This window comes from Homalodisca vitripennis, chromosome 6, assembly GCF_021130785.1.
Source record: "Homalodisca vitripennis isolate AUS2020 chromosome 6, UT_GWSS_2.1, whole genome shotgun sequence".
Lineage (NCBI taxonomy): Eukaryota > Metazoa > Arthropoda > Insecta > Hemiptera > Cicadellidae > Homalodisca > Homalodisca vitripennis.
Genome location: NC_060212.1, coordinates 110788393 through 110901330, shown reverse-complemented (window position 1 = coordinate 110901330; position 112938 = coordinate 110788393). Strand labels below are relative to the sequence as shown.

The window sequence follows — 112938 nt, the reverse complement described above, 5'->3', positions numbered from 1 at the left end:
AAAAAAAGACCAGTTAATGCAGCATTATTGCATTATTCAAGGATCCATTACCCGGCAATAAAATAACTTCAGTCTACTGTACCTTGCTCATATCGATCATATGGGAGATAAACAAGGCGTCCCGTAACTCTCTGGACAAAGATATCCCACGTTATTACTCAGGTCAAGACAAAGCTATTTTATCATATGAACATGGGTCGCCGATGCTTAGTTCTACATATGTCTGTCTGTATGTGTTAAAAAAATTAATATCTTAAAAAGTTATACGTTAAAGTCAACCAAATTTGACTTAAATGTTTCTGATAACAAGGCCAGTTACTGCAAAGAATATCATTAAATTATGTTCGGTATTTTCAAAATGGCGGCAATTAAGACTTTGAATGTCTTGAAAACCAGCATTTTTTCAAGAATTACATATAACACAGTTAATTACATATTACCAGTTTTATCACAAATCTAATGACACAACAATTATTTAAATCGAATAATAAATAATTGATTTTGAGCAATCAAGATCCATGAGGACGAATTTAGGAAACTAATTCTCACTCATGTCCCCCCGGAAGAAGGAGAAGCCCCAGGGAATGGCAAATCCTTATGTCGAGGCTAGCAAGAACCTCTGTCACCTAGGGAACGAACCCCACCAAAACCAACAGTCATCTTCCGCAGCACACTCGACCTATCGAATTACCCTTGCTCCACATAATCTATATTGCTTGCGGTTTGTGATATGGCGCTCCTGGACATCTTTAAAGATATGCCCAGATTTAAGTGACACATCGGTTTTTGGTGTGCACAGTGCGGGTTCGATTGGAAAGTATAAACCAGCCAGAAGAGACCCCTGATGGGTAAAAACTTTTGGAGCAAATGTTATTTCTATGTACACTTATCTTAAGGACACTCTAGTTTCACTACATGGTTCACGGATGTTGGATGGATTAAAGTTTTATAACGTGCATGTTTAATTTATCATTCTATAAAAACCAAACGAGATATTAGTATAGCATCTTATGAACTTCCATGAGACCAATGGGGTAACAAGTGTTTGTGTCTTAAACAATATTCCAAATTAAAGCCTATGTCTAAATGTTGACATAGCATCATACATAACCTTCAATTTGTAAGACTTACGTAGTATTATTTTATGCAATACAATAGAAACTGTGAGTTTCTACGTACCTCATTAAGGTTTACAGCTTATTAAGAGAAGCCTGTTTACTTGATTACACGCAATTAAATTAAATGGATCCAATAGAACAGTATACATCTGGTTCTCCCGGAAATGTTACACTAAAGACCTTAGGTGCATTGTATCACTAATTACCGTAGCGCAACAACCCTCTAATCACTCCAGTCAACATTACAGCACAATGAGTTGAGGAAACCGGATCGTTTTATTTACAATTCTGCTAGATACCGTGTATTAAGTACCAATATGTAAATAGTAAAACATATTTTAATGTATGTTTTTGACAAGGTAAACTCTTTATGTAAGTAAGTTTCAAAAGTTAAAGATTGTTCTAAATAAAAAAAAAACATATTAAATAATTGGTCGAAAGTATTGAAACTGATGTAGTACATTATAACTAAAATCTTAATATTTACGATTTGCTTTGTAATCAACTATGGTTGTGATCAAGGACGTAGCCAGCGAGGAGGTCTAAGGGGTCCGGACCCCTCCCCCCAATCATTTTCACAGTCAATAAATTACTTTTTTAGAAAATATTATTATTTAAATAATTCAGTATTACTAACATGTACTGCTGAAAGATAGCTCTCACAACATTGAAACGGGTGTCACAGTTTCTCCAAAGCGAGTACTAGGTACATTGGCTCGGAAGTCAAAAAGAATGTTACTTTTGTAAAATTATTTTACATATTATCAATTATCAATGTGAATTTGTATACTATGCACTGTAAGTTTCATTACTTAATAAGTCTATTAATTAACATTATTAATACTGCACAGCCTACTAATAAGTGTCTTCAAAATTATGAATATCAATCATCAACGTAACCTGTTCAGAAACGTAAAAACTTGGTGCAAAACACACAGTTTTGCTTCTTAAATTTGAAAATTTCAAACATTTGAAAGCCTCGGGGGAGGCCCCCCAATAACGTCTTAACACTTCCCCCAAAATGTGTTGTCCTAGCTACATCCTTCGGTGTGATGGAATTAAATATACAATATTATCTAGATATATTTTTGTATAGTTTTGTACAGATACCGACCCTTGGTTCCGCCCGTCATATTGGCCCATTGGCGTATGGTTTATCACCATCATACGTAATAAGCACTACAGCGTAGGCCCATCACTAAGATAGTTACAGTAGTTTGTAAAAAATCAAGTGATAACACTTCAGAGGCCGAACATAAATTCTCAGTGTCATAAAATTAGTGACTAATAATAGTGTATTTTGTTTGACTGCAGGCCATCAAAACTGTGTAGGATGTTCCAGCATATTCCTACCATTTTATATGAAGCATGAAGTGTAATGTTTTAGAAGGAATAAAGATATTTTCATTTCATTTCACTAATGATAAAAACAGTCACATACCGGATTTGACCCTAAGCCACTAAAAAGTGTCAACTCAAATATAAAGTTGGACGCATTATGCCTTGTGGCTTTATACATAAGTTAATTAGCCTGTAGAATTTTATTGGCGGTAAAATTCGTTGAGTTTTCTATATTGAACCTTCTAGCTGAGATCTGAATTGGGCAGCTAAAGTACAGTTAGGCCGACCTAGAACATTTTTCTTCACGGTTAAGAATAGTCAGACACTCTAGGTTGTTGTCGTCTTGGAAAGTAAGAACCACGAATTTAATGGTGTCTATGATGTTCTGGAAGAGGCTAAAGAGGTTTAAGCCAGAAATGTAATATAATATATATATATATATATATATATATATATATATATATATATATATATATATATATATATAGTAGGTTGTTACAGGCCAGGTAGTATAAGGATCTAGATACTGACTTTCTGTTTTAGCAAATCGTCCTGATCCCTCAGCTTGTACACATTGAGACATCAAGAAAAGAACAAACATATAAAGCAGACAAAATTGTGTATCAATGTTGTAACACTGCCTTATTGCAGAGAAGATATACCTATAAATGTTCCTTAATTTTCTATAGTTGACCACGAAAATTTAAAAAATAAACAACATTCTTATCGTTATAAACAAAGAAGGATGTAAATAGGAAAATGAGGTAAATTTATTTTTATTTGTCAGCGGGCATTGTATTTGTACGTTATAAATATAATGTTGCTTAAAATTTAGTATTGAAAATTTCTGAATTAATAGGTGTGCGTAATTTTGGACAATTTCTTTCTTTAAATGTTATAAGAATGGAAGTTCCACTACGTTTCGAAGATTGGGATCTTATCTCTTCTTCAGGAGCCAAGAACAATAAAAAGAAAATCTAACAGAAATAAATTCAAATGATGGACACGCCAAAGTAAAACATTTGACAAAATAACTAGTTCTACGTAAACAAAATTTGGAGGAAGGTTAGAACCCCCGACACTTGGTTATCTATACTTCTAACATTTAACGTTGACGAAATTGTCGATATCTTGTTTATCGTGTTAGTACATAAAATACCAAAGTACTAACCTTTTCAAGTTACAATTTTGAAACTGTTCGTTTCATGTGCAATGTGTAAAGCAAATTATTATATTACAACCTGAACTCCTAATAGCTTGCCAATACCTCCGTCTAAACGTAAAAGGTAATAATGATTTGTTTTGTGTATTTCATATTTTTATTACAATAATGGTGCTTATAAGAGATCTAAAAGACATAAATCTAAATTCTCAAATGCCAAATATATTGTATATGTTTGCCCTTACCATATTGCTATTACTAAGCATCGTATACTAATTTTAACTTTGTAAATATAATTATTGGTTTCATGTTTTAAAATATTATTATTTCAAAATATTTTATGTTGTTGGTAATGGTTCAAGATCTAATCTGGAAAGAGTCCAGTGTAAATGACAGTAATTGTATTCATTAGACGTTGCAATGCAGTTTACAATTATTCATGCAACTGATTATAGATTCAGTGCTTTCTTCACAGCCATTTCATTCCTTCCCTTTCCGGTAACACAATTTCTCTTCAATTAGTCGCCTTTAGTACGTCTCTCTAGCGTTCCTTTATTTCGTTTTCTTTTCCTTATATTATTCATAACGCTCATATAATTCAAAAAGGATTGGATGATTGTGTTTACGATTTCATTTTACAAAGACACTGTCTTCTTCATGTAGGAGAGTTGTAAAATATGCATATAGTTAACTTTAGTTATAAATATAATTGACATAATTTATTTAAAGTAAATCTATTAGGAAACTTATGTAGGTAGGGTCAATAAAAACAGCTGAAGAGAGAATAATGCGTTATAACCATATTTATATGAGTTATGACTCCGAGTCATTAATTCTTGAATAATGTCAGACGATCATATTTAGTAATGAAATATATCTTAAAATTTAATATCACTAGTAAATGAATATACATTTCCAATATTAATGTTATACTTCATATCTTAAGATATTCAATTATTTTAGTATACACTCCTTCCAATTATATTTCACACACACACTATACATGTTTCATATTTCGTATTGGTATCTTCAACCATTTTTCAGTGGGCTTGTTAATAAAATACTCCTTTAAATGTCTACAGTTCCTCAAGGAATAACCCAAAGCTTTGTTTAAATTGTTTGTCCAAAGATTTTTGAGGGAGAGGTAGGAAAATGCATTTATGCATACAGGTGGCCAGCCTGTAGTGTAGGACTCTCACAAGAAACGTGACCTACCCAGTAAAAACCTACTCTATACTTCAGGATACTAACCCGGAAACCTTTTCTCACATTACTTCAGGTTAGGTCTGATATTAACTTAAGTTCTGAGACTTCGCGCCTATCTTGCCTTCGAAGAACTACGGTCCAGACCGCGTGGCGATCCAGATCTGCCTTCTTTGTGCGAAGGATGTCCTGAACGAAGTCCGAAAAACAGACCCAGTGTTCCAGACCCTCCAGCATCACTTGGCAGACCGAATCTACTGATAAAGCTCCTACCTACATTGCTTGTTGCCTTGACAATGCTATAACTAATGAAAGAAATAAACAACAATTTATCGATACACTGTCAGGAGTATGAGTGTAAACCATCATAGAAATAAACTGATATTAAGTGAGATAGTCGATGTTTAAATAAATCAGAGATAGGTTATAGAGGAATTAAAATAAATGGATAAGCAACAACTGTGTGTTTTAGTGATAAACAACAATGCTCCTATGAGGTTGACATTAGGTATTTGTTAGTCCATGGAACAGAACTCTATAGTTGGATGTATTAAAAAAAAAACACAAACTATAAATCTAGAGTATAAGAGTCTCGACTGATACCGAATATATACATTAAATTATAGTTTAAGATGACTAAACTCACTGTACATAAATGATTAAAGTTTTTAATAATATAGATACATGTATCCATGTGGAATTCATTTATATTTTTTATAGGGTAAGATGTTATTACATTGCGTTGCTTTTGTCAGCCATGTATCTCATTCCTTTTTGTATTTATTATAATTTTCAAGAATTTTTCATTTATTTACATTTGTATAAAAAACTAATAACAAGTCTCCAAAGGTACATCCAAAATTTTGTTAGTCAGACGAGTTGTACTACAGTTGGAATCTGAATAGATTTTGTATATATTATAGTTTAAAGCTTAATTTTAACCATAAATAATTATTATATTTTTAAAACCAGGTTCTTAAACACTATTTTCTATTAGCAATACGCGGGAAATACTTGTATTACATCAAGATTTGAGGTAAATATACAAATTATACAATCAATGACTTGCACGTACGTACATACACAGTTTTTATAGTATTTGTAGTAGGCTGTCTTAGTCATAGTTGTCTCGTCTAACTTTTTTCAAAGTAGGATGCTCTTATTTGACTGCACTTCCGGATTTTCTGTAATGGATTTTCTAGTCGCCAGGTGTTAGTTTCATTAAGAAGAGCCTTGGCTCCAAAATGTTAAGCTTATCTTTAGGAGCTCTCAGAGAGAATTTATCACGAATGAATCTGTTCAGTAATACCCTGTACACTTAATTGTAACAAGGCCCTTTACTCAACTCCAGTTCGGTGACAGGTGTACCAATGTTCCCGTGGGAGTTCCCGCAGTACCTCTGCCCGGTGACACCGTAATGGTACCAGTTAGGTAAACAGTCACATGTGCTCCACAAGATGGATGAGGGACCACCTCTTCTCTTCCGTTCTCAAGACTTATTGCTCACGCTCTTGTTACATTTCGACCTACGGTTAATTAATGGGAATACAAGTTAACACCGCAGTACTCTTGAGATGTTCTGTAACAATTTTGTATGTTTACAAGGTAAAACTTGATAATATGTAACTCACAAATCTACCCTCTTCTACAAGTGTGAAATGCCCTAAGGCATAAATAAATTAAAATTATGGCATGACTGCCATTCAAAGTTAAAGTAATTCAGTGACCTGTCGAACTGTATTTTATAATGCCTTACGGCGTTTTTCACCTGAAGAAAACGGCAGATTTTAATCCTCGAAACATAAGTTATACCTTTTAGTAACATATAACAATGGCAAGTGACCGAAATTTTATTATCCTTACAGACCTTCCATCGTCAATAACACACTTTAAAAAAATAAACCTACAATGTTCGAAAATGCTACAGATCAAACTTTTAGTATAACTTTTGGTATACACCCAAAATGGGGTATAATAAACGCTACAAAGATCGAACTATCTTGACAAATGTGTTTTAGTTTCTTAACAAACTGCAAAAAGTTCACAACGAAACTAAAAATACAGTACAGTCCTAATAAAAAACTTCAACAAAATTAGTAAGTGATATTTGAGTCCAGTCCATGCCTCAAACTAAAACTTTTACGTTAATTGAAATATTTTATTCCCCATTTATTACACAGTTTCAGAGCACAACAATAAAACATAGTCAAAACTGTTTTTTAGATGATAATAATTTTTTTTTGTTTTATTTATTATGCTTTACAATCAATAGTTTTCTTTTTTCTTATTGTTATATTATACAACAGATAGTTTAAATAGTAACAGTATAAAACATAATAATAACAAGAATACATATTTTAATTGTAAACAATAAGTATAATATAAATTCAGTGATCCAACTTTTTAATTCAAATACTTACTAACAACAAAAATTAACATCTAAGTATTTGCACTGGTTTATGTATTAAACATTTTGTTTCTTTTATTTAGACTGAGCTACAGCTAAAAGGAAAATTTCGTTGACTCCCTGCGTACACACACAGTGGAATCGTGTTTTTAAATCTCAAACAGTTGTCTTTTTTGAGCCGGTTTGAATACAATTTTTATAATGTATCTCTTCTATGGCTGACAATTTTTATTAGTTATTCTTACTATTTAAGAGAAGTAGGTAGTTTTAGATGTTCTTCATTTTGACTAGAATCTACATGTGGCACAAAATAACTAGTAACATTCGTGATTTGTTTTAAAAGCTTTATTAATCTGTATTGTATTGCACCCATTACCCTGTAATAATTTGTTTAACTTCGCCTTCTCTGAGTTACAGCTATCTTTATCTCATATGTACATCATTCGATTGATCAATATATCTAACACTCCGAACTTCTAGACTGGATATTGCTGAGAGAGTTAGAGTTAGCGGCCTTCATATCTGTTGTTTAACGTATCCAGTACTCCGAACTTCAAGACTGGGTATTGCTGAGAGAGTTAGAGTTAGCGGCCTTCATATCTGTTGTTTGACGTATCCAGTACTCCGAACTTCTAGACTGGATACTGCTGAGAGAGTTAGAGTTAGCGGCCTTCATATCTGTTGTTTGACGTATCCAGTACTCCGAACTTCTAGACTGGGTACTGCTGAGAGAGTTAGAGTTAGTGGCCTTCATATCTGTTCCAGTACTCCGAACTTCTAGGCTGGATACTGCTGAGAGAGTTAGAGTTAGCGGCCTTCATATCTGTTGTTTGACGTATCCAGTACTTCGTACTTCTAGACTGGATATTGCGGAGAGTTGGTGGTGTTCACACACCTAATACAAGTATGGATTGGGTTGATTTGATGTGAATGTTGAGTTTAGCTCCAGTTCACCTTCATCTTAATGCAGCGTTTGCGAATTACCACAGACTTGACTCATGGAATCTGGAGTGCAGGTCTGTCGGAAAAAATCCACCAAAAGTCGGTGATGAAGAAGCCAAAAATGTAATCTTTGTTCGTTTTGACACAGAGACGCCTAGACTTAAAAATTAGTGTAACCCAGGTAAAAAAGTATTCCCACTGTGCACAGCTGAATTTAGTTCGATGTTTTAGAATGAGTCAAGAACGTTTTAAGGAACAAACTGGGGAATGAGCGGTTGACTGCACTTTCCTTACTTTCTGTCCACTACGGGAAGATATCAGTCGTCTTGACCCTCCTCCCTCTCAATTTTGTCCTGGCTTCTTTTTTCCATATAGGTTCTCTGTAACCTAAGGGAGAAGATCTTTTCAGTCTTAGAACACATGTAATATTTATATGTTACATAAAATGTAAACTTTTGACTGATAAAGAGATTTAATTTCTCCTTGTTAAGACAGATGCACGGTTCAAGGGGATGAAACTGGGAGGGGGGAGGCTGAGGGCCTACTTATGGAAAACAACAAAACTGTCAGCTTCACCTAAGACTGCGCCGAATGTTCCAGTTTGTTGGTCAGACCTAAAGGAGGTCGGCAGACGCAACCCAGGGATGCCAATCACACGGCATCAATTAACAGTGAAAGGCTTGCCAACCGATTGTGCAACAGATCATGCAGGCCCACTTGACTGATCGGAGCACTTAGGACTGCTTTGTGCTGCCAGAGAAATATGAAATACTCCCAACTAAGGTCTTCAGCAACTTCGCATAGATATACTTCCGTCTGATGAGTTTTGGCTGTAACGTAGATACTTTATTTTTCAAGCTTACTACACAACCCATGATGATATTATCAGTAATAACTACAAAATTGTTTTTGTAGAAAAATGTGAATCAATATATATTTACAAATTGATTTTTAACAAAACCATATTATGGAGACAGTTTTAAAAAGTAATAAATAACTATGAAATAAGATGCTCGTTGAATTTATTGAAACTTATTATCCATTTTCAGATAGCATTTTAAAATTTACAATGCAACTTTTAATCTCAATGTTGATTTGGATTTGTTTAGGCTAATTGATAAGAGTAAGAGTTACACTTAATTAATATAATCACTTTAACGTCTTAAAATACTGATACACTTTAAGTGGGGGAATTCATACTAATTTTATTCATATGAAAAAATTACGGGGCCGTACTCAGTTTTTGCGGGCGCCGGAAAAGATATTCGGCCGGGCCCCGTCATGTACCGATGTATCGCGAGGCTCGGCTTGGGCCCCGGTAAAATTGTCCGAAAACACCGGTCTGAGTACGGGCCTGATGAATAGTATGGGAAGTTAATTGTAATTTACAGTTTTGGTTTAGTTGTGTTTAAGTAGTAGCATGTATGAGTCATAAAATTGGTTTTGAGAAAGTCATATTCTTACATAGTCAAGTATAAAGATGATTGTCATTAATTTTTAAACTGATTTTAAGACTGAGTTATACATAAAACTCCGTAAAATATATTCTGAGATCTTACAGGTAAAAGAACACTCTCTGGCTGTTTGGATAAAGGTATAATGAGACATTTAGAAATTTTCTATTAACTTATTTATCGTATCGTAATTTAACTTAATTAATTAGTTAACTAATTGATTACATGAGTATTAAAAAGTAATGCCTACAATTAAATCCTACTTATCTTAATCCTACTTAATTAATATATCCTTAAGATATTCTCAGTTTATTTAAAAACCGGGGGGTAAGTAAGTGAATCACCGTCCACTGTATCTCTTTTGTATAACAGAATTGTTTTGTTATTGACCTAAAATCATGTTCTTTGACAAGATGACAAGATTCGATATCCTCCGCATTGACTTGTATCCCAGAGCAGTTATACGTCTTTCTGAACATTTCTGTGACTTCTCTCTGTTTGGATTCTGGAACGGGATTGCTCTGTAGGCAGTTAATTAAGGAATATTGATCGTCTTCATCAAATTGTTGTTCTAGTAAGAGACTGTAGTTAGCTGATTCATAAATGGATAGCACTTAAAGAATGGGATCACCTTTACACGGCTTACAACTTCAGGTGTTATTCGAATACAGGCAAACCAATACAGACTAACAAATACACAACAGTGACTACAGCTGTCATCTTCTCATGACGTGAACAATATCCGTAGGGAAGGGAGGTTTTGCTTGAAAACAGAACAATTTTGTTTATGTTTATCTGACCGTCCGCACGAATCCTCGATAACAAAAATCTACAAACTTGAAATTTTTCATCAAGATTCGTTTCTATATAAGCAATATATAGGCGTACTACCACCTTGTTTAAACTATACTTAACCAATAGAATGCTTAAAAATGAAATTTATAAGACAATCATGAGGCCTTAGAATACCACAATTGAACATAAAAGGCCTTAATGATAAAAATATACTCCCAACTTACAAGCCATCTTATTGTTCTTGAAGAACTTTTTCAAAAATATAAATTATGAATGTTTGGGATACCGGTGCATATAATTATCGGGTCACATCCCCCAAGTGTTTTGTAATAAAAATAAACGTTCTTGCAATATGTATACCGCGGAACTCTTGATGTTCTGTAACAGTTTTTTATGTTTACAAGGTAAAACTTGATAATATTTAACTCACAAATTACAAGTCTGGCCCAGTCCGATGAGCTGAAAGTGTAAAAAGTAAAAGCTTCGTTCGTATACCTATTACACTAAGCTTCGGATTTATTTAGGCCATCCAGTAAGGGATCTCCTCTGCATAGTCATGATTGCCATAACTGTGTAACCTCTTTAAACCTCTTCAAAGCACTATTTTAGTTATTTTTAATATATAAACTACAATTTGTACTGCGACGAATTTGTACACTGAATTTGGAATGACTGGGCCCTAATTAATTAAACGAGGTCGTGAAACGTTGATTGGAAGGTAGGCCCCACGATATTAACACCAAAACACTGTGCCGGTTCGTCGAGGGAGCGGGCAGCCAGCTTTGATTATAAAACTCCGACCACTAAAACTCTAAGACATCCTCGCCCTACGGAAGCCTGAAGAGAAGAGAGCAAAAAACCTAATTCCAGATATCTAGAAATCTGAAAACTAGAACCAATCAAAACAGGCAGAATTCCACAGAAACATCTAGAAGTAAAGGTTAATCATCTGGAAAAACAGACGACTCGACCTGCTGTAGGGAAATTGCTGCCGGCCCGTCCAACGGCCAACAAAATAAAGTGGCAAACGCCACAGTACAAAATCAGTACTTGCACATAGCTTGGATGAGTTCATTTGTCATTCTTAACAAACAACAAGCTTCAAAATGGCGGCCATTCGCACAGGAGCAAAAGTTTAACGCGACTAATTCCCAGCATAGAACCGAAACGATATTTTTTTATTTAATATTTAATTATAAAACACTTTTAATCTTTCACTTAAACTATCGAACTGTTTTCGATATCTTTTCAGATTTCAAGATACACCAATCAAGGTTTTAATTATGCTATCTAAGTTACCAGGCACTATTTCGTATATTGAAAGTTATTTTACATTGCGTAGGCCATTTACAATAACGTTTGTTCCAGCGTGTTATTTATTATACATCGTAAGATTTTCAGATAGCGGGCGTACAAAGTGTTTGGTAGTATGGAACTAGTGGCATAGCAGAGTTGTACACACGTCATAGGAGTAGTTTAAAGTCATAGGAGTATACAATTGCTCCGTTACAAGATTATGCATTTACAAAGACGCTTATATGCTTATAACAATTCTTATGTCTTATAGGTTTTCAAAATTTCTAAATGTTGGAGAGTGTTACGATATAGTAACATATCAACACTGAAGGTTATTGTCTCATCAGTGTTGTGTAAATTAAAACTAGTAAACATCTAAACTAATAATGCATCTTCAGTTTGATATTTAAAGGTGACGGCTACATGCAAAATCAACCTTTCTTCCGAGAGCCGAAAGAGATATTTATTTGGGACAAGAAGCTGAAAACCCTCTCAATGCAATTGGTCCTAAAAGGATCTACAGGATATTTAGGATGAGTAAAGTTAAATGCGGGTAGGGTCTGCTTTCTACCCAGATCCTACTCAGAGAGATGGCAGGCCTCTAAGTACGTCACCTTAGAGGTCCAACTCTGTTCCAGTATCTCCAGCCAAAATGTAAAGTGTACAGCAATCCCTCATGTCCATGCTAGCCTCAGTCTTTACAATAAGGGAGCTCCACCCACGCCAACAGTCATATTTCGCAGTAGACTAGATCTATTGATCCACCCTTCCACCCTAATATCTCAATTCTTTTAGTAAAAGATGTATTCTGTACACCCATAAGGTAGCCCAGATATAAGTGGCACACAAGTCTTTGCTGTAACCAGTGAAGGTTTAACTGAAAGGTATAAACAATCCAGAAGTGAAACCTCCTAGAAATAAAAACATCATACAAAGATTATGCAGCTAAAATAGACATTGGATAAGAGATGTTGACCGTCTTTTTTATTTTGGAGCAACAACTCCATACATCTTCCTTAAAAATAAAGTATGATTCTTTAAGATCATACAGGATGTGTTATTTTTATTTGTACTATAAAATTAGTTACTACTAGCAGTTACTCTCAGCTTCGCACGCACTTTGGTAGCTTTTTCCAACTGTATGGTCACTTTTGCTTCAAGTGAATTTTATTTCCAAATATATATAGTATTTATATCACAGATCAGAGAAGCCTGCTTCTGTCAAAAGACAACTAAGATCGGTTTTATAAGAGTCTTTAAATTTGATGCAAAAGTTATATAGTAACTTTATTTTTGTATATCTAACGCTTAATATTTGTTACATATTTATAGTTATAATTACATTAATAATGATACTATTTATGTGTTTGTTTCTTTATAAACTGAAAAATATTTTTAATATTTAGACCTGGAGTTGATACATTACCTTAAACACACCGCTCGGCAAACTTTCATTTAGTACAGATGTTACAGACTGCTTCCAAGGGAGTTTTTTGGTGTCAAATTCTGACCATTTTAGGTTTTAGGACAATTTATAAGGTAGATGACTACTTACCTAAATTGCCTTAGCTAAAATCGTCTGTGAAAACAAAACGTTACTCCTCAGAGAATTTACACGTTATACATGTAAATAAATCGAAAATATTATGAATTAAAACATATGGTTGTGTTGTCATAAAACAATGTTTACACACATTTTATTACATTTCATAGGCTCTTTCAGTTAATATTTCACAACCTTAGATACCAAACTGGGATTTATGCTACTTAAAAGACCAGTGAGGCGTAGCCCGGAGGAATTTTCAAAATAAGAAGCGGTCTATATTTTGTCTATACACTAGCCAATGGAGTAGTGCAGCGGGTACAACGGTTACCGCAAGATAACCGGATAAAGCAACGTCGAGCGTGGCTGCTGCATTGATGGGTGACGGCTGAGCGATCCTGTCCTTGCAAGCAGCCCGCTTGCCCGGCCGTTGATGGTGGTTCGGAAGTCATCTTTAAGCCGTTGGTTAAATCTCTTAAGTCTCCAGGTTAAATGTTAGAGAGGGCTCCTTAGCCCAACTTCGCCTGATAAAAATAAGACATCTTTACTTTAAGGCACTTCCACATTTATAATATTATTAGGATTAGGATTAAAACATGGATTTTATAGTCGTTTTATAGATTACTTAAAAAGATACTCCTGTTACTATTGTCTTGTAATTGAGTGATTATAGAAGTACCTAACAGTACGTAACACAGAGGTAGCGAACGCACAAACAGGAGGACGAACTTCCCTTTTAGGTTTGGCTAAAGAGTCAATTAAGCTTTTCCTAGGACCAAAAAGGAACATTTTTCGATGTTTCCAGCCTTTAGGACTATATTGGCCATATTCGGTCCTACTTTCAGTTCAAGAATAGTTGATCAACTTAAAATATTTAGTGGTCAAGAATCCATGTGAACTCCGATAAGACATCTTTTGTAGCAGGTGTATGACTGTAAGTTTGCTGATGAGCTGATGACTACAGTAGTAACGACGGTAGTGACAGGTCCATCCGGGCCATACTGTAGTCGGGACTGTCCTAACCTTCGCTCTCATTATGTCTTTAAATTAATAGCTTCGCATCTCTGAGCAAGGCTGTTCCACTTACCCAAGGTCCCCACTACAGTACAACGGCGTGGCGATGGCCGGCGTTTTCAATGAGGGCCAGATCGAGCACGCATGTGAAAAGGAAATGGGTGTCATGTAGGGAAGCACTGTTCAGTCAAACGTGAGCTGCTTGGTAGTTAAATTACTCTTCAGCATATCAGAATGTTATTTTCCATGTTTTAGAGCACTGGATAGCATGATTTCGTTCAAATTGGACAGTTTTGGAATTCAATAATAATTTTAACATTATAAAGTATGTTATAGTCTAAGCTGACTCTGACAAACCAGTGTCGAACAACCTAATCAACGATAAGGTAATATTAGTTCCAAAATAGGAAGGCAGGAAGAATATTCAGCCAACAGTGATAAGTCACCGGGACTTTTACTATTGATTTAAGGTTTTACTTAAATTATTTAATTTTCATTCATAGAAAAAAATCTTATTGGGCGAAAACTGTTTAATCTCTGTCTGTTTATCTGTCTACCTTTCCGTACGGCATCTCAGGAACTGATCGATTGTGCATGAAACTTCTTTTCTATAGAGCTAACATGGAGTTCTATGATGGTGCATGTTAACTCCTTGGGATTAGGTTCAGCAAAAGCAAATATTTTCACATTGGGCTTATTGATAATCATGATTGCAACGAGAATTCGCCGAATAAATAAATTTCTATAGAAACTGAATACAATCATATTGAATTTTAACATGTGGCAAAATAACATATACATATACATTAGTGAAATGAGCTATAGACTTGAATTTTTGCATGCAACCTGTTCCGTTATTTAGTTGGATGATATATAATATGTACTTTCGCTACACTGTTACTCGTTCACTGGTTAGTATTATTTTTCTCCGATATTCTTGGAACTAAATTCTTGGCGGAATAGTAACCTAATTGGCACGCGTAGTAATTGTTTATCTCGTTGTCATTCTACAGCTCACCAGTTGCCACCTGCAGCCACCAGTTGCGTCTTGTCTATTTTATTTATTTATTTTATTTTTACATGTCAACGGACATATCTCCATTTTTACAAACATTTGACAAAGAATTAGATGATTCTACTCTAAATGCTAAACTAAAACAATTAAAAAGTTAGACCATGTATCCCAATTGCCATCTGTATCCCAGTTATAAATAAAAATAGTGGCTGATAATTATAAACAAAATTTGCAAGTACACCCTAATCAAAGGTAGCAAATGATTGATTTTAGTGAAAGATATCAGTATTCGGCAGTTGATAAGTAATAGTGAAAAATGAATAAAGACAAATAAATGTAACATGCAAGTAAAGGATATAAATTTAAAAATAAATCTAACAATAATATAACAATATAGGTACAAAAATGAAATAAGACTACAAAAAGACACAATATATATCAATGCAACAGCAACCATTAAAAAGCAGTAAACATATAGAGTCCATTCAACCAAAACAAGAAAAATAAGTAATTTGTCCTAATAAATTAAATGGTCGAAAACCAGACTAAAGTATGAAAAAGCCAAAAACAGAAACTGATGATAATAACTTAAGACAAGCAGGTACCTACCCTAATCTTTGATACAGCAAGTGAAAGATTTATGAAATACCGTACCTTAGACTATTTATTAGCAATTAGAGGTAGTGAAAAAGAGAGAAATAAACTTCAAATAAAAGTAACATTCTAATATAACATGATAAATAAAACAATATAAATAACTATTCAAATATAACAATATAAATATACAACATAAACATAACAATATAAATATTCAACATAAACATAACAATATAAAGGTAACAAAGTAAGTAGAAAAAAGTCATTTATGCATAGAAACTCCAATTTGAAGACCTGCAATCTTCGTCTTGAGTGTACTGTACTGGAAAAAGTCCACAACATCGGCAACACTGTTTCCGCATCTTTGAAGACGTACTATTCCGCGTCGTCTTATTTGCAGCGTGGTTGGTGCGGTGATGTTGCCTGACAAACGGGTCGCTAGATCGGGTGGATGATGGAGCCTTGAATAGGACCACTTTTAGTATATCAAGACAGTCGACTTCACCGTTGAGGATCTTATGGAGCAACATAATGTCTGTAAGTAAAATTTACATTTTTGCATTAATTAGCTTTTGCATGTGAGACTACCATTTTGAAAGTAATATAAAGTAAAGTTACTTACCTTTGATGATGTTTTATTAGCCAGATTAATACAGATGCAGTGGTGATGTCCTGACGAGACCACGTTGACGTGATTATAAGTTGTCTCAATACATGGCTAATATTGTCACGATTTTGTTTTAGGCCATAAGTACTTTGCGTCCAACTTTGAGTTCTTCATCAAAAGTTTTTGAGCCCCAGAACGATTCTTTGAGTACTACTTTGGGTAAAACTTCCTTTTTGTGACTACAGCTACAATTTAGAGCCAATATTCTGAAGCCGCGGTGTTTTAATCAACATCAACGTGAACGGAAGTCAATTTTAAAGTTTATTAAGTGATTAATTTCGTAGGCAACGTTCTAGAGAACATTGGAACCACCAGGTTCACCCCAAGATATAATTTTAGTTAACTATTATTTCGTGTAACCGTTGTCTTAACTTATCGCCAACTTCTCATAACCGATCATCGTGCAGGTCCCTGTGAAGGCGATCCTGACTGTCTCTGGCTCCTGGAGAAGATAAGACCTCAATGTAACGTTTAATCTACACCTTTCATGTGAGATGGATGGAGCTCACGCTCGTCTCACGTGCCGGTCACGACACCGTCTCACGAGCTGTTCTCCGCACACGCCTGGAACTAATTTTACGACGTGTCCTCATACCGAGCTAATTTTATTTGCCAATCAACCACGATCGTCGTAAAAGGACGTCTGGTTTACAGCGAGGCCTCCTATACGACCGAGTCTGTTCTAGAATCAAGAATCAAGAATCAAGAGATTTATTTGCCATTAAATACAAAAAAACAGTACAATAGGCATCGTCAATCAAGCCCCAATAATGAAATAAAAACTCTTAACTAGTCCGAATGATAATATCACACATGTCACTACTACAATTCAAGTACTCTTCAACAGTATAGAAGGCTTTGATCTTAAGCCACTTGCTAACCATAATACTAATTTCTTAGGTGGTAGAGATTTTACAGAATTTGGCAACTTGTTGAATAATAATAGTTGATGATATTTATAGCTCTTATAATACTTATTGAGATTATTGCTAGGTTTAAACAAAAATTTTCTTTCTGCCTTGTGTTGTAACTATGAACTAAGGAATTTTCTTTAAAATCATCATCTATATTATTTTTTTACATAGAATAGGTTACAGTAAATATATGCACTAGCTAAAGTCATAATGTTAAGATTTGGGAAAACCTTTCTGCATGACTCCATTGAAAACAATCCAGTAATTGCTCTTATCGCTTTTTTTTGCCATACAAAGGCTTTTTTGGCAGAGGCTGAATTTCCCCAGAGTCTAATTCCATAAATTAGATGAGTATGGAACAATCCAAAATAGCACATAATTAGTACTTCTGAACTTACACAAGTTTTTAATTTTCTTAAGAGATAGGTCACTCTTGCCAATTTTTTTACATAAATTACTGACATGTTTCCTCCCAACAGAGCTTACTGTCTAGATATTATGCCGAGCAGCTTTACCGGCTTAAACATACTATCATCTAAGTTAATGTGATGTTTCAAGAGAATATGATGTGTTCTGTTTTATTTTCATTTATAAACAATTTTTTTAGAGAAATACCATGTTTTTGCCTGTATGAGAGCTTCATTCAGTTTTGCTTGTACATTTGGAATATTTACATCATTTTGGATCAACGTGTGGTGTCATCAGCATACAGTATAGAGAAAAACTGACACATTATAACTAAAGTCATTCACAAACACCAAAAAAAGAAAAGGACCAAGGACAGAGCCCTGCGGAACACCTGAATAAACATCAAGGTATTCTGAGCACTCATTTTTAACAGCAACCATTTGTTTCCTATTCCTTAAGATAACTTTCTATTACTGACAGTTTCTTCATTTACAACACACCATAATGTTTAAGTTTTTGACATAACATAACATGAGAAACATTGTCAAAAGCCTTACTTAGGTCTAATAGGCTAGTACCAACCACCAGCTTGTCCTCAAAGCTGTTTAAAATATAGTCTACAATTTTCTCAACTGCATCCACGGTTGTATGTTTAGGCCTAAAGCCAAATTGAAAAAAGGATACAACAAATTGTTGGTAACAAAGTATTCATACAGCTGTGCCACCAGGCAAGACTCGATTAACCTTGCTTAAAATTGGGACAATTGTGATCGGCCGATAATTTTCAGGACAGTTCATATCTCCTTTTCTTAAACATAGGTGTAACTTTAGACATCTTTAGGCAGTCTGGAAAATATCCTACAGTAACAACTAAATTTACCAGATAAGTAAGTGGTAACAATTATAACATTAATTATATTTTTAAGCAAAAAATTGGACAAACCATTCCATCCTCACTATGTGAGCCACTCATTTTATTGACAACAACACTTTACCATTTCTTCATCCACCAACTTCCATTTAAATACATTATCAGCATTAGGCCCTAGTAGAATGTGATAGCAAGTCAGAGTACACTGATTCATTTACATCAATGACCTCATCCTGTTTATCATTACTGTCAATAGACAAATTAACAAAGTAAGAGTTCAGCTGGCCAGGTGAGATTGGTATACTGCGTTTTTGTTGAGCAATTAAGATTACATTCTCTTTTAGCAACAAACCATGCAGCTTTGCATTGGTTATTGGAATTACTGATATATCTATTGTTGGCAGCTACTTTAGCCTTCATTATTTCCTGCTTATAGAGTTTTTTAAAATTATTGTAAAGTATGTGATCATCTTGGTTCCCGAGTAATCCTCCATTTATCATATAGAGCTAGAAGTTGCATTCGCCTATCTAGTAATTCTGGCGTAAAACCAGTTTATTACATCGCATTTCTTAGATCTAGGTATCACAGATATCCTTTGGGCAACTAATATTAAAATGCATGGTTAAAATATTTAAAAATACTATTTACAGCAATATTTACATCTTTGTGATACACACAATTCCAGTCAGAATTACTTAAACATTTCAACTAGATTACCTAAACCTATCTTGTGACATGAGACGTTTTTGGCCAACTTTCATGTCATTTGGGTTTAGGCCTAATAGTACTGCCATCCCGACTATGGCTATGTTCATTGGCCAGATAAAGGCTAACCCAAATACCTGCGTGATCAGATATTACTCCTTGGTTCAACAAAACTATATCTAGGTTTTCTGCAGCTAAATTAGTAGCTATATTGTCAAGGCAAGACTTAAACCTAGTTGGTACATTATTTGTACAGTATAAATTAAAGGATCTTAAAAGATTTAAAAAATCAAGAGTTTCAGAGTCACTAGCTTTCAATATATCAACATTAAAATCACCAGCCAGTATTACATGTTTAAAATTTTTTGGACCCTTAGTAAAACATAAGCAAGTAATTTTCATAACTTATTTCTTTCTTGACATAAATTGACGAACCACCAAAACCCAATTCTCGGCAAAAAGTACCCCGGCCAGTTCAAATCCCTCAGGAAATATACAAGGATATTTCATCTTTAACTAACCAGTGCTCATTAATACAAATAACATCGGTTTGTTTGAGGGCCAATAAAGCCTCAAGTTCAAATAATTTATTGCGCAATGATTGTACATTGAAGGTACATACACTTATACTTGGCCTAGGACCCATTAATATTTGTAGATAGGTTTTGATCCAATACGTCTATGAGTTTTACTAGGCCCACTTAATGGGGTAGGCCTAAAAAAGGTTTATTATAACTTACTGTTCAAACGAAGAGGGTTATATTTTCGAACACTAACACCTCGAGGCCACAGGTTAGGATGCATAAGTTCCTCACCCAATTCGAGCGGTACACCCACCTTGAAAGAGTTGTAGTTGCTTGTACCTAGTTTTTTAATTGTTACACACTGATATGTAGGTGCCTCTTTTAAACTATTTAAGGTATTCAACTAATGAGTCAGCAGTAACACATCTGTGTTCCAACCCGACATGAAAAGCCATAGTATTCTTTCTGCAGGTTCTCACTTACCTCTTTTGTACCATAAATTACCTTATTTCTTTTAATTACATCACTGTAGGAATGTTTTCATCATAGATGAGTTCTCTTTCCCTTTTACTTTTAGAATTGCGTTTGCATCCATACTAGGCAGTAAACTTACTTGGAGGATATTTCTTTTCCTGTGAATTATTGCCACTTTTATTTAAAGTGTCGTGTTTTTTGTTGAATTTAACTCCTTTACTTTACATATTCGGAGTTCCTGTAAACCCGGTTATTAACTTTGTTAACCTCACTACCTTGTTGACATGGACGTGATGTGTTGTGTTTTCTGTTTACTAACATATGTCCATAAATCCATCTGATTCCAACATTTCACTGTCAACTGCAATTGAAGTATCAATGCAACGGCCTGCAAGAGTAGAATCTTTGTCATCAAGGCCCTCCACAGATTCGACTTCACTTGAAAAAATACCAGCACGCTCACTGTTGTTCGTCTGTGAGTCACTTTTGACAGAATTTGAAATTGTCATATGTTCTTCAACATGTTGTTTGAACAGAGTCATGTCATTCCTTAACCTAACATTTTCCGACGACACACATTCAAGCTTCTTCACATTTCAGCATTGTCATTATTCACTATTTTAGTCAGATTAATTAAATTTTTTTACGGTACTTTGGGATTATACCGACCACACCAGTATGAAGAACACAAAAATAGAAAATTTATAGAAACAAACATGATAGAACGAAAAAAACAACTCTTCAATTACAAAATTACAAACTTACAAGCATTTCCAGGTATTGTGATCGGTATTGTTGTCGCTGTTATCTTATCTTTCTCGAGAATCCTGATTACGGCAGGCCGCGCGGCATCACGTGATTTGCACGGTACATTCATTGCCTTTCCATTTACAATTCAATTTATATTTCTGATTAGCCCCTCTAGAATTTGATATTTTACTGATAGGTACTATCTCGAGGGATGTTTTTCTTTCGTCGACATCAGCGCGGGGCAGCACCGAAGGTGCTGCCGAAGCCCGCGCTGATGGCCGGAGGCACTCGCATTTTGGGTGGCGGAATGTGGATCAAGAATAAAAACAAGTTTTGAGTGTTTTTTTAATAAAAAGTTTAGTTTGGTAAATGTTTGTTTTTGTTGAATTTTTGTGTTTGGAGAAATGTAGAGGTAAAACACGGAAGTACAACAAAGCGATGCACCAGCTGAACGGGCGGCGAGACTCTGCAATCACGTTATCTACTAGGACGCTCGACTTTGACCTCTGTCCTGAGGATGGGGAGGTGTTTGCGATAAGGACAATTCCTGTTTTATATTGACGAAATATTGTTCTAACCGCTAATCTAGTAATCAGTAGAAACGAAATGTGAAATAACGATTCATGTCTGGGTGTGGTCGGTATAATCCCAAAGTACCTTTTTTACTGTTTCATTTAGGGATAAGAAATCCTCAACGTCACATACCTTTTCAACGACACGATCAATTCTCTGTTCACACGGTACGCAATACCACTTCACTTTGTCACATATTTTTATTTATCTGCTCATACTCTTCATCTGAAATATTAACACACTCACCATGATACCAAGTTTTACAAAAACCTTCACATTCTAGAGCATTATCACTGTCATTAACTAATTTATTGCAACAAGGACAGTAAGACTGACATTCATCACCCGCCATTTTTTTTTTTTTCGCACAATCAACGCATTCGTATTGAAACCTAAAATATATTTATTGTTTGCTTTTTTAATTCTATGTAGTGCAAGAATAATTTATTTTTACATTACACTATATTGAAAACATCTTTATTCTCATTATATTTAACATTTTTTTGTCAAGATATAAACTTTTATAATCTATACAAGGAAGAATTAGTAATATTGATGAATTTTCCAGATTAACTCTTCTATTTCAGATATACAACGAATTAAAGAGTCCAAACCAAATCTTTTCAGTGAATCTGAAAATAACCTGCTGTGTGTTAAAATCCAATCTTCTACATTTTATTGATATAACCATGATCTTTGTAACAACTAAATTCAAAGTTACCCAAACGTTATCATTTAAACTGTTTGAAGGGATTGGATTATTTTCAAAATCTAAATTTCCAATTTTCTAATAAATATCAACAATATAAACCCAATTACAATAATTCAGAATTGTGCTTATTCCGTTGCAAGTAGAAAACTTTCACAATTTGTTGAACTGTAAACAGAGTGTGAAAGAATCTCTTCAACCTTATTACTGAAAGTATGGCAGAATGGAAAATAACGAATAAAACGAGTATTTCTACGTTGATAAAAAACCAACAATATTTATGCCTAATGAATTACAACCAATTATAAAGTGTTTATGCTATACAGGGCAAACAGATGATAAGGATAAAACAGTTAGCTAAAAACGTTAAAACAAGGACTTGATGTCCCTAGCTAGGATCCGAAGAGGGAGCCTACGTCATCCTACTCAAACATCCTAATTAACTGAAATTTTATATTGTTCCTAATTACATCATCCCTCCCTATGTAGTTATACTCTCTTACGTTTGTTGAAAATAACAAACCTTGAAGTTTGTTCACCTTTCTCGTAGTGTATTCTGGAATCCTGGAATCTGGAGTCATGTTCGTCTGAAGGGATAAGAGAAGTCAGCAACAAAAAACCTAAAAATAAACTCTTTACATCAGACATCCGAGACACGTAGACTACAAAATATAGTGTAATATAAGTGAATGAATATCCTCAATGTCACACTAGGCGCAAAATTTGGGATCTCTTCAGACGAACTTTTAACTTTAGACTTCAGGAGTCAAGTCTGTCACAGCGTAAAACTCCTGCACTAAGAGAAAGGTGAACTAGAGCTAAACTCAATATCAATAACAATACTTAATAAACGTTAAAAATTTATGCGATTTCAATACAATTGTAAATTTTCATTAGACCTCCTGGAAAACGAAATAACATTCTGTATAAAGGTTGCAGTGTATAATAATACGGGTTCCCAGGCGCAATTTTGGGCGCAATGTTAATTAAATTACTGTGTACATAGATTAACCATAAACAGATATAACAATTATAAATACATGTCTAATGAATTCAATGCTGAGTACTGCATAAAATACAATTAATCGCTTTAAACACTATTAGTAATTTGTCTTAACAGAAAAGAAACAGAAAATCTAAACATTTTTGTAGCAGTTTTTAAGAGATTCCATTTATTCTTAATTTGGTTTTATATTTTTTTTAATTAAGAATTATTTTTTTAACTTTTTCTGTTCTTTTGCACAGAATGATCAACCGTTGAAGTCAGAACATTTCAGAAGGTTGGAGAGAGTTGATAATCTAACCTCATCTTTTCTAAATTCTTTGATATATTAAAATGCTCGTCATAATGTTCTAATCTGTTTAAAACTCCGTTAATTGACTGTGAGAATGGTTTTCTTTTTAATGAAGACTTGCAGCGATTAGTAAATTTATTCCACACAAACAGTCATTAACAGTTACATTTTTGTAATGTGATTCAAATAGTATGGAACATAACAATTACATTTTTTTAAGAATAATAAGGACTTTTTTATGTTATCCTACAAAATTAATTTTATCACAATATCTGTTATGCAAAAAGGAAGCAAATGTAATTGATATTTTATCCTTTTATCATGAAAAACATTACAAAACCTGTTCTATAAATGAACTTATCAGAGTTATTCTAAGATAATATAAAACTTTCATTCCTTTATCTGAATTCTTTAACAAAATTTGATTGATTCTTGCATTGAGATCGGAGTTTTCTAAGCAGATTGTCCAAATGTGTCCAAATGTGAGATATATTTCAAAATATCTCAGGTTTATGTTTCTTATACAGTATTAATTTGCAATTTTAATAAACCAAATAACTTTGATCAACAACTTCCCCTTTGTCACAACAGTAAGTATTCACTGCTTCTTCATCCATTTATATAGTATATTTATGTTTTATATTTATGTTATATGTTTATTTTTGTATCTACAGCTGAAAAAAATAAATGTATTTTATTTAACAGTAAAGGGATTTGGGATATTATATAAGATTGCAAATATTAGGCTATTACGGAAGACAAAAAGGGTTATCAATTTCTAAAGACTGTATTTTTAAATTTGTAAAAAAAAATTAAGCGTTGTTATACTCATACGTAAGAATCACAAGCACCATGTTGTGTCAACTTCACTAATTTAAAATATGCACTTAATAAAAAAAACTAAATATAACAATAATTATTACAATTGAACTACAGTAGAACTAAGAAGTCACAACGCTGTAGTATGATTTATTTTAACCTGGTTTGTAATTAGGTGTTAGGTTAGTTATTTATCTGAAGAAGATATCAGATTTCAGTTCTCGAAACGTAGTGTTTCAGATATTTTGTATCACTAAACGATGGAACACGTTCGAAAAAATAATTTAAAGTTGTATTTTTTTTAATTGTCGAGTTTATAGTGAAATATTACTTTAGGAAGCTAGTTTTATAAAATAAAAAAATAACTCCATCCATATTTCATATGCATGCAGTGAACCATTTTCAAAGCCTTCCAAAATTCTGACCGTTTTGACATGAAACTGATTTAAAGATGACCCTAATTACTCTTTTTAATTTCTATGATTTCTCGTGGACAGATAAAAAAATACTATTTATCTATCCTCGGGATACATATCCATAAAAGGAATGCAATTAAAAAATCTATAAAATACATAACATTTTATCTTATCAAAATTGTTTCACCTGCAGATTGCTTACAGGTCTTTATCCAATGCAAGCAGACTATCTAGTATTTGCGAGAAAGTCTGATTTCAGAAGCTACTAGGTTCTCTTTAATGTATACTAAAACAAATATGTTCACACATTTGTACGTTTAAAATCAAAGTAATATTTTGTAAGTTTTAATAATCAGTTTCCTCTTTTCGCAAAAAATGCACGATGCTCAGATGTTATCTACAGGAATGAATATTAATACAATTATTTATAGAATGTTACGTTATGTCGTTGTTTTTTTTATGTTTTGGTTAAGTTATTACCGAGAAGTTTGTTGTTATTATTTTGTTGCTATTCTTATGTACGAGTCTTGTATAAGTCTATCATTGATATATATTGTTTTGTACACTAGTACTACAATACCTTTAATATAATTAACATTATATTGGGTATTTTACACTAATATAGTAGATTCCAGACACTTCACTAAGAAGAATGTGAACTGGAGCTAAACCCAATATCCAAAATTATAATTAATTAGAATATATTAAATAGAAATTATTACTCCGCTGTATCTACTATCTATGCTTGTATTTGTAAATTGGCCGCTGCCGTTGGAAAATAAATAAATAAATAAATTACTCCTATGTACGTCATACAGGAAAGAAAGAAAGGAAAGGATAAATAATATTTGTTGTTTCGTTTATCACTTTTATTTATAATACAAGAGTTAAACTCGTTTGATACCTGATTTTCACTTTCTATTTTAAAAACAAACTTTTTTCCTTTATTGGAATAATTAAGTAATTTACCATATTTTCTCAATTTAAATTACTAAACACTTCTCAATACTCAATCAAGGTGGATTGCTGTTATATATTGCTATTTATAGTAAAATTAAAAGTTAGTGATTAAGCGTTTTAAAGAAATATTAGTTTTAAAAAAGTGTCGTCTAGTATTTAAAATTATTCAAAATATTATTTTTTTATTTACTTTTATATCGGTTTAAAAAAACGTATAACAGTAGCTGGCTGAATGTAGAGACGTTGGCAGAACAAATGCAGGTTTTGTAGTTAGAGACATCTACACAGTACTAAAATCATCTAGTATTTTGCCTACAGTTGTTAAAAACTAGACATACAGGCAAAATTGTGCTCTTTTTTAAATCACAAGTCTTTTTATACACGATAGTATAAATTGATTACAAACATAATTATCAAGTACATGTAATCACATATTTAACCTGTGATACCATTTTTGAGATTGTCAATATCGAAAGTTTGCAGTAAATCGCTGAACTCTTACACGTCAATGTCTTCCAAAATGCGCTAAACTCATTAGTTTTTCATATTTCTGCGTAAATGCGTTTAAGGGTAATATTTTATAGCTGCATTTAATACCATAAAATCACAGTGACAACATTTTAATACTGGACGTAAAAAATCAATGCGTTTGTTGTAGAGATAATAAAATTAATCTACACTTAAAAAGTTCAACAAATTTTTGAACTGTATAAAAACGTTGAAAAAAATGAGTCTTAATCAAACCATTATATTTTCTTCCAAGAGTTAGCACGATTTATTTGTTTCCTGGTATTTTTGGAAATAAATAAATATGTTAAATGCTTACGATAACTTCAAAAGGGTACTGATTTCATTGTGCTCAATACAAATTTTAGTTTTTAAATATTTATTTACAAAACAATACAAAATAATGCTGAACACAGCACACATTACATAATAAATAATATACATTGTATTTTTGTATCATCTAACTACAAGGTACATTTGACATGGTTAATTAAGGTAACAGATAGCCATACATTAAGGGATTAATATGAGGATTAGTACGTTTCATTAAAATATTCACACCATTCAACATCTTACAGGATCTGTAAATTTGGAATAGGAAATATACATTTTAAAGTATCTAAAATATTAATTACATAAAGTTTAGTTAAAACTGGAAAGAATAAAAATTAAATTTGTTTAATTATGAGCATGCAATTGAAAATTTATCTTACAAGTATTCACAATAAATTATTATTCATATTTGGGCCAATACATCTTTGTCAAGAGATCATAGTTAGTAATTGTAACCTCCTCTTCCTCCGGAAGACGAACTTCCGCTGTATCCTCCGTTCCTAGAACCACTCCTGTGGCCTCCGTTGCCAAAACCTCCACTTCCTCCACTGCTGTAACCTCCACTGCTGTAACCACCGCTGCTGTATCCACCGTTGCTATATCCTCCCAAGCCACCCTCGGGCTCGTCGTAGGTGATGACAGGGTGGAATCCATTCTCATCAGCATCGTACTCCACCTTCTGGGTCCTTCCGTCAGGGAGCACCACCGACCACTTGCCCCAGATCACTCCAGGACTCTGTTGGAAGTCTTGCTCGTGGGTGAACATCGGTTCGTCTCCACCCTGCGTGGTGACATGAATAATGTATTTTGTTAATGAGTCGTAATATTTTTAATTTTGAGGAATACAATGTTAAAATAATGTATTTTGATCAATTACCTAGTACAACAGATAATTCAATTATGATTTAAATGACGGTCAGATCAATAAGTTTTTATAATATCAAAGAATGTTACAGTACTTATTTTTCAACTATTGTCTCTCACGGAGTGGGTAGAAAAATTTATGATATTTATAAAAGTTGAAGTAGTGGAAAATGACAAAACCTCCTGCTTTCTATCCTTATCCACAATAAACTAACCTGATGAAGTTGTTAAAAATGTAGAAGAAATAATGAAAAAGTTGTATGTTGGTAATTTGATGACAAAAATATGACATTGGTTTGCCTCTCTATTTATATTATCTTCCCATATCACTTACTACTCGGAAATATATAAATATATTCTTTAAGTATCCATGTAACCTTTAGTAATCCGAAATTTATATTAAATTTTAATTGCCCTTATTTGTAATATTTAGGGAATATATTTCATAATATCTGATTATATCCTTGAAGTATTGTTAATAAAAACAAACTATAAGTATTTATTACATCACAATATTCCATATAGCAGATCAATTGGGGCTTTCATGAAATTATTGACAAGTGTAAATTTAAAGTAAATCAATGTAACGTCTTATTATACCATCAACGACTTAAAGGTGACTTCCGAACCACCACTAAAATGTCCGAGCAGGCGGGCTGCTTGCAAGGACTAGATCACTCAGCGGTCACCCATCCAATCTTGCGATAACCACCGCACCCGCTACACTGACAAGTGTGTATCTCCTTAAGGCACTTACAGCGTACTGTCCACTGCCAGAAGCTCCGAATCTGCCTGAAGAGCTACCAGGGTAACCACCAGAGGAATATCCTCCTGGAGCACCATATTGGCTGGAAGGAGCACCGGAATGGCTGGAGGGAGCTCCATATTGGCTGGAGGGAGCCCCGTACTGACCCTGGGGTACTGGTGGCTCGGCCAGCACAGATAGGGCGAGTGAAGTCAGAACAATTAAAGCCTGAAACAGTCAATTATTTAGTTAGATGGTTAATTACAGCGATCATAACTTGTACTTGATAAGTAGGCATCAAATACAACATTTTTTCTGGTTTATTTGTTGTTATTTTCATTACAACCTTTCATGATTGTTTAACCAGTACTCCTAAAGTTTATACACTGCATAATACATATTTTACACGCTATACTAAATCGCTACACTAAATCTAGTACCTACATTATAGGCCTATGTATTAAGCAATAAAAATATATATAAATCGTAATATTGATTTGTAATGAAATAGTGACCACTACCGAATGTCTTGTGATTTGGAGTTTATTTACTTGGTTGAACAAATATATTCTCTTGTTTTACCCACGCATTTATTGGAAACTTTAACGAAGGGTATTCCAGAAGTCGTAAGGATGATTACTGTATTCACGATTCTAGTCTACCAGAACTATGTGTTACTCGCACTAATCATTAGAAACTATTTTGTAATATTAGAATAATCCCCTTTTTGATTTTTATTTCTACAGAAAAAGTTACTAAATTTAAAATTTGTATAAGTAATTATTAATAACTTAATAGAAAAATAATTATAATATATATTCAAGAATTTAAATTTTGTGATTAGATTATTTTTAACACAGAGATATTAAATTAGAGATGATGACTTGGTGTCTATACTAATTTTATTGAAGGGTTGCTGGAGCTACTCTAATTTTAACATTTACTGAATTATACGATTTGTTCTGGCAGGCACAGATTGCATCTTAGATTGATTTGTGAACATAAAAAACGAATGTCAAATAAATAGTTAATTTCAGTTAAAAGATTTTATAATTTAAACTTATTAAAATATATAATTTATTTCATTCTCTTTGATATAGGAAGTAAAAAACCTCTAAACAGTATTAAAACTAGCAATGATATGTTGTGTACTATTAATAAAGGGTACACTCGTTAATAGTGTATTCTCGTGTCCAAAAACAAATCTAAAACTTGGTACAGACTGAAAATATTGATCTTAAAATACAAAAACACTATATAGTAAAATAAAATACTTCTTTTAAACTTATTTGAGCAAGATACAATATTTCTACTATCTGGTAAAGTTGAGTGCAACAGTCAACTATTAAAGACCTAAGTCATGTAAAAATATTATTGTAGTTTTTCACGGCAAAATATCACGTTTGAAATATCTGATGTAATGAAAAATTGAAATCAATTCCATTAAAGTCTTAGTGAAAGCCTAAGATTAATTAAATTATGTTTTTCTGTTTTATGACACAAACATTATCAATAGTGGATTTTAATTTAAAATATTCTAATATTTATTTGTAGGATATTTTTAATAAATTCATAGATTATTTAACATCTTTCAAAGATAATTGCATTTGTTATTTTGAAATATCTTTATAAGCACTCGTGTTGTTTCCTTTAAACAGAGTTTCATTGCATACACTACTAATAAGTATATAATTTCCAATGTAAACCATAAATAATTAATCTTTTGGCTGGAATATTTAACAGCTTAGTAGTAACGTAATGATCATGAAACACAAAAAGTGTACTTAATATGACCGAGTCAAAACCGATGATATTAAGTACACCGGTCGGTTTTGGTTTTTTTATGACCAATAAATATTTAAAGACTGACTAATATTTGGTTTACCACACAATTTTAGTTATGTAAACCTTTCTATAATTTATTAACTACTAGTTGTCATTCAAAATAATTCTAATCTTGTCTTGTTTTAGCACTTAAGTTTGTTGTATGTATTCCACAATGTGTTTTTGTTATGTATATTGGCATTGCCGTTGAGAGAATAAATAAATAAAGTACAATACTTTATAGCTTACGTAATCTTGTTATTTGAATGGACCACGTGTTTTAAAAGCAATAATTTAAATATTGTATAAAGAGGATTAAATAAACAAATAAGTAACAAGTAAATCAAATGTGGATGGTTTCTTTGTAAAGTGAGAACTTATATGGTTCCACGTGTAGTTACAACTGTTATTTTTATTTTGTTAAAAAAATCATTTAACTTGCTTGTCAGTCCTTAGTGGATTTGAAAAAGGAAGTTCTATTTGTTTCTGTCTCTGTTTTAAACCATACCTAATTGAAATATAAAAAAAATAAACAAATATAATTGTGGACTGCGAATTTACAGTTAATTTTGCAGTCTCAAGTGTTCTAAAGGTTAGCGATATGCTAGTGATTAGTGATACAGATAGTGATTAGTGATAGTGACTAGTGTTGCTTACTCACTCGTCTCATGGTGAAGAGTGCGAAGTGAAGGAGTGTGCCGCCGACCCACCTTATATACTCAGTACTCAGCTGATAACATTGCGCCAGATAACCACCTATCCTCACACTATCACTCACTCACACGTTCCATTCTGTCTCTCTATCTGTAGGTGGTCCACAGCCACTCAGCGTACACGTTCACTAACCGAGACAAAACTTTCATTTTGTGCCCTTTGTGTGATGGCTATGGTATGAGTAGTTCTGTATTAAAATTGGTTACTTTTAACTTTTTGTTAAAACCAAAATAGCACTGAAAGATGGAAAGGTTGCTTTTATATAGACTATTACTGTTGTTGGTTCAATATTGTATTTTCATTTGCATCATGCAAACGTTATAAATGTTTATGTAAATGTAAATGACACCTTCCTGTATCTCTCAGAGAAATCCTCGGATATAGGGGAGTAGCCTTAAAAGGGGAGTCGGATAGTGAAAATCACAACACATTTTATATTTCTTCTTTATTTATCGGAATATACATACTTTTAGGCCGAATTTGGCACAAAGATTATTTTATTCCGTTACTAATTAAACATGTTATGACCTAAAACGTAAATTCGAGGAAAAGACGCCCTCGGAAAAATTTCATGTTTTTAACGGCATACACATTTTATTTACTCCAATAAGATATTTGTAGAGTTATGTTGGCAACACTATGGATGGAACAATTGGAGCCTACCCCCTGCCCTGCTCCGCTGATGCTTACATGGCGAACTCAGAATGCTGCAGAGTCGATAAATAACGTGATATGATCACGGGTGCCAAAAACACTTTTGTACAAAAAAGCACACTTGAATTAAGTGTCTATGAACCCGTAGCTCCTTAAAACCAAGAAAATGTTACAAAATGTAAGGTTCTGAAGAAAATTGGACTATGTCCTCGGAAGAACTGCATCGAGCGTATGAAGAAAGTCGATGAGATTAGAATCCGGAAAGCGAAGAATGCAGTAGAAAAAAAATGCTGAAAAACATGCATTGGCTAAAAGGAAACTTGAGGATCATTACGAAGAGCAGATCTCGGAGAACCCATTGTATAGTCCAGGAATGTACCAAGGCAGGCTTTTACTTTTATAATTCCATATATTGTACTAAAAGTTCGATTTCAGATTTTGCTTTTTTACAGTCAATGTACCTTTTCTAAAAAAAATTGCAAAATAAAGTAAAATTACATGCTAGTAGTAGGTTTGATTTAAATATTTTACCTAAAATTATAAATTTTGGAAAGATTGCAGTTTTTTTATTTGTTTTATGATAAAAAATGTCTGTTCGTATTAAAGACCAAAGCCCAAATTTAAAACTAATACATTAACGAACACTTTGTAAAAAACGGTACATAAAAATTGTTAAGTGAGCTAGGACTATTCTATTCTCCTATGTTCGGAGACAGCTCACCGAACAACTGCGAGTAACATGAATGTTCTTGTAAATTTATCTAGAAATGTGGAACTCTTGTAGCATAGGCTACGTAACCGAAGACTATAGAAAATATGCCAATACTCCAATTCTAAATGCCACCAGAGTTTAAGTTCTTAATTAATAAATAACAGACAGTGAGATTTCTGAAATTTTTGTATTCTTCTTCAAGATAACGCTGGGGTAAGTTTTTTAATTTCGGTGGCGTTTCTTAATGAATATCAATGAGTAAGATACAGAGATAGGTAGCTTAGTTAGCCGCCTACCGCTAATTTGAGCTGTATATAGAGTTTCAAATAGGAAAACCGATACTCAATATAAATTATAAGTAGTTAATATTAATCGACACTCATACTTTTTACAACTTCTTCCCATCGGGGCACTTAAATTTAAGTTTCTAAAGTGAAAGTGCATAAACTTTTGACTAGTAACGCTCTTTTAAACATTAGGCCTATGTTGAGAGCGGACCATATCTAACTACGCTGCTGTAGAAACTTCAAATACAAAATAACGCGTTAATTTCTCTATATATTTTTTAAATCCAATAGTGTATAACTTCAAAAACCTTTGTGGTGAAGCCCTGAAATTACAATCAAGATTTGTTGTTCCAAAATATATTAATATTTGGTTCAGCAATTTACGATGTCATTCTGTGTTGACAGATTTTAAAAGTTTGTGCTATTTGATTATAAAATTGAAGCACTCTATTTGAACACATCACCTTATACAGTTGCAAACCCTTATAATATTTTTTCTATGAACCTTGATGAGATAAAACTTTTTACCGAAACAGAATTTGCCTAAACTCGTAGAACAAAAGGTATTTTGTAAATTCAACAGGGCATTATGAGATTATTGAATAGAAAGAGAATTATTTTGGAGTTTTCGTTAATCTCATCGTCCAATAATCTCAATAAAACCAGCATTTATTTCTTTGGTTTTGAAATATATTAACAAAATAACACATTATTGAAAGATTATTCTTAACAAAATTACCACAATGTTCCAAATTACGTATTGTTAAAATGGTTTGTACAATATATAGTTATTCTTAATCAATATACATAGTGAAGTAGAAGGATTTCCAAAACATTAAACAGATAAACGATTAGAGCTGCGATAAAGGCACAAACTTACAATTCATGTAAAATTACATACGGAATATCGCTTTATGAAGGTTTCATCAAATTTAAGATCACATGTTCTAAATCTTAAAGTTTTCAAATTTTTGCCTGTTTCACATGGCACGTGGTTTCAAATATTTATTTAAAATAAACATTTATTATATTAATATTTAACATATCAAAACTATACAAACGATCCTTAATATTTATATTTTTAGTACGCTATTAAACTGACAGTTCTTAATCTGAAGCAACGAAACAAACGATATAATAAAAATTATACAGGGTGCTGAATAGTCTTGAAGAGGTCTAATATCTTATGTTCTCGTAAACAAACATAAAACTGTTTACAGTGACTTAGAGCATACAATTGAACTTTGATGCAATGAGTTCACCACCTCAGGAGGATGGTTCAAAAGGAGTCGGTGGAAAATCATAGATGTAAGCATAGGTCGACATGCATATCATTTTAAAGGTCTTAATTAGTTAGTAGAAAATCATGACGCAAATTAAACCTCAAAAAGTTAGTCCTAAACAAAATGGCGGTACTTGAAAGTTTCAATACTGATCTTATGTGCAAGTTCAAAACAGCTTATTTCACGTAAGCATAGTTCGATATGCACATAATTGTAAAGGGCTAGTCAAGTAAAGAAGTATGCCGCAAACCGCACTTCAAAAGCTTTATCCGTTACAAAATGATGGAGGTTCAAAAATTTAAAAGTAAACTGTAAAATTCAGGAGGAAATTGAAGAATTTGCTTTAATTAGTTTAATTTTACATTAGCAACTCTTAGTGGTTAGTAACAAGAGTAACTCTGTATATATTCTTTTTAATTAACGAGTATGAGATTAAATGTTAATCAGTATGTAAGAGGATAGTCAGTAATCTGACGATGGGATACCGTGACAGCGCCAATAATCGGAACACTGGCGATGGAGACGATCAGCGTTTGACTCAGGCTTTTACTTATTGTAAGCTTTTAAGAGCACAAACTAAATCTTATTAGAAAGGTGAAATCTATAAAGTAACATTATCACGTATACAACTTTATGGAACTTTACGGAATTTCAAATAGAGTATACATTTACTTGCCTAGTTATGTCAGTAAAAAACGAGTACTCTCTTATAGAGATGTTATCTGTCAACAAATAAAATCCTTGATTAACACCGATGTAAAGTTTGTGTTTTTTCCTATTTAAAGTATTTTTGTAAAGCGTATTGACACAAAATACTTTGCAGCTTTGAACACTATCCTGTGAGGTAAGACTGTGAAAACGTTTTCCTCGACTGGTGCTCACGTCAATTCAGAAAGTATTTTTCAATTGTTTTTGTACTATTTAAACCTCTTAAATACAATCTAAATAGATAGATTGTGAACCAGCTGAAATTTATTTTTCTGATACTGGGGCACTTGTGCCAGGTGAACTAAATGATTAACTTATTATTTATTAATTTAATGCAGCCTAGTGATTATTTATTAATGAATGCAACTACATATTGACTAAAGTATTTAGAGCATAGTGCATATGTTAAAAACAATCTATGCATCGAAGTTCAATTTTGATAGTGTGTCAGACTTAAATAAAAACTGACATAAAAATGTCATGGCACCACAACTTGAATTAACGCTATATTTTTATTAATTGTTTGCTTTCTATTTTTACTATTATATATTATTTCCTGTTTATTTTGAAGCATATTAACATATATTATATAATAAACTTTATACTATTTTTATTTGTATATTATAATACGTTGCAAGTTCAGATTTATTTCAGATAGATTTCTTTCAATCCTCCATACAGATGACTAGTTCTCTTTTTGTTTTTTAAATAAATCATTTCCTATTAAACTACTAAAATGTAATGCATAAGAATTTAATGGCAGCTATAAAATCAGTATTTGATAATCTATCAAATTAAAACCTCAAAATGTTAGTGAGAGTGTGAATATTTGGAGTCGATTCCCGATCTCTGTGTTTGTATTCATAGCAGCACTGAACTTTGGTATTCATGAAAGCTATTGCTGTTGACTAAATCGTAAAATTTGAAACCATGGTAAGGCTTAAGATAAAGGTTGGACTTATGAAATAGCTAGACAAGGACAGGTTTTACTTTAAAAAAAAAAAAAAAAAAAAAAAAAAAAAAAAAAAAAAAAAAAAAAAAACAGTTCGAGAGAGGATGAAGACAGCACAATCCAAGATACAGGAAAATGAGTTTGAAGATGAAGAAAACCCTATGGTGCAGGCTCACTTTAAAGTAGAAACTGATTAAGAGATATAATGTACTATCAATAACTTGCCTGTCTGTTCATTGCGATTAAACTAAAAATAGTTTTTAAGCGGTTTTGCACACTTTCCTCAGGAACCAACAGAAGAAATAGAACCTTGAAGTTCTTATTACGTATATAAATTTTTATGAGATTTTTTTATTTTTTTAAAATATGTTTTAAAAACAAACAATTTTTATTTAAGAAATCGTAAAAAATATGCTATATAAAATGGTTATTTTTATATAAATGATCATTTATTTAAATGATAACTTGGTTAACACAAGTTTTATCTTTCATAGTTTTTGAGAAAAATGTGCAAACGTCCATGGCTTTTTGACATTGGTTTAAATGGCCCTCTCCTGTCCATTAACAATATTTTATATTTTCAACCCTACAAGTGCCAGTTTTGGTCTTCTTTCAGAATTTTGATGAATGTGTTCCAAAATACACACAGTATGTGTAACTCTCATAAACAGTTATGACTCCAAAGTTAGTTTCATTAGTTATTCCAGCCCAAAATGGATACAAAAAAGGTGTTGTATTTTTTAGACGAGCCTACTGCCCCGTCACTAGACAAACTTTTAGTTTCCAAATGATATTGAATTCGTTTCTGGATGGTGTTTCATGAAATTTACCGATCAGGTTACTTCCCACGTTGGGGAAGTAATTAATGATAGTATTTCTCCAGAGGTAAAAAGTATTACAATTCAAACATCCTGAACATTACTACGTGGTGATCACATACGTATATTATGAAAGTTTTATTCACTTAGGACAAGAAGATGTGAAAATCCCAATGCACTTAGTCTTAAAAGGACCTTCGTGCTTGCTCCCGGAGTTATAGGTTATTTAGGATTGGTAAGGTTGGAGGTAGTGGCGGTCGAAATCCTATAATAAAAGATAGCGGGCACTATGTCTTAGTAATAGTTAGTTAGTAATAGTCTCTCAAGTTAAGGATAGGAGATAGCACTTCTTCACGTCCAGACTATCCAGAGCCTTTAACACTAAAGGAACTCCACCCACCTCACAGAAGACTAGACCTAGCAATCCACCCTTCCACGCCAATATCTCGAGATTTGCGGTTAGTGATAAGCCGCTCATGGACATTCGTAGGGTTGTCCAGATATAAATGAAACAACTGGGTTTTCGCTGTACCCTGTGTAGGTTCAACTTGTAAACTATCCAAAATTAAATCCACCTGGAGCCGATCATGCAGGTACTGCCAATTGATGTACACGCCTTATCTTTACCAAAAGGGTCATCTGGTTGCAAGGTCGTTTTAAAATTGTTTCCTTTTAAGGACTACTGAGTTGATTTTCGTATATCATAACTCGTACTCCGCTGTAGTTTGTTTTCATTGGTGGATCAAGTTGTTGTGTGATTATTACCACGCAGACTTATTGTGTGAAGTAGGTAGTAAACTTTTGAGCAGCTAACAGGTGGAAGTTCATTTTCTGAAGTGAAAAATATTTATTAAAAACGTGGAAATTGACCTAAAGGTTAACAATACCATTAAAATAAGGATATTACTACTTTTATACGCCTGTGCTAGCTGTTAACTACAAGAATTACTGAAAAATCTGCGAAACTAAACACCTCGTAATCTACCAGAAAACAATTGTCTATGGCTTTGTAGCTATACCAACATTAATAATTGGGCTTGCCAATGCCAGCCAGGTAAGAAAGATTGGCGACATTTGTTTATTTAGCTCAATTGTGTACCTTACGTAATTTATACTCCCTCCACAAAAATGGATTTTTAGTTGTGTATAAAAGGTTTTTAATAGAAACCTCATCTTGTACTACCTAATGGTAAAGGTCTTAAAAAGTTTAAGAATGGCGAAAGCTATGTATATCTTTAACCTACAAGCATCCAGCTAAGGTTAACATGATTCAAACGGTTCCTATTTTATATATATATATATATATATATATATATAGGTCAAGCATTGGTTTGCTTGGTGTTGTTGGTTTTTATCAAACCACTAATGAGAAATATTGTTTGTATTAAGACTATTTTAAATCAAATAAATCCGATCAAAACTTTTGAGGGAAGTTTTCCCTCATTTTGTATCACAGATGGGTAATTTTGAAAGGCACAAAAGCATCCCCCCCAAAAATTAGTGACAGTTCTTAACTGATCAAAATATAGTAAGATTGGGTGAGATCTTGGGACACTTGATATACAGGGTGATTCAAAACTAAACGGCAATCTCTCAAGAGCTTATTCTATAGCTAAAAACAAGTAAAAAAGTTCATATAACCATATGCCCGGAAACGCTTCGTTAGCGAGTTACGCCTAGCGAAAGATTTCGCCAGGATTTCAGAACCCTTGGTGAAGTCAGGCCGTATAAAAATGGTAAAGGTAGTTACAAAGATACAAATACGATTGTTTTTTATGTTTTTATATCTGAAAAATTTATTAAAATTCGTCCCAGAGCTGTAAATGCAATACTTTCAGAGATATCTTACGTAAAACACAAGAATTGGTGCAAAGAAATAACACATTTTTGTGTTTAACGTAAGATTACTTCCGTAAGATTAATGATGAATCCTGTTTTACTAGAAATGGAATTGTAAATTTTCGTAATACCCATACTTGGGCGTACGACAACTCACATGAAACTGCGACGAGGCATTTTCAACATACATTTTCAGTCAATGTATGGCTTGGTGTTCTGGGTGATAATTTGATTGGTCCATTTTTCCTCCCTAATCGACTTAATGGAGTAGCGTACTTAAATTTTTTAAGAACAAACCTGCCTACCCTCTTGGAAGATATTCCTGTTCAAAACAGAATAAATGCATGGTTTATGCACGACAGAGCACCTCCACATTTTTCTAATGATGTGAAAAACTACTTAAATGATACATACGGTAGACAATGGATTGGTCGAAATGGACCAGTAAAATGGCCACCACGTTCTCCTGACCTCACGCCAGCAGACTTTTTCTTATGGGGTTGGATGAAGTCAATTGTTTATTCAAAACGGATTAACACCATAGAGGAGTTACGTAATCGCATTACAGAGGCGGCAGAAACTATCAAGAATGCTCCAAACGTTATGAAACGCGCTAGAAAAGAGTGGATTCGTCGTGCGAAAACGTGCATTGCTAACAACGGAGGACACTTCGAGCAACTATTATAGGTGATTATTACAGTTTTATAAAGGTAAATACATTTTATGTTAATGTTCAGTCTAGAATAAATGATCAGCTGTTACTTACAACCTAAACATTAGTTAATATTTTATGCAGATAAGAATATGCATTTTTGTGCGTCTGTTTTATTTTTAAATAAAGCTAAATTTCAATACCTATTATTAATTTTTTTCCTAAGTAATTCACATGAATATTTTCAGAATTAAATATTCTACAAATCTGTTTAAGAAAAAAAATGACCTTTATTTAACATTTATGGAAGTAATCTTACGTTAAACACAAAAATGTGTTATTTCTTTGCACCAATTCTTGTGTTTTACGTAAGATATCTCTGAAAGTATTGCATTTACAGCTCTGGGACGAATTTTAATAAATTTTTCAGATATAAAAACATAAAAAACAATCGTATTTGTATCTTTGTAACTACCTTTACCATTTTTATACGGCCTGACTTCACCAAGGGTTCTGAAATCCGGGCGAAATCTTTCGCTAGGCGTAACTCGCTAACGAAGCGTTTCCGGGCATATGGTTATATGAACTTTTTTACTTGTTTTTAGCTATAGAATAAGCTCCCGAGAGATTGCCATTTAGTTTTGAATCACCCTGTATTATTCATCCGTTCAGGTTTACCTTTAATATATTTTTTTAATTTGTGTTGTGCTTTTACTAGTTAGTACGTACTACTTCTATGTATCCTTTAATTAGGAATGCAGAAGGAGATTCTCAGACACCAGCACCTTAACATTTACTGTAATGAATAATTAGATGTGTTGTGATGTGTTGTTTAGTCAGAAAACAAATTTTACATTGTTATTCATTCCATTTAACATTTTGACCTTGAAGTATTTCGAATACTTCAGATCAGACTCTCCAACTACTTTAATACCTCACGTACGGTAATGCTACCCAAAAACAAAGAAAAGAAAACCAATGTTCCGAATATTCTCATATATCTGTCTGGGTTTTCCCAATTATATCATTCAGAACATCCGCGACGTTCTGAATAAAAGGTATGAATACACAATACCCAATGTATTTCATATTGTGTTTCAAAAGGCTTCCTCCAGGAGTGTCATCTGAAACTCTGACACGAAAAGAAGTAACTCCCCTTTTATCTCTACAGTACTTTTTGGCTATTTAGAACATTCCAATATCTGTGCTACAATCTGTTTTACTTCTGCATTACCTCTAACAGGGACGTCACCCTGGATCGCCGCATGGAGGATGATATCATCACTGAAGTACGTTTCAACAAGAACTTGTTTTTTACCGAACCTGAATAATATGTTTTGTTTGCCTTTTCCATAAACAATTATTGGGTTTTTTTTTCAAAATTAATTTATGGTTACTTACAAACCCGATGATTTCGTCCCTGGAATGGAACGAATATGAAGCTGGATGGTTCTATTTATCTAAAATGTTTATGAAAGTAGTTTTATTTGTTTCTGAATTCTCAAGGGCAAACATAAATAAATCATAACATAGAATCGATCAAAATAAAAACCTAGTCGGTTAAAATGTAATGTTAATCAAAACGAACTATTTAACTTATGTATTCTAAAATTCATTTAGTTTATATTTTATTATATTTAAATAAACGACTTTTTATTTGATTTGATTTCTTGGGGAAATGTGCATTGCCATATTGCGTGTTATGGTTCACATTCTCGGCGTGTTAAGATGTGAAACAGTATAAATGATGATCGTTGGAAATACCACTATGTGATTCCAACGATCTTGAAAGCCTTTTGACAGATATCTCGAGGTTGAAGAGCGACCAGTACTTGCATCTAACACCAAAACCAAAGAACTTTTGAAAAATAGAAACAAAATTGTTCCTGTTATATTTTTGTGCATATTTATGATATGAATTATCATTATGTAAGCCTCATATTGAACTTTTAGATTTTATTCTATATTTATATTCAGTTCAGCATACAGATGAGTTAGTTATTTACTTAGGTTCACTAGTTATTTTCTTACCAGAGGCCAAACTATTTCAGTTTTTTTCAACGCAGTGAATATAAGAATCTAAAATAGTTGAAAAGCAGAAAACAGTTTTTATACATTTATACTCCAAAAATTCTGCATCATTTGCTGATAAGCTTTGCAGAACCGTAGCTGTCTGCCTGGGTTTTGTAAAGTTTGGCGCAAACTTCCTGTTACAAATAGAAAAGTTCGTCAGATTGTGCAACTAGAGTTTCAGGAACATAGATAAAAATTCTATGTTCCTGAATTTTAGTAACTTTTACTTTAGAATTTTATTACTTATAATTATAATTTTACTTCCTTTACTCTATAATTAGGGAATTGACAATTTTATCTTTTCCTTTTTCAATAGTTTCATTTAATTTTGTATCATGGATTTGTGTAATTTCACTTAGTAATTTGTAGTACGTTATCCACTTAATTGTAAATTACCATAAACAATTATTATTATGCTAAGAGTTTTGTTAATTATCTCATCTAGAAATAATGATTTTGAGGCATGATCCCTTAAAGGCCTGATTTCCGTCAAATATGAAAGAAGGGTCAACCTAGAATGCAATCAGTGAAACAAATGACTTTTCTAGACCTATTTTAATCATATTTGTCTTAGCCATTTGGCATATTTTTTACCCAGGATTTCGCTAAAGTCATTAAGAGCCAATGTATCAAAGCGGGGGGAGGGATTTGAAATCCGCTAAAATTTTCTGAAAACTAGCAGTGAATCCTTTATATCATGCAAATATCATCATTAAAATGTAATCAATTGTAATGAAATTTAGTAAAGTCAATGGTCATTTAGCTTAAAACCCTAATCAAGGTGTACGAGTAGTTATTTTATACTACATATCGATAAAAGGCAGATATATAAGGTTTATAATTTAATGTACTGTATGTATTATATGGAAGTATATAAAATTAGTGCATTTATATATATATATATATATATATATATATATATATATATATATATATATATATATATCTGATTTCTCTTTTACCATTCCCACAACTGGATCTTTGAACATTATAAGTATCGTGACTTTTTCCACTGTATACGTTTTAACTAGCAAAAAGGGCCAATTGTTTTCCTATGACATTGTAACAACTTAATTAGTCAATAATATATTTTAAAGGAAAATAAAATTGGGTTGAACACTGGCTTTATGATCTAAGTCACCAAAACCGACGGACAAATTATGATCGGCTTGTAATGGACCTTTAGCTTTACTCTATAATTTCAAACACTTGTACATCCGTATACATTTATAATTGCATCCTTATACAAATAAATATACAGTTGGCGTTAAAATTATGGATTGAGCTGGTTAGAATCAACAAAGTCAACAAGTGTTTAAGTGAACAAGAGCGTATTATGATACTGATGATGTGAGGCTACGGAGACCGGGTGGAATCTTATGATGAAGTAAGGTAGTTATTTAATTACACATATCCCAATCTAGACCCTGTATCTAAATAAGGAGTTAGAAAAACAATCCAACGTTTTCAAAGATCATGTCAAACCTGGACGACTCAATATTTTTAAAATTCCATTTATGGGAAATGGGCAAAGGTGAAACATTTACTAAATTTTACTTCTATTTCATAGAAAGGGTGTCCCAATTTCCATCGTTCCATCTTTATCCATCAAAAACTAGACAGAGTGTATCCATACTTTCAACTCACGCTGTGTAATCATACATATACAATTAATGCGCACCCAATCAATATTCAGTTTTCCCCTTTAAAATATATAATGTTTTAATTTTTTAAACGATTAATTGTATAAAGGTTTGATTTTTTTAAATAACCTGAACCGAATTTTCATTACATATATATAAGTGAAGATATTGTATAATTTTTATAAGTTTAATTCTATCATAATTTAAATTAAAACAAATTAATGATGGTATTATTTCTATTGAAATGGTAATTTTATATAATAATTGTTATGTACAATTCTGAACGATTCAGATTCTTTATAACAAAGGACTTATGGGTAGGATGACCTAACATCCTTCTTTCTCTTGCTGCCCAAGAAGATAGATGTTTCCACATTTTATCAAGATAGCCATTTAGATGACTCCTTTTAAAGCGGTTTATCGTAAAAAATAAATAGTCAGATTGAAAGTATATTACCTCGTAACTAATCAGTTTTTGGATTTATTTTCCAGGGAAAACGACAGGGACTACAACTATGAATAGTCTTGCAACATTGTCCAATGGGTCAGGTAAAAGATTTGTTGTGAGGTCCTGTTTGGAAGAAACTTTTAGATAAATATGAATCATATATATAAGCAAGAAACGGTTTAAGTTAGTAAATTGTAGTGTTGGGCAGATTACATCTTGGTATATTTTTAATACCCGACTACAATTTTATAAGTATTGGGTAATCAAAATTATTAAACTTTACGATAAGGTAAAACGTTAAAGTACGAGAACATCAAATTCTTGTGTTTTATGGATGGTAAAGTGTTTATAATGGTACAAACTTATAAAAATACAGAAAAATTAAAAGCAATTAATTTTGATGGTTATTATGCCTTAAAAAATTAGGCCTCTCTCATACTTACCTAAAAATAAGATCTTCAAAGTTTTTTTAAGTCTAGCATTGACCTTATGGTGCGAAGATCAAGGTGGGTATCAGCACTGTCATAATAAAACATAAGGTTAACTTCCTTGTAATCCTTAAATACCTGAATAGTCTCCAAGTTGATGGAGATGGTTTCAAGGATCCTACATGAAGACATAATTTGAAAATCCAATATTCTAAAAGCCTCAGTAAAAGCTTATATATAATACATATGCCGCAAATATTTCAGCTAAGTTTTAAGCTAAAATTATGTCAGTCGGTATATAATACCTTTAATATCGTATTTGTAGGTCATTGTTTAAAATTTGTAAATTTTAGTTTCAACCTTTCCTTTGTTCAAATGTAATACTAAAATATCTGCCAGCAAAGATTTTAGTGGCCGTTTTACAATCTTATTAATAGCCGTTGAATCTTATTAGAAAGAATTTGTGCGAAATACTTGGTAATGTTTCCTTTTTGTTTTAGTTATAGTTCATAGTAATAGTATATTAAACCTCTATGGAAGTTAGAATTTTTTTACAATACCAAAACACGAAAATACCAAATATATATATATATATATATTTATTTATTATATTATTATTATTTATTATTTTTATTTTTTTTATTTATTTTTTGTTGGTTTTTTTACTACCAACAAAATATCTGAAAAAATACCAGTATGTCTCCTAGTATTTGTTAAGAAAGACTATTTTTATTTATTTATAATAAATTTATTAATTTTAGTTTTAAGATAGCATCAGATAGGATAATTTGAATACTATCAGGCCACAAAAGACATCTTTCTTCGATTTCTCTAACAGAAGCGACTATTCTAAGGTAAAAGGCACTCCTGACAAGGTTTCTGACGCAGCACGACTAATAGATTATTACGAGTCGCTCCAGTAATGCACGATATTTGGCGCCTCCGAGGCCTTGGGATGACATGTATTCGCGAACGATATATTGACAGGTTGGGCAACATGTGGGCACGATTCTTGTAACTGTATCATCAGCTGATCGTATAAATAATCACCTGACAGGCCAAACAGTCACACACTCTCCCATCTCCCATCATGACTAAGGTGAGTTCTCCAACGCGCAGTTTACGTACAGAAACAACTATTTTTTATTTGAAAAAATTCCAACAGTTCGTTGTATTATAATAATTTGTATTGTGTTTCCCATTCTCTAACTTTGAAATGAAATTTTTATTCTACGTATATCTTTCTTCTTAGAATGGTTTTCACTGTCTGGCAAAAACAATTACAAAAACATTACATTCGATATCACCGATTCAAAACAATAGTCAAGATGCAAACATAAAACTTCATAAACCTGTTTTAATTTTAGACAAAAATATCGTTCTGACTCAAATCGTAAGCCTTGGTTTTATCAACACCTTAGATATAAAAAATAACAGTGCCTATGACAAATTTTCATTTTCAATAATTTATAATAAGTTTTCTAAATATTATATGTATATAACATGTAACACTTTACTTTAAGTAAAACAATTAAACTTAATTGTGACAAATACATTTAGTTTTTAAGTATTAAAATTCTAATTCAAAAGTGTAATGGATTTGTGAGTTTTAAAGGGAAAATTCTTCTTTAAATTTAAATAGCTGCACATATTTCAGAGTGAATTTGATTAATATTGTATTTTTACAGCAAAAAGCATGTTTTATTATTGTTTGTGTATCCTATTTTACCTTCTTTTTCTATTGTCCATTTTTTACAAAAATATCACTTACCTAAAAGTAATAAAATTGCTATTTATTTCATTTCAAATTCTACAAGGAGGGGTTTTGATATATTTAAAAGTTTTTTAAATTATTTAGAGTAGTTATGAGTTTATGTAAGTAATATGCTTATTTTAGCCAAAAGTAACCTCATTAAAGAATTATTATTATTATTTGCCATCGATAACTTTGTGTTCACATTATATTTCGATATTGTTAGATGCGCCAAGTTTTTATCTTTAGTGACCCTTCACTATTCTATGTGGCAGGTATCTCTGGTGTTGGCTTGTATAGTGGCGGCAGTTGTGGCCGAACCCCCAGTACCCCAGGGACAGTACCCTCCCTCCAGCCAGTACGGCACCCCCTCAGGCCAGCTGGGACTCTCAGGCCAGTACGGCGTGCCCGGCAGATTCGGCGGGAACGGGAGACCAGGACAACAGCAACAGCAGGGCTACCCCTCAGGTCCCAGCGGCAACGGCTTCTCACCCTCAGGGTACGCTGGCAACGGCGAGGACGGCAATGGAGTAAGTTGTATCATACAGTGAAATCACTAGAATCAGTTCTCTTTATTTTCACGAACTTCTAGAAGTCGAAGATTACAATGATTTAGCATTCCATTATTCCTTTAACACCGTTTCAGCACGTAATAGAACAGTCTAGCAACATACCTTAATCTCATTATTCCAGACTCTAATTCGATTCAAGAAACGATTAACCATACAAGAAATAATTGCAAATCGATTTCAAAAACTGAAGTGGTGAATTTAAATAATATGAAGCCCATTATCTTCTGAGGATACATTTAAAGAGAGTATCCTGGACAATTATCATTCAGAACTGAACAGTTTATAAAACTCTCTAACTAACATTACAGTCTATCAATATCTTAGTATGTTTATCAATCATTCTAGAGATGTTCATATGCATGAAATTAGTAAAGATAATTTTCTAATTAAAAAGTGCAAACAGCCGAGGAAGTTACTTCAAAACTGTAAAGTTTGTTAATAGGATTCCAACGTCTAATTATAAAATAAATAAAAATTGTTTACATGTAATATAATTTATTTATTCTCATATGTACTTCCGTTTCCTCTGTAGGAGCCAGCCAACTACGAATTCAAGTACGACGTGGAGGCTCCAGAGTACAACGTGAACTTTGGTCATGAGGAGGCACGTCAGGGGGATGTGGCCCAGGGGAAGTACTACGTGCTGCTGCCCGACGGCCGCACCCAGCTGGTAGAGTACGTGGCTGACCAGGACGGCTACAGGCCCAAGATCAGCTACGAGGGTGGTGAGGACCAGAACGGATACGGAAGCGGACCCAACGGACAGGGAGGTTACAGCAGTGGAGGTCCCAACGGACAGGGAGGTTACAGCAGTGGAGGTCCCAACTCTCAGGGAGGATACGCCAATGGTGGTTTCGGTGCTCAAGGAGGTTACGCCAACGGAGGATCCAACGGACAGGGAGGTTACTCACGTGGAGGCCCTGGAGGCTACAGCAGCTAGTGTTTCATACTCTGTTAATACTAGAAACAATGTATATTGATGTAGAAATCGTGATATTTATTAAATTATTTGCAATGTAGAGTCACGGCAATTTTCATTTTAGATGTTAAGTCCTCCCACGAGACATTTGCAGTTTCATTTCTGATATATATCAAACAGAATAAACAATGGCAATATACTGGGTGTCCTGTAACTCTCTAAACAAAGGTACACCACGTTATTGCTCAGGTCAAGACAAACGTATTTCACCATATGAACATGGTTCTTCGATGCTTAGCTTCATATCTGTCTGTATGTATGTGTTTTTTTTTTTTATAAAAGAATCAATATCTTAAAATCTAATCAATTAAATTATACCAAATTTGGATTAAATGTTTATGAAAACGAGGTCAGTTACTAAAAAAATAATGAAATTATCTTTAGTATTATCAAAATGGCGGCCATTAAAACTTTTTAACTTTGAATACCTTAACAACCGCAAATGTTTTCAAAAAATATAAGAATAATACTTTCGAAGATTTTACCATAATTATAATGACGTCGATGTTATTTAAAACGAATATTATTTATTAGTTTTTAAGTTATTAATTTCTTTTACAAAAAAACTCATACAGACAAACAAATTTGAACCTAAGCATCGGAGACGCATGTTCATATGGTGAAATATGTTTGTCTTGACCTGAGCAGTATCGTGGTATACCTATGTCCAGAGAGTTAAAGGACACCCTGTATATTTACTTCCCATGTAAGGATAAAAGCCATTTAACAAAGAAAACGTAATAATGGGTACAAAAGAGTAACTATCACCAGACCACTCTACTACGTGACTAAGTAGATATGCAAGTGCAGTAAATACGTTTCAGAGCAAAACGTTTCAACAGCGAGGTAATAAAACATCATACGATATATGGCAATTTCATTGTAAGAACAAGTAATAACAAAAAAACAAAAATAAATTTAAAATGAATGAGTTTAGAAGTGATAATCAGTATAGTAAAATGATTCATCCATGGTTTTTTTGGTTTCAGTTGCAATATAAATATAGATTCACTTTGTAATATATTGCTTATTGTCATAAGTCTGGGTAAACTAGACAGACCTATTTTGAACTCTGGTTGTGTCTGAGGTAGAAACGATGCATGGAGCTCTGTTTTAATGTCTTCGTCGCGGACTTATTTTGGACCTATCTTATCGCTGTGTACGTAAACGAAATCTTCTCCAAATGTTTCACTCAGAACATTCGCTCCAGTTAAAACACAGTCATTAGCAGTCATTGGCAGCTGAAACCAGCTTGGTTGGTTTCAAACTTCTGAATCTTATGTCATTTCCAATGTTTCAAAAAGTGCTGCTTTCTGCAACAATCTTTATTTCCTTTTGTGACTTTTTTCAGGCGTACAATAAAGCACATAATCATCTATTACTGCAGACCTATCAAAATGTAATTCTTAGATAGAATAGAATAAACTTTATTTCTCATAAATATGCACACATTACAACATATTCAATACAAATATACAACAAATATAACTGCAAACCACATACATAGCAAAATAATCTTGTATAGCAAAATAATCTTGTGCATAGCACGCGATTACATAGTATATTAGTACTGGCTGACCTTGACATATTAACATTCATGCCACACATACATACATACATATACCGAGAAACAAAGTATTGGCCTCCAAGGCAAAGCCTGTTTTGAGGCATTTACATAATTCATATAAATAAAAGAACTAGCAGTGATAGAACAACAATTATACATCTTCAAATATTATAACATAATCCTAAAACCCTCTTTCCAACAAAATTTATTCAGATTCGTACTTGCAAGATAAACAGATAAATCACACATACACTAATTATATAAAATAAATTATAAATTATAATCCTCATTATGTCTACATCTATTTCAAACACATACTATCCATTGTACAATTTGCTACACCCACACATACATTTCCCTATCAACCAACAATACAACATTTCATACATAACTCATAATACAAAGACAAAATACTATTATTTCAGCATTAGTGTTTATTATTAAACCATGGCCATTAACAGTACATATCCCTCCCACTAGTTTTGTACAATAAAACTGGACATCAAAACAGTACATAAAATACATTTAAAAAAATTTAATTTACATTTAATAAAAATTCAACATTCTGCAATGAAAATACCCACTCCTTAATACATTTCAAGAAAGGTATAAGCGACAGATTACTAATTTCACAAGGTAATACATTAAACAATTTTGGTGCTAAAAATGAATAATTTTTTAAAAAGAAGGTGTTTGTTGGCATTGGTGTGGTATAAACTGTCAGCATTCCTTAATCTCAATTTATATTCATTACTTTCTTTACTATTTTTGCTTCTTATATAAAATATATTTTAGTACCTTGTACACATACATATATCTGAGAGGTAGAATCCTCAATTCCAAAAATAAAGGAAAAGATGACTCTGTTACTCTCTTTTTCAATATTATTCGTATAAAATGTTTTTGCATTGTAATTACAGGTTTGAGATTTGATATGTACGTCCCTCCCCAACACGAGATCGCATAATCTATCCTACTATGGACTAAGGAAAAGTATAACATTCTCAAGAGTTTTTCATCACAAATATAGATAGCTTAAGTTAAGTGGTTATTTTGGCAAAATATTCTTAAGTCTTCTGAAAAGTTTTCTTCTTTACATGGGTATAGAACAGAAGATAGGGACTGCAAAATAAAAATCTAAAGTGACCCTCTCTACAATCTCCTTTGAAAGGGGGGGGGGGAATTTGTACCCTCCAAAATGTCCAAATAAGTACATATTTAGATAGGTGTGGTGAATATTTTACGTCAGTATCTCAATAGGTTTGAAATATATTCAGGTGTATCAGAACTTAGTTTATGCCCTGTATGTGTGTGTGTGTGTGTGTGTGTGTGTTCGTTTGTTTTACTTATAAGAAAATAAAGGACTATGTATAAATAATATTAGGCCTAACTTTTTTAAATCTAGGGACAACCCATGACTTGCACTTATCATTTTCAGAACTCCTCGTACAGTTTATATCTATATACGCTTGACAAGTGGGCCACCCAGCCTTACGGTGTCAGACAGTCAGGTAGTGTTATGTGAGTTGTCATTACTTTAACTACAGTTAATAAATGAACAGCTAACAAACAGCAACAACAATAATGAATAATAAATAATAACTCTAGGGTAGGTTCAATGTTATCGGTGTTTTTAGGAAGAGGGAGTAGGCAATTCTTGCATGTTGGTTACTCTGTTATCCGTTTTCATATAGTATTAGTTATCTCACTACCAGAACCCAGGTTTCTTCTGGTCCCCTAGTTTGTTTATATAAGTGGTTGTTAGATTTTATTTCCTGCACATTGATTTCAATTCTTTCGTAACTAAAATTTGTGGTATTAATTATAGTTTACACAGTTAGGATTAAAGGTGGTTTTAGATCGTTTTATTAGGAGTTAAACCCAATATTCACCACAGTACAAGAAGGATGGTACAGCATGTGTCGCATAACAGGCTTCGCTGAGGTTCCATGCAAAAGTCTATACCGCATTCCAGTCTTACTGTAGACTTATTCCTCTCTATGAAGTCTATAGATCAGTTTGTTCTCTAGATATCGTGCAGACAGACATACATAAACGAAAATCTTCTAGCTCCCGGAGTGAAATTTTAATAACTGTTTAGCGTTTTAGGTTTTATTTATTTTAATTTTACAATTTTATGGATTTCATTTTATAAGAAAAAAGTGGGTTTTTACTATTAAGTAGATAGTCTGATGGTAGGTAATGATATTGAAATGTACTCCTTTGACATGTGTTCTCATGGTAGTTGAGGTTATTTCGATTCTGAGTTGAGTCTGTGTTGTACCGGTTCTTTTGTCCAACTATTCCTGGGTTTTGGTTGGTTCGGATCAGTCGGATAATCGTTGGAAGCGTGCTGGAGCAACGATTTAGCTCGGAGGTCACATCATTAATTATTGGGGAAGGGGATATTTTAAACCAGCTCTTCTCCGACTTCCACCTGATTTTCCCGTTGTAAGAGTGCGCGAATCTATGTCAGTTCGTTCTGTGTGTATCAAAATTTCCTTGAGTGCTTTTCGAGAATTTCGCGCAGTGACGCAAGACTAGATTGCAGATTTATCTGCAATGCAGTGAAAAGAAATCCGTTATAAGAAAGAACATTTTCATTTAGTATATATTTTATTTTTTCGTCAATGGATTAATTTCATCTTTATAATAGTTAAGATTTAAGCTCTTTGCAACTAATTTGTGTAATTTTGGATATTAATAAGAACTCAATTTGAAGCAAGTTACATTGATTTTTTTAATTACTGAAGCATAACGGGAACTGAATGAAATCCCATAGATCGAGTTTAGCACGGGGTGCACAATAGAACTTTTAGAATTAGTTTCCTCGAATTTAATTTTGACTATTTTATTTTAAGAAGAGAAGAAACTTTAATTTAATTTTATTTAAATTTAGTTTTTATTTGAAGAGCCGATTTTATTTTTATTAAGAAAAGATCATTTTGTTTTAGTTTGATTTGAATATTGAGATTCTTACCAATGGAACTTTTAAGAAACTTGAATAAGAAAATATGCTTCGTGTAATAACATTTTCAAACCGATTGAAAATTTGACTGCAACGTGTTTTAATATTGAGTTTTCCAAGTAACATTAATTTTTTATTGACTTTGAACTTCTGAGTTTGATTTTAAAACACTCAAATAATATGTCATAAGCGTAGATACAGTTGGTGTTCACTAGTGAAGTATTGCTCTGGCATAACTAATCATAACACATTTTTACACCGACTTGGAAAGTTGATTATAATTTAATCCTTCAATGTGACCAACAACCCAAACCGTTATAAAATGGGAAATCTAATACCGTTTCCAATTATAACACACATGATCCTGTGAAAGATATGGAGTCTTAGAACCACGACATCGAGTGATGGTTCTCAGAGTTCAACCTTCGTAGTAAAATATAACTCATAGAGTCCCGTTACTTGTAGGAGATGACACCGTTAAACGCTTTGTTAACGGTGACATAAACAGCTGTTACTCTTATTACGTCAACGCAGTCGTGGAAGTCTCCAGCACGAAGAAAATGAAAGTCACTCTTGAGTGATTGAGGCCTCAAGTCACACACATGCTCCTGAACTCATATAATAGATTCAGATACAGATGTTTTCTATTGTTAGTGACGTCATAAAATTAATTTAATGCAAAACTTGATTACATTTCACACGCCACTGACACAAACGCTTATTAGAATTACAATAAAATAAATAACGGTATTATTTTGAAGCATTTTTTACAAACAATTGTTTTTCAAAAAAACTTTTCATACAAAATGTACATATATTTTTCAAGTACTAAGGCTAATACCAAACAAAATATATTTTCCACACAACTTACACTTTTAAATAATCATGTTCGAAATTTAGCCCAAGTTTATTTTTAAAAGAGACATAGCCGAGTGTTTTGAAATGCTGTAGGATTACATTGTAAGTCTGGGGAGCAAAATAAGAAAAAGCATTTCTCCCCACCTCGAATCTAACCTTGAGTATCTAAGTAACGTCCTGTTGTCTGAAACGTTCCCTAATCTCCGAACAAGTCTGCAGGATTTTCTTAAAATAAGGAGGGTTTACCGGACAGAAACACCTTGTGGACTAAGCAAGTCACTTGTAACTTAAATATGTGTTTTATCATTAAGTATTTTAGCTGGTTTTCTAGATTGCCTGACATGTTCAAATTTTCTAAGACCATACACAAACCTGCATTCATTCATGATCTTCATAATTTTACATGAAACAATATTATTCGCCAGTAAAAGAAATAAATACCTTTTTAATTACAGCATTGAATATTAAATTCAAAACTGGTGTTAAAATACAGAGAGGTGATAAAATATGGAATGTGAGGTTGAGAACTAACCTACTACTTTAAAAGGAGGGTTATTGATTTCAAAAATTTGCGTTTGTACAATTTAAATCAAAACTAGAACATCTATACCAATGAGTATCTAATTCCTCTTAAACAAATTAGACGCACAAGTAAGTGTATAATGTGGATTTGTATTTTTGCTTCACCATTTACATTTCCAAAAGAACCAAGAGAAAGAAAACCTGTTGCAATTATTTTTGAGGTCGAAAAATAAAGAAATATATAAACACATACCTTGTTGCACTATAATTTAGTAGTCACTCCAGAAAGATTGTATCTTGGCCTACAATAAGTAGAAAAGCCATTTATTTGTCTTTACTATAAGACATCGTACTTTCATTATTATTAGTTTCAATCGCTCGTTTCCATATATTTATGGAATTATAAAATTATTACTTTTTGTACAGCGACTGTAGCTATTCAAAATTATTATTTTATTTGTATATTTGATAGTAAATAAAAACTCAAAGTAGTCAATGTATCCCTTTTGTAGATATTTACTACATGGAACTATAAGGCTAGAGCCCTACAGTTGTGTTATGTGTATATGTTTAAGTTATTGACACCGACCACGTGTTTCAACCACCCGATGTGGAATTTTCCCTTCATGTGGAATAGATCCTTGCTAGACATCTGAACTTTCTATAACCCGGCAAATATATTTGAACTACTCTCTTCTTGTATCTACCTTATCTTCTTGTATCTTCAAATCTACCTTACTACGCAGGGATTGGAAATAAAATAACTCTGTCTGCAAACATCTCTGATAACGTAATTAAAACTTTGATTTCAAAAAATTGTTAGTTTGCTGGTTAAAGAGATGGGATATCTCAAATGTTCAAATAATAATCCTAGCTAGTGAAACGAAAAGACAACACATTCTTTAATTTAATTCATTATACATGTTATACATTTTGTAAATAGAAAACGCATTTATTTTTTACTTAATGCTTTTATATTTTTTTAATCCTGTTTGTTTTAAAATTGTTTTACAAAAGAGCGAAATAACTATTGTGGTGATTTGCAATTGTGACGTTTCGTCTTTGAAAAGTTAACTATTTTGTTTACACTAGTATAAAATTTAGTAACAGCCATGGGATTCCATTCTTTACACTTTCTGATCCTCTTTATTATGTGGATTTGAAGATTGATATCTGACTTGTATATTTCTGTTTTAACCCCTTCACTGCGGCTCTATACAGATAAATCATGACTGTTGCACTGGCCTACTCGGCTTTAAGGCTTAAGGCGCAGTCAACACAACCCTCTGTTTCGGAAAGAAGTTGTTTAACGTTGTGCAACACATTTGCAATGAATTAATTTTACATTTGAATGCTATATTACTTGCAATAGGGCTTGCGATGGTCTGTTGTATACCAGGCATTATATTTTTATTTTTGTAATGACGGTATGTATTTATTGTTAATGCTTACCGATAATGTAAGTTAGTTTTTGTTATGGCTTTTATTATACTTGCTGTATTATGGTTATTTTTATGGTATTGATATTAGTCATACTACTGATATTGGTTGTGATAAGCTGAATTTTGTTTGGACTTGGATGCCTCTTGTGCACGATTGATAGTTGTTCATAATTAACGTTGCACTATTTCTTCTTTTCAATGCTTATAGATATACTTACGTTAATGGCTCTTTTGGTTTATATTGATTGTATTATTATTATTATTATTATTATGGTTATTACTATCTTCATTGATATTGGTTGTAATACGATGGATTTTTATTTATTTATTTTTTTTTTTTTTTTTTTTTTTTGACTTGAATGCCTCTTGTGCACGAAGGATAGGTGTTATACATTATTAATTTTGTAGTCTGCTGCCATTCGTGTAATATACTCGTATAGCTAATATGTGTAATTTTTCAAAATATTGAATGCATACTGTGATGTATTCGCATGTAATGGTTTTCCGTTAAATAAATAATAAACCAATTATTTTCTCAAAACAAATCAGTAAACTTTCGTAATTATTTTGAAATTGCAAAGAAATATACATAAAATTAAATGCAATCACGATTAGACAGTTTTTTTTAATTTTGTTAGATACTTTAAAATATATTTTTCATTTCCCTGTAACATATTATTTTATTACTAAAAGATATCTATATAAACTGCCAAAATTAACTAAAGGTCTTACTTTGATATTTTTAACAGTTAAGTAAGGATATTAATTCGATATGTTGGTTGCATAAAAAATGGGGAAGCACAAAATAGGCGTTCACATATCTCTTCAAGATCTTTATTAGCAATACTATAAACATTATTGATTTTGTACCATGTATTTTGAACGAAATTGATGATACTCCAGTCAACAAAAAAATCTTAGGCTTCAATTTAATTCCTTAATAGTTTTCTCGTTGCTTTCGAATGCTTTTATGCGTATAGTGCAGGTAGAAAAATTAATATAACATAACTAATAGTATTTAGAGGAAGCCCTTTTTATTCAAATACTTGAAAATGTATAAAGCAAAATTAAGGATGGAATAAAACATACATTCTATGATTGAACGTATTTTATACTTTTGGTTGTGACAGCTCAACGAACAGCTGCTTTTGGTTTGTACACTATTATGAAACTATGTACAAAGTTTACTAGGGATTAACAAACACAGCATTGTTTTTAAAAATTTATTTAGAAAAATACTATTTACAAGTTATACATAATTATGTGAGCATCAATTTGTTATATATATATAGCCTATTACTTGCTGTAGCCTGGTGAGCTGGGACCACCTCGAGGGTATCCCCCGCTTGGACCACGGCTGTAGCCTCCTTGGGCCTCATCGTAGCTGATCTTGGGTCTGTAGCCATCCTGGTCGGCCACGTAGGCGACGCGCTGGGTGCGTCCGTCAGGCAGCAGCACGTAGTACTCCCCCTGGGCCACGTCTCCCTGACGTGCCTCCTGGTGGCCGAACTTCACCCCGGACTCCTGGTCCTCTACATCGTACTTGAACTCGTAGTTGGCCGGCTCCTGGACATTTGGACTCATTACAACACTCAAGAATTAACGTTATTGGTTTGTGTTTGTTCTATTTTTAAATCTACATTCTGTTTAGTCCCTCTGTACTTGTTTTTATTTGAACTGTACAATTTGTTCCCATCAATATGTTTGCTCTCGTTTCATTTTTCCATACCACTTACCAGTGGCTAACTCTCCCACATTGTCCAAAGAAATGCACTGTTTAATTTTTTGTTTTCTCACAAAAACACATTGTGTATATAATTATTTTTTAGTAAGTTCTTTTACTTTATTACTTCCGAATCATGAAGAATATTTAACATACAATAGCTCTTCTTCCATTAAGAATACGGCGGATTTTAATGTTCGTTTTAATCCTCAGTATTGCATAGAAATTCATTATCGTTAAATTATATCTTGACCTAACAATGGCATTAAATAGCTTTAATTTAAAAATCATAATAAGAAACTACATAGAAACCCCATATTTTCCGAAGTAACAAGCTATTTGGATTTCACACACATGTTCATTGCGATGAAAAAAAACTGTATTTAAACATGTGTTGTTGCAGTTTCAAATAGTGCAAGAGAAAAAAGGTGAACCAAGGAAATTTTGGATATGGTCATTTAGCCTTGTTTTTTGCCGTAAATAACACCAAGCTGAGAATGAAAAGTAGCCAAAAACTACCGCAATTGTTTATGAAATGTATCAATCAATTCTAAATTTCATTTTTCATTAGGTATAATAAATGCATTTCTTTAATCCTTGGAAAGTCTAGACAATTTTTATGTATTATTATTATTATTCTTTGGAGCACCTATATTTGGCACGATCTTCGTGTTTATTAACAATCCGGATGTTTATTAATCGCAGACAAAAGAAGAATAAATTAAATACAACATGTGAAAATGATTTATGCAAACAGCAAATCAATTATTCGGTTCGTCTCACGACTATCGATTATCGAGGAAGAGTTCCTTGAACGTTTCTTGTTCCAATATTGACTGACTGATCTCACCTCGTCACTGTAACCAGAGGAGGGGACTCCATACTGTGGGGAGGGGTGGGGTCTGCCTCGTCCGCCCACGGGGGTGTAACCCCCCGCAGATGGGGGGCCGTACTGGGGGGACACTTGGCCGTCCTGGGGCACGGGGGGTTCCGCCACAGCTACTGCGAGCACACACGCCAGAACAAGGGTGAACTGTAACATGTTAGACAGTATGTAACTCTACCATTGCTTGTTTAAATTATATAATTATATATTGCTTAATTATATAAAAACTGCACTTAGACAATTAAATACCCTAGAATGTTCCGATATTTTTAGTTCTGTCACTAATAAATATCTAATTTGGAGATATAATACAACTAATCTTAAAAATCCTTGTCAGGAAACATCCTACCACATTTATTATAAATGTGGCAGGGTTATGCAATATTTATTGTCGTTTTTTTTAAATTTTGTTATTGACACTGGAAGGTTTAACATTTTCAATCGTTTTATGTTACAAAAGGTATAACACAAGGTTTCGAGGATTGTAATCTATCATCTTTGTCAGGTTGGGGTTAGAATGTATTCTTTTCGTCCCACCTAAGGAATATGATATATTCCAATCCTCGAAACGTTTTGTTATACCTTACATATGATGATGGCAAACGTCCGAAACCCTGTTATCCTTTCAATTATTGTCTGGTATATTTGTTATCATTTGAGAAGTGAGAGTTATTGTTTCCTAACCATTCAATAACCATAACATTGTATTGTTCATTTTCACAATTTTAATTTGTTATCTCTACCAAATAATATTTATATATTTCAATCTCATTTGATTTATTCCAGTAATTATGCTAGATAGTTCTGTGGTTAGTTGAAATTAATGTAATAATATTAATTAAGGCAGTAAACATTATTGATAGTTATAAATTATGAATAATTTTCTGATAATATCCCCGTTATGCTTTATTTTTACTATCCGTAAAAAATCACGAATAATTTACTATTGTTATTGCCATTAGTGATTGCCATTAAATGGCATGTAATAAACATTTATATTTCCAAAGTTGCCATTATAATGTTACAACTAGAATGGTAGTAAACTATACAAAATATACAATATATGCTTCAAATAAAAATCCCATTCGTAACTAAACACGAAATATCTTTTTCCTCACACAAGTTTCTTTTATTTTCTATATTCCTATGAATTTACGCAACTTAAAATTCACAAACTATACATAATATTTATTTAAGACAATTATTCTCCATTGGAACTAATGTCATATTTATTAATCCTGATAAAATTTACGATTTAAAATTTAGTGGTAAAGTTATTATTTTAAAGTATAAACCAATCTTCTAAGAAAATTATCATCTCATGTTTAACTGACTTATTGCAAAAAAAATAAACCGTCACAAGTTGAAACTATGTGCTACCCAAAGAGAAACCATATAATTCCTGAATGTTAATGCAAATATATGTATGGTAGATATTTATGCATAAAGTATAATATGTTATTTTTAATATAGCCACTGAATAACTATAATAAAATTCAGTGATTTTGCATTACACAATTAGGCATTTAAAAATATCAATATGAATTAGAATATATAAGCTTTAGAACAAGCTTAAGTTTAATGTTAATGAGCTACGCAATGGCTAGTATAATGTTGCCACGAGAGTGTGGATGATCCTTACCTTCATGATGGAGATGGATCAATGCCTGATGTATGATGGTAGCCTGCGGTATTTATACGGATATATTCGCACAGGAGCCCATGACATAACAACACTCGATGTCAGCCACTCGCCGCCGGGAGAGTGTGGCAGACTTGCACTGCCCCGGGCTACATAGGCACAATATTAGTGGGCTTCGGTGTTCTTTTAAATAATCCATCACTGATGTATACAGTTTTTGTAGTGGATGTATATAATATATTGTCCTACAACTACAACTGCTTCGCGAATCTAAAACAGATTACCTCGAAGAAGCACAACTTTTGATTGTGAAACAGGTGTGCTTACTTACATCATTTTCGTCCAATCTTTAATCTGAGCTTGAAATATAACCAATGAGAGCTAGAAATTAAAATATGTCATAAAACTTGCTGTCCGTTTCGAAACAAGGTTAAACTTAAAGTAGAAATAAGTTATTGACAGTCATAGCTTTTCTACAGCATTCAATATGTCTACAATATAGATTGTAAAATTGGAGTTCCCCAAGGATCCATTTTAGGTCCTAACATTATTCTTAGCTTTCATTACACTGATAAAGTATGTCCATACACTTAAATGATAAGGTTTACTAACACGTAATCTTAAATTCCTTAATTTAAGACTGAAAAATAGTTAACATATTATATATATATATATATATATATATATATATATATATCTTATGTTTATTGACTGAAAATGTGAATTGAATAATTTTAATGGGGCTGACTCTTTGTATACGTCACATTCTAAAGGGGTTCAAATCAATATTTCACATGCTCTTAATGTTTTGTATATTTTTACTATTTTAGTTTTGTAATTTGTAGTGGCAAATCTTAAAACGATTGTAGAATAATAAATTAGAGTAAACAGTCTAAAAACCCTCAAAATGTTGCACTAGTGCATTATGAATAACGTCATAAAAAGGGAGTATATTTATATTTACTTATTATGGGTGAGTGGCATAGTCGTCCTGTACATTCCTCATTCTTCAAAAGATTTTTGGGTACATACAGAAATGTAAAACCCAGTGTTTAGATTCGGAAGAGTTGTGTTCAACACTTGTTTTTTATCTTTGCTGTGCAATTGTCTGACTTTTTCCCCTAAAGCTATGGGGAAATATTCTCTTCAACTTTTTATAGTAAATTAAATTTGCTAAACCTATTTAAAAAATATCACAGTTTATTATGTTTAATATATCTCAAAATACAACTTTTTCAAAATTAGTATATTTCCTGTAGGATTTAACAGTAAGTTGACAGTAAGGATTTAACAGTAAGATGTTAACAGTAAGTTAACAATGATTTGTTTTAGTCAGCACGTAAACAAAATATCCGCTGAATTATTCATCCAATGAGGAATATTGTAAGAAGCTAAGGTTTAGAGCAATTAATTAGTTTTAATGCAAGCCCACATGAAGTCTACAGACCTAATAGTTGTCCAGTTATTTATTGCCTAAGCTTTAGGGAACCTATCACTCGCGAGGGCGAAAAAACTTCATTTCTATATTTCTGTGTATCTGTATGTCTGCCCCATCTTGAAAACGAACTAACCTATATACTTGATATAGGTATGAAGCTTCACAAAACATCTCTAAAAACATTTAATCTATACATTAAGAATGAGCTATGGTGATGCATGTCCACAATGAAATTTTACTGATGATCATTGTAATCTATCACTTAATAGGGTGACACAATTCTTTTAGGGCTGCCGAGGGGGATGAAGATTTCTTGTCTTGACAATATATGTCTGTCTATCTGATCCCAGTACATCTCGAAAATCAAATGAGCTACACGAGTAGATCTGAAATACAAATTCACTAATGTATGTTACGCAACACGGGGTATAATGTACTACTACCTTGTTTTAGAAAAAGAATACATTTGGGAAATCTATTTTTGTGAGAAATAAAGCCTGGATATTTAAAGTGTATATTGTTATTAAAGAAAGACCTAACACATAGTAACATATTTAGCACTAGCAGTTGCTCGTGGCTTCGCTTTCTATTTCGTATGCTTTGCAGGTATGGTGCAATGAGTACTTCTGGTTTGAGGGAATTATATTTCCTACACCAATTTTGAGTTTATCGAGTTACCTTCATCAAGAAAATATGTCAAAATGTATTTATGGGCACTTTGATTTACTCCGGTCTTAGTATTTTTTTATATCATAGTTGATTTTGCCTTTTGCCCGATCAATAAATATATATACTGATAAGGAATTCTGGAAATTTCCCTGTGCCACCAGCGAACAACTCGATAACATGAGGTTTTTTTGTATAGAACGGGATATTGCTGACGTGATGAAACTAAAAGCTTTGTTATATTTTCAGGATGAATTTCTACCTAATGAAAAATACTGCCCATCAGCAGTGGTATTGTTGGAGACCCTGGAGTGAAGTGTTTTAGGGCACTAGAAATGGGTGATTCATGGGGTTACATAAATAGAACACATGGTTATACTATCACCTTTGATACAAAACACCAAAATTAAAACGTTTTTCTTGTGTCTACAGGACCAATTAGTTTCCAGATTGGTGTCACCAAGGACTTGCTAGTGTAACTCTTTTCGTAAGGTCTCACCAGTAAGATCTTGAGGAACCTCAAGATTATTTTCAGGAAGCACTTCCTGCAACATCTAACAAAAACGCAATTTGGATTTAGGTCAAGCCATAATACTTGTACTATAATGGTAAACCTCTTCAGTGGTCTAATTGATGAGAAAAACTGAAAGGCAACATCGAGACCCTTACTTCAGAAAGTTTGATTCGCAATAAATAGAAGGTCATAAAATATGGTTTTGTGCTATTCAAATTTGCGATTTTCCTCCTTCACTTGCTTTCTTTAAGTCTTTTGGTGCACAAAACTTCAATGAGTATGCAATATGCTAAATTCATGTTGTTTGAACATATATTTCTGTGGCCATACATATATAATAAATACTTTTAAACAAGCCGTTCACATTAAAATCAACTCAAGTTGTGCTGTTAAAAATTGTGTGTGTGTGTGTGTGTGTGTGTGTGTGTGTGTGTGTGTGTGTGTGTGTGTGTGTGTGTGTGTGTGTGTGTGTGTGTGTGTGTGTGTGTGTGTGTGCGCGCGCGCGCGCGCGCGCGTGCAGACACAATTTTTCAGATATCGACTCCGGAGTACCTCTTATTAACAGCTGTACCTGTAGTTTAGTAAGTGTTCAAACTATTCAAAATAATTGCATCCGATATCTGGCCAGATTATTCTGTCTACTAAGAACACCTACACAATATTTTTAATTGTCAAACTGTAGTATTATAAACTAAAAAAATAAACTCGATCTGGTTTTCGATCTGTGTAACAGAACGAACTTAAATATTTGAATGGATTAAGGATTTTGTCAGTTAAGCTTTATGGTATTTCTTATGCAAAACTCATATATTTAAATAATTTTATGATTATAAAAATCTAATTATAAACTACCAATATTTGAAGAAAGAATAATGATATTCATAAACAAATTTTGGCACCGTGTTTAATGTAAAATATGTATTACAATTGTATTACACCATATTAGCATTAAACCGCTTATTTAATCCCAATATGGCGAATCCAATATGGTGCCCGGAAGTATGAAAAAATGCAAATTAAGTACTTCCTACACAACAATGCCCTGCAGTAGTCCGGACTCGGTATCTGAGAAAATATGGAAAAACTAGGGGAAGGGAACATGTATTACAACCTATACAACTCTAAATTGATATCTCATAGACGCTGAGTGAGTTATTTTTGTGTATGATTTTATGTTATCCCAGCCATTCTTGTTGAGAAGTGTTAAATCAGAATATTTTCGTTGAAAAGGTCACAAGATATAAATATTATTGAATTAGAATTACAATTCAATAGTTTAACAAATCATTTTAAATAATAATATCTAATATAACCATTTGTATTCAATAGTTCTCACAGTTGGGAAATTTCAATTAAATAGTATTAATGTATAACTATCGATGTATATCGGTCCTTGTATTGCAGGAACCTAAATATTTCTCACCTCTCACAAATTCTACGATAATAGTAATAAATCAACGCTACCTTTTTGCTCGTTTCGCTGGAAGAAGGAATCCAAACTCGTGGTATTCAAAATTAAAAAATGAGGTGGTGAAATAAACTTAGCCTGAACTGAAGTCCATGCAGGTAATGTAGGAAATTGCCCTTTTTGGTCTATCCGTTAAACCTCAAACCGTAGTTTCAAAAAAAGCCAGCAGTTCACCTGTTACTCAGCAGACGTTAATAATAAACACTGATCTAAAGTCCTAAACATCCCTATCTAGAATAAATCCTTAGGCTTGTGGTATTGAACAGAGACATTCTCATCTAATCCTGTCTGGCAAGTAAAAGAAAAATTCTCCTCAGATCTAAACATCATCTAGATAGTGTTTTACACTAGTCCCTAAAGCGGGCGATAAGTAGGATGCGATTTAACTAATCACCATGGAACACTTTAATCAGTATTTGTATTTACTTTCAGATACATTACGTTTCACGATAGTATCATCTAGTCAATGTTTTACACTAGTCCCTAAAGCGGGCGATAAGTAGGATGCGATTTAACTAATTACCACGAAACACATTAATCAAAATTTGTATTTACTTTCAGATGCATTACGTTTCACGATAGTACCATCTAGTCAATGTTTTACACTAGTCCCTAAAGCGGGCGATAAGTAGGATGCGATTTAACTAATTACCACGAAACACATTAATCAAAATTTTATATTCACTTTCAGATGCATTACGTTTCACGATAGTATCATCTAGTCAATGTTTTACACTAGTCCCTAAAGCGGGGATAAGTAGGATGCGATTTAACTAATTACCACGAAACACATTAATCAAAATTTTAGATTCACTTTCAGATACATTACGTTTCACGATAGTATCATCTAGTCAATGTTTTTACACTAGTCCCTAAAGCGGGCGATAAGTAGGATGCGATTTAACTAATTACCACGAAACACATTAATCAAAATTTTATATTCACTTTCAGATGCATTACGTTTCACGATAGTACCATCTAGTCAATGTTTTAAACTAGTCCCTAAAGCGGGCGATAAGTAGGATGCGATTTAACTAATTACCACGAAACACATTAATCAAAATTTTTATATTCACTTTCAGATGCATTACGTTTCACGATAGTACCATCTAGTCAATGTTTTAAACTAGTCCCTAAAGAGGGCGATAAGTAGGATTCTATTAAAATAATGACCACAAAACACTTTAATCAGAATTTTTATTCACTTTCAGATGCATTACGTTTCACGATAGTATCATCTAGTCAGTGTTTTACACTAGTCCCTAAAGCGGGCGATAAGTAGGATGCGATTTAACTAATTACCATGGAACACATTAATCGAAATTTGTATTTACTTTCAGATGCATTACGTTTCACGATAGTACCATCTAGTCAGTGTTTTACACTAGTCCCTAAAGCGGGGATAAGTAGGATACGATTTAACTAATTACCACGAAAAACTTTAATCAAAATTTGTATTCACTTTCAGATGCATTACGTTTCACGATAGTACTATCTAGTCAGTGTTTTAAACTAGTCCCTAAAGCGGGCGATAAGTGGGATGCGATTTAAATAATGACCACAAAACACTTTAATCAGAACACTTTCAGATGCATTACGTTTCACGATAGTATCATCTAGTCAGTGTTTTACACTAGTCCCTAAAGCGGGGATAAGTAGGATGCGATTTAACTAATTACCATGGAACACATTAATCAGAATTTGTATTTACTTTCAGATGCATTACGTTTCACGATAGTACCATCTAGTCAGTGTTTTACACTAGTCCCTAAAGCGGGGATAAGTAGGATGCGATTTAACTAATTACCACAAAACACTTTAATCAGAATTTGTATTCACTTTCAGATGCATTATGTTTCACGATAGTACTATCTAGTCAATGTTTTACACTAGTCCCTAAAGCGGGCGATAAGTAGGATGCGATTTAAATAATGACCACAAAACACTTTAATCAGAATTTTTATTCACTTTCAGATGCATTATGTTTCACGATAGTACTATCTAGTCAATGTTTTACACTAGTCCCTAAAGCGGGCGATAAGTAGGATGCGATTTAACTAATCACCACGAAACACTTTAATCAGAATTTTTATTCACTTTCAGATGCATTACGTTTCACGATAGTATCATCTAGTCAGTGTTTTACACTAGTCCCTAAAGCGGGAATAAGGAGGATGCGATTTAACTAATTACCATGGAACACATTAATCAGAATTTGTATTCACTTTCAGATTGCATTATGTTTCACGATAGTACTATCTAGTCAATGTTTTACACTAGTCCCTAAAGCGGGCGATAAGTAGGATGCGATTTAACTAATCACCACGAAACACTTTAATCAGAATTTGTATTCACTTTCAGATGCATTATGTTTCACGATAGTACTATCTAGTCAATGTTTTACACTAGTCCCTAAAGCGGGCGATAAGTAGGATGCGATTTAGCTAATTACCACGAAACACAATAATCAAAATTTGTATTTACTTTCAGATGCATTACGTTTCACGATAGTACTATCTAGTCAATGTTTTACACTAGTCCCTAAAGCGGGCGATAAGTAGGATGCGATTTAACTAATCACCACGAAACACATCAATCAGAACTTGTATTCACTTTCAGATGCATTATGTTTCACGATAGTACTATCTAGTCAGTGTTTTACACTAGTCCCTAAAGCGGGCGATAAGTAGGATGCGATTTAAATAATGACCACAAAACACTTTAATCAGAATTTGTATTCACTTTCAGATGCATTACGTTTCACGATAGTACTATCTAGTCAGTGTTTTACACTAGTCCCTAAAGCGGGCGATAAGTAGGATGCGATTTAAATAATGACCACAAAACACTTTAATCAGAATTTGTATTCACTTTCAGATGCATTACGTTTCACGATAGTACTATCTAGTCAGTGTTTTACACTAGTCCCTAAAGCGGGAATAAGGAGGATGCGATTTAACTAATTACCATGGAACACATTAATCAGAATTTGTATTCACTTTCAGATGCATTATGTTTCACGATAGTACTATCTAGTCAATGTTTTACACTAGTCCCTAAAGCGGGCAATAAGTAGGATACGATTTAAATAATGACCACAAAACACTTTAATCAGAATTTGTATTCACTTTCAGATGCATTATGTTTCACGATAGTATCATCTAGTCAGTGTTTTACACTAGTCCCTAAAGCGGGAATAAGGAGGATGCGATTTAACTAATTACCATGGAACACATTAATCAGAATTTGTATTTACTTTCAGATGCATTACGTTTCACGATAGTACCATCTAGTCAGTGTTTTACACTAGTCCCTAAAGCGGGCGATAAGTAGGATGCGATTTAAATAATGACCACAAAACACTTTAATCAGAATTTGTATTCACTTTCAGATGCATTATGTTTCACGATAGTACTATCTATTCAATGTTTTACACTAGTCCCTAAAGCGGGCGATAAGTAGGATGCGATTTAAATAATGACCACAAAACACTTTAATCAGAAATTTGTATTCAATTTCAGATGCATTACGTTTCACGATAGTACTATCTAGTCAGTGTTTTACACTAGTCCCTAAAGCGGGCGATAAGTAGGATGCGATTTAACTAATCACCACGAAACACATTAATCAGAATTTGTATTTACTTTCAGATGCATTACGTTTCACGATAGTACCATCTAGTCAGTGTTTTACACTAGTCCCTAAAGCGGGCGATAAGTAGGATGCGATTTAAATAATGACCACAAAACACTTTAATCAGAATTTTTATTCACTTTCAGATGCATTACGTTTCACGATAGTACCATCTAGTCAGTGTTTTACACTAGTCCCTAAAGCGGGGATAAGTAGGATGCGATTTAACTAATCACCACGAAACACTTTAATCAGAATTTGTATTTACTTTCAGATGCATTACGTTTCACGATAGTACCATCTAGTCAGTGTGTTTTACACTAGTCCCTAAAGCGGGAATAAGTAGGATGCGATTTAACTAATTACCATGGAACACATTAATCAGAATTTGTATTTACTTTCAGATGCATTACGTTTCACGATAGTACCATCTAGTCAGTGTTTTACACTAGTCCCTAAAGCGGGCGATAAGTAGGATGCGATTTAACTAATCACCACGAAACACTTTAATCAAAATTTGTATTCACTTTCAGATGCATTACGTTTCACGATAGTACCATCTAGTCAGTGTTTTACACTAGTCCCTAAAGCGGGCGATAAGTAGGATGCGATTTAACTAATCACCACGAAACACATTAATCAGAATTTGTATTTACTTTCAGATGCATTACGTTTCACGATAGTACCATCTAGTCAGTGTTTTACACTAGTCCCTAAAGCGGGCGATAAGTAGGATGCGATTTAACTAATCACCACGAAACACTTTAATCAGAATTTGTATTCACTTTCAGATGCATTACGTTTCACGATAGTACCATCTAGTCAGTGTTTTACACTAGTCCCTAAAGCGGGCGATAAGTAGGATGCGATTTAACTAATCACCACGAAACACATTAATCAGAATTTGTATTCACTTTCAGATGCATTACGTTTCACGATAGTACCATCTAGTCAGTGTTTTACACTAGTCCCTAAAGCGGGGATAAGTAGGATGCGATTTAACTAATTACCACGAAACACATTTAATCAAAATTTGTATTCACTTTCAGATGCATTACGTTTCACGATAGTACTATCTAGTCAGTGTTTTACACTAGTCCCTTAAAGCGGGGATAAGTAGGATGCGATTTAACTAATCACCACGAAACACTTTAATCAAAATTTGTATTCACTTTCAGATGCATTACGTTTCACGATAGTACTATCTAGTCAGTGTTTTACACTAGTCCCTAAAGCGGGGATAAGTAGGATGCGATTTAACTAATTACCACAAAACACTTTAATCAAAATTTGTATTCACTTTCAGATGCATTACGTTTCACGATAGTACCATCTAGTCAGTGTTTTACACTAGTCCCTAAAGCGGGGATAAGTAGGATGCGATTTAACTAATTACCATGGAACACTTTAATCAGAATTTGTATTCACTTTCAGATGCATTACGTTTCACGATAGTACTATCTAGTCAGTGTTTTACACTAGTCCCTAAAGCGGGCGATAAGTAGGATGCGATTTAACTAATCACCACGAAACACTTTAATCAGAATTTGTATTCACTTTCAGATGCATTACGTTTCACGATAGTACCATCTAGTCAGTGTTTTACACTAGTCCCTAAAGCGGGCGATAAGTAGGATGCGATTTAACTAATGACCACAAAACACTTTAATCAGAATTTGTATTCACTTTCAGATGCATTACGTTTCACGATAGTACCATCTAGTCAGTGTTTTACACTAGTCCCTAAAGCGAGGATAGTAGGATGCGATTTAACTAATTACCATGGAACACTTTAATCGAAATTTGTATTTACTTTCAGATGCATTACGTTTCACGATAGTACCATCTAGTCAGTGTTTTACACTAGTCCCTAAAGCGGGGATAAGTAGGATGCGATTTAACTAATTACCATGGAAACACTTTAATCGAAATTTGTATTTACTTTCAGATGCATTACGTTTCACGATAGTACCATCTAGTCAGTGTTTTACACTAGTCCCTAAAGCGGGGATAAGTAGGATGCGATTTAACTAATTACCACGAAACACTTTAATCAAAATTTGTATTCACTTTCAGATGCATTATGTTTCACGATAGTACTATCTAGTCAATGTTTTTACACTAGTCCCTAAAGCGGGCGATAAGTAGGATGCGATTTAACTAATTACCATGGAACACTTTAATCAGAATTTTTATTCACTTTCAGATGCATTACGTTTCACGATAGTACCATCTAGTCAGTGTTTTACACTAGTCCCTAAAGCGGGCGATAAGTAGGATGCGATTTAACTAATTACCATGGAACACTTTAATCAGAATTTTTATTAACTTTCAGATGCATTACGTTTTACGATAGTACCATCTAGTCAGTGTTTTACACTAGTCCCTAAAGCGGGCGATAAGTAGGATGCGATTTAACTAATTACCATGGAACACTTTAATCAAAATTTTTATTCACTTTCAGATGCATTACGTTTCACGATAGTACCATCTAGTCAGTGTTTTACACTAGTCCCTAAAGCGGGGATAAGTAGGATGCGATTTAACTAATTACCACAAAACACTTTAATCAAAATTTGTATTCACTTTCAGATGCATTACGTTTCACGATAGTACCATCTAGTCAGTGTTTTACACTAGTCCCTAAAGCGGGCGATAAGTAGGATGCGATTTAACTAATTACCATGGAACACTTTAATCAGAATTTTTATTCACTTTCAGATGCATTACGTTTCACGATAGTACCATCTAGTCAGTGTTTTACACTAGTCCCTAAAGCGGGAATAAGGAGGATGCGATGTAACTTATCACCATGAAATACATTAAGCAGAATTTGTAATCACTTTCAGTTGCAAAACTGTGTATGGTAGTGTCTCCTTTCTCATCTTCCCTTCTTTCCTTGTTCAATACTGATACCAACTTACATCACTCTATTCAATACATAGCTTTTATTGGTTCAGTATCCTACAAATAAAAAGTTGTTGAATGTTTATATTTAGTCTTAATTTACAACCCCTGTAATAGATCATTTTCTTCCGGATTGCGTGAGGATAAATTAAATAAAATATAAAAGCAAAACTGTTATTAATAGTATATTTGAGTTTTTATAAATTTTTTTTATTAGAACAAGAAATATGCACTCGTTACAGAAATACGCCACTGTATTGTGTGGTAAGTAAATATGAAATATTCAGAGTAATTTGTTATTTTTATGTCCACTTCTTTTTAAATATCCTGGTGAATTTTTTGGTCACCTTCGTCTATTCAGAGCAATTTAGCTGCGCTTGTAGATTATAAGTAGATACATCATTTTACAATACCTTAGAAATAGTCAGAGGTTTTTATAGCGCATATGTTGTAGCGATAGTAAAAGATTGATTTACAGTATATGCGATCAAAGCTTTTGCAATGTAACACTCCGAGAAGAATGTCGTATTTAAAAAACTTATCGTTTTCCATGAAATATAGGATATTGTTGTATTGGTAATCTGTTGCCAATAACTCAATCCTGACGATCACATATTCCACTGCCTTGATATTAAAGACCGGCGATGACGCCATAGGAATTGATACCACGTTAACTTCATATGTCTACACGACGCTATTTTTATTTCTTATTTTTAAGTAATATTTAATCAATGTAATAATTTTGTTAACATTCAAATAATTTTCAATTCTTACTCGTGAAACTGATTCTCTAATAATTTTCTTGTTTGTTTGGTGAATAAATAATTAAAATAAATTTATTTTTTATAAAAAATAAATTGATTGTAATAAAATAAATATATTTTAACAGATTGTGGAAGAGAATTTGGCCTGAGATAGCAATCTGAGATCAGATGCTAAAACACAAATGAAGATTTTATTTATTTTCCGGATTTATTGGTCTTTTGCAAGGTAAGATTTTTTTAATAACTATGATGTTACTGAATTTTTTTGGAAAACAATCATTTCCATTGTGATCACAGCAAAAAGCTCTGAAGTTCAAAGCTATCAACAGGGATTTATCGAAAATCCTTTAATGAAGTCCTGAGCGCCGCTGGATCATAATGAGCCATTACCCGCTCCCCCATCCCTAATACGGCTTAAATCACCAAGATAAATATTTGTGACCTCAAATAAGGATATTATTGAGGATGAACTTTGACTTAAATTTTGCAGTCTAATCATCTGAGGATAACGGATTTTGTTAAAGATATCTGAACTATACAAAACGTAGTTGTGGTGCGAAGCGTTGATTCAATGTGCATGTTGAGTTTAGCTCCAGTTCACCTTGCTCTACATGCAGCATCTGAAATCTGACGTTGTCACAGACCTCACATTTGGGGCCATGTTCGTCTGAAGAGATCCAAAAACATTTGGCGACGAAGAAGCTCAAAATGAACTCTTAATATTGTTTCAACATCAGAGACACATAGGTTACATAAATGTAGTGTAACCTAGATGAAGATATAATCTCAATACCGTGTCATTCATCAGTCAATATCTTCATCATAGGATCAGAATAATTACAGGATATAATCTTCGAGTTGTAATAAATTGTTTTCACTATACACAGGCAGGTAAAAATATCACATCAGCTTGCACTACAAAAGTTGTAGAACAAACTAGATGTTAACATATTGTGCTCTATATATAAAAGGATGTTTTCAGATTATTCTGTATACAGTTAGTTTAGAATTTTGGTTTTTTAGTAATTCGAGCAGTTTTATTAACTAAACATGCAGGATCTTCAACAGGTGCAGAAGTCCTGTACTTCCAAATGGTCAAAGTATGGACATTCATATGTCAAATTTCTAAGACCAAGGTTTAAATAGCTCAACTGAATTAACAGTAAAGCAAACATTAATTAAAATAAACAATTTAATTCAACTATCACTCTAAATGCCGGAAGAAACTGTAATTTATGTCTGTCTTTCAGCACATTATCTTGAGAACGAACTAACTTTTAGACATTTAGACTTTGCATGAAGCTTCAATTCTGTATACTCAACATAGATTTCGAATATGCTTCTTGTTACTCCCTTTGATTTGACTGAGCGTTAGCGAACATTTTTACATCGGTCTTATGGATAGGCACATGACAACGAAAAATCGCAGAATAACAATAAACAAACGTGTTATAGCGTACTCGTAATTTGTAGTTCTTACAAAAGCCTGGATAATAAGTGTGTAAAACAGTTTTACACTTTCCTCCGATCACACGAAGAAAACACAATGAAACCCAAGTTAAAGTACTCACGTGAAATAATAATGTACTAAACTGCAATTAGATCATTGCCCCATGTGATGACTTGCTTTCTTGTATTCAAATCAGAGAATGTGGCCACACTGCGACGCTGCGGCGTGGCGGTCTGAGGAGCTGCGGGTCTGCATCTGTCGTGATGACGTAACCCGGCAGAGGGTGTTGTTGTACAAACAAGTCCTTGTGTCCAGTATCCAGACAACAATGGGGAGACTCCTGCTGGCTGCTGCCTCTTTCTCCCGACCAATAACAGACCAACACACTAGAGGTTCAGTGACGAGAGCACCGCAGATAGAACGAATCTTCAGGAAGTTCCATAGCTGACAATTTTTAAATGAACTAGTTCCAACTTTTCAACGATTAATCATCTGAATCCAAAGGAAAGTTAGTTAGCAAAAATGGTTTATCCGAAAACTAAACCCTTCAATAATCCCATAGTAATCGTGCAAGTTCATTTAACGGAAGATTTATTCGTCCAGAGAATACACTTTGTGTCATACCTATCACCAGCCCCCCACCCGAACCATGTGAGAGTTAATGAATTGAAAGAGGTCAGTATTAGAAGTACCCGTTCCCTTTCTATTCTTTTCTTACAATTATCCCTTTTGTCTTTCATGTCCCTTCCCTTCCATATTGCTTGTTTATAGATAAGACGTATACAAAACATATATGTATATACGAGGTGATAAAATACATATGTCGTTTGCGCGCGCGCGCCAGTGTTTTGTGTGTGTGTGTGTGTGTGTGTGTGTGTGTGTGTGTGTGTGTGTGTGTGTGTGTCCTGTGGGCATGAAGCAAATGGTCCGTGATAATGTAACTTTATGCTTAGTATAAAACTTTATATTAAGATCATACATTACAAGGTAGGTGGAAATGTATGAACGACATAAAACACTGTCTTCGTAAAATTTACCATCGTATAATAGCACTTATTGCATCAGCTACTTACTATCAAATTGTTTTAATGTCACTTTGATATTTATGCCTTTCTTTTAGTTCCACCTATGAAAACCTTTCTTAGATATATCAAGGTCTTGATTGAGAGGAAGGATTTCCCGAATAGACAAATCACAACACATATATTATTTTACTGTATTTTATATAAATCAAACATTGTATCATATACAACATTATGCTTTGCAATAATAAAATAAATCTTATTTTTGATCTACAAACCTATAAACTTACATTAGATTCCTACTGACAAAATGTCCCTCATTTGCATTATTGATAAAAATAAGATAGTTTGGCAAGGACTTATACCTACTCTATACACTAAGATATATGTTCTCTAACATCTTAACTAAGTAATGTAATTTTAATAATTATAAGTCTAAAAAATAAAATGAGTACATTTATTACTCGGTAGGTGAAGCTTTAAGTTCATATCAAAAGTAAAAATTAAAATTAAATAATTATTACTAACTGTTCTAAAGTAGCTTTTATTAATCAGTGAAACCTTATTTTTATCACGAGTAATACTTATGTGAAAGCAGGATTACATTAATGAAAATAAATATTAATGTATACCACGTTGCACTTACTTCCGGAGTGATAGGATTTTCAGGATGGGTATAGTTAATGTTAGGGCCGCCTCCTGTAGAGATCCCTTGAGGAAGGATAGAGGGCTCTAAATCTCAGGCATGTCACCTTGGCAGAACAGGAGTCATTCGAGCCTCCTTCAGTAACAGGGGTAAAGGACACGTTAGCGACAGCCTTTAAAGCTGCTTTGGGCTTTTCTCAGTCAACCTCCGCAGTAGGCTGTATCTATTGATTGACCCTTTTACCCTAAGGTATCGAAATTTGTTAATACGTTATGGACATCCAAGGGGTTGCCAAGATAGAAGTGACACATCGATTTTACTGTATCCCATGTAGGTTCGTCCTTAGCAAGCTATAAGTAAATCATCTAGTGATTAGAAGTCTGTTAATAAAATTACATTTGATTATTTTATTAGTAGAATGAAATTGTTTTATTAACCATTGTTATTTATGCTAAACTATCTTTAAAGGGGGTTCTAGTTTAAAGAATTAAAACGTTTTGTCAAATAGTACAGTACTGTAGTACTGAAATTAAACCTTTTTTAAATATTATATTATAAAGAAATCAACTTACATGGTATTGGAATAATGGACGGTATTTATGAGTACCTGTAATCGAACAGATACTTACATAAAGGTTAAGACGGAGATCAGCCACTCCTTTACAAAATAGTAATGATGAAAGTGATAAAAATTTGTTCCTAAAGAGTCCATAATAAGGTTTTACATTCAATATGAAATATACGTAATATTACCCATTACTATTATAAAGCTATGTACAACAGTCTGAGTGACACATCCACCTATCTGTCCTTATCAGTATCGTCCAAAGTTTCCTCCCCCGCCCCCCTCGTAGGTGATGGTGGGTCTATAGCCGTCCCTATCGGCCACGTAAGTGACGTGCTGTGTGCGTCCGTCAGGCAGCAGCGCGTAGTACTCCCCGCGGGCCACGTCCCCCTGACGTGACTCCTGGTGGCCGAAGAACGTCCCGTAGTCGGGCGCGTCCACGTCGTACTTGAACTGGTAATTCGCGGGCTCCTGTGGATATTCACTTGCATTATCAGTTATTATATGGTATATTGAAGATTATACTAATCTTAAAAAATTACGTACAAGAGTTTAGTAACTCTCTCACGAAATGTTATTTACTTTTTACCAGTGTAAAGTTATTTACTTATAACTATGTTGACACTATTTGGAAATTAAGTACACTAAAATCGACTCCAAAGTAAAAACTGGTACATCGCCACAGTAATCGTTAGATTTTATAGAATCCTAACGGTAATAAGGAAGTGTGGAGATAGTGATATTCTGTGATGAATATTATACCTCAGAGATGCTTGTTGCCTGTATTTCCTCATGTGGGTGAAACAACACTGGACTTCAACCACTTCCTTCTGAATACGGTTGCATGGGTAGAATTCTTCAGACATATTTGGGTAAATAAGAAGTAAAACATCATCTTACCAATGACACCGTGATGATATAATCTTATAATATTAATACCGTGTTCAAATTGTCGAAAGACTGTTAAAAAAGAATTCTGACGTAGACGTCGGTTTCTGGTCGCTCTCTTTTTTCTTGAGAATAGATCCAAAGAGTAAGAAGTAGTTACAATATGGATGGGCGCCTTATATTGACTTAAAATCCTTCTTACTTACACTCTTGCCTTTTCTTATCATTCCACGATGAGGGATTAGTTACGGACTCTTTTAAGGTGATAAAATACTGTACTAAGCAAGGATCACATTAGTGACTTTGATTTTTATTATTTCATAGATTTCAAGGTTATTATTTGAAATTTCAATCACGTTTACTATTTGTTAACATACTGATTTGCAATCGTTAAATAACTAAAAGTATTAGGTCATGCATTGTTTGAAATTTGTAAATTTTTAATGGTGTAAACTTTTAGATCTTTTTTGATTAAGGGCAAATTTATATATATTATATAGAAACTAAAGAGCTTGGTTAGTTGAACAATTTATTTATTTCTGACTTATTCCAAAACCTACTTTATTAAAAATCTTACTTTTTTCCTCTTTAAATCAGTGTTGCAACTTCTCCATCAGTGTCATAATCTAAGTATTATATACACATTTTTAGATAGCTTCGTTTGTATTATTGTGCATATAGCCTCAACCTAAAAATAGATTGTGGCATATCTATTTAAATTAAGTAAGTACTACTTACATCATAGTAATAGTCATTTCCTCCTTGAAACGAGTGTGATGATGTAGGTCTGGAAGGTCTTGAAGGAACCCCGTAGTCTGTGGAGGGTCTAGAAGGAACCCCGTAGTCTGTGGAGGGTCTTGAGGGAACCCCGTAGTCTGTGGAGGGTCTGGAAGGAACTCCGTAGACTGTGGAAGGTCTTGAAGGAATCCCGAAGTCTGTAGAGGGCGGAGAAATTACGCTGACCGAAGGCCTAAACGGCTTAGAGGGTCGGTCATATCGATACTGTGCTGTAGCAGTTCCAGTCGTCAAGCAGACCAATAACGTCAAGTACTGTACCTAGGAATACAGTCCAGGACAAATGTATTATTACGAGTACATACCTTTATCAGTATTTATTAGTGTATGACGTCATTGCAATTTCAAATCAAATCCATTCTTTGGTAGGAAAGGTGGACTTTCAAATATTTAGGCCAAAGAGAAGAGTAATTTGCGTACTGAATGTCGCATAGCCAAATACCATTGATGGATATTCACCAACTTACAGCTCATTCTCGTCTAGCTATGAATGTAGTTGCATGCGAAATTTAAAGCCTACAGATGAAATCTTTCTCGATTTATCTTTCCGTACGATATATTCACGTTTTTATTCCTTAGTTTAGGTTTCATAAAAGCGATTAAATAATAAAAGTGGTGTGTGTGTTAAAACAGTTAGGCTGTGCCCCACTACATCATCGCAAGGCATATCCCATCTATTACTATGTCATATTGTGGTGATCAATGTGTTTACAAATTTATTTATCCAGCGATGTTCTTCTTGGCTACCCCAAAAAATAGTCGCTAACGCTTAGCCAAATACTATGGAGTGACATGCATCATCTCAGGGTCACCTATATAGAAGTGAAACATGCAATTTTTCAAGTATTTGAGTCTGTTTGTTCTTCAGATATCGTCCCGACAGCCGGACAGAAATAAAACTTCTCTAGCCGCTTGAGTGATAAACTTGGTTCATTCAATCGTTTCTAGCGTGAATTAAATAACAGTATAAATAATGAAAAATATACCACATTATAAAATACTTTTTATGAATTTGTATTGTACGGAAAATATATTCTGGTGTTCTTTACACACAGCTGTTCAACAATACACAGTATATAATGTAGTTTTTAAATATAACATAACTGGTTTTGCAATTATTTATACTTGGAAAAATGTAACATAATGAAATTAAACTGTATTATGGGGTTTCTGAATTTCATAGTTGTTTATTTGGCTAAAGCCAAAATATTTTGTGAGTTTGTCAATTTAAAATTATTCTGCATGTCTTTCTGTTACAAACGTATGGTACAGTTTAATTGTTTTACCCTCGAAAATTAAAAAGCAACTGATAACATTAAATATTATCTTACATAAAAGCGCCCATATTAAGTCTTCAAATCATTTGGTCTCCTCTAACATATGTACTTGACCTATCAATCGTAAGTAAATTTGCTATTATCCTAATTTAAATAACTGTGTCAGACTATTAATATTTGAAAAAATTCAGTGTTTTAATTTAAGTCCAAAAAGGTTTAAATTAGGAGGGGGTCGGCTTCTCCTTAAACAAAGTTTGATTGAAAAGGTATATTATTGTAATATTCAATTTGTGAGAAAATAGTGTAATAGTTCAAATAAATCCATGTTTTGAAAAATTGTTGTATAATGATGATCGAATCTAACATTAACACTTCGAGAGTTCTAAAATATTAAACAACACTTCTTATAATTTCACGTTCGGAAATTTATTTTTATTCAAGAACGAGAACAAATTATTATCTAGTAATGAGTGAAATATTTAATTAAGTCCCTTTGTAAAGAAGTACATTAAAAATATCCTTTCATTATTTTTCACAAATAATAACTATTGCACTTTTGAAAGAAACTACAGTATAAAATTGAGAAAAAGATTAGGAAACTACTTTAAACCCATTAAAATAGTTACTACTTAAAATTAAAGTGAGGTTAAAAATTACTTTTTTAAGGCAGAGTTATGGCTGTTCTAGCCCTCTCTACCACTCAATCTCATGGTAATATACAACATATATAAACAGGACCTTACTATGATACATATCATTGCAACCCTCGTCTAATTATTTATTACTATTATAAATAAATATGAACTAAGAATTTTAATACTGAGCTATCGCATTAAAATGATCTTTTATAGTCATGCAAATCTTAAACAATATTTCTCAAGCCCAAGTGCATTAAACAATAGTGTAGTTGCCACAAAACAAGCTCGGTTTGTACTAATTTTTAAACACCAAATTGATAAATTACAATTTAGTTTTTACAATTAGATTTAACGTTTTTAATATCGAAAAACAACGTTTATAACAATAAAAAGTTAGAACCCAACACAGTCTCACCTTGCCCATCCTGTTGCTCTGTGTCTAGTGTATGTCCACCGACGGTCGCTCTGTGCCACTGTATATATATAGTCTACTGACACTTTGACGGCCTCTCTGTCATATCTTGCACCATCCCACATCACCATCAATGATTGTCTACTTATACAGTGTATTGTGTAACCTCTTGGTCCCTTCTGGGAACAATATCGACAGATGTACCCCACCTCGCATCGATGTCGTCAACCCTGACGCAGAGCGGAGGGGCAGCCATGGACCGGTCAGGTGTCTGGTCTTCCTGAGTGGAGGATCCTTCTTTCTACCAGCAGCCGCAGTGGACTCCGACCTCAACTTCTGTTTATTAGATCAACGTTTTAAAAAATAACGGAGTCTATTCCAATTTGTATTTACAATGATTATTGGATTTGGACCAAAAGTGATTTTAGCAATAATTAAAATTACTAAATCACCCAAAGATAAAGATTTACGAGAATAGAATAGAGTTAATGATAAATGCAAACTTACTTTTTTGAAAATTTAGAAGTTTAAGTAATTTTTCTGTGCCATTTAGCAACACGTCAGGACAAAATTTTAATATATTCTTGATCAAGAACACATTCATAGCTAACTTAAATTACTTCTTATTTGCAAGCACAATAATTTACCTAGCTCTCATCTACGCCTGGCTTTAATGAAACTATATTTTTGGTAATAATAAGTTAGGCGTTGCATAGTAGTATAAAAAACACGATAAAGCGTAAAATAGGTAAATCTTATCCTCAAAAGCTGTTATTTTGTAACATACTAGATACAAGGCAGGACTTGAATAGACTTCACTACCAGAAGTCATTTCAGCTCATTTCATTAGGCTACATGTGTTGCAATGTCACACGTTAAAGTTTCATATTATTATTGTTTGTGAGTTTATTTACAAATTTATTTATTCTACGATTTTCTCGTGAAAGTTTCACTAACGCTCAGCCAAATCCAAGGGAGTGACATTAACCAATACCGAACTTCATATAGAAATGAAGCTTCGTGCTAAACGTCAGGCATTTCGCTCTCGAAATATCGTGTGGACAGACAGACGGTAATGAAAACTGTTCAGCTCCTCGAGAGCTAAGCTTCGCTGACGCTCAGCCAAGAAACACGTACTATAATTAGTTAAGCCTACTAGCACAATATTACCTCTTAATATAGGATTTTACCATGTACAAGTGTTTTGTATTACATTTGTGTTGAAAACTTGATATTAATTAAAAATGAATTTTGCACAAATCGTATCCCTATTAAAGCAAAACAATAATATTCATATTTAAATTGTGATGAATAATTTTCACATTGCCTTTTCTTATTTTTTAAGTATCTTATAAAATATAATCTTATCCCTTAATACCATTACGAAGCCTTCTAGGCCTACTACTAGTTAAATATTTTATTATAAAGCCTAGCAAGCCTTCTGCTCATTGTGGAATTCTTGTCAAATATAATGAGGGAGGAGCATTTACTCTCAAAATTTTAAATTTAATCTAAACAGTTTTGAACATTACCGTTTTAATTGGTAGCACTGTTAGTGCAGTGAGCGTTAACTATAATTTTTCATTTGTAACACGCGAGAACAATGTGAGACAAACGTAAGAAGGCATATAGGATGAGATGATGGTCTGAAAAGTTTCCGACCTCAAATTTGAAGCTGGCTGCACTCGTAAATAAAAGCTACTGAATTTCGTTTTCCATCTGTTGACAGTTACTCACCCAAGTTTCAGACATTTTGGACGCCCAGTTTTAGTGTAACAGTCGTTTGAGTAAGCCGATGTAAATTTTTTTATGAAAATGGACAATTGAGTATCAACCTGCCATTAAATATTTGTTTTGAAAGGTAGTACGTCTTCGCAAATCAAAGATTTTGATTCTGTGTATGGGGACTGTGCATCATTATTTACTATAGTGAATTTTGGGCTGCTGAATTTAAACGTGGCCATAAGAGCTTGGGAGAATAGGCTAGAGGCATGAGAAAACGTTGGATGCCACGTTTGCTCACGTTAGATCAAAAACATGTGCGAATGAACATTTCCAACGCTCTTTTGGCGCTGTTTAAGCGAAATGAAACCGAGTTTTGGTACCGAATTATTACTGTAGATGAAACTCGGATACATCATTATACGCCCGAAACAAAAATTCAGCCCAAACAGAAGATCTGGGAACAGTGCAAAAGGGGAACCGGTTCCAAACAAGTAAAAACTATTTTTTCGACTGGAAAAGTGATGGTGTTGTTTTGGGATAGTCATGGAGTTATTTTATTCGATTATTTTCAAAAATCAAAATCCATTCAGGATCATACTATGCATCATTACTTGACAAGTTGAAGGCAGAACTTGCATGAAAACGGCCACATTTGCAAGAAAGAAAAATCCTATTTTACCAAGACAACAGTCGCCACGAATTACGGTTTTAACTGCTTGACCATCCGCCTCACTCACCAGATCTAGCCCCAAGCACTTCATTTTGTTCCCTCGTCTAAACATTGCGCTCGAAGGACAAAGACTTTCGTGAAATTAATGAAGTTGAATCACCTTCGTGTACAACTATTTTGCAGAACAAAATGCCTAGTACTACTAGTACGGATTAAAGATATGGGAGCATCGCTGGGAGAAGTGTGTAGAGTTACACATGTTGACTATGTTAAAAAATGTAAAAAATTTTCAAAACGTTTCTTGTACCATTTTTATGTCGGACATTTTTCAGACCACCCTTACTTCTTTATTTCTAAATGAAGTTTCATAGAAAATTTTAAGTCTTTAAGGTTATTAGCTTAACGAGATTTCGTGCGGACAGAAACAGGTAGACGGACAGACAGTCTGTCATAAATAAAATAATCCTGCCTCTCAAATGATAGGTTTCACTAAAGCTCAGGCATGTATAAGAATGTTTTATCATAACAGTCTATATTATAATTTATTATAACCGATATATTCTACTTGACCTTACTCAATTGTACTACCCCATTACCGTCAATAGAGAATGTTGACTCCATAAAACCACTATAAAACTCTGAAGTCGTTTATTGTTCTTGAGTAAACCTCGTGACTCAGATCAAAAGGTGGGATCAAAATTACCTTGAATGATATTAACATCATCGTAACTCTTATAGGTGCTAAAAATTAAACATTATAAACTTTGATAGTTATTTATCTCTTAAGGAAAACGTCCATTGTGTTTTTATAAAATCTGAAACATAGTTCATTTTCTCGCATTGGTCTCATTGTTTAGAAAACAAAGATTTAATGAAGGTGGTAAAACCATGTAGTAATAAAAACAAAGAGATTTTAATAAGCAACACTAAGTAGGGTATTTCATTATCTCAGCATTAAAATAGAATGAGATTAGAATTAAATCGCGAAAGTTATATGTAATGGGAGAGTTTTGCTTAGTATAATTAATGTGTTACCTTATGAGCCATTTTCTAAAACTTATAATAATACTTAACGAAATAATGCCTACACGTGGCACGAAAAGTTTACATTCCAGAATATATCAAAAGAAATTCACGATACACACGATTCAAAATTGCAGTAAGATATGAAATGCATGTTCTATTTCTAATGTAAAATTTTCATACTCCCTGAGGACCCAAAGTTTTTGAAAAACTTGTGTTAAACTTTATCCCTTTTTCAAAATATTATTTTATTTTTTCCCATTACTTTCCAGTTTTGTCCAGGAAAATGCGTCTAGATATAGCTATAAAAACATAATTCACTTATCACATTAGTCTATAGAAACTTCTTCAGTATTTCGGTATTTGCGTTTTAAAAGATTGTAAATGATCATAAAATATACCTTAAGATGTTAAATTGTAAATGTATATAAATTCCGTATATATATATAGATATATATATATATAAATTCCGTATATATATTTCCGGAAACGTAAAGTCCTTGTAATAATATTAAATTTAACATCTTCAACTTTTTTCAATTGTAAGATTTACAGATAATTGTTATAACTTCAAATCCCAGAGACCGATCTAAAAGAACAACAAGATAAAAATATTATCTTTTTTAATAACTTATTATTTTTAGTACATGTTTCATATTGATCATTTCATTGTTTGTTGTAAAACAGTTTACTATGAAGTTTCCTTAAAAACCTAACATATAAGTAATACATAATACAAACCTAAATAATAATACAGTGATCATAAAGTCCTCTTCTTAATAAATATTGAACTATTGAAAATAAAAACAATGCATTTGTATGGTGTTTTTACAATTGCGGTCAATTTACTCAATTACTTTTATTACTATTATAGATATTCCAGCGGTGCCCCCAGAAAGCTACTCCTGGACTGAAAGGTAGGTGCATTTTCTGTGTAGGAGAGCCAATGGGCTAGTGGTCTAAGACGTCGGACTTTGGATTTAAGTTAAAGATAGCACGATTTCAAATCCTGTATGTGACCCTTGCAATTTCTATCAGTACCATCGACCTTGGACTCTTCTCCTTATTCTGTTTAATAAGATCCTCACACGAGACAGTAGCCCATGAAGAGGAACAAAATAAGGCTTAAAAGGAGATGAGTCTCTCCTTAAAAAAAGTAATATATAAACAATCTGGTTTATTTAATCTGTACTATTGCTGTCTCAATCCCATAAATTTCAAGACAAATGTTGAAAAATATGGTCTTCCACAGATTGAAAGCATTAAACATGATGTTTTTTTACAATTACTGTCCTACCAACATGGAAAACTACTTCCTACATAGCCTCATAATAAACCTACTGATAACCTGTATGACACTCATTTTGGATTGGTCATACAGTTATATTTAAGTGAAATAAGCATGCGTTACATTGCGAAGTAAACATATCAAAATGTGAGCCTAAAACCTATGAATACATAAGTATATAGAGCTCTAAATGAACCTTTTCATTTGGTAAATTTACAACATTTGTTAAAATTCTTCTCAATACAATATCAACAACTAAATGTCACATTTTGCATTTCAGGACTATGATAGCAATTATAAAATAAACTGTTAAATATTTTAAGAATTATTTACGATTTCTTCTAAAATCTGTTCTATTATACAAACTTATGTTTTTATAATAGAACCTTTAGTATTATTACTAAGTGTAAGTTAGAGTATGAAATTATAAATATAGAATGAAAACATAAAAATATAGAAATAATTAATTAGGTTATCCCATCTATAAACATCTAATAAAATAGTTTTATCATTATTTTTCGTGATTTTAATTTCATATATTAGTTAATGTTATTTGTTGAATGGCATTTATATTATGTTGGAATAATACTGATGCAACACAGAAGGGGTATATAAAATTACCTCTTAAATTAACCACTGAAAAAACATCAGTTTATGTATGGCTGAAACAACTGTCAGAATTACTTTAGAAGGTGTCTACTACAAGTAGGCTGCAGTATAGTACAATATTGTAAGTATTTAGTTGACTCCTAGTATAATTTCCTCCAGAATCTGCATTACTTTTCTTATGTTTTCTAGATTTAAACACCTTTTATCAGTAAATAGTGAGTTTTCAGAGTATTGATATCTGACAAAAGCTGGGCGAACCGTCCAGTCTTCAAACTCAAGAAGTTGAGTTTGGGGTCGTTATGATCCAGTTATTGTTTCAAGACCTACAGCTTTGTTAGAAACTTGCTTTTTCAAAACCCGTGGATATTTAAGGCATTTTATGAATTAATAAGGCTATAATCCTCAATATTGTACAATTTAATTTGATCCCTCTAATTAATTCCTTTTTAAAACCGTTTTGGATCTTGAGTTAACTTTAGGGGAATATTACAATGATACAAAAGAACTGTCTGCAATTAAACCCTTTGATTTGAAGCATGTACGTTGTCACTTTACTACTACTTCAGATTTGATATATTAGTTACTAATTAATTAGCTACGAGTAAATTGACGTGAATTACAGCATAAGCTACTGAATACGGTGGATGTGATGATGCAGGATCTTCAATAGTATGAATCACACTTCTTAAGTGAATCGTAAATTTCAACAATTCTTGTTATGGCATGTAACGTTTATAGTAGTGTACATCATGTTATTTGCTACTGCACAGTGCGTTCCGGACATACTCTCCACTAAACAAATATCCAAATATTCAACCCCTTTATTGATCTCACCACCACAGTTGGAGGTAGTTACAGCATTCGTTTCTCTTTTGGTAAATGAAATCTACGTATATGTTACCCAATAACACATTATGTATTTTAAAATACTTCACTGATACTTTGAATTTCAGGACTATGATAGTAATTATGAAATAAATTATTAAATATTTTAAGAATCATTCAAGATTCCTTCCAAAATCTGTGCTATTATACAAACATAATCCCAAATGTAAGTTAATCTATGAAATTATGAAATATAGAATAAAACTATCAAAATATAAGAATAATTAATTAGGTATACCAATCTCAAAACTTGTTTTATCATTATTTTTCTTAGTGTTAATCTCTTATATTAGCTACTGTTATTTGTTGAGGATCATTTATTTCACTGGAAATTTTTTATTAGAAAAATATTTATGCAACACAGTAGGGAAATTAAATAAATTAACCACTGGAAAAACATCAGTTCAAGCACCTCACCACCACAGTTGGAGGTAGTTAATTAGTATTCGTATCTCTTTCAGTAAATGAATCTATGTATCTGTTACCCAATAACACATCATTTATTTAATACTTAACTGATACTTTACGATTCTATTACAAAGCTTTGAAAAAACTATCATAGTAATAAAGACACATCACACATAATGACATCATCGTTGGTCCTCATATATGTAAATCGACATAGGAGACGTATCCTATTGATGTTATAATGATATTAGAGTGAGTATTTTACTGATTTAGTATTAAAAAATAACCAAGATAAATTGTTTACTGTTTTTTATTCAACAAATCACAATTACAATAACATCTAATATAAAAGAGCAGTCTCGGACTTAGTAGCCACCATGTCCATGAGCGGGTCCTCTGCCATAACCTGCTTGACCCTGCTGGTAGCTGATCTTGGGTCTGTAGCCGTCCTGGTCGGCCACGTAGGCGACGTGCTGGGTGCGTCCGTCAGGCAGCAGCACGTAGTACTCTCCCTGGGCCACGTCTCCCTGACGTGCCTCCTGGTGGCCGAAGTTCACGCTGTACTCGGGCTCGTCAACGTCGTACTTGAACTCGTAGTTGGCAGGCTCCTGGAAAAAAGGTGGCAGTTTTGTTGTATCCACTAGGCATTAGGTTGTTAGTTGTCCATCAACGGACATTTTTCTTTTGTCTAGTTGGGTCCTTTGATAGGCTAAGGGATTGAGATACAGTTGGAGACGTTAACGCATGGTAGTACATATATCCTCCTTGTTTAAGTTCAAATTTCTCCTGATTTGTAAAAATTGTTTTTAAAAAAGCGACAACGCCATTAACAAATGACGAGGTCTGGAAAAAGTAACAGTCAAATAACTGTATAGTCTTCATATGACAAAAGATTTACAGTGCTTGTTTAACCGTTTTTAAGTTTAAAAGTGAATTGAAAGGTCAAAATTATATTTCGACAATTTACTTCTGAGAAAACCATAACAATGATTGAGATAATATGTATTTGTAGATTGTAATAATCTCTAAAATATGTTTGACAGTGAATGTTGAAGTTAACCTAGTGATGAAACCATTTTCATTCTTACTATAGGTTTGATCTTACATGAGAAGTCCATAAAAATGATTTAAAAATGTGTTTAATATCCGTTTGGCAGCTGAATACTTAATGTCTTGACATGCAGCTGCATTTAGTCATTTAGACAATTCAATAGTATTTTGAAAGATAATTTCCCTTGTAAAACACTTTAAATTTTTCAATTACCATAGTATGCCTGCCTCATTGTTAATTTCATCAGTTTAAAATCATTTAGTCTATAAATTAAATGCTTTTTTCTAAATTTGTTTAGCTGTAAAAATGGGTGAAATTTAACACATCTCGTTTTGCTCGTATTTCAAGCTATGCTTACGTCATATCCGGGAACACCATAAGCAGCGGAAGGTCTTGTCTGTCGGGGGAAGCCAGATGGTGGTCCATAGGATGCGGAAGGTGCCCCATAGGATGCGGAAGGTGCTCCATAGGAACCAGAAGGTGTCCCACCTAAGGTGTCAAGTGCTGCGGAGAGCGCAGCGAGCTGAGCGTGTCCTCCATGGCGGGGTGCAGGGGGTTCGGCGGTCGCTAGGGCGATGCTCAGGATAACCAGGAGGATCTACAGTATTGTGACGCACACTTAAGTCAGGAGATCCATGATAACTAATCAATTTTATTGCCATAATCTTTATAAGATAAATTTCCTACCCAAGTTAATTCTCAAAATAAGATTTGGCCATTGAAATTATTGCTTATAAAAACGAAAACAAAACTGAGATTAAAAACTAACGTACTCTTTCCTTCCTGGCCAGAACTGAGTTAAAAAGTTCCAGGTATGAAATACTGTATGGTTTATCGCATAATGGTGTTTTCACGTTATCAAATATTAATTAATATAACAGATAGATAATAGATTAAACATTTCTAAAAATATTCTATAATGTCTACAGAAACCGACAACACACTGTGTGTAAGTAATGAGACTATGAGACAAAGTTGCTGCTAGACCCTTTTTAATTATATAAATAATATGTATAACACCACATAAGAAAACAAAATGTTTTAAATTAATTCGAATTTAAAGACTTTGGTTATGATTTGTCTTGATATCAACCTTATCATCCGGGTCCTGTATTTAGATGATACAGCCTCTGTTATTTTATTTATTTACTTTATTTAGGGATATTACTGTGTTGTGAGCGGCATAAACTTTAGGTTTATCAAAAGGTTTAGTGAATAGGAAACTAAATGTTATATTTGAGGCTTTTCTCAAGCTGCCATAAAAAATCTAGCTTTTCCTGTGGCAGTTAAAAAATTGTATTTAAAATATTAAAATCATAATCTGAAATATTATCTACTGTTGTCACATATTGTTCTCTATGTTTTGTTTACTACGATGTATCAAAATCAATTAAATATTTCAATTAGTTTTATTTTGGAATGAAAATATTTACTAAATAAGTAAAGTTTTGTAAAAGATTATTTCTTATCTTGATTTGCTTAAGAGAAGAATGGAAAGGTATATTTTAAAATATAATGTAGCATCAACTCTTGTAAAGATTGTTGGCCTACCCGTGTCTGGTAGCTTACCTTAGACATGATGATGGTTGATGCTGTGAATGATACCCCTGGAGATAGGTGTAGGGTATATATCGCTGAGCCGAGCTTATGACGTCATCTCACATAACAGCTGGTATTGTTCCACATCAGCTGATTGACTACCGGCAGATGTGAAGTAACTGACTACCCTAATCAATCAATCAGCTGCAGGTTTCTCCCGGCTATTATACAAACACTTCCAAATGCACTGGTGCTTTAGTCGGGATTTGTTTTAAAATTAATTATTTAAGAAACAACTCAAACTGAAAATAAATCACGGAATTAACGTAATTTATCAACTGTATAAAATAGAATACATTCAGTTTACCTTACATTTGAAAATACAAGATTACTTTTAACTGCTGCAGGTTTCTCCCGGCTATTATACAAACACTACCAAATGCACTGGTGTTTTAATCGGGAGTTCTTTTAAAATTAATTATTAAAGACACATCTTAAACTGAAAATAAATTACCCAATTAATGTAATTTGTCAACTGTATAAAATAGAATACAATCGGTTTACCTTACATTTAAAAATACAATATTTTTAAATTTACAATATAAGGTCTCTCATTTGTATTACACTTTTTTTAAATACCCACTCAAACAAATTGCCTTATCATTGATTCCCAAATATCCTGTTTATAACCACAAAAAGGTAATTCATTCTTTGGGTAAAACGGGTAATAATTTTGTTTAATGTTCAAATCTACGGATTTATAATTAAACCCTGTATATTTGAATCTACAAAACACGATAACTGTACCAAAAAAGTATATTCAAGTTGAACCTTGATACAAGGATTTATAATGTAAATATCTCGGCTAAGTTTATTGGCCAGCTTGGTACGCCATTTCGTTCCATTATTGTGGCAGCTTAAACTTAAAAAAATAACACTTTTACGGTATTTTTTCCTTTGGGAACCCAGGAGAAAAAAAGAATAATAATACAATTTACTAAATATCTTTTAGTTAAAACTTTTTTGAATCTTGAACGGATTTCTTGATTTTGATAACATGTAAATCCCATAAGGAATCTTTCCATAACAAAAACTGGCGATAGGAATGCTGAAACAAGCTCAAACTTGGTAAAAATATTGATCTTATAAACATCAAGTACTCAAAGGATTAAATTCAAAACTCCTTTATTTAAGAACCTAGAGGAAAATTAAAGAAATATTTCAGGATTTCTTATAACATGTTTAAATTTGGTAAATAACAATTTACAAAATGTTTTTCGAGATATTGAGTACATTTACATCGCATGAGAATAAATTCATTTTTCAGTTCTTACAATATATAAATACTTACTCAAAATGAGCCGGAAGGACTATTTGAATTCTGACTACTCTCTGTAACCCAGCCAGCATGTTTAGTGCAGCTTAAACTAAAAAAGTGTTTAAAACAATTAATTTAAATAAATTAAAACACTCCATCTAAATGCTCCTTAAGTGATAGAGACCTCCATACATATTGTAAAAGTATATTATGTAAATAGGGCGCTCAGGTACTTCTAACTGCTTATCCTAAAAATTCACTTATAAATAAATCAATGACATATCAATAAATTAAATTCCAATAAGTACTAATGAGTAATATTGAGCAGGTATCAGTGTTTTACTGTGATGATGTAGCTATACAAATTAAAAAGTCAACTTTATTTTGAAGGAAACAGGATTTTTCCGGACATTTGCCATCGTTCAGTGAAACAAGAAATCAGTAACACTACATTTCGAGATCTGCAATCTGATCTCTTCTTCAGGTAAAGAACTAACCTAGTACATAATTACCAAACTAGGTTAAAATAAACAAATCTTACCAAAGCGTTGTGGCACGCCCAAATCAGGAATCACAACCACCATGTTGTTTGTCAACTTCACTAACTCTATAAACAACTAATTATAATAAAGAACTTTATTTAATGTTCACTGATCGGTTCTTTGTTAATAGAGAAACTCATGACATAACTATCATTGACTAATCTGTTAATCGTATACCATTAACTACAATTTTTAAATTTTCTTAGAATTGTTTTTTGTTTTGTAAATGGCTTACCACAAAATAACCAAGCTATTGATTTGTTTTGGCAAATCACAGAAGAAAGGAAAACTTATAAAAAAACAAAGTAGTCCAGTATTAGAGGCGTGAATGATTAATATATTTTTACCTGGTCACAACTTTCCTCACACTGTTTTTACCCAGAGCTAAATTTGTTATCACATATACGGAAAAATCATCCGCATTTATAAAGCCTAATCGGATATTCCTCTGCGTTTGACATAGACATGTGGCTTTTCTAACACCTAGTTTAAAGAATACAGTGACTAATTTATAAGGTAAGTAAAAACCTAGCCTACCTGCCCAGTCCTGAATTTCTCTGCTGTTCGACAGCGTATCTGTGTCAGTAGGTCATAAACAAAAGAAAGAATTTCAGAGTCCTAGAAAGCCTGCATCGGAGTACATCCTCAGCTCTGTGCGTATCGTGTTAATGAGTATCACGCCTAGGATGGCAATGATGTGCATTCTGCTTAATGCAAAAGAATGAGTTGTAGATGTACTAGCTGTAAACTGTCATAATGCCAAGTTTTTGTGATATGGGTCTTCAAGGATCTTAGGAGTCAGCTGATGTAATGTACCTCACAGTCCTCTTCTGCATTAAAATCACTTGATCACATGACACTGCATGTCCCATAGAAGGAGTTCATATAGGTTATGGCTGTGGAACAGTGAGTTGTAGTTAATTAGCAGATATGGAGAAGTTATGACCTCGTAATCCTTCGGAGAAGATGGATAACCCTGGATAGTTTTACATACACCTGGAGACACTACCAGAATATCGTGCCTACAAAAACACCAAGCTTAGGAGTAACCATTAGTTCCTGTTTTTTTTCTTCATTCTTACTAATATTTGGCTAGCTCTGGTAGGAGACTAACTGGTTATTGTAGCACTATATTTTTGTCAGTGCCACAGTAGTGTGCCACACCTTTCCTATGGATTGATTTTGTGGGGAGCTTGTTCAAACAATCGCCATCATGAACTTCAGAGAGTCGTGCAGACCAACTTAAAAAAAATTGCAGCCGTTGACTATGACATGTCTCTACATCTTGAAGCAGTTTCATACTGTATGTCAAAATGTTCCCTGACTGACTAGGGACCGAGACGTAGATGCTCTCGCAGGCAGGTGCCCGTTTCATAAATACATTGGCCGATTCCATGAAAAATAAACAAACGTTCAAGGCGGTTAACCCACGTCTGAAACGTTTTTTAGCGCCTAAAGAATTTTATAGTTTTTGGATTATAGTTGGGAGACCTCCAATCTAGAAGACTGTTGGCGGTGAAGAGAATTGGCGAATGAGTGGTATGCATGAATGGAAAGATTGTAAGTCTGAATGTAGTATCGTGAACTAATGTAAAAAGTATAGATTTATCCTGTATGACTTTTGCCATATGATTGTTACATTGTCTAATACCAATAAAAACCACTGTTGATTTACCAGCACCATTAAATTTAATATGATCAAGAAATTTTGGATCAGAAGGTTTTATTTTGAATGTCCACAACAAATGCTACATCTAAGCTTAAGTCTATCTGGAAGACTTAAGCAGTCATAACAACTACACAAATAAAGGTATCTAACAAAAGACGGATTAAAATTATATGCCATACTGTATCCTTCCCATTTAAAACATTCTAACCAAATCCAAGATGGCCAATGAAGACGCAATAGCTTCTAAATAGTTTGGCACCATCTACATATACTGCTTAACAGATGCTATGATTATTCTCCAATTCCCGCAACAATAAATTCCTTTTTCTCTTAAAGCTGATATTTTTGAACATTCTTCTATAACTCGTAAAGAATATACCATACACAAACACTTCGAATCTGCCATATTAGTGCACAAAATGTGAAAACTACTGATCACATTTTTGTACTCTTGTATATAAAGGCTTTGCTAGGGCTGCGTGCAAAATTTCTAACCATAATTGATTTTATTCTTTACATATCCTGCAGACAGATAGACATGCAGTTATACAGAACATAAATTTACAAACATTTACGCTCAGTCAAATTCCATGGTTGCACATGAACCTATTTAGAACATCTTCATGTCTACGTAGAAATGAAATTTCATGGAAAACTTAAAGTCTTGAGATAAGGTATTTCTCGGGATATCTTTCCATATGACACACTCACACTGTTGGTCATTAAGTTATGTCTTATTGCGGTGATTAAATAATAAAAGTTCCAGTGAGCTTAACAAATAAAAGAGTTCACTAAAATCAATTCTTGTCATCAACTTTTAAAATTACCTTTCCACTCTTTTATTTTTGGTTTAATAAACTCTATGAATAAAAATATCAAAAGTTAAAAGACACAGACTATGATTGTATTGAATCTGTTTCCAAATATATTAATCCTGATATTTTCTCGTTCCCATCGTGGTTACCCATAACATAAATGTAAAGATATTCACTAATACTCAGCAAAAACCCATGGCGTGATGGGTACAATTATCGAACTCATTGTTCCTCATATTTAAATAAACCTTCATGCAAAGTTTCAAGTATATGAAATGAAACTTTTCCAGCTTCTCAAGTGATAAGCTTCGCTGACGCTCAGCCAATAACCTTCTTATTTTTTATTTAAAACTATTTAAGATACCATATTTGTATTATAATTTGTGTACCCCAGGAGAGTTCACTTCTAGCTGGTTTATATCTTCCAGTTTAACCCACATTGGGCACAGCAAAATCCGACGTGTCACTTAAATCTGGGCAACCTTATGGATGTCCAGGAGCGGATGTAGTAACCGCAATTTTCAAGCTATTGGGGTGCAAAGGTAGTTGGATGGTCTGTCTACTGCCAAAGATTATGACAGGAGGCGACCCCTACCCCCAACCTTACCCATCCAGAATATCCTGTCTCTCCGGAAGCAGCGCAAAGTCCTTTTCGATTAGATGCAACTTCTAAGCTTATTGTCCTAAGAGGAAAAAAAATTGTTTGTGTTAAAATTTGTGAAAACCAAACAAAGAAGCTTTTTTTATATTCTGTAAAGGTGTGAAGTAGTTTTAACCAACTTAGTAAAGGCTAGAACCTAATTAAACTGTAATTTATTTAGGAAAATACTAACTTATATTTTAAAATTGTGTTATATTCTTATTTTATATTATATCAGTATAGTTTATGGTGAACGAAACAAGTCACTGTCCAATATCGAAAATACAGTGTAATTATCAATAATATAACAATGAATCATTTTTTATGTTTTTGTTTTGAAGTTAGGAAATTTCTCGACTAGATTATCACGAATATCGATTGACCTGAGCCAATTAACTCATCCGTATGATAGGTCAGAAGCAATATCATATCTCACATGTCAATAGCTTGCCTCATAATCCAGTTGCAGGAGCCAGAGTAGTGTATCAACACCAACCGTGTAACATTGAACAGCTTGATTAATCTTTAAATGAATAAAACGTTACCTCAAAATTATCTTAGTTTTTAAATATAAAAACAAAGTAATCCTTAATTTGATTTATTTACCAATCAAAAAATGTATATCTATTTTAGTAATATTCTCTTCCATATTGAAAATAATAAGTAACTAAGTTGAGTTTATTAACAAAGTTTAGTTACAAAACTAGTTACTCAATTCTTAAAACCTGCATAAATTTAAAATATCGTAATAAAAAAAGATTAAGATTTTATTTATTAAATCTATAAATTCTTCGTATTCGCAATCTAAATAGATATACAAATCGGCTTTGAAACAGTTACTGCATCAAAGTAAACTAATTTCCACTTTATCCTTACTTTTTCCTGAATTGCTACAATTTTTCAATAATTTGAAGTCCAGTGTTACAAATAAGTGCGCCAGAAAAGCCGCATTCGGCTTAGTATATTAATACAGTAATTTACATTTTATACCTTTTTATACTCTGAACACTATGTCTGTGAGTATAATTTGAGAGTAACAGTGATATTTAAAGATTATTTTTTATTTACCACAATAATCCAGTACTTTAATCTAATCGTATTTTAACATTTTTTAAACATTAGATCGTATTGAATGACTAACAATATACGTTTTATTTTCAAATAATACATTTTTTTCTAATTTTCTATTTCTTGAATAAATAATTTTGCATAAAAACGGCTCTCAAAGAAATATTTGACGTCCTCAATCTTGTTGCATTGCATGCATCTGTCTACGTAATTATTCTATACTTAAATGTTGAGTTATAATAATATAATAAAGGTAATAACGCGAAAATTGATCAAATATGTAAAAAAAGTTTAAACATAAAGGCTCCCATAACACTAGGGTCCATTTCGTTTTGCTTTGTCTTTCTGTCGGTGTTTTGATATAAAATAAAATCATAACTCAGATACGGTTTAGTTACAGCATTGTAATTTTGAGTTGTTTTGCATCTTTAAAGAAGTACTTTCTGCTGAAAGAGATTAATTGTTACCAGTTTCAAAATGGTTGTCTTTAAACAAAGTTTAAAATAAATTTTTTTTTAAACCGACGAGAAGAGAAAAAATGATCAAGATTGTGGTCATAACGGTTGATAAATAAAGGAATAGACTGCTGTTGAATTCTCGTGCAATCCATTTACAATACAAAACATAATGAATAGCCAAAAATAAAATATTTTATGAACGAAAGTATGAACGTCCGTAAACTCTTTGTTAGTGAACTACGGCTAGCGAAAGATTTCGCCCGATTTTTTATTTACTTGTCTGAAAAATTTTTTTTATGATTTGTTTCTACGGAGAAAGTTCATTTAATAAACAGATATCGCATTGTCTATCTTATTTTTCGTATTTTTTGATTTACTTAAACATTAATTTTTTACACTTTGTGTTTGTTTACTATTCGCTTTTTTTACATAATTCTCTTCAAAATTAAATTCACTACAAGTTTTGGTCAACAATTTACGAGTTTAATACTCTTTTTATGAAATTAATGTACTTCAAATCTAAACAAAGAATGTTTTCCTTGACCGAATTTTGCATATTTTGTCTGATACCTCAGATATTGGTAGTGTTACAAGTCTGGGACGTATTTTCAGTTCTTTTTACATAAAATCCGAAAAATGTAACACCTAACTTTACGCTATACAAAACAATTTCGCATTATTTTCGTCCTTTCCGAGAAACTGTTTTGCCAGCCGTAGTTCGCTAACAAAGCGTTTTCGGACATGTCGACTTTTTTCATTATTTTTATGAGAGGAAACCCACCTGAGAATGTTGTACGGTTACTCATGGAACACCCTGTATAATGCGCAGTGTTTGACCTGTAATGCAAGGTCAACCGTGAATCTCTGAGAATATTACCTTGAAATTTGAATAATTTGTATTATTTATCTATCAATACATTGTATTTAATAACATATTTACATAATTTTAATAAATACTGGTTAATTAATAGAATTTATATAAGAGAAGCAAATTCTGCGTAAATGTCAGCTATATTCACAACGAATAAAGTAATTCTTTGTTTTAAAGTTTGTTTTTGACGATGAAATTATTGTGAAGGAAACAGGATTTGTCTGGATATTTGCCATAGTTCATTGATATAAAAAATCATAACACTCAGTGTTACTGATTTTTTTTATTTTTGTTACTGATCCATAATACAGTAAGTAAGCAACATACTCTGTATAGATTACTTCGTTCTTTTCTGTGTAAAACACTTAGACTTCCTCTCATGTAATATCTATTACGTTTGCCTAATGACCCTACAGAGAGCACCTAACCCACATCGGTACCAGATACCATGTCCTTGGAGGAACGAGATGTTTATGACACCAGCGTGGCTAAATACGGGCACAATAAAGGTGAACTGAAGATGACTACAGGCCGAGTCGCCTTTCTCAATAAAGTTGACAATCACAAATTACCATAATAAAAATGCAACAAAGAAATGGATGACTAATAAAAACTGAAAACTAAAAGAACAATTTCGACCTGTAGTATTATTTCGCAAGCTTTGGAATTATTACAAATATTTATGATGAAAACAGTCCAAACTCACCTTAGCAAAGTCCCATCAGTCAGTTCCATTTTCTATCTTCTTATAAATAAATATCATTTAAGCCCTGCGAGAACAACAGTCCTGAAGTCTGTTTTATTCAGTCTACAATTCTTCCAGTGTCGGTGCACCATAGTTCCGAAGTTCATATGGAAGAGATGTTGATGAGAGGTGGCATAACTAATAGTATTTGTACCATTTCGTTCTAAATTAAATTGAAGGAATGTCGCATTTAAACATTTTCTACAGATAATACAAGATTAAATCGTAAAGTAAACAAATAATTGTATATAAAGAAGTTAAACAGATTAACAATTAATGTCTTTACATGCACAAAGTTATACCGTTATATTCTTGTATTACTCTGAAAGTCTACACTACTATTTATATTTAAGGGGCGGGAAAGTAATGATGAACTATAGGTCAGCAGATCTAGAACTAATTTTAAAATATTTTAAGTTATTTTCAATATTTGCTTTATTGTCTGAACACTAATTTGAGCAAAACCTCTGCTGAATGTTTATTTATTCATTAATACATAATATTGGCATGTTTATTTAATTTCATAAAAACCACATCTTTTCATTTAATGTAATATAAGACATAGTAAAGAATAATTTTAAACTTGTAATAGTTACCTGTAATATTTCCAAAAATTCGTACATATTGGCTATGATGCATTCAAAATCTCTACTAATACCCTTGAGTATAAAACGGTTATTACAAAGTTTATGTATAAAACTAATATGCCTATTCTATTCCAAGGTTACAAATTTGATAAATATTAAAGTCACTATTGTCACTCATCCGATCTTCCTATTACACGATATTTTGATTTGATACAGAGAAATACTCCAGTCATCTTAGCATAAAAAATGTCAACATTGGAATGAGGGATAATTAGCTGAATATTTAAGAAATATCTAATTTATATAATATTAGATATTTCTTAAGAAATATCCAATATTAAGAATATTTAATAATTTTGTATACACCTTCATTTTGGCGTTCTAAAAGTTGTCTCAAAAGATATAATCACTTGTCTGTGTCTTTAGTTATTTAAGGTTAAATGTAAATAAAAATGGATTTTCGTAATTATTTCGGTTTCTATTGCTCCAAAGATGTTATCATTAATGACAAAAATCGTAGAGTTTAAAAGTTTGGAAAACTTTATTTTAAACATTTTTCTAGATGGAGGGTTATTAATGCAAGGTCGACCGTGAATATATGTCAATATTACCTTAGTTTTGAACCATTTGTATTATTTATTTACTTACATATTTTGAATATATTCATTTATTAATGAATACCTACTACCTATTTATTTATTTGTTTACCTACTTTGTATAAATAAACTTATTAAATTAAATAATTCTTGTATATCATAATTTTTGAATGTAGATTTTAAGTAGTATAATAATGAAGTATTTTATCTTTAATATTATATAATAATATTACATTGTACATTATATTATACTTATTATATGCCTTAAAGTTACATGAGTTTATGAGCAGGTTTCCTACCGGAGTTGTGTAATTATTCCTTAATTACCCGAGAGTACATTTTCCCAACGGTTCTGCAGTGTTAGTTACGGCGCCTGTGCTAGCAATGTGTGCGATCACATCCCACGTCGACTGGATGCTCAGTTCAGGTCATAAAATTAATTCACCAGAGAACTAGGCGTTTAACCCTTCTAACCACGTAGATTCCTCATTAGATTAGTTGTAAATTATGGACAATGTACAATAAACTGTTTGTTTCATTTTTTTTAAATTAACACGTGCATTAGTTGTGCTGATGTCCTTCTGACGAGACCACGTTGTCGTGATTATAAGTTGTCTCGATAAATAGCTCATACCTTCGCGATTATGTTTTAGGCGAGACCAAGTAGTTTGAATCCAACTTTAATTCCATTATTGAGTCTAACTTTGAGTTCATCATCGAGTTCTTGAGTTCTAGAATGATTGTTCTTTGAGGACTACTTTGATTCAATCTTCCTTTTTATGACTACAACTGCAATATCGAGCCAAGATGCTGTCGCCGAGGTGTGTGAGTCGACATCAACTTGAAGGGAAGTCATTTTATAAAGTTTTATTATGTTCGCAGGCAAAACTCCAAAGAACAGTCGAACCATTAGGCCCACCACAATGATGTCATTTTAGTTAATTATTGCTCTATTTGACAGCAACTTGGCAAGTTATAATTTTATTTGCCAACAAAAAGTGTGGCGTACTCCTACCTTGTTAAAGGCATAGAACAGGTGATTCATTCACAGAGAAAAAGGTTTCAGAGGCTAAAAGGGAATAATTTATAACGTCATAACCGATTGCTCCTGTGTATTTCTAGTTGGACAAATCGCTCAATGCAGTCTTTGGTTATTCTAGCTATCAAAAGTCAATTTTCCAAAAAGTTGTTTAAATATACCAAGACTTATGTGCTCAATAACTGCAAGACAAGCAGGTAAAACATTATTATCATATGTTTATCCTTACGAACAAAGAGCATTTTTAAGCACGTCTATTTCTTGCAGAGATATTCCATCACTACAATTTACCTGACACGTATTGGAATAAACCAAGCTAATGTTATAACATTGCATTGTACATTGCAATATACCTTACTATTTTCAAAATGATTGTAAATAAAAATATATTTTTATCGTCTTTCGAGTATTAGGGTGATTTCAGTTGTAGGTCATATTCATAGTCATAATTTCATTATGAGTATAGAGGTGAATTTAGAGCCACATGGCCCTTTCTTACATTTAACCTTAACAATACCCAACTACTAAACAAATAAATTACTCCAATAAAGAAATTATCAACTTAAATATGTTTATAATATTTTTAAATTGTAAAAAAATTCAAATAAAAAGTAATAATAATATTAATCTGCATAATAACATAATAATTATTTATTCCGCCCGCTTACACCATTATCCACGCCATAGGTCTCGGAAGACGCGGCCATTCGATCCAAAAGAAGAGCTTTTCAAAGCTGAATTGAACCATTCCAGTTTCTTGTTGTAGATTTACTTCTGAGTTGTATAGCTAGATTAGACTTGAGCCTTATCATCGGAAAAAATATGCTGTCCTCTTTCTTAATGATTTTTTTACAGAGAAGAAATAACAGAAATTGCCATAAGAAATGCGAGTCGGTAAATTATTCATTCAAATGTCTTCAAATTATTCCTACGATAGAAATTTATAACATAGAAATACCTAAACTTATAGTTATTATGCGCTCTGTCCTAATTATATACGATGATATTCTTTAAGTGCGATACATAATATATAGCTATTTAAATATACTAATAATGCTATAATTTACTATCAAAAACAGGACGACATTAAATAAAAGTTTATACATTTTAGTTGAATGAGTTTTAAAACATGTCTAACTAACTTTATTGATTTTAACAGTGAAACACATGGACAGCCGTAGGGGGCAAAAACGTGTCATAACAGAGATTATTAACTTAATAATAAAATGTTTTCTGTGCTCGTTGATTTCAAAAACTAAAAAATAAGAAAGCTTTAGGTTATTTTCTAAAAATATTGATAATTAACTAATTATGAATTAACTATAAATCTTTTCTTTACACGTCCATATTTAGCACAGTTTATTTATTTTCCTCGATACGTTGAAACATATCGACCTTACATATAATATAGATAACTCAGTAAAGTTTGTTATTTTTAGGGCCTCTCATCAATTAAACCATAAATATTGAGAAATTCCATGGTTAAAATCGTTAAAAATAAAAACAAAAATATGTACAGCCTTGGAAAATAAATCAATGACACCGTTTCCACCCCAAGAACATAATCTGTTAGTATACTCTGTGGAATAGATCTTTATTGTCTCAAAAACTTTATTGTTCCTATTATTGTATACCTTTAATTCTCAATTCTTTGGGAAATTACTAATAAAGCATTGTTAAAGAAACCTACTCATGTCAAGATATCATGTAGGTCGAGCATGTGACCGTCATTTTCGTATAACCATACGATCTGCAGTAGCAGAGCGAGTTTCCATTTATCTCGTGCATCAGATTTTGGTTCTGATTTCAAAAATAATTCCTACTTTTCATAGTTTTTCTGCGGAGCCGTTAACATTTTCTATTCTTTAAAAACTGTTACTGTCTATTCATTTTTTAATGTGAAAATTGTCATGATCTCTTCCGGTTGCTTCAATGTTTAGGATTGGAGTTTTCTCGTAACGGTTTTTAAGAGTGCGTAGTGTTAAAATCTGGTTTATTTAGATTGATATTGCCGATATTCATGTACTTCTTGACGTCATCACCAAGCTTTTAGAATGTACGTCTCATGAACCAAATATTGTAATGATGTTTAGAACTCGTTTTATTGTTTTTAGTCTAACATAAATTAAATACTTGTATATATTTTATGAAAAAATTTTCAAAATAATATCACAGCAAATGTTAAACGATATTTAAACTCCTTAATTGGCACAACAGAACTCTGAACGGGTTTTGCGTAAGTCTCAAAATTCAACTTGTCAATAAGCATTAAGTACCATATTTTTAACAGTGGAAAAATAAATACATTACAACGTTTATCTAGTATTATACCAAATATCTAGGAAAGCCCGTCTGTACTGAAGAGGTCACTGACCCGCCGACCTTGGGTCGTTAGTTCATCAAGGACATCCCGAGGACTATATAAAGCGGTCTCGGCCTATTAACTTTAAGTGTTTTCTCAGAGATTTTTAATCATTAAGTATCTTTAAACTATTTTGGTGGTGAATTAAATAACTTAGGACCAAAAAAGAAAACTGATTGCTGAGTTACGTCGGTCGATATCTGTACACTATAAGATTGTCTTTATGCCTTGTTTATAATCATGTCCAAGAATTGAAAACATATGTTTGTTTTGAAAGACAAAAATTACTATGAGGTAACCAAGTAGACTGGCGAAAGTGAGGTTGCCACTTGATCAAACAGGCTCTTTACAACCGTCCCATCGTCCAATCCCTAGACGATCCCCAGTGCCCTCTTCTGCAGAAAATTCTGTTAAAGAATTTTGCACTACAGAAGTCCCAGTAAATAATACAGTAACTAATATTTTATTCAAATAAGTCACTGTAACCCCGTCTGAGAGTCTTCCTAAAAGCAAAAGTTGATAGGCTAGGCACCTCAGGGCATTTGTTGCATAATTGAAATGTTTACCCAAGATATTTATATGGGTATCACATTTTAAATTCAAGTCTAAATGAACCCCTAGACACTTAGGACAGAGTGAACTGTTACGGGCGAGAGTGTTCAAAGTAAAGTGGTTCAGATGATTTAAAGTTTTTTGGGAATTAAATTCTATGAAATTATTTTTAGAGATATAAAGAAATGGTTTATTCGTGTGGAACCATTCCAAAAGACGGAACGAAGTAAATTTAAAGTGCAAAGCAAGTTATTAGTAATCACTGTGATTTAACAGACGAGATAACAGACTTGTGTCATCTGCAAAGAAGTTTACGGAGAGTGCTTCACTATTCATTAAGTTATAAATAAAATTAGGAAGATCATTTATGTAAAGTAGAATCAAAAGTGATCCCAGCACTGAGCCCTCAGGATACGCCTGTTTCAACAACTGAAAAGTCTGAATAATAAATTTTGCTATTGTTGTGGACTTCAACACAAAGGACCCAGCCAATCAAATCATGTTTAACCAGTACAGGTTTATTTCCTAAAACCATATTTGTTCATTATTAGGATATTATGATCAACTACATCAAAAGTCCTACTTAAGTCACAAAATAAACCAAGTGTGTATTTATCAGAATCCAACTGAGGTTTTAAGTCCTGCATAATTAAGGAGCCCTGTAATGTTGCAGATTCTATAATAGACTTAATTATTCTTAGCAAGTAGTGTGATAGGGAAATTTATTGCTCAAATTTTGTACAAAAATCGTTTATTTTATAAAAGTATAAATACTATTTACAAGTCGTGGGCATGGCTTAGCCCAAGATGGTAATGGTTTGAAGCGTATATGTTGCTGCTGGGGAGTAGGGTTTCTACTTCCTGTACTGGTAACCACCGTTGCCGTTTCCGTTTCCGTTGGGTCCCCGGCCGTAACCTCCTTCACCACCCTCGTAGCTGATCTTGGGCCTGTAGCCGTCTTGGTCAGCAACGTACTCTACCAGCTGAGTGCGGCCGTCGGGCAGCAGCACGTAGTATTTTCCCTGGGCCACATCCCCCTGACGTGCCTCCTGGTGGCCGAACTTCACGTTGTACTCAGGAGCGTCCACGTCGTACTTGAACTCGTAGTTCGCTGGCTCCTGAAACAATGACTTTAGTACTTAACTGCTTCAGCAAGGAAGTGATTTATTTTTGTTTCAAATATATTTTACTTTTTTATGGTGATCTATTATAATCAACCATGCGTTAAAAGTCTCTGGCTCAAAATATCCTAATAGCGAGGTAACAGTTGGAGTTACCATTTCAAACCGTTTTAACGTTGCACAGGGTAAGTTTTCTTTAAAGGTGTTGCTGAATATATGTATGTATGGGTATTGTATTGTTAGCATTTTAATCCTCATAAAATGGGTAAAAACATCGGATGAGCCTTTTGATGCATCGCGTTTAAAATTTATATACTCATAATTGTATTGAAAATTAAAACGCACTTCTTTTATTTTATTGAGGACTTCCGAAAAAATGCAGTCAACTGGGCGAAAATGCCTCTACTAAGTTAATAAAAAATAAAATGCATTACTCTTCTCACATATGTGTTCTATTGAAAGCTTAGATTCAATGGAAAGCTATGTTAAAACCAAATCGATTTAAATTTAAGAAATGTGGTTAAAGAGACCTTACCGAAGGACCATCATCGTATCCGCCATTTTGACCAAAACCAGAAGGAGCACCGTATTGACTGGAAGGAGCTCCATATTGGCTAGAGGGTCTTCCACCAAATCCATTTCCAGCACCGGGAGCTCCATACTGGCTGGAGGGCCGGCCACCGGGAGCACCGTACTGGCTGGAAGGACGTCCACCGAATCCGTTTCCGTTGCTGCCTCCAGGAGTACCGTATTGACTAGAGGGAGCACCTCCGAATCCGCCGTTTCCACCACCGGGAGCGCCGTACTGACTGGAGGGAGGGAGGTACTGGTTGTTGGGGGATCCTCGGCCTGGGAATGCCGCCTCTGTCTGAAGACCAGGAGGGAGGTACTGGTTGTTGACGGGGGGCTCCGCCGCCACCATGGCTACCGCTGCCAATGTCAAAAATAAAATCTGCGAAAAGAGGAATTTATTCATTTCAATTATATATACAATAGCCATAGATGCAATATCCTTATAGCTATTTTGACATATTTTATAAAATACAAATACAAAATACAATAAATTTCAGTACAAAGGGGAAAATACTTTAAACAAGAATATTAGGCTAAGCAAAAATTTATAAATTAAAAATAATGCTCCGTATTAGTTCAGACACTTTGTATATCTAACTAAACAAAAGAATAATTTTTATAACGATACAAAATTGAATGGTTTGCTTCATGATAAGTCAACAAACTTTGTCAATTTGGGATTTGAACTCAAATACTATGTTACCTCCTTTCTACATCTACCTCCTGCTTAAATAGATTTAAAAGTCTTAAGGCTTTAAAAAATGAAACATTTTAGCGTTGGACTGTGTTACATCTGGGGACAAAAAAAACTATTGATGGACAAAAGTTGCTTCTAGGAACAAACAACTGGATCTTATTTAAAAGAACGTAACTGTCTATTGAACCATGAATAATTTTGTAAATAAACTTAAGACCAGATTTGTTCCTTCTGGATGTAAGTGTGTTTAGTGAAAAAATTCTTCTAAGAATCGTCGTTCAAAGGTTCCGGTCAGAAGGAAAGTTAAATTGATTTTATTTTATTTTTTTATGTATTAATACCATAATAATACATCATGCGAGGGCTTACACAATATAGATTTTTATATGCAAGTAATCGCTATAGTTAGCTTTATTATTAACCACTGAACTAGTAGACATATTTTTGTGACTAGTTAAACTTAAAGAAAGGGAACTAAAATCATACTACAGGGTACAGAATACTGTAACTGAATTATATACATGCACGGACTCTTCATAAAGCTTACAAGCAAAAAAGCAAAACTGTAGCGTGCAAAATTTAAACTACCACTAATTTAATAGCAGCTTTTATTTTAGTGCGCATAACTTCGAATAACCGTACAGTCGTAAATCTCGTGATGTCCTAGGTAATAAATTGTGTTTTAGTACCCTTCCGTGGAAATGTTTCCATTGAAATATATTTTGGTTAAAGCTATATTGTTCTTTCCTAGTTCAATACTTTTGTCCTTATATATGTTACTTGTGTAAAACGTAATAAAACTATTGACATGTCAGAGGCATTAAGTACTTTGTCGCAAAATTATAACTGTACTCAATACTTCTTCCAATAATCAAGTTGCGGTGAATAAAATGAAGTATTGTCTATGAAGCACTAGCCCCAAGTTTAAGAATATTCTCAGTTGGAGTGAATAAACAAATGTTTCATCGTGTTCCAGGAATTGTGTGAGTGGGTGAACTCATAATCATGGAAATGTCAGAATTTTCAATTCCAGAAAAGTAAGGGAAGTTTATGGAAAGTGGAGAACTTCGGACAGCTGGTTGCAGGTCCTCAGTCCTTCACTTACAGTCCAGCAATTGCTCTACAAAAACAAAAGCAATTCATCCACTTTATTCACACCGCTCAATTAAACAGTTTGCATCTGTTATTCGAAAATGCTTGTTGGACAGTGAAGACCATTCGCAAGAGGATGTGCCGGTGAAGGCGATACCATCGGAGGGAAGGCGAGGCACTCAGGAGGGGACAACGATCCTCGGCCTTGCAGACGCACAACAGCCGCTGTTACTCTCTTGAACCGGTTACGTCATCCACTTGTCCCGGCCTAGCACATCTCCCTTTCTTCCTCCCTTCTCTTCCTCTTTCTCTCGCTTTACTTTCTCACACTCATTCACATTGCACAATGCACACAATTGTCTAAACGCGATTACACACACCGATGCTCTAAAAACCCACATGTTCTCAGGCTCTTCGGCCGGGGTACATGCACTTCCCTTCCGTCCCTGCTCGATAAGTAAAGCTTAGCCAAGCTGTTACGTATTCTTGTATTCCGTTGCGAAATGCAAATAGCCACTGAAACACAAATTTACTTAGCAACACTAAGGGACGGGTTTTGTTTTATTTTACTCACAATCAAAAGATGTGTTTTGTCGTTAGCTTCGTGCCATTTCACCTCGAAAGTTATGATTTGTAACTGTATAATAAATTACATGCCCAGCTGAACATTTTTTCAAATGTTACTCATTTCAATGTATGTGAAATAATCAATGAGTTTTTTTTAAATCAATAACGAATAATAAATTCTGATTATTGAGTTTACATTTAACTTCTGTCACAATTAAAATTATGACAGACACATAACCTTGTTTCTATAAAAAGTAACAATATAGTATAAATAGCACTATAATTCTAATAGCAGACGATTTATTAGTAATCGTCTAAATTAATTCTAAATTATAAGTACTGTAACAAAAAAGTTAAGGCGGTTTTAAAGTAAAAGATACATAAATTTGTTAACTTCTTCAGTGTTCAACACATCGCATTCCTAATTGTTGTGATATTGTTACATTTGATAGTACGTGTATTGATTATATATATATATATATATATATATATATATATATATATATATATATATCCCTTTCATGAAACCTTTTAAAAGCCTGAAGCTGTAAAAACAGTCAAATATAATGGTACACAAATTGTTGATGATTTACTGTTCCTCTCAGTCGTTTAATACAAACGTAAAATATAACTCATTCGAACCAAAAGTATTCATGCATGTGAAAGTAGTAAAATAAGAGCCATTAGCAATTTGATTTTTAACCAGCTATTAACCGTGAACGTTGGGATAATATGATCGATCCTAAAGTAAGCCTATTTCCGTTTCAAACCACCTTTATTATAAAACAACCTTATTAATTACTGAAAGTTACGTACTTCAACATTAGGATTCCTTCACACTAGCCTAAAATGGTTCAAATTGTTATAGATATCGTTGGAGGTATTTGATAAAATACTACGGAATGTTGGAAAGAAATAAGAGTTATTTCACGGTTCCTTGTTGAGTAATGTTTGTAATAAGTTTAAACTTAAATTTGATACATTTGGTACAAAATAAAGAAAAGTAGTACAACTGTATACACAATAATGTTTTGATGAAAATGTTGCACAGTAACACTCCTGTATAAATTATGATATGTAAGCATTAGTTTATCCACGTCAATGACGAGTTTGATTAAGATTCTCCCGTGTTTGTTGGTCTAACAATTCTTATTATGATGAATGTTCAACTTTTATGTATATAATGTCATAGACAAGGATTACAATACTAAAATTGGATTTTTAAACACACAGAGATTACTTCAAAGATACTTCTCACCCGGACTTCTCAAAGGATTTCCTTTACACACAGCGTAGCCACGGTGGGAAGAGTTGATTTAATATGAATGTTGAGTTTAGCTCATGTTCACCATCCTCTTAATGAAGTGTCTGGAATTTGATGCTGTTACAGACTTGATTCCTGTAATCTGGAGCCATGTTCGTCTGAAGAGATAGAAAAAAGCCGACGACGAAGAATCTTAAAACGAGCAATTTACAAAATAAAATATAGTGAAATCCTGGTAAATTGGCATTCATATTGTCTCATCAGGTGCACAATTGAGCAATGATGAGCAACTGAGCACAACAGGACAAGGTGTACATGATGAGACAATGAGAATGCCGTTTCAATACATTTTATATTTTGTAATCTAGGTAAAAGATGTAATGGTACTCTTGAGCTTTCCATCGTTGACTTTTTCAATCTCTGCAGAAAAACACAGCTCCAGATTCCAGGAGTCAAGTCTGTAACATCAGATACCAGACACTGCAATAAGAGGAGAATTTTCCTATTATATATTATTCTCTTACACAACGCTCACTTACTAACTTGGCAAACTTTCACTTTTTGGGGTGTCGAAAATGAAGATGGCTTTAGACATTTTCTTTGATTTTTGTACCGTTTTTGGTGGTCAAAATATTTTAAATTTCTATGAAAATAATTCCACGGTATTTCAGAAATGCTACAAAAACCGACATGGTGTGAAATAATCCGCAAAAATTCAATTTACACCTAATAGAGACGTGCATGCAATTTAAAAGGTTTCAAACGTTATAGGCAATAGTTTGAATCTTTTAAAAACATCCAAAAGTAGAGAAAATGTTGTCTAAGTGCTCGACGAAATTCTAAATACACGAAAATTGTCATCTAAGTGCTTAAACGCGATTTGTCATTGATAAACATTTACGACTAAAACACCTTAAATTTAAAAATCCGCATGTGAGAAAATCATACACTGTGAAGCTTTTAAATTAACTTACTAAAAAGACCAATTACATGATAGGGGTTTGCCAAAATCGGCAGAAAGGAACCTATGATAGACAGACACTAACACTTTGGTTTACGTGCCTTAGTTTTGTACTTGAATCCCTTATGTTTGAAATCTCGTAGAACACAATATTGTTACAAATAGATCTATTATTGTCCGGTGGAATATTAAATAAACAAACTAAAGGAGGTATCACTCTAAATCCCTGGTATCTCCTAAAAACCAAACATTTTTGACACTGTACAAAAGGCAAAGATTATAAAATCTAATTTAATCATTTTCACACGAGTGAGGTTAAAATCTAATATATTTATTTCTGATTCCGAATAAAATTTATATTTGTAAAACTAATATTAGTGTTAATATGTGCATGTTTTTAATGTACTTTGATATCAGTGATTTTTAAACACACAGAGATTAATTCAAAGATCAATTTACATTTTTTTCAATTACATTTTTAAGCCTCTTTATAATTGAATACTTCCTACGGAGTTCTTTTAAGCTTGTCTAAATGCGCGTTTTGCAAAGGATATAATTTTTTGTTCATAACTTTATAAATACGATGTCCCACTGACTAACACTGTGATGGTCACAATTCAAAAAACTACTGAAATATGAGCTTTTTTCCAATCTATTTCAAGTCAATAACATTCTTAATCGGTCTTCAAACATTTTTACCACTTAAATAATATGTATAATGAATGTGTAGGTTCTGTGGAGTTTTGTTTCTATTTATCGATACTGTTTCTTTGAAACGATATATTCCACAATCAAACTATCAAATTAAGACACTTTACCCTGGAAAATAGTTATAGTTGTAATATACCGGGGGTCCCGTGACTCTGGACAAAGGTATACCACGATATTGATCAGGTCAAGAGAAAAATATTTCACCACATGAACATGGGTCTCTGATGCTTAGTTTCCCATCTGTCTGTTTGTATATTTTTTACAACAAAATTAATATCTTAAAAAATAAATTGAATTACACCGGATTCGACTCACATGTTTATGATAACAAGGCCCGTTACTAAAAGAATATCATGAAATTATGTTTAGTATTTTCAAAATGGCTTCCATTAAAGCTTTTAAACTTTAAATATCTTAAAAACTAGCATTCTTTGTCAAGAAACTGCAAGAATAACAGATTTAGAGGGAGTTTTCACAAATCTAATGACACTAAAATAATTTAAATCGAATAATAAATAACTGATTTAGAGCAGATTTACTGTGATCAGTTTTTGTATTGTTGGTTATTCGCTGAGAACCTCAATGTTAGTACAATTGCAATACAAATCTAGAACAAAAATCAAGCACTATTTGATAAAAGTCGATACAATTTATTTTATAAATTACTATAAATAATACCTTTACTACGTATCATCTTATGGTAATAGTTACCTCTACTTAAAAGCCGATTCGTTATCTCCCATAATCCCGTGAAATTACATGGACACATGGGACAACTGTTAAATATAATACTTTTGGAAATGTTGACTGAATGGTCATAATAAAGAAATAAACAACGTGGCATCATGTTAAAACTTGGCTTCGTCGCTTGTTTGGTTAATTGAGAAGGTACCGCCTATTTATTCAAGCCATTACTTCGAGTTGTTCTCAGGGCCTCCTTGTTAATTACACCAATTAATCCAGTTGTGGAGGTTGTCAGAACAAATCACCAACTATAATGGCCGCGAATTGTGGAGATAAGATCGGTGTTTTGTTTTGCGGCGTGAATGTGGGAACTATATAGCGGCCTTTGTTGTCTTATGTTACTGTAACTGATTTAGGTCGACATGTCACGGAATACTTTACAACAAGCATGTGTGTTAACATTTTCGTCAATCTTTTTTTTCATGCCGTATACTTCAATCATCCAATATCGGATCGCATCGGAATTAATTTTATAAAAGAGCCTATGTATTCTTATAGAATTTCCTCAGACGTATAAATAAGAAACGTAAATTGATCAATTAGAATATAAATTGTACTAACAATAAAATTAGTCAAAACCTTAACTATCCTAAAAATCTGAGACAAATTTATTTAATTCCTTGAGGCTGTTCAGGTTTTATGCGCTATAAAATTATGATTAAACATTTACGATAAATGTTTTACATTGATTTTACTGATTATTCAATTAGTCGAAATACTAACTAAGCCTAAGTTACGGTCAATATTTTGTTGTGAATTATTAGAAACATTTATCGTATTTTAAGTGTTTGTTGATGATCAAACCTTATATTGTGAAATGATTTAAAAATCATAGTTTTAAACGAACTGAATACAATATACGTCCAGCACAAGATTTTAACCGACAAATGGAACTACTGCTATAAAATTATTTCCTGTTTTATAATTATATCATATTTTTTACCTTCTGATAGAGTATTAATTTAAAAATAATGGTTTCATTTCTATAAATTACATTTTTATTTTATTCGGCCCTTTCTTATTCGTATTCGTACATTTAAAGAAACGAGGTTAATTCTATAAAGATATTAATGCACTATTTCATGTTAAACATTCCTGTATGTAGGTTAATTAGATTTCTTTGATTGTCTCCATTATATTATTTATATATCTGAAGTATCTTTTATAAACAGCAATTATAAATTTGTAAGGGGTGTATAAACCGTAGGCAGTAACTAGGGCCTCTACATTTTAGTGTCTAAAATAACATTTAATTCACCAATCTCGTGTACTTAAATATACATCTTGGAGATATATTCCTTACAAAAACTGAGAATTAAGTAGCAGTAAAGTGGTGTTGTTTAGTTGTAAGAACAAATTCAAACTCTTATTTGTGTGTATCTTTTCACACCGTGTCTAAACATTGTTAACGTTCTTGCGATGGCTCAGCTACGATTTAGAGAGCCATTCTTGTTATAAGTAATTGTTAATTGGACATTATTTAATGGATAGTCATTTAAATGGCAAAATACTATCATTTTACTTACGAATGTTTATTACCAAAAAGCAATTTATAGTAAAAATCCACTTGTACGGTTTAAAAATCCAAAACTTCTACACAGATATATGACCCTAATTCCTATTTGTAGAATATTCCCATTTTTAGTGTTGTTCATTTAGATCCATTTCATGATGATTTCCATTCATGTTTGAAAAGGTAAATTAATTCGTCGTTGTTAAAATACCACTCTAAATAGTGTTTCAATTTATATTTATGTGGTGTATAAAACTTAAACAAATTAAAGTTGATATTAAACCAAAATTCCTATTTGTATTTTTGTATTAATTATTTAGAACGGCTGTCGCCATTTCAAAACGTAAATGCAACGTTTCTTTCCGTTAGTTTAGTTGTGAGTTGTTATTTTCCCAATATATCCTTTTAGTGTGAAACAATTTTCTCCAACAACAATCCAGTATGAATACCGCAGCTTCTGTAATCTGAATTTGACTACAAAAATAGCAATTAAATTATACCTAGTGGTTTAGTCCCAAATCTTAAACTCCATAGTTTTTAGAAGAACGGATATTTAGCCAAAGTATATTTAACACGCCTACCCTTTTGACTATATAAACTACATTATTTATCATAACACTAAATGCACTAACCAAAATTCTCCTGTTAAACACCAACACACCTTATTTTAATACAAATATAAATAATTAATTAAATTATTTGTATAGTACAATAGCAAATTCATACCTTAAGCTTAACAATAAATTAAACAGTTAAAGTTTGTTCACTTCAAAATTTAAAGGCTTACAAATTTAACCAGACGATTGATTTAAAACGGTGCACTATTTTTTAAATGAATTTTTAATACCAAGTTGAACTATCCAACGTTTGAGGCAATACAAATTATAATATAGATAGATCTGTAATAAATAAAGAGTAAATTAATTTTTTTTTACAGGTAAAAACAGCAATGTTTAGGTGATCCTGTTAGGTAAATGAATATTGTTAGCAACAAGCCTATTATCTTAATAATATATGTTAAATAGTTAATTGGTTAACGAGTTCAGTGACTGAGTGGGAGCTAGGAGTTGTTAGCACCTACCTTAGCCATGTCGAGTCTGCTGCTGATAGCCAGACCGCCCGCTATATAAGCACTGATAACACTCCCGCGGTGACGTCACGACGCCCAGTACCTTCACTCTGTCAAGGCTGGAACATCTGCCCCTGCACTACTACACTACTGCGCTACTGCACTCTGGGCGCATTGTCACCCGAGGTCCAAGGCTTGGCGCATTACCGGTCATTACTCCAGTTGTCGCCCGAGTCCTGTAGGACCTTGCTGGCAATCGGCGGTAAAGATGAGGTTCTGTGACGAGGGCAACTGTATGTCGTGAATACAAATGTAGGACAATAGAGTGTCTCAGTTCTACAAGAATTTACAGGCCATACAATTTAGGTCTTACAAACAGCAATACGTTGTTTACTACTACAATGAGAGCCGCAGCTACATATTTGTTCCAGGGGAGGCAACCCCTAACTTTGCCGCCCTTTTCCACCACTCAACACCAGTTGTAAAGAAAATGTATTTGCTGCTTCTAAATCAGCATGTAAATAATCCAGAAGTACTTAATAATTATTATGTTTTACTAGCAGTTACCCGCGGCTTCGCACGCAATTTTCTTAGTGAAATCATTTATGATGTAATCTTACCAACTAACGGTCTTAAAACGCCTATTCTTACTTTACATTCAGTCTAATACGGTGCTACAGTTAAGTTTAACTTGTCCCTATAAAGAAAATATACACATATGTTAGTTTTCAAACCCTACTTTTGTCAAAACGTCTACTACTGAGCCTTGTAATCTATTTCCGGTTTTAGATACTTAATATACCATAATTGGGTTTGCCTTTTTATTACAACGAAGAAAATAAACATATTAACGTAAGACTGAATAGTTCCTGGGGTTAAAGCCGTTAAAATTCACTTCTTGTCAAATTTATTTACAGTTTCATAGTTGAGTTTGCGTTGTTGCACCGAACAAAAAAATATGTACACAAGTAGGTTTCGGAAGTTAACTTACATGAAAAGCGTCTGTTTCCGGTCTAAAATATTTCTGGTAATATATTTGATTTTGATTTTTTACCTCGATGAAGAAAATATATGCATACAAAAGCTTAAAAAGGCTACTTTGGTCGCTTGTGCTCTTCTTCCGGTATAAGGGATATAATATACAATTGTTTCAACTATTTTCATTTCAATTTCTAAATAATTGTTTATAATAAGCTTTGTGAGATAGAATTTTTGTTCTTTTTCAGACTGTAGTGTAGAAAATAATGAGTCGTTAGGCCATATTTGTATCCATTCCCCTTTTTTTACTGAAATCACAATAAAAATATCATATACTAAATCAAAGGAACCAACCAGTTTTGAGTACTTTACAAGCAAACATTCACAGCTTTTTTCATTAGTGTAGCATTAAAAATGACGTTTAAATAATATTGCCTTTACATTAGATAGTGCAATGGTCACAGTTGAAATCTGTAATAAACATTAGATAGTAACTTTACCTTTCCAACCTGCATAATACTACTAGCACTGTGTAGTTAGTGTTTTCTAAAATTTAAGTGTAAACAAATGTTTATGTCTGTTTGTTAAGCTTAAGTTAAAGGTGTTTACTGTTAGTTAAATTTGGATTGTTTTGCGTAAATTCGAGTATTATAATTGTTATTCAAAATTCTAAAGTCTTCCAGAAATTTTTTCCGATTTTCTCTTCATGAAAACCTTTATCGGACTCCAACGAATATTGTGAAAAAGAATTAGCCGAATTGGCCCAGTCGTTTTCGAGAGTAGCGCTTAGAAACACATTTAACGATTAATTTTTATTTCTAAGATAATAAAGATGAAAACAAACGAAAAGTTCAAACTAAGTTTTTATTAAAATTTATTTTGTCATCCCGATATCCTCCCGCTGGCTACGACACTGTTTGAGAACCACTGAAATATAAAATTTACCATTTACACCTTTCAATGCATTACAACTGGTATTAATATCGCTAAAGACCTACATAATTACAAGGTAAAAGTGCGTCACTCCAAGTTTCACGTAACATGCTTCGCTAACGCTGCATACATGAATGTACTATGGACTGATAGACATAAAGTTATACAGTAAATTTGTTCATCCTCCCTTCAGAGAAAAGATTAATTGTGTCAGCCTACTGAGAGATATGCTTCAATGACGCTCAGAAAAATCCCATGGTTGGACATGCACTATCATGGAACCCAACCATGATAGTGCAGAAATAAAGCACTATGTGTGTTTTCTTTTTTTCTATGTAGAAATAAAGTGTAATTCCAAATTTAAAGTCTAGAGATAAAATATTTCTCGAGATATCTTACCACATAATACATTCAAATTGTTTACTAGTGCCTAGGACAGATTTTAAAGCAGTGTTAGAATAATACCAGTTTGGGTGAGCTAGTGAGGGTGCTACAACGTAAGAGTGCGTTGAAGTGAAATACTGTTACCGATTTTTGACATTACAAGCATATTTTCGTTTTACTCTATGAATACAAATTTTACTTACTAAAATCTCAAATTATTGTACACAGTTAGTTTGTAAATGTATTTATTCTTACTTTTTCTCGTTGCCATCATGGTTACCCATACGACCAATGTAAAGATAATTGCTAACCCTCAGCCAAATCTCATAGAGTGTCAGGCACCATAATCGAACTGTGTTGCTAATATTCAAATGAATGTTCATGTAAAATTTGAAGGGTATAGGTCAGTTAGTTTTCAA

At 32.9% G+C, this 112938-nt stretch overlaps 3 protein-coding genes across 3 annotated transcripts; 1 reads left to right on the top strand and 2 right to left on the bottom strand.

Annotated features, from left to right (window-relative positions):
• Positions 1–25922: 25922 nt before the first annotated feature.
• Positions 25923–102009, bottom strand: LOC124365511. The gene is made up of 13 exons (XM_046821494.1): positions 101569–102009; positions 100770–101030; positions 85470–85709; positions 84467–84668; positions 75069–75337; positions 73776–73913; positions 56597–56874; positions 55417–55697; positions 46342–46607; positions 45541–45714; positions 40100–40210; positions 28435–28650; positions 25923–27594 (listed from the first exon to the last, which is right to left on the bottom strand). Exons 1-13 carry the CDS (start codon positions 102007–102009, stop codon positions 27256–27258), a joined length of 3216 nt encoding a protein of 1071 aa, XP_046677450.1. The 3' UTR covers positions 25923–27255.
• LOC124364725 (pro-resilin-like) lies at positions 44541–46803 on the top strand. Its single transcript, XM_046820421.1, has 3 exons — positions 44541–44556; positions 45486–45740; positions 46315–46803. Exons 1-3 carry the CDS (start codon positions 44548–44550, stop codon positions 46720–46722), a joined length of 672 nt encoding a protein of 223 aa, XP_046676377.1. The 5' UTR covers positions 44541–44547; the 3' UTR covers positions 46723–46803.
• On the bottom strand, positions 72411–77508 carry LOC124364726 (pro-resilin-like). The gene is made up of 3 exons (XM_046820422.1): positions 77456–77508; positions 75069–75386; positions 72411–73913 (listed from the first exon to the last, which is right to left on the bottom strand). Exons 1-3 carry the CDS (start codon positions 77462–77464, stop codon positions 73692–73694), a joined length of 549 nt encoding a protein of 182 aa, XP_046676378.1. The 5' UTR covers positions 77465–77508; the 3' UTR covers positions 72411–73691.
• Positions 102010–112938: the final 10929 nt, after the last annotated feature.

Bases quoted from the DNA above. Each gene is read 5' to 3' on its own strand.
- LOC124364725 (XM_046820421.1), top strand. The intron at 45,741-46,314 runs GTAAGTTGTATC...TTTCCTCTGTAG, and splicing joins ACGGCGAGGACGGCAATGGA to GAGCCAGCCAACTACGAATT.
- LOC124364726 (XM_046820422.1), bottom strand. The intron at 73,914-75,068 runs GTAAGTAGTACT...GAATATCCACAG, and splicing joins GAAATGACTATTACTATGAT to GAGCCCGCGAATTACCAGTT.
- LOC124365511 (XM_046821494.1), bottom strand. From the start codon at position 102,009: ATGAATAAATTCCTCTTTTCGCAGATTTTATTTTTGACATTGGCAGCG. The intron at 56,875-73,775 runs GTCACTTACGTG...AACATGTTACAG, and splicing joins CTGACGGACGCACACAGCAC to TTCACCCTTGTTCTGGCGTG. The intron at 27,595-28,434 runs GTAAGTGCCTTA...GTCACCACGCAG, and splicing joins CTGGCAGTGGACAGTACGCT to GGTGGAGACGAACCGATGTT.